The 123,721-nt window shown below is 62.2% G+C and overlaps 4 protein-coding genes and 2 long non-coding RNA genes across 15 annotated transcripts; 3 read left to right on the top strand and 3 right to left on the bottom strand.

Moving 5' to 3' along the window:
- The first annotated feature begins 21,288 nt into the window (after window positions 1-21,288).
- Window positions 21,289-23,843, top strand: LOC123385182. The gene has a single exon (XM_045056941.1). It carries the CDS (start codon window positions 21,438-21,440, stop codon window positions 22,590-22,592), a length of 1,155 nt encoding a protein of 384 aa, XP_044912876.1. The 5' UTR covers window positions 21,289-21,437; the 3' UTR covers window positions 22,593-23,843.
- A 21,891-nt stretch (window positions 23,844-45,734) lies between these two features.
- FGFR3 (fibroblast growth factor receptor 3) lies at window positions 45,735-62,630 on the top strand. 5 transcript variants are annotated; one of them, XM_023253493.2, is made up of 18 exons: window positions 45,735-45,919; window positions 46,312-46,522; window positions 52,421-52,690; window positions 52,877-52,930; window positions 54,787-54,959; window positions 55,036-55,159; window positions 55,241-55,431; window positions 56,485-56,635; window positions 57,981-58,177; window positions 58,554-58,699; window positions 59,092-59,213; window positions 59,325-59,435; window positions 59,514-59,704; window positions 59,833-59,955; window positions 60,101-60,178; window positions 60,365-60,502; window positions 60,649-60,754; window positions 60,848-60,990. In XM_023253493.2, coding segments are annotated over exons 2-18 (2,286 nt in total). In that variant the 5' UTR covers window positions 45,735-45,919; window positions 46,312-46,413; the 3' UTR covers window positions 60,850-60,990. The 5 variants fall into 5 exon arrangements, with proteins under 5 accessions (XP_023109261.1, XP_023109258.1, XP_023109257.1 ...); XM_023253490.2 differs by having other exon boundaries at window positions 45,737-45,919; window positions 57,981-58,171; window positions 60,101-60,171; window positions 60,848-62,630; XM_023253489.2 differs by having other exon boundaries at window positions 45,737-45,919; window positions 60,101-60,171; window positions 60,848-62,630.
- LOC123385186 lies at window positions 62,302-64,112 on the bottom strand. Its single transcript, XR_006597369.1, has 2 exons — window positions 63,757-64,112; window positions 62,302-62,595 (listed from the first exon to the last, which is right to left on the bottom strand). It is a non-coding gene; the product is annotated as an uncharacterized LOC123385186 (long non-coding RNA).
- Window positions 64,113-66,449: 2,337 nt separating this feature from the next.
- On the bottom strand, window positions 66,450-106,730 carry LETM1 (leucine zipper and EF-hand containing transmembrane protein 1). Of its 3 annotated transcripts, none has more exons than XM_023253495.2 (14): window positions 106,490-106,730; window positions 101,297-101,357; window positions 94,675-95,125; window positions 87,056-87,199; window positions 86,342-86,479; window positions 85,458-85,661; window positions 78,600-78,719; window positions 77,215-77,346; window positions 76,728-76,871; window positions 76,019-76,153; window positions 73,053-73,187; window positions 71,616-71,803; window positions 70,489-70,627; window positions 66,450-69,467 (listed from the first exon to the last, which is right to left on the bottom strand). In XM_023253495.2, the coding sequence occupies exons 1-14, from the start codon at window positions 106,566-106,568 to the stop codon at window positions 69,318-69,320; spliced, it is 2,220 nt and encodes a 739-aa protein (XP_023109263.1). In that variant the 5' UTR covers window positions 106,569-106,730; the 3' UTR covers window positions 66,450-69,317. The 3 variants fall into 3 exon arrangements, with proteins under 3 accessions (XP_023109263.1, XP_023109264.1, XP_019685414.1); XM_023253496.2 differs by having other exon boundaries at window positions 76,019-76,150; XM_019829855.3 differs by lacking the exons at window positions 101,297-101,357; window positions 106,490-106,730 and adding an exon at window positions 99,780-99,894.
- A 2,453-nt stretch (window positions 106,731-109,183) lies between these two features.
- Window positions 109,184-116,212, top strand: LOC123385185. Its single transcript, XR_006597368.1, has 2 exons — window positions 109,184-110,186; window positions 115,179-116,212. It is a non-coding gene; the product is annotated as an uncharacterized LOC123385185 (long non-coding RNA).
- Window positions 116,213-118,914: 2,702 nt separating this feature from the next.
- Window positions 118,915-123,424, bottom strand: LOC123385183 (translation initiation factor IF-2-like). 4 transcript variants are annotated; one of them, XM_045056943.1, is made up of 2 exons: window positions 123,199-123,424; window positions 118,915-121,229 (listed from the first exon to the last, which is right to left on the bottom strand). In XM_045056943.1, the coding sequence occupies exon 2, from the start codon at window positions 120,266-120,268 to the stop codon at window positions 119,357-119,359; it is 912 nt and encodes a 303-aa protein (XP_044912878.1). In that variant the 5' UTR covers window positions 120,269-121,229; window positions 123,199-123,424; the 3' UTR covers window positions 118,915-119,356. The 4 variants fall into 4 exon arrangements, with proteins under 4 accessions (XP_044912878.1, XP_044912881.1, XP_044912880.1 ...); XM_045056946.1 differs by lacking the exon at window positions 123,199-123,424 and adding an exon at window positions 122,113-122,528; XM_045056945.1 differs by lacking the exon at window positions 123,199-123,424 and adding an exon at window positions 122,192-122,528.
- Between the last annotated feature and the right edge of the window lie 297 nt (window positions 123,425-123,721).

Raw genomic sequence — 123,721 nt, 5'->3', positions numbered from 1 at the left:
CCCTGGGGGCGGAGCCTGTCACCCGCGGGCCCAGCCCCTTCCCTCCCCCCCACCCCCACCCCCACCCCCAGTTCAGGGTGGGGGGAGGGTGGGCCTTGCCCGGCGGCCCCTTGAACCACCACCCGGGCCCGGGGCTTACGGCCCCGCCACCTCAGCGCTACTTTGGGAGCGGGCCAGACTCCCCAGAGGGACACCCCTGTCCCCCGCGTGGCCCCGGGCCCCAAGCCGGACGGGCCCCAAGCCGGACGGTTCTCGCAGGCGTCTGTAGAGTGAACAAGGGTAGACAGAGGGGAGCTAAGAGGCCCCCCAGCCCCCCAGTCCCCCTCGCTCTAGGACAGGGGTGAGGTAGGGACGCCCTGCCCCCCCCCCCCCAGTGCACAGGCCTGGGGCGACCGGAGTGTGAATGAGGGAGGAGCTGTGTGAGTGAGTGTGTAAGAGGGTCAGTGTGGGAGACAGTATGTGAGGGAGCGTGTGTGGAGGTGAGTGTGTGAGGGAGTGTGTGAGGGGTGGGTGTGTGAGCAAGTGTGTGGGTGAGGGTGAGTGTGGGGGTGTGGGCGAACGTGTGGGTGAGTGTGTGAAGGAGCGTGTGGGCGAGTGTGGTGGTGAGTGTGAGGGGGGTGGGGGGTGGGGGGAGTGTTGAGGGAGTGTGCAAGGGGTGTGTGGGCGAGTGTGAGAGGGAGAGTGGGCGAGTGAGGGCGAGTGTGTGGGCGCGTGTGTGAGGCAGTGAGCGAGTTCCAGGGCTGCGCTCACACAGGGGTGCCAGGTTCTCTTAGGCGGCATCCCCCGCACCCCTGCCCCCCCCCCCCCCCCGCCAAGGGCCGTCGGTGTCCTGAGTCCCCCTCCCGGTGGCCCTGCTGCTGTCCCCCCACCGTCCCCCAGCGGATGCACACTGGACTGGAGCGCGCACCCAGCGCGGGGCGCGGGGCGCGGGGCGCGGGGCGCGGGGTGGGGGGGGGGGCGGGAGAGGCAGGGAGAGGTGTGGCGCCCCGCTTCCCGGAGGAGGGGGCTCCCGAGCTGGGCTGCCGCGAGAGGCCGAGTGACGAGTGACGCTGCTGCCGTGTCCCCGCACCCGCCGCTGTCCAAAGGCACTGTGCCGGGCGCTTGCGGGACGGCCCGGCCCTGCCTGGCGGAGGGGCTCTTCCGCAGGACCCGCTGGGCGGGGGCGGGGGCCCGGGGGTGGGGGTGGGTGTCGCACTCGGCGGCCGGGAGCCAGGACGACCACCGCCGGCTCCCCCCCCCGCCGGGGGCCCCAGCAGGGGGCGGTGTTTCCCCGGTGTGTCGGGCCTTGGGGGGGCCCCCGGGGTCGAGCGCGGGGGGGGGGGGGGGGAGGGGAGGGGGGTGCCGCGGGGTGCCGAACCGGGAGCGTCCCGCCGGCGGTGGCGGCGGCGGCGGGGCTGAGGGGGACCCGAGGCGCCCCAGGGCTGCAGCCGGGCCGGTCTCACGACGCCATGGGGCCCTGGCCCATAGCCAGCCGCTGGGGCCCCGCGGGACCCTCTGTCCGGTGGGCACGGAGGACCAGCGGGCAGCGGCTGGCGCTAGGGGGCGGGGCGGGGCCGGCAGCTCTGGGGAGACCCCCACCCTGACCCCTAGCAGCCCCTGAGAGGAGGTGGGCCCCCAGACTCTAAGATGGCTTCACAGGCTTTGTCACCCGTTCACTCCCACGACGGATGCTCGGACGCTCTCGCAGAGCGCCTTCTCCGTTCCCAGCGCTGTTCCGGGCCTTGGGGGAGAGTCTCCGCCCTGACGAGCCGTCCTTCCGGCTGAGGGTGGGGAGTGGGGACCGACGGCGAAGGAGTAGGGTCCCCGAGGTGAGCGTGCTGGGGGTGAGGGGCACAGACTGGGGCGGAGGGGGTACAGGTGCATCTTGGGGGATCTCCAGGTGCCCCTCCGGCCAGTGAGGTCCAGCGGCTGCTTCCCAGCACCCCTCGCTCCCGCACACCGCGGACGCCAACCCACTTGTGTTAAGCTTCCAGGGCTGGGGTGCTCGCCCCCCTCCCACCCCGGCCAGGCCGAAGCTCCACCACCCACCCCCCCACCCGATGAGTTCACCGGCAGAGCAGCAGGGAGCCCGGGGGAGGGGCCAGGGTGGTCTCGGAGGGGCTGGTCCCGCACCCTGGCGGGTGGAACATTCCCACGAAGAGTCTCCGGCAGCCCCCTCCCCCAGCGGCTCAGCCAATGAGCAGGTGGGTGGGGCAGAGATGAGGCGGGCCTGGCTCCGTCCCCTGCCCTGGGAGCGCCGGCGGGCACTTCACCCTCTCTGTGCGACACAGAAGTCGTGGGCCAATGGCCCTCAGGCGGCCTCCCGCTGGGATCCAGACCCGCACCCCTCAGACGGGCTGGGGCCGCCGGGTGTGTCCCCCCCACCCCCCACCCCGGGCACCAGGCCAAGTGGCCAGAGCAGGCCGGTCACGGGCCTGCCCCTAGTTGGGGAGTGCATGTTGCACAAGCGCCACGCCGGGAGGCCCCAAGGAATCAGAAACACACGGCCAAGCCAGCTCGGTGTCCCCGCGTCTCTGCATCAAGCCCGAGGGCATCTCACCCACAGAGCAGAGCCGGGGCGGGGCCTTTGGGGCGGGACCTAAAGGCGGGCCTCCGCCAGGCCTCCCTGCCCCCACCCGCCCGTCCCCGCCTGGGACGCGCCATCCAGTCTCTGTGCCCTGCTCTGGCCTTGTCAGCTTGAGGTGGGCCCGCAGAGCTGCAGGTCAGGGGTGCTCACCGGTGAGCAGTCCTCCTGCCCCCGCAGCCTGGCCCCTGCAGGCCCCGGGCCTCTGGGCTTCAGAGAGTCCTTCTGAGCACCAGTCCTGGCCTTCCCGGCAACCACGGGGCTCCCTGCACTGGAGGACACCCCCCCCCCCAGCAGGCTGACCCTGCTGCTGCCTCCGGAGCAGTGGGCTCGGCGACCAGGCCTTGGGACCCTGTCACGCTCTTTGTGGGTACAGCACTACGGACCAGCCCAGCGCTGCAGGGCTTCCTGGAGGAGGGGGCTCCTGAGCTGGGCTCTCCGGGGGGGGGGGGGGGGGGGCAGGGAGTGGGCATTGCCAGCAGAGGGCCTCTCTCCGAGAAGATGCTTAGAACGCGGGTCAGTGCCTCACGCGCCCGGCCGCCTAGGGGGTCGCTGTGTCCCCTGGGGAGGCCCCGCCCAGCCCCAGGGCCACCTGGGCCGGGCAGGCATGGGCCGGATCTGTGCCCGTCCTGACGTGCCCACCACCGCGCGGCTGCTTCCCTCTGGGGGTGCGCCCTACTCGCCAGGTGCCGGCTGGCTTGCCAGCTGCGTGATCTCACTGCGTTCCCCCTCGGTGAGGCGGGCGGGCCGGGGCAGCACCGTACCCCACAGGCGACGTGACTTGCCTGAGGTCCCACAGCCCTATCGGCCACACCCGCCCTGCCCTGCCCTGGAATACCCCAGGGCTCCCGAGCCGACGTGTCTTCACTTGGACGGGGACAACCCAGAGCGGGGCCCTGCCGGGGCCAAGGACGGCCAGGCGGCCGGTGGGCACGGTGGACAGAAGCACAGGCGGGCGCCGTAGCACCAGAGAGTGCAGTGACGGGACCCTGGCTGCGCCAGGGGCGCGGGACACGAGCGGCTGGGCCTTGTCCTGTCAGGACGCCTGGGAGGGCAGGCCTTCCGGGTCTTGGGCAGAGGGCGGGCTCCGGGGCTTTGGCGGCCAACCCTCCTCTCGGCAGCAGGATGAGCCGGGCTCTCCCGTGGGCCACTGGCCAGGCCTTCTCGATGATTCTGGGAACCCCCTCCCCATATGCTCAGAAAGCAGGAATGTGCCTTCGCCCTGAGCCCAGGCTTGTCTGGCATCAGGAGCCCCACGGGGCCCAGGCTGACATGCCCCTCCCTCCCGCCAGAGACAGCTGTGCAAGGCTGCCTCCCTGGAGGAGGTGCCCTGAGCCTCGCGGGACACCAGCCCGAGGGGAGGCTGGCAGGCAGGGACTCTGGACAGAGAGTTAGCTCGGGCCAAGGAGGAGGCAGGAGACAGAGACCGCGTGATGAGGCGTTTCCCTCTAGCTGTCTTCCTGACCAGGCTCCGGACCCCATCTTCACACTAAAGTCCCCGGGCCCTAAAACTTGGGCTCCTGACCACCACCTGCACGGACAGGGACAATAGGCAATGGGGCCACATCCTCCTGCCGGTCAGGCCAGCTCCCACCTTGCTCCTGTCTCCAGCCTGTCCGCGCAGCACTGTGCCCACTCTCCCACCAAGCCCTGCTTGGCGAGCTTGGCCAGGGCCTTGCCCACGGGGGTCTGGGGGAGGGGGCTTCTTGGAGAAGTCCCTCCCCAAAAAACACCCCGACATAATGTGCCCTTCCAAGAACTTCTGCTTACAGACCCCGGGCTCCCCGAAGCAGCCCAGAGGCTCAGGGAGAGTCCGGCAGGTGAGGGGCTTGGACGCAGAGTTGGGGGTGGGGGTGTGCAGAGGCGGCGCCCTGGCCTCAGGACCCAAGTCCACAGGAGGAGCTGGCCTCAGGGAGGGACAGTGTGGGCCGAGAGGGTTCTCAGAGGGTGGATGGCCGGGGCTGTGACCTTTGGGAACTGGCCCCCACTTGGGTGTGGGTTGTGGGCACCAACAGCCCCGGGGGCAGGGAGGGGAGGGGACGTGGTAGGGGCCCAAGGGGAGGCAGCCGCCTGCGCCCCGGGGGAGGGATCCTCAGAGTGACCGTGGCTCCCTGAACCCCTCCTAGGGCCACACCAGGGCCGGGCTGGCGGCCCGCAGCCCGAAACCGCTGGAGCGTGTCGTTCGGGGCCCTGTCCAGGCACTCGCCCTGGGTTGTGAACGTCACTCCGCCAGCCCCCGGGACTTCCTCCTCCCAGGGAGACCCTCGAGTCCCACCGCCAGGGGCCAGCAGGGTGCGCGGCCAGGCCAGGGCCCGTCCCCCAACTGACGCGGGAGGCCGGGTGGGGTGGCAGTGAGCGACTGTCCTGGGCCTGCACTGAAGCTCTCTACTCGGGCTCGGGCCTGGCGCCCAGAAGGCCCCGGTGGGAGCCACGTCTCAACAGGGCCCTCTACATCCCCTCCCCTTCCTGAGTCCCTGAGGGGCTGTGACAAGACACAGCAGCTGCTTCCAGTAAAACTGTCCCAACATTCTCAGGTGGCCCCCCCCCGCCGCCCCCCCCTCCACCAATGCCAGCTCCGGACTGGGGAGAGGCCAGCAGCCTGGGGCCAGGGGTTGGGAGGGGGACAGGACCTCAGGGGGACTGGAGTCCAGGGTGGGGTGAGTGGCCCAGCACTGCAGGCTGAAGGCTCCCTGAAGGAGGAGGCAGCCGGCCCAGGGCCCTGCCCCTTGGGCTGCCAGCTCCCGAGGCTTCCGCGGGGCGGTTCTCATCAGACCCTGGAGCCAGCGGTTTGGCGTGCGCGCCTGGGCTGGGGGAGGGGCTGGCCTCAACCGGGCAGGCACCCCTCCGAGGCCCCCTCAGGCCCCAAACCCTTCCCCGCCCCGGGCAGGATGACCCTGGAATCTCAGAGACGGGGCTGTGTGGGGAAGGGGGGCCCCCATTCCACAATGGGGCTGCCAGCTAGGGAGGCTTCCTGGGGGAGGCAAGGCCTGGAGGATGAAGAACCAGGAGAGGGAAGGCAGCTCCCGGGGAGAGGAGCAGGACGAAGCTGGGCAGACTCACTGCCGCACAGACAGCAGCCCTGACCAGAGGGCCGGCCGGGGACGCCCCCAAGAACAGGGTCACCCAGAGATGGGAGGCGGGGGGGGGGGGGCAGTCAGGACTCAGAGACACCACCACCCCCCCACCCCCTCCCGTCGGAGTTTTCGCTCGAGGCCATGAAGACAGGCAGCCGGGGGCTGGGGTCAGATACTCCCCGTGCCTACCGTCAGCACGATCCTGTTTCATAACCAGGCTGGATTCCACCCGGCCAAGGAAAGAGCATAAAAAGCCAATATATTTTAATTATATCTTTGAGGGCCACGAGCACAATCGTTTCCAGATGGGGACCCCAGCGATGGCTGCTTTGCGCTCGGCCTGGGGTGAGGGGAAGAAGGGAGGACGGGCCGGGCTCCCTCCAGGGTGACAGTGGCTGCAGGGGCACGGGGCTCGCTGCCCAGATGGCAGTAGTCCTCATCGCTCATGATTGCCAGCTTACAGATGGGGAAACTGAGGTCCGGACCCGCTAGGCTGCACAGCCCGAAGCAGAGCAGCTGGTACCCTGGCCCGGGGGGGCCTTTCCGAGCAGTGGCCTCCCTGGAGTGGGCAGGCCCAGACCCCAGAGCAGGGGCCAGAAGGAGACCGGTGTGTCAGGGACGTCCGTCACTAGCCCGGGCCCCAGGTCAGCAGAGGGCCTGGACGGCACCGCCTGGCTGACCGCCGAATGCAGCTCCGTCCTGGCTCCAAGTGAGCACAGTGCCGTCCCACGGCTTGTGTCCCGGCTGCTGCCTGGGCCCCCTCCCCGGCCGAACGGGCCTCCCGTGCCCCTCCACGCAGGGAAGCGCCCAGAGGCCAGCATCGTTCCCAGCTTCGAGAGACAACTGGGGGCCGGGCCAGGACCAGAGTGGGGGCTGGGGGCCCTGGTTCTGCCCGCTCGGGGAGACCCAGCCCCAGAGGGCGAGGGCAAGGGTACGCCCAGGGCGGGCGACGGAAGAGAAAGGTCAGTAGGTGGTCGGCGCTGAGGCTGCAGAAGCCTGCCCGGTACTAGGATTTTCCTCCTCGTGCCCCGCCCACTCCACGACCCCGGGATGACCCCGAGTGAACCGAGGCTGGCAGGGTCACGGCGGGGACCCGGTCCAGCACCAGGCAGAGCACCCCTATCCGCCACACCTCTGGGGCCCTATGCCTGCTGCCAGGCCCTGGGGCGCCCGCGGCAGACGTGATGTCATCCTGCGGCCTCACCTCCGCGGGGAATAATGAAGGTGCTCCATGGGCCCACTGAGGCAGGTGTGGGTGTGCTCCTTCACCCGGGCTCCCCAAGGCTGATGACTCACCCCTCCCCGCCCACAAACAGCCCTCAGCTCTGTGCCAGGCCTCCCCGGACCCTGGCCAACGCTGGTGAAGTCCGGCTTCCTCCTGGTCCTTCCCCAGCACCCCCCCCAAACCCCGCACCAATGACGCGAGCAGCCACCTCCCAACCTGAGGCCACCTGGCACCAGCAGTCCCGACACATCATGCTTTCTGACACCCAGGACGGAGCAGACCAAGCGTGCCTCCCCTATGGACTGTCACCAGCAGCTCGAAAAGCTATACTTTCTGGGTGCGAACTCCCAGGATTCCGGCCAACACTGACTTCCATTTCTGTTCTCTGTCCTCCATATCCTCACCCCTCCCCCGCCCGCCACCCTCCATATCCTCACCCCTCCCCCGCCCGCCACCCTCCATATCCTCACCCCTCCACACCCTCATCACCCACCTGCCTCCCACGTACGAGAGCCCTGTATGCCCAGCAGCCCTCCCCATCTCTTCACCCCACAGTGTGTACGCAGCCCCCCAGGCCACGGGCCACCCACAGACCCACTGGCCCACCAGACAGCTGTGTGCACTCCTCCGGTTACCATCCCCTCACTGCGTCCCCCCTCCTGCCACTGGACCAGTGGCGGATCCATCCACCGACAAACATTTACCGACCACGCGTGTGGACCCAGGCACTCCCGGGGCAAGGTCGTGCCCAGGAGCTTCCACGCCAGCGGCGAGGACACTGCAGCGGGTCGGCTGAGTGGGGTGGCCACCGGCTCTGAAGTGGGTGTGGTGTGACGCGAGGCGGGCGGGAGCACGGGGTTTGGCTTTAGCGGGGCAGGTGGCAATTGGCGGGTCCTGAGGGGGGTGGGCCAGGAGGCGTGTGGGGGACAACAGACCTGGTAAGTGGAGTCTGGGACCCCAAGAAGGAGCCGAGGGCCATCTTGGGACAACTGGGTGTGGGGGTGAGGGAAGGGTCCTCCTCCACCCCACCCCCCCACCCCCCGGGGTGTAAGGGCCACACCAAAGCCTGGAGCTCGAATGGGGGAGGGGCGACCAGACACCCCCACCCCCCGCCCCTCCAGGGCTGCAGCCTGGGGTTCCGGGAAGGCCCGGCCCGGACAGGCCTGAGCAGGCACGATGGAGGCAAACCTCCCTCCCATCCCGCTCCCCCCTCCAGCAGACGGTGGGCCGGGGCCGACACCCCCATCGTGACCTGCCTGCCGCAGGCCCTGCTTGGGCTCTGCCAGGGCTCCCTGGCTGGAATCCGGCTACGGGGAGCAGCGGCACGATCCCACCAGCGGGGCTGGGGCCTACCCACCCCCACGGCTGCTCTTCACGCCTGGCGGTGAGGGGGAGATTCTGGTCGAAGGTGCCCCCGAACATGGACCTCCGGGGCGCCGGTTGGGGAAAGCTGTCAAGTGTCGGTCCCCCCAGGCCCCCCCCCCGCCACCCCGGGCTCTGGCACCAGGCCAGCGGAACCAGCTCCGTGAGGCCGTGAGGATCAGAAAATGCCACCCCTGTGCCCCCCACAACTGGGGTGGGGGGGTCTGCAGGCAGTGGGAGGTGGCCATGGGGCTCAGGAGTCACTGTCAACGGCGTGGGGGAGGGTGGTTCTGCCTCACCGCCACGTCCCCTGGGCCAGCATGGCACCTGGTCCGAGGTCTTGACCCCCTTACGCCCCTGAGAACAGGGAGACCGGGCCCCCTCCTGCTCTCAGTCGGGGTCCATGGCCCTGGCCCCTGACAGCCACAGGCAGCAAAGCTGCCTCAGGTGGAGGGCGGACATCTGCGGTCCTCGCTGCGCCGCACCCGGGCTGGAGTCACACGGGTGGCCGCTCGGTGGATAGCTGCTGGAGTACCAGGCAGGGGCAAGGTGAGGAGCGTGTCCTCTTGGCTTGCCTGTAACCCCAGGTCCCCTGCCCAGCTGAGTGGGAGCTGGGAAAATTGGAGTTCAAACCAAGGACGATTCAAGAGGACCATCCTCTGGCGGTGCTGGGACTTGGCCAAGGTCCCCCGTAGAGCAGAGTGGTGGCGACCCGTGCAAATCCCGGCGTCCAGCTGAACCCCACCCTCCGTGAGCACGGGGAAGGGGGGCAGGAAGGCCTCTCCGTCACTCGCACCCTCTCTGGGCATCTCCTTCATGCCCACAAGGTCCCCCGGGCCACAGAGAAGCTCCCTGGGGAGAAGGGGGCCCTGGGACCCTGGACGGCTCCCCAGGGAACTGACCACCACCACCCTCCTGGATATGCTTGGGGAGGCCCAGGGCCTGAGAAAGAAGGGCAGGTCCGGGTCCCACGTCAAGGCTTCTGGTGCCCACCCTCATGCCTCGGCTGTGTGTGGCCCCGGGGGGCCCCCCCGCCCCAGTCAGGACGCCACCATGCCCCCCTTCCCCGTGCAGCAGAGATAACGTGTGACTGAGGCACGGATAAACTTGCCTGCCCCAGGACCTGATTAACGGCAAATCCCGGGAAGTTCCCGCCCCATCCTGAAACTCCATCTGCAGCCTGGGCAGTGATCCCACCCATCCGGGGCAGGCCCGGCCCCAGAGGCCGCCACCACCGGCACGCACCCGCTGGCCCTCCCTGAGACCCCAGCCTTCTCCGCCCACTTTAGGCGTGAGCTGACCGAGGGTCCCCAGGACCTTCCCCACCTGACTTTGCCGTGGCCAGGCCAGGGTCCCATAAATGTCTGGTGGACCAGCAGGCTCCTGGGTGAGGGCTCAGCGAGGAAGCTGGTTTGTGCTTTCTCATGTCCCCAGACCTGGTGCCCCCCAGGTCCCCACCAGACTGGACCCTGCCTTTGAAGTGGTGGGGGTCCATGCAAGGGAGTCCTAATGGCCTGGTCAGTGGGGACTGGAGAGCCCCCGCTTCCCAGGGAGGTGACACAGGGAAAATCCAGCCCACCCAGGAGGCCCCCAGGGAGGGGAGAGGACCCGGTTGGAGGCACACAGGGGCAGCAGGAAAGGCAGCTGGGGCATCGTGGCCCGCCTACCCACCCTGGCCACTTCCCGGGCCCCCTCCAGCTGAGATGGGAGCTTAGGGTAGGAAGGCCTCAGGGCATCAGGGTGGGACACTGGGACGAGGGCCAGGCACCTGGGAGATGTGGGGGCCGCGCAGCCTGGCACTAGGGGCCACATACTCAGCCCGCCTGCACAACAGGTACATGAGAGCAAAGGGGCCTTGGCTGTGGTCACCTGCAGGTCAGTGGCAGAACTGGGAGGGTGTCATGGGCAGTAGAGGCTGCTCAGAGCGGTGAGGCGGACGGAGGCAGACACCCCTCGAGCCCAGCCCCCTGGACAGGAGGCTGGGTGGGCTGCGGTGGCCACAAAGCGTGGGCAGGAGTGGCTCTCAGCTGGTGCCATCGGGCAGATGACTTAATCACAGGCGGGCTTTGTCCCCGGGCGCTCGCCTCCCTGCCCGGATCCTCCGCCCGGCCCGGCCGCAGGCCGCACGCCCCCACCCCCCAGCCAGCTCCTAGCAACCTGCAGCCGAGCGTGGGCAAATGTGAGGAGGGCCTGGGAACAGCGCAGGGGTGGCCGTGGGGTGCGGCCGGGGCGGATCCATCCCAGGCTGGGCTTGGGGGATGCCTGCCCGGCCTGGCCCGTGCCAGCCCCCGGAGGAGGGCATCCTGGGAGTGGCAGAGGAGGCGCCAGGGCCGGGGGCGGGGGGCTTTGTACACTCAGACCCCCTTCTCTTCCTGGGCCCCCACCCAGCCGATCCTGTCAGAGCCTTACAAAGTGAGACAAAGGCCCGGGAGGCCCCGGGAGGGCTGGGACACAGGCAGGAGATGGGGTTTTAATGACCCAACTATAACGGCGGGAGTGGAGGCAGCTCGTTAACCCTGTCGGGCCCTGGCCCTGGGGCTGCCCACGCCCAGCCAAGCCCCCATCACTGACCCCTTAAGATGGGGCACGGAAAGAAAATCTCATCTAAAGGAACAGGGCCAGGGGCCCGGGTCCCCAAGGCATCAACCCCGGCGCCCTGTGCCCCAGTCCCCTGCCCAAGGCTCCAGGTGAGACTGAGGGGCCGCACGGCAGACACACATGCGCCGGGAGGCAGCACCTCTGGGCTTGCAACCTTCCTGCCTCCTGACCTCAGCCTAGGACCGGGCGCCGGGCTCCAGCAGGCTATCACCTGCAGGTGGGGGTCTGCCCTCCACCCGCCCCGATGTCTCCACAGGGCTCTTCCTCACCAGGGGACAGGGGAGGCCTCCGTGGGCCTCAGAGCTGCGGCGGCCCTGAGTGGAAGCACCCCGCGTGCCCCCAGCGCCCTGCCCCGGTCAGTACTTTTGCTCCCAGCCTCCAAGGTCCTCAGAGACGCCCTCCCTTTCGCTTCCCCACCCACTCCATTGCCCCCAAACCTCTTCCCACCCCTGCCTCCATGTGCGGGACCGGGCCTGGGCCTATCGCCAGCTGTGGTGCCCTGAGCCTCATTTTCTTGGAGGACCGGGTGTCCAGGGACCTAGAGTGGAAGTGGGGCAACAGATGGAAGTTTCCAGTAGCAGCCACACCGGACAATCCAGAGAGAGCACCGAGGGGGGTGCTGGGAGTGAGCAGCCCCTCCCCCCCCCACCCGAGGCGGCAGGCCAGGACCGCTCACGTGGGGCGGCAGTGGGAGGAGGCACCCTCGGGAGCACCAGGCAGGGCACATCTCCCCCTGGGTGCCAGATCCCTGTGGAGGAGGGCCCGTCTCCGCCGCCTGAGCCCACCACCAGGACTGGGCTCCGCGTTCCGCCCTGGACTGGCTCCACGCGCTGGGCTGGGGTGCGGACTCTGGGCTGGAAACACAGACTCCAGAAAATGGAGAGTGATATGATTTCAGCTACTGCCGGAGGGCCGTCTTGTCCAGGTGGACTCAGGATGGGGAGCCCAGCCGGGTGGTAGACAGAGGTCAGGGCTTCTCCACAGGGTCACCTCTGCTCTTGGACCTCAGCCCTGGCAGGTACCCACCACCCACATCTCCCCAGGACCCCTCCACTGGACAGACTCTGGGGCCAGGTGGACACAGGGCGACCAGGGAGGGGCAGCTGTGATGGCCCAGGGAGTGTGGGTGAGGCCAGCCGGAGCGGAGGCCGAGGTTCAGCGGGGCGTCCAGGTGGCCGGAGGCTGGACAGATGGACAGACTCTAAGAGAACCCAGGGATCAGGGCTGAGAGCTGGTCAGTGATTGAGGGTCAGGAGCAAAGCACGAGCCTCCAGTACAAGTTCAGGACACCCAGTCAAGACGCCCCCTGGCCGGGTCCAAGTGCAGACACATTTGTATGTTCACGAGCATCCCTCTGTGCCCGTGCCACGCGCGTGTGCCCATGGGCCTGTGTAGCCCGGTCCAGAGCTGGGCCTGGGCCCGGAAGCGCCACCAGGGTGGGTGTGCGTGGCGGGTGCTGACGTCCAGGCCCTCACTGTGTGTCCACGAGTGGGAGAGGCGGCCCCCGCTGAGGGGTCGCGCACAGTCCTCCCCGGGGACCCCTGGGCTCTGCCCCCACAGCACGACTGCCCTCGGGACGATGAACTTCAGCTGGGCTCTAGGCCCCCAGCCCCTCTTACAGGCGCCTTCCTTCTTGGGGTGGGGGTTCTAGGATGGCCAGGAATGAAGACACTTCCTGGCCTCGGGCAGGCAGGCCCTCAACCCACGAGCCTCCAAACCCGATGACCTTCCTGTGACTTTCCTGCCTCCGGTCCCCTCGGAGCAACCTGTGCTCCTGGGACGCACTGGAGTCCCGCCGAACAGAAAGGAAGAAAGGAAACTGTCCCCGCGGCGGTGGCCGCCCGGGGCGGCTCACCTGTGGCCAGGGCTGGCGGAGGTGGGGGCGGTGGCCGCGTGCTGCCGGGGCACAAACAGCCCGCCTTGTTTTCCCCCACGGGGTTCCGCAGAGTTTCCAAAAGTCTTAATAAGGAACGTGGCCTGGGCGGGAGCGTGGCGGCTGGGCCGTGAATGGCGCCTGTGAGCGCCGGAGAAAGGCCGTCCTCTGCGGCCAGCCAGGGGGGCCCGGGATAAATGGCCCCAGTCATGCCGCCGGGCTGGCCCAGCGAGAGTGTGCTAAGTTGAAGCTATAAATTACCCGGCCGAGGCCAGCGCCACCGCAGCGCAGGCGGGGCAGCGGGAGGGGGCGCGGGCGTCCGTAAATCGGCCCTTTCACCACTGGAGGCTGCGCACGAAAGAAAAACTTTGTTTTATTAAAGCAACATCAGGGTTGTGGCCGCCCGGCTGGGAGGCGCCAACAGCAGGGCCGGGCACCGGGCAGGCGGGGGGCTCCAGCCGCACCCCGGGGCCTCGGAAAAAGGTCCCGTCGGGAGGGACCGGCTCCAGCCATGGGGCCAGGGCTCGCTCCCACACCGGGACCGGGAGGCTCACACTGAAGACTCCCCGGCCGGCCCCACGCTTGTCCCCCACACGCTGCCTGGGCCCCCGCAGATCCCCAGAGCCGGTAGGCGCCCACCCCGGAGCAGGGTTCCTGGGTGAGCCGCCTCCACCCCCAAGCGCTGTATCTTCCCCTTGCTGTCTGGGCTGAGCGAGGGACAGCCCGGGGATCAGGGAAGGCGTGGGCACGAAGACCCAGGCCCCATACTGGCCCCCAGTGGCGTCAGGCCCCGCTCAGTTGAGTGGCACTCCGCTGTGGGGGCGGGGGGGGGGCCACGGCCACAGGCCGGCCCTCGGGCACAGCCCCCTGCCCAGGCATCCACGGGCTCCCGGCTCTTCAGCTTTTGGGTCACAGGAGGCCGGGGGGCTTTAGAAGCTGCCTAGGATAATATTTAGACAATTTAGGTGGAAATGAATGGAAACCAGGGGCCTCATCTCTATTCCTCCCACAACCAGGAGGACTCTAGGGTTCCACAGACCCTGGCATGGTGAGTGAATAGAAATTCAGGGGGGCTCCGAGTGTGGCTCTTGCCACACACTGACCCCCAAAGGAAGCCCCTGGTGGCCCGCAGCCCTGCCCCCCCCAGCCTAGCCCCTGTAGGGGTTCTCCCCCTGAGCCAGGTCCCCCGCCTACCACCTCTGTGCCCCTAGCCTCCCGAGCACCCCAGCCCCGAGAGCCACGGTGGGAGCTGCGGCCCGAGGCCTGCCCCCCTCCTCCCTGCCCTGCTGCGGGAGGGCAGGGCCGAGCTGTTCTGCCTGGAAGTCCCCAGCAGGGTAAGTGTCTGCTAATAAGACCTCAGGCACGACACCTGACACGCAAGGCCTTGTTCAGAGCACAGGGTCATCTGGCCTCTCCGCCGAAGCGCAGCCGGCCTTGGCCCTGGCCTTGGCCCATGCCCTCTGGACCTTCCAGACACCTCAGCCGAAAACGGGGCCTGGAGGGCAGGGTGGAGTCTCCCTCTGAGCTTCAGAGCCCCTCTGCCTACGCCTCCCCGTCGGGCTGGAGGGATGTCCTCCTGCTTCAGCCAGGTGGCCATTTTCTGTGCTCCAAGCCTGGCCAAGGGCTGCCCCATTCCAGGTCACATCTGGCTTCCCCGTCCCCTCTGGTCCTTGCAGCAGGACCCTCCTGTCCCCCCGCCTCTGGCTCTCAGGCGCGTAGAGGTTCCCAGGGGCACAGAGAGCTGGACGGAGCCTGAGCCTGGTGGGAGGAGGGGCTGTCAGAACCACAACTTGATGTGCCCAGGCAGCGCCTGGTCCTCAGAGTCCCCAGGCCAGGCCCACCGGACTGCCACCTCTGTCACATCTAGCCCAAAGGAAGCCCCTTGGCTTGACCAGGCCAGAATGGCCCACCACCACTCACACTGACCCCAGCCCCCTCTGGCTTTGCCCACTCACCCTCTCCTCTAGGAGATGAAAGCAGGGGCCGCTGTGCAGGCAGGACGCCCCCCGCAGCGGGCCGGGGTGCGGTCTCCACTCCTCAGACCCGCTCCGCGTGGGCCGAGCCTGTCTAAGCACGTGCTGCTCCCAGAGCCTGCCCGGATTCCCCGCGTGGCTTCAGAAAGCTGGCCTCCCCAGCTGGTGAGTGGGATCTCCAGGGCTCACACAGCCATCTGCAGATGCCACCTCCTTGTCGGGGCATCCACAACTCACATCTGCCCTCTGATTCGGGTGGGGGGCTCCTGTGAACCAGATCGGCCGGCCGCGGGGCTGGCCTCCCACCCGGAGACCGATCACAGGGACTCGGGTAGTGACATGAGTACGCAGCAACAGGGCAGGGAGGGCACCTTGGGTTGAGACCTGACTGATAAGAAGCAGCTAGGCCTGAGTGGCCCTGAACAGGGTCCCCGGTGGCCCAGTGGCTGGAGCAGATGGAGCTGGGGAGAGGTGGGAACCTGGGGCCCCAGGGCACAGGGCACTGGGTTGTCCAGCCTCCTGGGTACAGCAGGGCCCCTGGGTACAGCAGGGACTCTGGCTGTAGCCACAGAAGCCACTACAGATGTCCAGTGGCACCGGGCAGGGCGGCAGGGCCCTGCGGAGGGGGCTGGGGTCCGGGCCAGTCCTGGGGAAGAGGCGAAATTCCAGGCCCTTGTACTGCGCCGCCTGTCCCCGCAGCCTGCCCTGGGGCTCTTCCTTGACGCAGTGGGCAGAACCCACGCTGGGCAGGGGCACCGGGAAGGGCCTGGGAGGTGACTGTGCCCCCTGGGATCCTCCTGCTCACAGCCTACCACCCGGGAGATAAAAGGCCCTGCTTGGCCCTGCCCCGTTCGGGCCCCCACAGTGCCCTTTGAAGGCTGTGGGAACGCCCGCAGGGCAGGCGGGTGCCAGGCACCAGGAGGGGGGCCGCCGGTGGTGCGGCGGGGGCCGAAAGGCCCTCCTGGCCGAGCCCTGGCCACCTTCCCAAGGCCACACCGTCAGGCTCTGGCCCTGTCTGACGAGCCAGTGGGCAATGGGGGCTGAGGTACCCACCCTCCGTGACCCTGCAGAGAGCAAGGTCTGTGCCCAGTGCCTCAGTCTCCCCACCCGTGCTCCCAGTAGAGGCAGAGAGATTCTGAGAACGTGAGGAAGCGAGATGCCTCCCCACTCACCCCTGCAGCGTCGGCCTCATTGACGACAAGGGCCCAGAAAAAAGCAGGTCCCGGAGGCCCCTCTTTAACCTCTATCTCCAGGCCACTGCCACCACTCGGTGGTCAGCCCAGAAGCTCCAGCCAGAAGTGGGGTGCAGAGCTGGGTCCCTGCCCTCTTCCGCCGGGCACTGACTGGGGAGGACGGGTGGGCGGCGCTGGGAGGGTAGACAGCCTCCACCCTCACTCTGCCCCTGCTGGGAGCCCCCCGATGGCCTGACCCCAGCTGCCATCGGGACACGGAGGACGGAGGACGGACTCCCTAGAACCTGACGGCAGGGGCGGAGCTGGGGCTGGAATGTTTGCGTTCACTGTTTGCCTGACGGGGGTGGTGTCCGGGGGCCCCTCCCGGGTCCTGGGGCCCGAGGCCCAGCTGAGTCTACAGCCCAGTCAGCTGTGGTGGGGGAGGGACCCTCGGAGTCGGACGCGGGGGGCGGGGGGCGGCTTTGACACAAAAGGGTCCTTCCTGCCTCCAGCCTGTCCCATCGCCTCCTCCGGGACCCTCTGTCCCCTGGACTGGGAGACCCCCCAGCCCAAATAGTTGCTCGGCCGGCTCCTCCCCCGCCCAGCCCTCCGGGTCCCGGGGCTTCCCAGCCCGGCTCGGAGATTATGCAAATCCCCGGCGGCTCCTTAATTAAATCCCTAACGAGGCGCTGGGGCCGGGCCAGAGGCGGCGCTGAAAGCCGGGGTCACGCTCCGGAGGGGCCCGGCCCCGTCTGCGACGTGAGGGCTCCCCGCGCCCCTCCCAGGCCTGGGAACCGCCGCGCAGCCGGAGGGGGCGGCCGGGCCAGCCCCCCTCCCCCCTGCCCGGCCGGGGCCCCCTCGATTCCCGACGGGGGGGCGGGGGGTGGCTGCACCCCAGCCCCACCCCGCGGCTCCGCCCCGGGCCTCGGTCTCCCCAGCTGGGACGGCCGGCGCCCGCGCACCTGCGCCCCGTCCTGCGGGCTCGGGGTCCCCGGGGGCGGGGGGCCGCCGGGGTCGGGGGCGTGGCGGCCGGGGGGCAGCGGCCCCGCGCGCCCCGCGCTCCCCTTTCAGACGCGGGTTGTTGGGCCAACAGCCCGGCCGGCCGCCTGAAAGGCCGGGATTAGCGCACATTAGCGGCCCTTTGAGCGGCGCCCGGGGCGCCCCTTCCGCCGGCCCGCGGGCGGGGGGGGGGGGGGGGGGGGGGGTGCTGGGGCAGGGGAGGGGCCGGGCGGCCGCCGCGGGGCCAGATCCCCCGCCCTCGGGTGCCAGGCCTCGGGGTCGGGCTTTACCCCAGTCCGGAGCCGAGGGGCGGCCTGGACGGGAAGCGGGCGCCCCGCCGCTCGGTGGACTAGGACATACGGGCCTGCGGAGCCTCCCCCCCAACCCCGGCCGGGCAGGCACCCCCGCGGGGAAGCCCAGCCCCCTTATCCCCCCGCCGCCGCTTGCAGGGGGTGACCTGGGAAGAGCCCCAGCCATTTTCCGCACGTGGGAAAGTGGCCTGCACATGGGAAGAGGGGCGCAGAGTGCCCCCTAGAACTCTGCACGGCTGTTCCCACGCCCACCTCCGTCCCTTGCTCCCAACCTTCTCACTAACCCAAGCGTCTCTTCCTCCCAGCAGCCTGCCTGGACTTTCCCAAACTGAGCTCCAGGCCTCTGGGTCTCCCAGACCTTCTTCTCCTGGAACCCCCTGACTCCAAGGTCCCCTCGGTGGGTTAGCATCCCTCCCCCAGCACCAGCTAGAGGCTCCCCTTTTCCTCTGAAGATAATTCTTGAGCCCCCCGGGCCAGTGACTCCCAAGGCCAGAGAGGAGACTACAGATAGGAGAAGACACCGTCCCCCGTGGGACTGGGGACAGTGCAGGCTGCCTACCACACCCTGTCCCTGACACCTGTCCCAGACTAAACTACCCAGAGAAGGTGTTACTAATTGCCCCCATTTCACAGATGGGGAAACTGGGGTGCTGGGCAGGGAAGCCACCTAAGGTCACACTGCCAGCAGTCGGGGTCAAACTCTACACCCAGGGAGAGGCCCCCTGCACCCTCTAACCCAGCCACCTGCCTGTCTGGGGCGCCTGTTGGCCCTGGGGCCCTCACCATCTGCCCAGCATGACCAGGCCCGGACGTCCCCAAGGTGTGGCCTGCACGGGGCCTCCTTTCCTGCCGGTGGCTGGAGCCCGGCGCCAGCCCACCTGCCACCTGGACCCGTGCCCGAGGCCCCACATGTGTACACACGCACACGCATGCACACGCATGCACACGCACCACAGCAGTGCCCCCACCCTGGGAAGAGTAAATACCTCCTCCGGAGGAAGCAACAGGCCTGTCTCCCGAGAGAAAAAATGTGGCCAAACCAGACCCAGGAGGCCCGTGGGCCCCACTCCTGCTACCACCCCGGAGTCAATGGCCTCTCAAGTTTGGTGGTAAAACATTGACAGCCCCCCTCCTCCACAGGACAGGCTCCCAACGGGTGGGTGTTGTGGGGAGCGCGGGCCGGGCAGGCCTGCGGGATCAGCTGGGCAGGTAGCAGTGTGGTGCCAAGAGGCTGGCCTCTGAGTGTGAGCTCCCCCTGCCCCTGCCCCCTGCCCCCTGCTCCCCTGCTCCCCTGCTCCCCCTGCCCCCTTACCCCCTACCCCTACCCCCTGCCCCCCTGCCCCCTGCTCCCCTGCTCCCTTACCCCCTACCCCTGCCCCTGCCCCCCTGCCCCCTGCCCCACTACCCCCTGCTCCCCTGCTCCCCCTGCCCCCTTACCCCCTACCCCTGCCTCTGCCCCCTTACCCCCTGCTCCCCTGCTCCCGCCCCCCGCTACCCCTGCCCCCCTGCTCCTGCCCCCCTGCCTCCCTGTCACCCTGCCCCTGCCCCACTACCCCCTGCTCCCCTGCTCCCCCTGCCCCCTTACCCCCTACCCCTGCCTCTGCCCCCCTACCCCCTGCTCCCCTGCTCCCCTGCTCCCCCTGCCCCCTTACCCCCTACCCCTGCCTCTGCCCCCCTACCCCCTGCTCCCCTGCTCCTGCCCTCCTGCTCCCTTGCCCCCTGCTCCCACCCCCCTGCTCCCCCTGCCCCCCTGCTCCTGCCCCCCTGCCTCCCTGTCACCCTGCCCCTGCCCCGCTGCCCCCTGCTCCCCCTGCCCCCTGCTCCCCTGCTCCCCTGCTCCCCCTGCCCCCTTACCCCCTACCCCTGCTCCCCTGCTCCCCTGCTCCCCCTGCCCCCTTACCCCCTACCCCTGCCCCTGCCCCCTGCTCCCCTGCTCCCCTGCTCCCCCTGCCCCCTTACCCCCTACCCCTGCCTCTGCCCCCCTACCCCCTGCTCCCCTGCTCCCCTGCCCCCCTGCTCCCCTGTCCCCCTGCCCCCTTGCTCCCTTGTCCCCCTATCCCCTGCCCCTTGCCCCTGCACCTGCCCCCTGCCCCGAGGAGTGGCTCTCAAGGCTTGTAGGGCCCCCAGGGCTGCCCCGTCTCCCCATGGGATCTTGCCTAAAGAAAACCAAGCTGTCTTGGGGTGACTGGGTGGCTCAGTGGGTTAAGCACCCAACTTCAGCTCAGGTCATGTTCTCACAATTCGTGGTTCTGAAAGTCCCCTTCCCCTTGCTTTGACCCCCTGTCATAATATGCTTAGCAATAGTAACGCCATTTGCAAGGCAGCACCAGGAAGTTCAGGGGTCTTATCTTAAGTCAACCGTTTAGCTGCCAAACAGGATATCTGTGGTCAGCCACCTGGCCCTAAGATAGGAAGGGAAAGTACTGACTCCACCCGATATACCCTAGAGATGAGCCATGTCAGCCATCCATGTTTGTTCCCCTCATTCTGGAAAATCACCCTCAGGAAAAAAAACCAGCCTCATTTAAATGGACCAATAAGAACCCCGTAACCATGCTTCTCGCTTCTGTAACCGCGCTTCTGCCACTCCAACCCTATAAAAGTCTCCCCAGCCCAACAGGAGGCGCGCAAGTCTTTGCTGAGACTTGACCACACCCCGGGTACCCGTGTACCGAATAAACCTCTTGCTGTTTGCATCTGACTCGTGGTCTCGGTGTTCCGTGGGCACGGGGTCTCATCGCCGAGGAAGACCTAGTTCTGGGGTCTTTCATTTGGGGGCTCGTCCGGGATAGAGACCCCCAACCCCCGGGACCACCGACCCACCATCAGGAGGTAAGCTGGCCGGCGACCAGATCTGTTGTCCTTGTATGAGTGTCTCTGTCATTTGATCTGATCTTGGCGGTGGAGTCGAAGGAGCTGACGAGCTCAAACTTCGCCCCCGCAACCCTGGAAGACGTTCCACGGGTGTCTGATGTCTGGAGCCTCTAGTGGGACAGCCATTGGGGCTAAATTTTTTGGGATCTCATCCGTATCAGGTGAATACAGGGTGTTGATCGGAGACGAGGGAGCCGGACCCTCAAAGTCTCCTTCTGAGGTTTCATTTTCGGTTTGGTATCAAAGCCGCGCGGCACGTCTTGTCATTCTTTGTCTTGTCACGTCTTTCCTTGTCCCCTGTCTAACCTTTTTAATTGCAGAAGCCGTCATGGGCCAAACTGTAACTACCCCCTTGAGCCTCACCCTCGACCACTGGTCCGAGGTTCGGGCACGAGCCCATAATCAGGGTGTCGAAGTCCGGAAAAAGAAATGGATTACACTGTGTGAGGCCGAATGGGTAATGATGAATGTAGGTTGGCCCCGAGAAGGAACTTTCACCATTGACAATATTTCACAGGTCGAGGAGAGAGTCTTCGCCCCGGGGCCATATGGACACCCAGATCAAGTCCCTTATATTACCACGTGGAGATCCTTGGCCCTCCATGGGTTCGCCCGTTCCTGCCCCCTCCTAAGCATCCCAGGACGGATCCTCCCGCGCCACTTCCCCAGCCTCTTTCGCCGCAACCCCCAGCCCCCCCCATCTCCTCCCTCTACCCCGTTCTCCCCAAACCAGACCCCCCCAAGGCGCCTGTATTACCACCCGATCCTCCTTCCCCTTTAATTGATCTCTTAACAGAAGAGCCACCTCCCTATCCTGGGGGTCACGGGCCAACACCGCCGTCAGGCCCCAGAACCCCAACTGCCTCCCCAATTGCCAGCCGGCTGCGAGAACGACGAGAAAATCCAGCTGAGGAATCTCAAGCCCTCCCCTTAAGGGAAGGCCCTAACAACAGACCCCAGTACTGGCCATTCTCGGCCTCTGACCTGTACAATTGGAAATTGCATAACCCCCCTTTCTCCCAGGACCCAGTGGCCCTAACTAACCTAATTGAGTCCATTTTAGTGACGCATCAGCCAACCTGGGACGATTGCCAACAGCTCTTACAGACTCTCCTGACGGCAGAGGAGAGACAAAGGGTCCTCCTTGAAGCCCGAAAGCAAGTTCCGGGCGAGGACGGACGGCCAACCCAGCTGCCCAATGTCGTTGACGAGGCTTTCCCCTTGACCCGTCCCAACTGGGATTTTGCTACGCCGGCAGGTAGGGAGCACCTACGCCTTTATCGCCAGTTGCTGTTAGCGGGTCTCCGCGGGGCTGCAAGACGCCCCACTAATTTGGCACAGGTAAAGCAAGTTGTACAAGGGAAAGAGGAAACGCCAGCCGCATTCTTAGAAAGATTAAAAGAGGCTTACAGAATGTATACTCCCTATGACCCTGAGGATCCAGGGCAGGCTGCTAGTGTTATCCTGTCCTTTATCTACCAGTCTAGCCCGGACATAAGAAATAAGTTACAAAGGTTAGAAGGCCTACAGGGGTTCACACTGTCTGATTTGCTAAAAGAGGCAGAAAAGATATACAACAAAAGGGAAACCCCAGAGGAGAGGGAAGAAAGATTATGGCAACGGCAGGAAGAAAGAGATAGAAAGCGCCATAAGGAGATGACTAAAGTCCTGGCCACAGTAGTTGCTCAGAATAGAGATAAGGATAGGGAAGAAGGTAGACAGGGAGATCGAAGGAAAATACCTCTGGGGAAAGACCAGTGTGCCTATTGCAAGGAAAAGGGACATTGGGTTCGCGATTGCCCGAAACGACCCCGGAAGAAACCCGCAGAGATTTTTCCTCGTTACGGGATCCCTCAGGTATTGGGTTCAGATAATGGACCCGCCTTCATCTCCCAGGTAAGTCAGTCTGTGGCCACCCTACTGGGGATTAATTGGAAATTACATTGTGCATACCGACCCCTAAGTTCAGGTCAGGTAGAAAGAATGAATAGATCAATTAAGGAGACTTTAACTAAATTAACGCTAGAAACTGGCTCTAAGGATTGGGTGCTCCTCCTGCCCCTGGTTTTATACCGGGTACGTAACACGCCAGGTCCCCACGGGTTAACTCCTTTTGAAATCCTGTACGGGGCACCTCCACCTATGGCTCACTTCTTTGATTCTGACATCTCTGGTTTCGCTACATCCCCCACCATGCAGGCACATTTACGCGCCCTGCAGCTGGTCCAAGAAGAAATCCAGAGACCTCTAGCGGCAGCCTACCGAGAAAAGCTCGAAACCCCGGTTGTGCCTCACCCCTTCAAACCAGGAGACTCCGTCTGGGTTCGGAGACATCAAACCAAGAACCTCGAGCCACGGTGGAAGGGACCACATATCGTCCTCCTGACCACCCCCACGGCCTTAAAAGTAGACGGAGTTGCTGCTTGGATCCACGCCTCTCATGTAAAGGCTGCAGGGCCAACCACCAATCAGGACCCCTCAGACGACCCCAGCTCAGACGATCTATCAAGATGGAAGGTCCAACGCACCCAAAACCCTCTAAAGATAAGACTTTCTCGTGGGACCTAATAATTCTGGTGGGGGTCTTACTAAGACTAGACGTGGGAATGGCCAATCCTAGTCCGCACCAAGTGTATAATATAACTTGGACAATAACCAACCTTGTAACTGGAACAAAGGCTAATGCCACCTCCATGTTGGGAACCCTGACAGACGCCTTCCCTACCCTATATTTTGACTTATGTGATATAATAGGAAATACATGGAACCCTTCAGGTCAGGAACCATTCCCAGGGTACGGATGTGATCAGCCTATGAGGAGGTGGCAGCAGAGAAACACAGCCTTTTATGTCTGTCCAGGACATGCCAACCGGAAGCAATGTGGGGGGCCACAGGATGGGTTCTGCGCCGTATGGGGTTGCGAGACCACCGGGGAGACCTATTGGAAACCCACCTCCTCCTGGGACTACATCACAGTAAAAAAAGGGGTTACTCAGGGAATATATCAATGTAGTGGAGGTGGTTGGTGTGGGCCCTGTTACGATAAAGCTGTTCACTCCTCGACAACGGGAGCTAGTGAAGGGGGCCGGTGCAACCCCTTGATCTTGCAATTTACCCAAAAGGGAAGACAAACGTCTTGGGATGGACCTAAGTCATGGGGGCTACGACTATACCGTTCAGGATATGACCCTATAGCCCTGTTCTCGGTATCCCGGCAAGTAATGACCATTACGCCGCCTCAGGCCATGGGACCAGATCCAGTCCTGCCTGATCAAAAACCCCCATCCAGGCAATCTCAAATAGAGTCCCGAGTAATACCTCACCCCAGCTAAATGTATGATTCCGTTTAGGCTCCTAAGAAAAGGGGGAAATGAAAGTCCCCTTCCCCTTGCTTTGACCCCCTGTCATAATATGCTTAGCAATAGTAACGCCATTTGCAAGGCAGCACCAGGAAGTTCAGGGGTCTTATCTTAAGTCAACCGTTTAGCTGCCAAACAGGATATCTGTGGTCAGCCACCTGGCCCTAAGATAGGAACGGAGAGTACTGACTCCACCCGATATACCCTAGAGATGAGCCATGTCAGCCATCCATGTTTGTTCCCCTCATTCTGGAAAATCACCCTCAGGAAAAAAAACCAGCCTCATTTAACTGGACCAATAAGACCCCGTAACCATGCTTCTCGCTTCTGTAACCGCGCTTCTGCCACTCCAACCCTATAAAAGTCTCCCCAGCCCAACAGGAGGCGCGCAAGTCTTTGCTGAGACTTGACCGCCCCGGGTACCCGTGTACCGAATAAACCTCTTGCTGTTTGCATCTGACTCGTGGTCTCGGTGTTCCGTGGGCACGGGGTCTCATCGCCGAGGAAGACCTAGTTCTGGGGTCTTTCAGTTCGAGCCCCACGTTGGGCTCTGTGCTGACAGTTTGGAGCCTGCTTCAGATTCTGTGTCTCCCTCTCTCTGGCCCTCCCCCACTCATGCTCTGTCTCACTCTCTCTCTCAAAAATAAACAAACGTTAAAAAAAATTTTTTTTTTAAAGAAAACCAAGCTGTCTTGCCCATGGGCCCATAGCTCTGCCTCCTGAGTGTCCTGTGACCCCTAGCCTGTGCCCCAGGTAGCTCAGGACCGGCTGCAGACAAGCTTGGGGCCTGTGGGCCTTAGGGAGAACCCCTGGCAGTGGGAGGCCCCGGACTGAGGCCCCCTGGGTTCTGGCCCCACTGGGATGATGAGTCCAGGAGTCCCGCCTTCGCTGGCTTCAGGAGGTCTCCACTGCCTCTCGCCCCTTGCCCCTGGAAGGAGAGGCAGGTCCAGACCCTCCCCTGCCCAGGGGCCCCCACCCGCCTGGCCAGGACAAGGACCGGCCCGGCCAGATCCTATGACTCTGGAGAAACCACACGGAGCCTGGGGTTTGCGTCGGGAAACCCGATCAACTAATGACAGGGTTGGCGTGGGGGTGGCCGGCTGAGGGCCCCACCACAGGCCCATCGGCAGCAGAGGGACCCCATTCCTCCACTTCCCTCTGACGCCAGAAGCCAGGCCTCGAGGCCCGTCACACCATCCTCCGCTCTGCGTTTGCCCCAGATGGGCCCCCCGCCTCTCACTCGAGCCTGGCCGCCTGACCCCCTCCGCCAGCCCACACCAGGCTCCCCCACCCTGAGAACCTTTGGAGCTTCTGGAACTGCTCTCCTGGAGAGGGGCGTCAGGCCAGGGGGAGGTCTGTATCCCCGCATCGTTACCTGCACCTCTCCTTGGGCCAATCTGGCTCCTCTGGCCCAGGCCTCTGGGCCGCAGGGCTCTAAGGTGAAGGCCGGGGAGCTCAGGTGAAAGCAGCTACAGAGGGCCACAGGTGTCCTGCAGCCCCTGGCCCCACCCAGACCCACCCACGCACACGCTCCTGAGGGGACCCACACACGCGCCTGTGCCCTCGGGGACCCACCCACGCACACGCGCCGGCTCAGCCCAAGCTTCCCAGAGCCGCGTGCGGGCCGCCCCTCAGTTAGGGCCTAGTGTCCAGCCACCCAGCCAGGCCGTTAGCCCCTGGGAGGCCTCCCCCGGGCAGGGTCCCCAGAGGCCTGGAGTGGCTGTCACACCAACGCCCCCGCTCACTAGCCTCGGGTCCCACACCAACCTGTGATGGACCGGGCCACCTGACTCTCAGGAGGGGAAGCCGAGGCAGGCCCCAGCGGGCGGGGAGGATGGGGGGACGGCCCGGGTGAGCACAGGTGGCCTCCCAGGACCCGTGGGCACGGGGCGCACGGCAGGTCCAGCCAGGGCGGGCACCACAGCCTCCCTCTGTCGCCGCGGCCCGGGCGGGCAGCTTTAATTACCACTCGCTGGGCCCATTGAGCCGAGATAATCTGGGCCCGCCGCGGGCGGCTCGGGGAGGTGCCCCCTCCCCCTCCCCCCGCGGCCCGGGCACGGGGTCCTCAGGTTCTCACGTCCTGCCGGCCCCAATTAAAGCGAGCTCGGCAGGGTTGCCGCGGCGCTAATGAGCTCCGTGGGCTGCTGGGCTCCGCGCCAGGGGGGCGCAGAGGCGGTGGGACTGGGGGGAGGGGAGGGCCGGGACCATTCCAGAGGGGAGACCCAAGGGACTTCCCCTGTCTGTGCCCACCTGCCAGCGGAGCTCTGAGCCGCCCCTGTGAAAGAGAAACACCTGACAGCACGGACCCCCCCCCCCCCCCCCCCGCCCCGTGCAAAGCCCCCCAGACAGCCGGGCTCCCAGGTCAGGACATCCTCGCACATGGCGAGAGCCAGGCAGGGGCGGGGGTCTGGAGGGCGAGTGCTGGTGGCCACAGGGCTGGGTGGAGGGCTGGTGACCCCAGACTCGGGGCCGAGGCAGAGGGGGGCGCACGTCCTGACATCTGGGAGGCTTTCTCTCCCAGCACCTTCACTCCACGGAGTGGCCTGCGGCCCTGGGGTGACAGGTGAGGGGCCCACAGGGGTGAGGGCCGGGTGCTCCAGGCCCCGCAGCCCTAGGGAGCCGGAGAGGGTGGGTGCCAGGACCGAGGGAGTCTGCCAGAAACTCCTGAGGTGCCTAGGTCAGACTGGACAGAGAAGCTCTGAGAGGCCCCCGGAGGTCTCTGTGGGTTTAGCAAATGTCCCCCAACCCAGGGCTTCGGGTCACTTGGGAGCTACGGTGGAAGCAGGATTCAATTGGCAGAGGGAGATGGGGGCCGGGAGGCCATGATGGCTGGCTAGGGGGTGCTGGGGCGTCGCTGCCGGGGCTGCCCCCACTCTGTTTGCCCATCCTGCCTTGCCGTACCACCTTGGAGGCGCTGCCCTGCCCCTCTTTGGAGGCCGGGCTGGGTGTGTGGGGACCTGGGGGGCTGGGACTGCAGGCCCGGAGCCCTCCCCCACGCCCCATCCACCAGATGGGGGGGGGGCGCTCAGAGCCAGGGCCTCGCGGTTTCGCTGGGGCCTCTGGGTCTGCTTTGTGGTCGGTGCAGCCACCGCCCCCATACCCCCTCCAGTTATGGAGGATGCCTGTGGGGCCCCAGACTTCGAAGGGGGGAACAGGGGCCTTGGCAGGCAGAGGCCCAGAGATGAGCAACAGGGTGTGTAAGGGGGGGTTGGCGGAGCACAGGCCTCGGCTTCCTGGCCGGCAACGCGTGTTGGGACCCTCACCCTGCTCACCTGACTGCTTAGGGGAACCCGGGGGTCCAGGGCCAAATCCGCCGGCCCCACCGAGGACCCGAGCCTGACCCGCCGTGCACACAGCTGTGCGGCACACACGGGCACATACATGTGGACGGGGGCACAGGAGCGAGCACGTGGGCACAGGTCTCAGGCCCGGCCCACTGCAGGATCGGGGCCCGCTGGGTGTTGGTGCTGGGCAGCAGGGCAAGGGGTCCGGAGGCTGTGCGATCCAGTTTACTGGAAAGGCCAGAGCCAGGCAGGGGGCCCAAGGTGGGCCGGGGCACCTAGGGTCTGGCCAAAGCCAGCTACCCAGACACGTGTTCCCAGAGATCCAGTGAAGGCAGGGCGCCCCGGGGCAGGCCATCTCCCCGGGTGGGAAAAAGAGACTGTAGGAGGGCGGTCACAGCCACTGAAAGATGCCCATGGGCTCGGGACGCGGGGGGCGGTGCTCAGCCTGTTAAGCGGCCGACTTCCGCTCGGGTCATGATCTCATGGTCCGTGGGTTCGAGCCCCTCGTCGGGCTCTGTGCTGACACCTCAGAGCCCGGAGCCTGCTTTGGATTCTGTGTCTCCCTCTCCCTCTGCCCCTCCCTGGCTCACGCTCCGTCTCTGTCTTTGTCTCCGTCGCTCTCTCCAGAATAAATAAACATTAAAAAAAAAAAAAAAAAGATGCCCATGGTCCCATGGCCAGGCAGGGGGTCCCGTGAGCTGGACTGGGGACCCAGGCTGGGCCGGGGCTGCAGGGCAGGGACGAGTCCCGTGCCGATCCGGTCCCCATTGTGTTGCTGGGCTACTCGCCCTTGGCCTCCTTCCCCCTCTTCTTTTCTGGCCACTTCCTTTGACCTGGAGCTTGAGGCCAGTCCGGGGCAGGGGTAGTTTGTGTTCTCGGGGGGAAGGGACCCCCTCGGACAAGTCGGCTCCAACCTTGCCCCTGGGCCGGGGCTTCGGGGCTTGGGGGCAGGGAGGTGCGTGGCTGCCACTCAGGAGCAGGGGAAGCCTGAGCCCCTGAGAGAAGGTTTCGGGGAGGGGACGGGCTTCGCGCTCCCACCTGTGCCTCCCTCGGGCCCTGCCCCTTCTCGCCCGCCTCCCCGCCGGGCCGGAGCCTGGTGCCAGCCCTTGTTCCCCGGACAGCCGGTGAGCGCCGAAGGTGCTATCTGTGACAGCGGCAGAATGGGCTCGTCACACCCAGGGCAGGTGTCGGCGCCTGGGAAGGGGCCAACTGGAAATCCAACCCCACCCCCCAGCCCCCACCTGCCGCAAACCTGGCGGTCCTTCCCCTGGGAGCAGAGATTAGCAGGACCCTTGTCCCAGCCCCTCCCAGATCGATCTGCCCCCAGATAAGGTGGGTTCCAGAGTGAGCCAGGTGGGGAGGGGGGGGAGGACACCGGACAACGGGACGGGAGGGGGATCTTGGGTCTTGGTGTCTCAGTGCCCGAGTTGGGGGGAGGCTGAATCTCGGATCCCAACTCCCTTCCTGCTCAGGTGGCAGCCAGATCTGGGTCAGGATGGGGGCCGGGAGCAGGGGTGCGCACCGGTGTGGACTTACTGCTCTCACAAAACCCTCCCTCAGGCACCCTGTGCCCAGACGGTTCCGGGGGAGGGGGGGGGGGAGTCGCCACGACGGGCCAACTCACATGCTGCCTGCAGGCCTTTCCCCACCTGTGGCCTCCACCTGGGCCCCTCCCGGGTCCTGGGCACACCCGGTGCCCACCCAGGCAGTGCTTCCTCACCGAGCACACACGTCCTCACTTCTCAGGCCACGGGCCAGCTGGGCCCTGCTCTGGGAAGCCCCTTGGAGCCCCTGACTCCAGGCCCGCCCCCTCCTGGCCCACGTTGCTTGTGATGGGGGTTCCCAGGGAGGATGGCTCCTCCAGGGGGCCCCACAGCCGTCCCCCTCGAGTGCCCCTGTGTCTGATGCCCACAAAGCTGAGTGTGCGCGGTGGGGCAGTGGGCCCTGGGAACGGGGCGATGTGGACGTGGGAGGGACTCATCTTCCTGGAGCTTCGAAACCCACCGGGGGCTCGGCCTGCTCTCCGGGGGCTCGGCCTGCTCTCCGCACAGCCCTCCCTGGGCCAGGCAGCCCGAAGCTGCCTGCTGGTCCTCTAGAACAGCTTTTAGTTCGTGCCGTGTCCACAGTCCTTCCACTGGCCACCAGTCCCAACCAGCGTGCTGGTCACCTGGGCAGCTCGTCAACACCTCCCTGCTCTCCTGCATCCCTGCCTTTCCTCTGCAGAAGCATCCGGATTCCTGCCCCAGCCACTGTGCTGCAGTCCCGATCCAGGCAGGGCCTCTCACGGAGGGTCTCTGACCTCTCTCTTGCTTCTGCTTTGTCCCCACATCTTGGGGATTTGCCTGGAAGCTCTGGGCCGTCCACTCACCTGCTGTCCTTCTGTCCCCCCATCCAGGCCACACACACAGCGGGCGCTTTCTCCACACCATCCCTGGGCTGACCGAGGGCCACTCCCGGGCTCAGCCAGCTTTCCCGGACCTGCCCCCTCGGGCCCAGAGCAGGCCCCATGGCCGTTGAGTCTGGGCTGTGGGTCCCACTGGCTATTGGCAGTCATTTCCAGGCCCAGGGGACACCCGGGCCCCAGATGCGGCCGGAAGGGTGGTGACAGAGGACCCATCCGTGGCCTGCAGTCCAGCTCCAACACCCCCGAGAACCCCATCCCACTTGGACTCTGTCCCCAGATGTGGCCCGAGCATATCAAAACCACACGGCTTTGCTTTTAGGAAGGCACGTCTCGGCCAAGTCAGAGGACGGGCTGAGGCGTCGGGAGGAGCCGGGGGGTGGGGGGGGCTGGGAAGGGGAGAGCTCATGGCAGGACCCAGCCCCTGCCTGGGACCCTCTGCAGGCCACCCAAGGGACAGTGCCCACTTTCCGCCATGGCCCCTACAGCTTGAGGGTCTGAGACAGGGGCTTCTCAGCAACACCACCGCGGGCAGCCAGGAGCTGGCGGGTGAGGGTGACCGTCGCCATCCTGCACGTCAACGTGTCAGAATCAAGCAGACACCCTCCTCCGAGAGGATAGACTGCTGGGCACTCAGGTCTGGGGACGCTGGTAGAGGAGGGGCTGAATAAGGCCCACAAGGCCCCAGAGCTCACCCCCTGAGGGCCTCGGCTGGGTCTGTCACCCTTGGCCTCAGAGGACCGGGATGTCCCCAGAGGGAGCTGACGTTTGAGACTTCATTGCAAGCTCCTGGCCACCGGCATGCCAGCCCAAGGGGGCCTGGGTCTCGAGCTGTGCCCGTGCCTGAGGCAGTCAGCACCCTTTGCAAGACGGCCTCTCCCCTTCCCCCTCGGTCGCCTCACTTCCTTAGACTGGCCAGCAGGACCCAGCCTCAGGGTTCCTGCAGGGGCTGTTCCCTGGGTCTGAAGCACTGTTCCCTGTGCATCAGAGGGTCATGTGGTCTAGTGGTCTGGGCGAGAACTCTGGCTGTTTACGCAGTGTTCCCTCTCCCCACCTTCGGCTCGGCCTCTCTGGAGATGAAGTCAGCCATCCTGGCTGGCCACGGTGAGCACGGTGGCCACGGGAGCTAGGAAGGCTCTCCTTCATTCCCTCTCAGGGCTCATAGGGCTGGGGATCTGGTCTGTGTCCCCTGCTCTGGGTGTCTGTGGCTCCCAGAGGGCTGAGAATACTCAAGGTCCCCCCCCCCCCACCCCGTGGCTGTCCCCCGCCCCCTGCGCCTGGACCATGGTCCCCACCCCCACAGACACACACACTAGACTTTCCTCAAACACAACTCCATTTCCATTTGTACCACTGATTGTCTGTGCGGACAAAGGCCCCTTTCAGGGACCTCAGAGGTTCAGCAAATAAATAAATGAATGAAGTCTCCGAGAGGAAGAGGTGGTGGGAAGGGGCCGGGCTTGGGGGGAGGCGGGGCAGACTGGCATCCCAGGAGGCACACGGGCTAGGGACAGAGAGGACGGCCGGCCGGGATAACAGGGGACATGCCTGCCCAGGCTGTTCAGGAGAATGAGGCCCAGGCATCCCAAGGGTCACACTGAGGGCTCCCACAGAGGCTTAAGACTGGTTCAGTCTGGAGTTTGGTTTGTCCCACAGCACATCATGGGCCCCCCAGGGAGGACAGGATCGGAGGCCCCAAGCCTGGGCGAAGAGAGGTGAGGGGTCTGCACGTGGTCCCCTGTGTTCCTGCAAGCTAGGTGCCACCCTTGACTGTGAATCTTCTGGGGTCCCAGCTTAGACCCGGAGTCAACTCTTAGCCCAGAGGAGGGACCCTCCTGGTGGACCCGAGCCCCTCAAAAGGCAGGTGTGATCTGGGGACTGCCACGCACTGCTGTCCAGGGTGGGACACGAGCACCTGAACCTGACCCCCCAGCCCTGGGGTCCAGAGGGCACCTGTGCCCTGCTCTCACGCCCTCTGCCCAGGTCAGGCCTCCCTGAGAATCCTGCGCTCCCCCTTGCCCCCAGCCTAGCCCTGAGGACCCCTCCGAGTCAGCTAGACCCCCTGCCCCAGCTTCCTCTGTCACCACCACCAGACTCGTGGGTACACAGAGACCTGCACCAAACCCTGAGAGCATGGCCCTGAGCCCCTCGGCCCTCCGATGCCCCTGGAGTGGGGATCCAGGAAGGGTAAAGTCTGTATTTCACAGAGCGGCCTGGCCCAGCCAGTCAGGGAGACAGCTCGGGCTCCCCAAGGGAAGGAGATTCCAGTCAGGTCCCAGCCCGGGCAGGGCCCTTGTGACGGGTTCCACTTCCCTGCCCTCCAGGACAGACAGAACCAGAACTGGGCAGCCAGTAGAGAGGGTAGGAGGGCTCCAGGAGGGCTGCCTGGAGGAAGGGGCTGGGGGAGATGCCTACAGGAGAACAAGGGCTGGCCTGCGGGATTGGCTGCTGCCCCAGTCCTGGCCTGGTCCAGCCCCCAGGGCAGTGCTGACTCCTGGCTATTCTGGGGACAACAATGGCCGGCATTTAAATTCCAATTGAGTCGGCCTGAGTGGCCTCGGGCGTGAGAACGGGAGCCCCCACCCCCCGCCTGAGCCCCGCCCGCCACATTCCTGCCTCCCCGGAGATGGCCACGGCCAGGCCGGTCGCCAGGGGGCCGGGAATGCGGCACTCAATGGCCAGGGACAAGGGCCCATTGAGCGGTGACGGGCGGGATTGAGCCGTCAGTGCCCCTCCACTCAGGATCCCCCCCTCCTCTGTCCCACCCGCCTCCCAGTGTTCCCAATGTCACCTGCCAGGGGGACCCGGTTCGTGCCTTCCTGCGCCCAGAGCAGGCACGGGCCTGGGTCCTCACGACTGACCAACTGACCGCACAGCTGTGGTCCTGTCACCCCTCCCGCCACAGCCAGAGACGGGATTGTCATCGGGTCGTGGGGCACTCCTGCCTGGAGCCCTTGGTGCACCCGGTGCCCACGGGCACAGAGGCCATTCTCCTATTCGACCTACTGACCGCTGTCTCCCCCCACCCACCCCTGGCCGCCACCTGGCTCCCCTGCCCAGCGGCGCCCCCGCCCCCACTCCCCATCACCTGCTGTCATCCAGCCTTGCCTTCTCCCCCGAGTGTGTCCTCACCGCCCACAATGCCAGTCTCCCGGAGGTGGAGGTGGGACTTCATTCCCCGCTTCTCAGTCGGCATCTGTCCTGAGCCTGGCCGTCAGGGGCCCCACGTGTACGCGAGGAATCGGGGTTTCAATGCCCACAAGCATGGCCAGGACCCGTCCCCAGCACCCCAGACAGGACACAGCAGCCTCGCAGCAGCCCTGAGGGAAAACCGAAGGTGGTGTGGTGGCGACCCCTTGTCCTGGCCACACTGGGGCCCTGAGGGCGGAGGCCCGACTCGTGAGGCAGCCCAAGGGCTTGACCCCCTCCTTGGAGCCAACCACAGGCCCGCTGCTGGACTCAGCAGGGCTCGCTGGAATCTGTCCTCACCCAGACGGGTCAGCCGGACAGGACCCTGGGCTTTGCTGCCCTCCACGGCTGGGCACAGTCCGACCCTCCCCTCAGACACGGTCTGAGGCCTTGTCTCAGGCCAGGGTGGTGGTGGTGGGGGGGGGGGGATGTCAGGTCGGATGCCAGGGAACCTGAGCCCAGGAGGAGTAGTCCCAGCGGGCAGTGGGTGGCCAGGAGGCACAAAGGCCGGGCTGCGAGGGCCCCCACCTGGGAGAGAACTCGGGGGCAGGAGACAGGCTGGCTCGGTGCCCGCGGGCGGCAGGGCGGCCCCGTCAGGACACCTCCTTCCGCCCTGCCTGGGAAGATGAACTCACCCGCCGGTCTCCTGGGTGCCAGGGGGCGGGGGGGGGGGGGCGGCTGAGAGGGGGGAAAAGAGCAGGGGGGGGGCATCCTCGGCCAGGGCGGGGTCTGGCACACATCCCACGCAGGCACAGCCGCCCGCGTGCCCCCAGACAGGTGGCAGGGAACTGCGAACAAGCGAGGTGCATGGTGCTGAGGGCAGGGTCTGGGCTCTCCGGGAGCCCCCGGGGATGAAAGGGCAGCACTTGGTCCTTCCGTGCGGCTCACGTAGCCCCCAGAGCCATTAACAATGCCAGACACCCCAGGGGTGCTCAGAGGATAGTTGTGGGATGGATGGATGGATGGATGGACGGACGGAGGGACGCTTCATAATGCAGAGCTGAGGCTGACAGCAAGAGGCACCGGGGAGTGGAGGGGACTGCGGAGTCCCCAGGCCTGGCCCGCCACCACACCCCTGTCGGCCTGCAGCAGCCGTCCACGCCTCCCTCACCCCGCGGGCTGTCCAGCTTCAGCTCCTTGAGCGGGACTGTCCTCGCTGGACTTGCACATGTGGGGACCCCTTACCAGCCTCGTTTTTCAGGGGAAGCCCGGGGACAGCTGGCCTAGTAGTGTGGGGGTGTGACGCCCACAGGAGCAGGGCCGCCAAGAAGTCACCCCACGCCCCGGGTCCCCGGCGGACCCCCATCGTGCACACTTTGTCAGGCTGGGTGGGGGCAGCGAGGCCTGGGGTTGTGGAGGGCCCTGTTCTGGGAGCCCACACACCCCAAGCCCAGCTACTGCCCAGCTGCCTCGGGCTCCCGCCAAGCTCCTCGTGGCCCGCCTCTCACCCTCCTCCCAGACACACCTCCAGGCCCGTGTCCAGGCCATAATTGGGGTTTACAGACCCCGGGGGGTAGGCTGTCGTGAGGCGCCCTTGCCCATGGCCGACGGTGGACAAGGATGGCTTCGCCGAGCAGGTGGCCCCCGAGAGGCCAGCGCGGGTAAGGTGGGTGCTGGGAGATGGGGGGCAGAGCTCCGGGAAGAGCGGCCCTGTGCAGAGACCCCGAGGTATCCGTGAACTCTGTGTCTGAGGAGCGGCCGGCGGGGGGGTGGTCAGAGAGGCTTTTCTGAGGCCTCAGCTGTGCTGCGACTCGGCCAGGAACCCGGGAGCCACAGGGGTCCTGAGCAGAGGGTGGTGTGGTCCATGCAGACTTCAGCAGGACCCTCGGCTGCCCGGGGAGGCGGGACTGAGGGGGCAGGGCCCAAGGTCAGGCACCAGGAGGCTCTGGGAAGACAGACCAGCCAACAGGGCTGCACCCATCCAAGGGGTCCCAGCCCGCTGTGGCCCCACCTGGTGCTCAGGCCTGGGCAGCTAGCTCCTTGAGCCCCAGACGACCTTGCTTGTTGCCACTCAGCTCCCCTTTGCCTGGGGTGCGATCCAGGACCACGGCTGGTCTTGATGGCACCTTGGCCCTCCGGGCCCCTCTGGGGCACGGCTGCAGGGTGGGAGCCGTGGTCTCAGCCCTAAGAGGGAAGACGTGGCCTTAGGCTTTCCCTCTTTGCCCAGGCTTCCAGGGAGCTCGGGATCAAGCTAAGGGCTCAAGAGCTCCCCAGGTTCTGGGCTGTTTCTCTCTTCTTGGCCTCAATAAATCCAGGGTGGAAAAGCATATTTTCTCAGCAGCTTCAAGCTCAGACCCGCACAGCAGGCGTCCCTACTTCCCAGAGCGAGCGGCGCTTTCCTCCGCGTCAGCCCCAAACTGCCCCCGCCGTGGCCCAGCCGTGGTCCCCGCAGAGCCGCCAGCTGAACCCGCCGCCCTGGCCCTGGTCAGAAGCGGTCACTGAGAGCCGGGACCCTGGGGTGGGCAGCTCGGAGCCAAGCCCCTGCTGTTACGCAAAGCTTGTTCTCAGACCCACCAGGGTGGGGGTGGGGAGGGGGGCAGACCCCAGCCCATCCCCAAGGGCATCAACACACACAGACGCAACATCTGCACCTCCCTTGTCAAGGACCTGGGGACTTCACCTGCGCCCTGAGGTGCCTCCCAGGGAGAAGGGGTGTCCTGAGCAGGGGTGAGTTTCCTGTTCCTGGAGGGTTGAAGCCGATGCCATCAGGGCCCAAGACACTGGCAGAGCTGCGATGGTGGGCACGAGGCTCCGTGAAGGGTCACGCCCTGAGCGGGTTGGGGGAAGATGGCGAAGCCCTTACACCTGGCACCCGCCAGGCCTAGCCAAGGCCTGTCTGCCTGGATGCTCCCAGAGGGCAGGGCCCTGGGTTTGGGGGAGCTGGCTGGGGGTTTGTTGGGCCTGGGGACTGGCAGGCATCCCCAGTAAGGACGGCTGTGTTCAGGCCACCGTCAATTGGCCGTTGTGCTCGGTGAGAGCCACTAACCCTGCCCACCTGGCAGGACACATGTGTCCTTGCTGGTGGGTCCTGGCTCCAGCTGGCAGCAGCCGGCCGCCGCACACGGCTCAGATGTGGGTGCCTTGGCGGGGGACTGGTGCACATCCTGGGGCCCCTGGGAGTCCCGCCGCGCAGAGGGCGCGCCGTGTGCCCTGCGCCAGCCAGCTGTCCTCAAGGGCACACTCACTGCCCCCACAGGGCGGAGGCCGGCAGCCCCCCCCCCCCGCCCCCCCACTTCGGCCTCACACAGCTGTTCTGAGCCTCAACAGCCGCTGTCCTGGGGGCAGGGGTCCTGACTGTCAGGGAACAGAATCTCCTCGCCCATCCTGAAACTTGCTGCATTAGCCCCAGAGCCGCTCTGTGAATATGGGGTTGGGCAGGGGCTCGGGGGGGTTCAGCTGGCCTCCTCAGTTCGGGTCAGGGGGCCCTGGGGGTCCAGGACTGAAGGCAGCCTTTGGGAGCAGGGTTAGAGACCCGAGGGTGGACAAAGGGTCGGGGGGCACTGGCTGAGACCCCCGTCTCCCCCAGCAGGACAGACCCCCTTCCAGGGCAGGGCCAGCCTTGGCGAACTGAAGACAGGGACCCAGATTTGTCCGGTTTGTGGTGGGGACACCCGTGTGGAGGTCAAGCCTGCAGCCACGGCCAGAGAGGCGATGCTGCAGGTGACTGGGGATGTCTGCCAGGGGACAGGCTGGCACACCTTCGGGGTGGCTTCTGAGCCCCCAGCTCTAACCTCTAGGGTCATACACCCCCCCCGGAGACCTCAGAGACCCCTCCCCGAGGAGCCCCTTGCCATATCCTCCTTGACCCAGGGTCTCTGGGCCAGCTCAGCTGCCGAGGGACACCCGCCTTGTGGTGGGTGAGCTCGCCCTGCGCTGGGGGACCCAGGTGAGCCCCCTCCAGGGGTCTCTGGTGGAGGACAGTGGACAGGGTCTGACTTCATGGCGGCGACTCCTTCAGGGCTGGAGAGGACAGGGCTGAACTGCAGGGGCCATGGGAAGGGTCTGAGGCCAGCCCCTGTGCCACACGTCCCAGGCGCTCTGATAAAGACCCAGTCTCCAGTCACCTCATCCATCGAGTGGCACCTTTACTGTCCCCATTTCACAAACATGCCTGAGACCACTCAGGAAGTGCCAGCAGCGCCGGGCCCCCTACATCCAGTGCCTTCTGGGCTAGGAACACTCCTGAGATGGGACGGGGGCGGTCTGGATGGAGGTTCTGGGTGGCCAGGGGTGATGGCACCGAAAACCCGGGGGGCACGGGGACATTCAGAGGCCAGGAGAGTGGAGGGGTCTGCAGAAGAGGGGGCAGGTGGCTCCCGTGCCTAGCTCCCCACTTCTGAGGGCGGTCTTTCGGGGGCGGAGGGGCAGGGCGGGCTGGGGAGAGCCTGAGCCAGGAGGCCTCCGGGGGGGTGGGCCGGCCCACAGCCAGTCTCCACCTGCCCGGCCAGCCCAGATTTCTGGCATCACCAGTTCTGTGAGCTCAACAGTAGCGCACAGCCCCGAATCCCTTAAGCTCTTTACACGGAGAACACGTTGTCTGGGCCGCGTGCGTGCACGCAGGAGCAGGACGCGGTTAGGGCAGGACGGGGACGTGGGAATAAAGAAGTCTCTGCGGCTCTCCCAGCTCTTGGTTTCAGGGATTTGCAGCTTCCCCTAGCCCTCAGCGGGATGGACGCGGTGGGAGGCATGAGAGAGGGGCCAGCCCGGGAACTGGGGGAACGGCCCCCAGCCCGGGATAGTGTGTGAATGGCCCCACTCCTCTGGCCGGCATGGTGAATCTGTCCCCCAGCCACTCTGGACCGTGAAGGCAGGAAGTGGCCTGGGTGTGGGTCGGGGGACGGCAGGGCGGCTGGTAGCCCGGTAGCCCTTCCTCCTCTGTACCCGCCGCCTCTGTGGGCTGGGCTCAGGCTGTGCGGACCTGGAGATCCCCACCCCCCCCCAACCAGGTGCCCACGACGCTACACCTGCAGGCCCCCAGCACCAGTAGGAGACGCCTTGAGCACAAGCCATGGCGGACAGGCCTCACCAAACCCTTGGAAAGTTCTCTGCCAAGGAAAGGAGGGGACATGGCCGGTGGAAGTCAGGGGCAGGCTGTCCGGGAGGGCAGCTAATGAAGACACTCCGTGCCCTGGAAAGGCACGACCAGACGCACGCCAAGGGGGAGAGGCTGCTCTCGATTTGCTGTGTGTCCTGGGACAGGTGGCTATCGTCTCTGAATCAAAGTAGATTCCTCATCTGTCTGCTTGAGGTCAGTCACCTCCTCAGCCTCAAAGGCCCAAGGGACTGGGAGAGGGAGCCCTTTCCTGAGCCGGCCAAGGTTGGTCAGGATCCCCAGGCTACCCAGCTTCTGTGGGTTAGCCTGGAGTCTGCACTAGCCAAAGGCTGTCCTCAGCCAAGTCAGGTCCCTGTGGGGCTGGGAGCGGGGGCCACCCAGAGCCCTGAGCAGAGGCCGTCAGCTGAGGCCTCCGACCTGCTCGTGCCCCCAAGACATGAACATGTGAGCACAGAAACACACACGCGCAAACGTGTGCGCCCAGGCTTGGCCCGGGCCCAGGGTGTGCTGGGATCCGAAGCCCCTGCCTTCACTGGGTGTGTGCTTGGGCAGGTGTGGGGAGCCTGCCCAGCCTTGCTCTGACCCAGTTTTCCAGGCCCGGCCCGGCGGGCAGCACTGGCAGTGGAAGTTCGCAGAACTTCTCGTCAGCAACGTGGGTGCCCTGGGCCGGCGGCACCCAGCTAGCTTGATGTGCTGAGGGCTGGGGCACAGGCGGCTCCTGGGGACACACGGGTGCAGACACGGGCTTGTGTGCGGGTCCACGTGCATGTGCTCAAAGGTGTATCCGCGGGGCCCCCTCTGAGGCTTCCGGACCCCACCTCCTGGGGGCGGGCCGGCTGCTTCCAAGCCCCCCATATCCTGCCCACCTCCTCTCCTACCTCAGGACGAGCCGATACATCATCCAAGGGCCAAGCCCCGTGGGCCCCACTACTGATCTGGCAGAGTGCTCCCCGGTTACCCCTTCCTGGAGGTCAGTCATAGCCCATCTGGAGACCAGGATCCTGGGAGGTCATGGATTTGGGGCTAAGCCCACGGAGCCACAAGGGCTAGGAAGGCCTCAGGAGCCGTCCCAGAGAAGGGGTGAAAGGGAGGGTCCGAATGGGCAGGGAGGCCGCAGGGCATTGCCAGGGCAGAGCCTGCTGGGAGGGGGAAGGGAGGGAGTGCGGAAGGGTGGCCGTGGGAAGGGAGCTCTGGACTGATAAGCCCCTTTGATCTGCGCCGAGGCAACACAGACCCCCCATCCTGAGATAACCTGGACCTGGCAGCCGCAGACCCTGGCCCAAGCTGTCCTCTCCGAGGCACCCTGCCCCCACCCACGGCGCCCTGGGCAGACCCTGGCCCAGACCGTGACTGGTTCTCCGGGTAGGCTCAGTGGGAGGCTGGGGCAGGGGTGACCTGAGCCAAAACCCAGCAGGCGCCCCATAAAGCAGGGAGGGAAGCTTGGTGCGTGCCTCCCCCCGGAAACCGCCCTGGTCTACAAGGCCACCCCCAGCCCTGGCCTGGCTGTATCTGGCCTCACCGGCCTGGGAGTGGACACCTCTCCCCCCTGGCTCCCCACTGCCTTCACCCTGAGCCTGGGGGCCCCCCGTGAGGCCGCCCCTTGGCCGTAGCCCCTTGAGTAGCCCTGTCTGACCTGAATTGTACCACAGCGTGGGCACAGGTGTGGACGCTGCTCTGTGTGGGACGGTGGCACACTGCCCAGGCACCCTCTCCATGACAGCTACCCTCCATGACAGAGCCCAGGGGGCTCTCCCAACCACGCCCCCAGTCCCTGCAGGGCAGGCCCGCTGGACAATAAAGTTGTCACAAGCTTTGGGCCATGGGGAAGGCAGGCAGGCGTGGCAGGGGAAGGAGGCTTTGGGAGGCCCCGCAAAGACATCTCTATTAGGGGGCCGCAGACCCTGCCCAGCCCCAGGGCCTCCCAGGACCTGGAAGAGGGGGCGAGCGTGGGCAGAGGTGGCCCTCAGGCTCACTGTCCACCAGGGCCCACTGGGAGGGCAGGCCCATTAGCCAGAGGAGCAAACTGAGGCTGGGAGCTGCATGGCGATGGCACCCCACTCTGAGAGACCCCTTGAGTGGGGGAGCGCCCTGAGCAAGCAGTTGGTGAGATACAGTCCTCCTGAGGTGCTCCCCTTGTATTCAGCAGGCGCCCAGCACTCACCCTTGTCCCAGTCTCCTGGGAGGGTGGGACCAGAGCAGGGGCTTCCTGCCAGGGGCTGGCCACACCCCACATGAACCCCCACATGAACGGTAGCCTCTCTTCCTAAAAGCCCAGCATCTGGGCTTGGGGAGAAGCCCCTGATGGGCCACTGCTCCCCAGCTCGCCTTCCCCAGGGCTGGAGAGGGTGCAGGCACACGGCCACAGGGCCCTGGATCAGCAGAGGTCAGCTACGGCTTTTCTTCCAGAATCCCCAGAGCCAGGCCCCCTTCCCTAGGAAGCCCAGGCGCCCCCCCCCCCAACTCTTTCCCAGAGCTGCCTCCTTCCTCCGGACCGCCCTCCACCCAGGTGCGGTCACGGCCCCTCTACAGATGGGAGACGAGGCCCTTGTCCGAGACCAAAGGACCGGGCAGCAGTGGTGCTGGGGCAGATCTGGGACTCTGCCCCAGACGCCAGGCTTCGACCTTTCACTCCGCAGCCTACCCCCAGGCCAAGCGTCAGTGTCAGCCGGGGCCGCGGGACTGAGCTGGCCACTGGGGCATCCTGGAGCGGGGCGTGCCCCCATGTTACATTCTCCCGGGCAGAAGGCCTGGAGGGGGGCGGGGGGGCGGGGACCGGGGCTCACGGTGGGCCTGAGTCTGAGCTCACGGTGGGCCCGAGAACAGGGCTCCTGACGACAGTGGCGGCTTGGTGCGCCAGCAGCCTCTGCCCGGCCTCCTCGGCAAGTTCATTCTGCAAACAGCTGCCTCCTCCAATTAGCTCGGTGCAGCTCTGCGCGCCAGCATCCGGGGGAAGGGCCTGGGGGTGGGGCGGGCGGGCCCTCCCTCCAGCAGCTAGGCGCAGGCCTGAGGCTGTTGGAGGTGGGGGGGGGCGGCCCGCCCCACGGACTCCCTAAATGCTGCAGAGAATGCCTCACCCTGCCCAAGCTCAGTGGACATCTCCCCAGGTCACTGTGTACCTGGGCGGGCCGTGCCACCCAAGCTTCTGTGCCTCGGTTTCCCCCCCTGTCAAGCACGGCTGAGGAGCAGGTGTGAGGTTCTTTGTCAGAGCGGCCATCACCACCAACTTAAGTCCTCCTGTTCCTGGTCCCACCGGTTGGCGGTTGCCCGGCCTTGAGTTCTGGGGGGTTCCCTTGGCCCCAGCCTGGGCTAGACAGTGGAGGCTCTGGCCTCCAGCTGGCAGAGGTGAAGGCCTCCCCTGCCCACTGGACCCAGCCGGCCGCTCTGACCTCGCTGGCTCTGGCTGGAAGCGGGGCTGAGGGTTTTCCACGGGTGACCTGTGCAGAGGCCAGCGGGGGCGAAGGGCCAGCGACGGAGGCCCTGACGAGGCTGAGGCTCAGGGCAGAGCTCGCAGGGGCTTCCCAGAGCAGGTGACACTGGCCAGCGGGACCCAGAGGAGGGGGCCTTCCACGAAGCAGGGTGGAGGCTGACCAGGAGGGAGGAGGGTGTGACGCGGGGCTGGCTCAGCGGCCCCTGAGGCCTGGATTCCTAATTCAGCGGGAGCCTGCAAGCCGGGCTTGTTTATTCTTGGCAGGAAGGCTGATGTTGGGGGGTGGGGGGGAGTGAAGCCTTTTCAAAAAATAATAATAATAAAAACGCTCATTTAGAAGGCTCCCAAGACGTGCTGAACTCCAAAAGGGTCTTGGAAAAAATGCTGAGAAGGTTTAAGTGTAAATGGACCCAAAACACCATAATTAAATTTCCCTTAAATTTACCAGAGTTTGGGGTCAAAGAAAAAATAAAACTTAGGGAAAATACACTTGAGGGTTCAGGCGAATGCCAAGTGCTTAGAAAAATAGATTTCTGAGCTGCTCCGCGGCTACCGGCCTGGCCCCCGCCAGCCCCGGGAGCGGCAGAGGCCTTAACCGCTCCTGGGCCTGGGCCGGCTCTGGCCACCTCTCCACGGGGCCCTGATGCCCGGGCCCCCCCCCCCCCCCCCGGGAACCTCCCCAGTCGGACCCTCCGCCCCCTGGGCTATGGAGCCGGCTGGCCCGATGGGCCAGGACTCCCCTCCTGATGGGCCAGGACTCCCCGTGGGGAGCTGGGGGCCCCTCACCCCCAGCCTGGGTTGGAGCCCAGCGGAAGCAGAAGCTCGAGCTTTCTTTCGTCTCTCCCTCCCCCACACAGCTTTCCTGCATCTACAGACAGCCCTGGTCTCCCCGCTTGCTCATCTGGTAGCAACCACGCTTTCCAAACCTGAAGTCAGGACTTGAGGTCTAGTGGCCTGCACAACCCAAGGGGTTAAGAGGCCAGAAAGTCTGGACCGGGGCTGCGCCTCCCAGAAGACAGCCTCCCAACAGCACAGGATTACGGTGTTGCCCTCTTTGCTCAGCCTGCCAGGAAGCTCAGAGCTAACATTAAGGATCTTGTACAGTAGCTAGTGTTGGCCAGTGGATTTTGGAATATATTCTCTTCTCCATGTTCTTTAAAACCCCACTTCTGTTATCACGAGCGAATCAGTTGTGCTTTTTATTTTAATCCTCCTCCTATTTTCTGAGTATAAATTTAAAAGGCAGAGATTACCCATGATCCATAGCAGCTGGGGCCTCTCCCAGATCTGTTCTTCTTTGGGGGACAAGGTCAGCCCAGCCCAGCTCGGCACCTCCTCCCCGATCCTGCGGTAGCCTGCCCCAGTCCCTGGGGCCCACACGGGAGCGACGGTGTCCCGAACAGGCGGAGATGGGCGCTAGGAGATGCAGAGCTCCAAGGGGAGATCAGGCAGTCCGCCCTGGGGGGCCCCAGGTGAATGGGGCCGAGACCTGAAGTTCCCTTGGGGCCTCAGTTTCCCCCATCGGAGCCCTGGGCCTTGGGGCAGGGCAGGGAGAAGCCCCCAGCAGCAGCCGCACCCCTGGGCCAGGCACTCCATCGCAGGGGTAGATGGGCAGGAGGCTGTGAGCAGGGGCCCTCCGTGCCCTGGCTTCCAGGCCCTGATGGGCATCGATTGGGTGGCAGCCGTGGAGACCGCAGCATGCCAACAGTGCTGTGGACAGCAGGCAGGATGTGGATTCAAGTCCCCACACGGGCTGAGGGACCCATCCCTACACCCGGGGCAGGCGCCCCGCGGCCCGGCCCCCCTCCCGCAGCCTCCCTCTCAGCTTACACCGGCACAGGCCCCAGCAAGCCGGGCCGCCCAGCTCTGAGTCACTGACCAGGCCGGGCTGGGCCGGGCTGCCCGTCAGCCCCCCACTCTTGCCCGAGGCCTCCTCCACTCACCTTCACTGGGGACCCCCGTGGGGGGGGGATGGGTGGCTGTGTGAGGGGAGCGGGGGTGGGGTATAAACACCGAAGGGAGACTACCCGGCCAGGACTCCTGCCGCCACCACACCGACCCCCAGCAGACTCTCCACTCCCTGGCACCCGCGCGCCTGCCGGATGCGCCCAAAGACGGCCTCCCTCACGGGGTCCAGGACACAAGGGGTCTCAGGGGAAATGCTCCGTCAAGAGGGCCAATTTTTAGAAAGGGTCGCTGAGATCTTGGGGAGCAAGGCACAGACAGCATGGTGGGGCACGCCCTGATGTCAAGGGAAGGCCCCGTGAACGCTTGGACCTGGAAAGAACAATGGTGAACAATTAAATTATTTCTCAGTAACAATGAAAAATGCCTTCAAGCAATGCCCTCCCTGGTGGCAAGGGCGGGGCACACCAGCCGAGTCCCCTGGTGCTGGCGACAGGCAGTGCTTGGACCTTTTGGAAGCAGTTTGGCAGAATCAGCCGAGAGCCACAGGAACCTCCTGTTCTTTGACCTAAACGCCACCAGACGTTTAGGAGAGGCCATAGAGAAGGGATCCCTTCAAACTGTGGGTGCCGCCACACGAGACAAGTCCGCATCCAGACCCCCGGACACTGGGGATGTGACCTTATTTTTTGTGGTGTCATTAAATTAAGGTCTTGGGACGGTCTTGGATTATCTGAGCGGGTCCCACATTCAACGCGCAGTGCTCCTAGAAGAGCTGGAAGGGGCAAAGTCCGTGTGACTATGGAGGCAGAGACTACAGTGATACGGCCAAGAGTCCAGAAGCACCTGGAGCCTCCAGAGGCAGGAAGAGGTGGGAAGCACCCTCCTCTGGAGCTTTGGAGGAAGCAGGGCCCTTGATTTCAGACTTCTGGCCTCCAGGACTGTGAGAAACTAAATTTCGGCCAACCGGTTTGTGGTGACTTGTTACAGCAGCCTTAGGAAAGGAACACAGAGTGTGAGGCACCCAGGGGTCAACCCAGGCCTGGCGCTGGAGGAAGAGGGGGGCACACCCCTTCCCGCAGGCCTGAGGGAGAGGGGGCAGGGCAGAAGAGCATGGGCCCCGTCTCCCAGCAACCTCTCCTCTTGCTAGTGTTGCCTGATGGTCAGATCCACACAGAAGCCGCAGAGGACAGGGCCGGTGACGCCGCGTGTGGGGTCAGGCTTGCTGGGACAGATAGAAGAAGGGACACGAGGAAATAGCTAACACAGACGGGCAATCCCCTACGGGCACTTCTGCTAAGGAGACAGTCTTGAGAGGCAGAAAGCCACTCGCAGGAGGATGGATAGATGCTCGCCTCTCAGAGTCACAGGGATGCAGGGCTCTTTTCTCAGGGGTGGACCCCTGAGAGGGAACCGTGGGCACCGTCCTGGGAGCGGACTGCAGGGAACAATACAGAGCCTTTGCTGGGCCTTGGAAGGGCCCCCTGGGAAGCCAGCCCCCAGGTGCCAGCGGCTGGTCCTTCCTCCCTGCCCCACTCTGAGCAGACGCTGGCCCCGCCTGCCAGCTCTATCCACCAAGGAATCTGGGAGGACAAACTCAATCCAGTCCACACAGAGGAAGAGGGCAAAGGGGACCATCATCCCACACCCATCCTGGTATGTTAAGTCACTGATTAAGTAACTGGTTAATAGATCAGAGCACAATGTGCTGCTGTGGGCCCTAGGATGGTCTCCCGGGAGAGGACCTGGGTGGGGTGGCCGGGCACTGGAGGGGTCTGGACAGCCCAGCTAGGATGCAGTAGAAGGGGCGTGGGCTTGCCTAGAGCAGGCAACGAGGGAGGGCAGCACACAGCAGACATGCTAATCTGTCAGGTAGGCACAGAGGGGCTCCCTGAGGGCTCCCTGGGGGGGGGGATCCTTTTAGGCCCCTGAAGTCTGGCCTCAGAGGCTGGGTGTCTCCAGGCTGGTGTCTTCAAAGCATAGCCTGCACCTTCGGCTGTGGGGTGGTGTCAGCAGCCAGCCACAGAAGGGCTTTCATGGCCATTTTCCTGATGAGCAAACCGAGTCTCAAAAGCCGCAAGCCAGGTGGTCCAGAGACACTTGGCTGGGGCATGCCAGAGCCAGGCCCAGGTGCCCTCCTCTCCCACCTGGCGCCTGTAGGTCCTCTGGGTTTGCCTGAAGGTGGGCGTGCCCTCTTCCTCGCGAAGGTGGGCACACTGGGTCCTCTCCAGCTCGGCTCCGTCCCACCCAACGGCGAGCGAGCACCTGGCACAGCTCTGGCCACCAGCTACCCCCATCCCTCCTCAGAGCCCTGGGGTTGGGGGGTTGGTGTCCCTGTCTGAGGCCCCCAGCCCCTGCTCTCCGTTCTGATGGCTGGCAAGCACCCAATCTCTAAACTTATTTCCTCTTATTTCCTATTGGGGGTGAGGATCCCCTTGGCAGGGAACTCAGGCAGCTTAGCTACAAGCGTACCACAGGCCCCGAATAAAAGCAGCCGTGAGACCGCAGCCCCCTTGTATTTCAGCCCCAGGCAAACAGGCAGAGCTGCCCTTCGCTCCCAGGCCTTTGCGCACACGGTTCCGCCCGCTTCGACGCCGCTCCGCGCTTTTCCGCCCGAGGACTGGCTGTTCACACCTCTGGGTTCAGCGTGAGCAGCTCCCTCTCCGTGAAGCCTCTCGGACGGGCTTCACCTACCGCAACAACGCCCTCTCTGCGTCCCCGGGTTCCCTGACCTGAGGCCCCGACGGGCAGGCAGCAGGGTGGCAACCGGGACTGCGCGCGGCGCAACTAAGGGTCCGCGCTCGGCCCCTCTGCGCGCTCGCGGGGCCCAGTAGTGCGACCGGGGGCCTCGCGCGTCCAGCCCCGGCTCCCACGCCCTCCGAGACCGCCCGGCGCCCCCTCCCGGCCCCGCCCCCTCTAATCCCCTCCGCGGGCGGGGGCCAGGCGAGCCGCGGCCCCGCCTCCGGGCCGTCTCAGGGGAGGGGCGTGTCCCGCGCCCGGCGAGTCCGGGCGGGCGTGGCCGGGGCGGGGCGGGGCTGGGGGCGGGGCTGCCGCGGGCCAGCCCCCGCTGGCTGCCGCGCGCCTGGCGGCCCGGGCTCAGTGCGCGGTGGCGGCGGCGGCGGCGGTGCGGACAGCTGGCGCCGCGCGATCCTGCTCCGCCGGGCGCACGGACGCACCGGCGAGCCGACGCTGGAAGCACGGGGCGCGGGCGTCCGGCCGGCGGACAAGGAGCCGGAGCAAGAGCCGCGGGCAGCGAGTGGGCGCCAGCGGCCGCCAGGTCGGTGCGCGGGCGCGGAGGGGACGAGGCGGGCGCGCGGCGAGGCCGGAGCGCGCGGCGGGCTCACGTCCCGAGCGGTCTCCGCGGCGGGGCCCGGCCGGGGCGCAGGCTTCCCGCTCTGGAAAGTTTGCCGCCGCCGCCGCCGCCGCCGCCGCCGCCGCCCTGGGAGGGCTCTGCAGAAGTCAGGGAGGGAAGGGGGAGGAAGGGAGGGACCGCGGCGGGGAGGAGGCGGCCGGCGCCAGGCGGCCCGGGAGCCCTGGGCGGCGGCAGCGGCGGCGGGCGGGGCGGCCGGGGGTCGGAGGAGCCGGGGCGCAGGAGCCCAGCCACCGCCGCTTCCGCCCCTGCGCGCCCCGGATCCTCCGGGGTGACGAGCTGCCCGCCTCCTCCCGCAGACTGCCTAGCGGCGCCCTCCTCCCGCCGGTGCCAGAGCGGGGCCATGGGGGGCAGCATGCCCGCGCGCGCCGCCTGAGGACGTCGTAGCCCCCGCCCCCACTATGGGCGCCCTGGCTCGCGCCCTCGCGTTCTGCGTGGCCGTGGCGGTCGTGACCGGCGCCGCCTCGGGGCCCCCCGGCATGGAGCAGCGCGTCGTGCGGAGAGCGGCAGGTACGGAAGGACCCGACGGGTACCGGCGAGGGGCGTCGGGGCCCAGGAAAGGGCTCCTGGGTGGGTCTGGGGCGCCGGGTCTGAGTGGGCCCGAGGGTGCGCCCTGGGCTGGCACTGCGGAGCCCGTGTCCGGGTTCCTGCCGCCCTCGCTCCCCGGAGATCCGGGCCAGAGCTGGCGCGGCAGTCTGTGGGGCCCCTGGAGGCTCAGGGCTCCCACCCAAGTGCGAGGCCGCGGCGGGCAGCTGAACGCGACCGTGGAGTCCGCGGCCACCGCCCCCCGCGGTTTCCTAATGGGGCGCAGCGTGATCCCGGGCATCACCCGGAGGGCGCGGGGGCTACGTTTCCGTGGTGATTCCCATTGTTGTTCTGCGGGTTCTCACTGACGGCAAGTTCCTATTGTCGGCGCCGCAGCCCCTGCCCGCCTCCGTCCGGGTTCGTGGCCGGCTTCGGCCCGAGCGAGAGACCGCATTTCGGAGGGAGGGTGTGAGAGTGCGTCAGCCTGCCACCGGGGCCCTGCCCGCCCCCCGTGGGCCGCGTGACGAGGCCGCGGCGTCGGGTGCCTCCGCTCCTAGCCCTGCTCCCCTGCCGGGTGGGTGACAGCGTCTGCCTCCCTCCTCGCCCCAGGGCGCGCGCCGTAACGCCTGGCCGCCGTCCGAGGGACGGGGAGCCGCGGACGCCGGCGGACTGCCCAGGGCCGGTGCACGTCGGGGGTCCGCGAGCGGCGCGGAGGGGCGGGGGCGCGTCGGCCCGCCAGGCCCCGCCCCGCACACGCGCCAAGGCCCTCGAGGTGCGGCGCGCGCGGCCCCCCGCCGGGCGCCCCGGGAGCCGCAGCCCCGCACGCGAGCCTCCCGGCTCCGGGCTCCCGGGGCGCCCGCGAGGGGGCGGCGTGCGGGGGCGGCGGCCGCGGGCCCCGGGGCGCGCGCAGCCCCGCTGCGTCCCGGCGGCCGCGCGGAGGGAGGCCCTCTCCCGGTGAGCTCACGCCCCACCCGGGCGAGACCCGAACAGCCGCTCCTTTGTACCCGGCGCGGCCACAGACCGCGCATTGATGGCGGCCGCGGCGGCCTCGCGGGGAGGTGTGAGCTGAGCGGCGGCGGGCGCGCCGTGCCAGGGAGGCGGCGGCCGCGGGCGGGACGGAGGCAGATGGCGGCCCGCCCCTCCCTGCGCCCCCGCGCCCCCTGCTCCGGCGGCGGCTGCAGCCTCCCGGAACAATGTCATTTTTTTATGAATGAAGTGGGCCTGGCGCTTGAATGCGTGTGTCATTCAGCGGCGTGACAGAGGCCGTCGCGAGGTCAGCGCGCGCTTTTAGCGCCTGCTTAGGCGGCCCCAGCTTCCAGGGGCGCCGAATAGGCGGTCGCGGGGGGAGCCCCGAATTAGCATTCGCATTCAGATAAAGATATTACTCCCTATGGCCGAGGAATGTCAACTAGCCCCGAGGAGGGGGCGAAGGAGGGGGCGGCGGGCGGGGCTCCGGGCCCTCGCCTGGACCCCCTGCGGCGTGCGGGGCCCTCCACCCCCCCCCCCTCTGGGAACTGGCAGTCCGTGGGAGGCCGGTCCTGGGGCGCAAAGCCTGTGGTGCCCCCACTGGATGCAGGCCTGGGGCACAGTAGCAGGAGGGACCCCAGGGGTGGCGGGTGGGAGGTACAGGGACTTTTTCCTCCACCAGAGCATAGGTGACTCCCCCCCCCACCCCAACCTCCTTATCCCCGAAGCAGAGCCCGGAAGACATGTACTGAATACATGGTCAGTATACTTAAACCATTTCTTTAAGTAGATGAACCAGACAGCAAAAACACGAAGACCTTCTGAAACTTAGAGGTTCCAGCTGACATTTTCGCCAGGAAACATAAATTAAAACGCCACAGTCCGCTGGGGTCAAGGTGGGGAAGGTGTTCGCCCCTGGACTGACCTGGGCAGCCTTCATGTCCACATGGGGCCAGTGTTCTGGGTGAGGGGCTTGCTCAGGGAGGTTGATGGGGGGGGGGGAGGGGTGTGTGCCACGTGCCCTGCAGTCTGAGCCCACCCAACCGGAGGAGTCTCTTGGGGGGCACAGGGCATTTCCCACAAAAGCACTGGCTGCAGCCTCCCCCACCCCTTCATCAGGGCTGGACTTTGAGCCCTGGGTGGTTCATTAACCTGGTTGAGCCGAGGCTGGACTTCTGGCCTCAGCTGCACTGAGCCCCTGCACTGAGCTGAGAAGCACCCCTGCAGGGCCTCAGGTCTTCCTTGGGACTGATCTGGGGCCTGGCTGTGCCCCGGTTCACAACTGAAACTATAGGGGAGCTGGAGCCCTGGCAGGGACAGGCTGGGGGGGCAGCCAGGCAGGCCTGAGCCATTTACCAGTGAGTAAGCAATTCCCGGAGTCTCTTCTGGATGGGAGGGGAGCTCCCGACTCTAGATCCTGCTGGGGGTCCTCACCTGGGTGTGTGAGGATGATACTCACAGGGTTCTGGGAAAGTTAGGCTGGATAATCCTGTAAGCCCACATTAGCTTGCTGGGTTTCCAAATCCCCCTTTTTTTCCTTGGTTATGAAACTTTTCAGAAAGTTTCCAGGTGGGGAGGTTGAAAGATCAGATCCTCTCCCTTGACTTGAGGTCCCTTTGAGACACCCCTCCTTTCTTGGACTTTTTTTAAATGTTTGTTTATTTGAGAAACAGAGCGAGCGAGGGAGGGGCAGAGACAGAGGGAGACAATCCCAAGCAGTCTCTGCACTGTCATCGTGCGGCCCAGCCCGACACGGGGCTCGATCGCAGTGTCACGGGGTCATGGGCTGAAATCGGGTTGGACACCTAACAAACTGAGCTTGCCCAGCGCCCCCCTTGGGCTGTTTTAAAGCACGTCCCTGGCAGCCAGTCCCATCCCCTGGAAAGAGTGGAGAGCTTCACCACGCACCCTGAACCGGAACCCTTTGTCCTCATTCCGCCCCAAAACCCAAATCCCTTGGGAGCTGCCAGCTCCAGTGGTTCCTTTGAATCAGGTCTGAATTTGCTGGGTGTTCTCTGGGGTCACCCCGAAGGCCTTTCTGAGGATCCCTGTGCCTCTCCCCTTCCCCCCCACACACTGGGGGAGGCTTGACCCTGACCACAGCCTGGTGGCATCTCTCAGCCTGGCTGTCGCATGCTTCAGCACTTTATTTATTTACTTATTAAATGAATTTTTTTAACCTTTGTTTATTTTTGAGAGAGAGAGAGAGAGAGAGAGAGAGAGAGAGAGCACAAGCGGGGGAGGGGCAGAGAGAGAGGGAGACACGGAACCCGAAGCAGGCTCCGGGCTGTCCGCACAGAGCCCGATGTGGGCTCGGACCCACGAACCGTGAGATCGTGACCTGAGCTGAAGTCGGAAGCTCAACCCACTGAGCCACCCAGGTGCCCCTCCAGCACTTTAAACCGCTTGTGGTGGCCTCCCTGGCCTGCGGGTGGGATTTTTGCCCTGTGCCACAGTGGGGGAAATTGGGGTATGAGGCCAGTTAGTAACAGTCAGGAGGACACTGATTGGGGACATCCCCGCAAGCCCAGCTGGGCCCTTCCAGGACGCAGTAGTCCTTGGGCTGTGCCTGTGGGCTGCACTTGGCGTGTGGCCCACACCGGGGCGGGGGTGGCAGCCAGGAGCAGGCACCGTGGGACCCACAGGGTCAGACCTTCCACCTGTGCTCACCCCCCTCAGTGGCATGTGGGCAATTGCCGTGGCACATAGGACTTCCGTCCTCTAGTGTGTGTGGGCCCCAGAGCCCCCTTTTGTTGATCGGGAAAGACCCCTTCCTGGGGCCGAGCCGAGCGGCACATGCCCCAGCCACTGCCCGAGTGGAGCCAGACCGTGACTTTTAGCATCCGCTCATGCCTGTCACCTGGAGTCCTGCCTGCTCTCTGTCCCCCTACCTGACACCACCCACTCACGCCACTGATGGGTCACCCCCAGGGTCTCCCGTGGCTCAGGGTGGGCCTGGTGGATCAGATCTACTGGAGGCAGAGATTTCTGCCAGTCTCTGCCCTGGTCCAGGGGTGTCCCGTCCCCCACCTCCCTCTGCCCACCAGCGGACGGCTGCCAGGCATGGCTGGCCCCGGGGCTGCTCTGTGTCCGTCAATCCCACACTGGACCGGGTTGAAGTGAATATACTGTGTGGATGGCTTGACCTGCTGACGCTGCCCAGACCAAACCGGAACCAACAACTGTTGCCCTTGGGCCGGGGCCTGGGGCTGAGGCTGCCACGACCAGCCTGTTCTCCGCCTTCTGGGGGGCCTCGGTCCGCTCCCAGCACTGGGTGGTCCCCACAGGACACAGTGGCCGGGACCGAGGGGCTGGAGGTCGGGTCAGGAGTCCTCCGACAGTGGGGCCCTCAGGGACACAGGCTCAGAGGTACTTGAGAGACCCTCCCGGTGGGCATGGGGCTGGTGAGGCCACCTGAAGTGGGTGGGCAGAATTGGGACTGTCCGGGGAGCCAGGGGCCGGTGTGGCTAACAGCGGGCAGCTGGGCCCTCGAATCTAGGCCACGCGTCGGCAGAATGACAAGTGATGATGTAACTGACCCAGCTGGGTCTGGGGAAGGAAGCCTGGGCGCTGGGACCACCCAGCCCTGTCCCGGGCCCCAAGCCCAGGCTGCCCGCCGGGCATTGTCTGGCCCTGGCAGGGAGGCCCGGGGGTGATAGCCCCGCCAGTGATGTGTCCCTGGATCTCAGGCCTCGGCCGCTTGAGAGGTAGGCAGCCGCGGGGCAGCGGTGCGGGACCCCGGGGCTCTCGGGTGGACTCCCGCCCTTGGCAAGGCTCCTTCCTCTACCCCAACGTGGCGTGTACGCGGTGAGGTGGGCCAGGGCACCTTGGCCTGCTCTGGCCTGCTCGCTGGCTCAGTCTGGACAAGTCCCACCTCCCGCAGCTCGTGTCCTCGGCTGTGAAATGGGAGTCCCAGGTCCCCTCCCCCCACGGGCCTGTGAGACACCGCTGTCCAGACATAGTATCCTATTTACGACCTGCTTCTTACTGTGTGTTCGGTGTACCACTGAGGTGTAGCTCGCGTGCAAGACCCTTCTCTCTAGTCACGGTGCAGTTGTCCCTCGTCCCGGAGAGCCCCCGCCCTGACCCGCCCCGCGGGGTGTGCCGGCTCTTGGTAACCAGCCCATGGCCAGTGCCGGCTCCATTCTCGTGAGGCCGAGCGTCTGCTCTCCGGTCCGGAACTGCTTTCGAAGCCAGGATGGTGGGGGGGGGGGGGGGGCGTCGAGTGGGTCCCATCCTCCTGGGGCAAATCGCCCCTGTCCCCAGCCCAGCGTCCCTGCCTCCAGCCTCTGCTTCAGCCGGAGGCGTGTGAGGCACTGCCTGTGAGCTCGGGATGGAGTTTGCATTTCTAAACGGTTATGAGCAAGTCCAAGGAGGGGGCGCCTGGCTGGCTCGGCAGCTTAAGCGTCTGTTCACTTCAGCTCAGGTCGTGATGTCACAGTCGTGAGCTCGAGCCCCTCGTGTGGCTTCGTGGTGGCAGGGCAGAGCCTGCTTAGGATGGTCTCTCTTTCTCTCTCTCTCAAAATAAGTAAATAAACTTAAAAAAAAGAAAAACAAAGAAGACGACTTACACTGAAATTTGGATTTTCAGCGCCCTTACGCATGTTCTGATGGGTGTGCGCTGGGCCGCATGCGTCCGTTCATATGCGTGTGGTCTATGTCAGCGCTCCAGCGACCGGCCGGAAAATATTGTCCCCCTCCGCCCCCGCCCTTCACGGGGCACTCTGCAGGACCACAGTTCTGGACACTGGTCCCTCCCTCGTGTGGGGCCATGTGGGCCCTCGCCGAGCCCCCTCCCTGCGGCCTCCACCGCGTGTCGATGCAGTGGGCACGCCGTGGTGCCTCCCGGGGTGCCGGGCGCCCGGTACTCCCGCTCTGGGGGCTCCTGCCTTAGGGTCACATCCATATCACCTACAGAGGCCCCGGGACCTGAGCCCGGCCCGCAGGAGCAGCTGGTCTTTGGCAGCGGGGACACCGTGGAGCTGAGCTGCCACTTGCCTGCAGGTGGCCCCACAGGGCCCAGCGTATGGGTCAAGGACGGTGTGGGGCTGGCGCCCTCAGACCGCATCCTGGTGGGGCCTCAGCGGCTGCAGGTGCTGAATGCCTCCCACGAGGACACGGGGGCCTACAGCTGCCGGCAGCGGCTTACCCAGCGCGTGCTATGCGACTTCAGCGTGCGCGTGACAGGTACGTGCCCGCCGGGGTCCTCCGAGCTCCCTGAGCGGCCGGGGGGGGGGGGGGTCTCGGGGCGGTGCTCTGCAGCTCCCCACGTTGGGGGTCTCGGTGGTCCCTGGTAGAGAGGAGGGTGCCGCACAGGAGACACGGCGAGGGGCACCTGTCCCACAGCCACACGCTCTGTTGCCTGCGTTTCAGATGCCCCGTCCTCCGGGGATGACGAAGACGGAGAGGATGAGGCTGAGGACACAGGTGAGCCTGGGGTCCAGGCGTGCAGGGCGAGTCAGGGCTGGGGACCCACTTTCCTAACTGCCAAGCCTCGTGCTCCCTGGGAATGGGGCCTCCTGCTCACAGGCAGGTGGGAGACCGAGGCCTGGGGGCCACCTCCCCAGGGTCCCACCGAGTGTGGGGTCTTCCTCGGGGTGAGGTGGCCTCGAGCGAGCCCTGGGCCTGTGCGCCCCAGCTTGGGGGAGGGGGGACCGTGCTGCACGGGGCTTGAGGAGCGGCAAGGAGGCCGCTGCGGCCTCGGGTGAGGTGGCCTGTGCCGGGTGTGAGTACGGCAGGGCAGGGGGCTCAGGGGGCTGCTGTGGGGCCAGTGGGCTAAGGGGTCGGGGGCCCGGGAGGTGGGGGAGGAGGGTGGCCGTGGGCGCCAGGGACACCAGGTTTGGGCGGGTGTTGACGGTACAGGGGATACCGTAGCACTTGCTGGTGACAGGCCACGGGTGCGGGAGAGCAGGAGGGGCGGCAGCCACTGGGGTGTTCCAGCCTGGGACGGTGGCGGGGCCACCTTGCCTGTCGTGGGGGGTGGGGGGCAGGGAGGGGCAGTGGGCTGTTTCCGAGGAGCCCGGTTAGCCAGGCCGAGAGATGTGGGACATGGTTGGGGGGCCCTGTGGGGTCTAGCGGGCAAAGAGGTGAGGAGGGGCCGGCCAGGGACACAGAGCTGGGTGGGGACGCGGGGGAGGAGTCCGGTGCCCGGATAGTCGTGTAGCAGCTCTGCCTTGGGCTCTGAGATAGGCAGGAAAGCTGAGGGGCCGCTGGGTTTCTTCCCTTTTCCCTTTTTCCTTTGGCTGCCAGGAAGTTTAGAGCAAAACTCCAGGCCCAGTGCTCCTGGTCCCTCTGACCACCCCCCTCCCAAACCCGGTGGGCTTAGGGGCTCTGGGGGTCGCGGGCAGGGCTGCTCTCCAAGGGCAACGTCTCTAGCCGTGCTCAGCCACCATCGTCTGGGCCTGCAGGGCTCCCTGGGTCACCCCCGAGTCTCTGCCCCGGGAGTGCCCCCGGCCTGGGCCTCAGCACCCTCCTCTGCGAGGTGGCTGTGTTGGAGGCGGCGGGGGTTGGGGGTGAGGGGTGCGCTGTGTCCCTTCCCTGTCCGGGGGTTGCCTGCCCACTTCCCGTGGCAGGAATGCGGTCCCCACCTCAGCTCCAAAGAAGGATGGAAACCACTTAGGGTGGGGGCGGGGACAACCCTGAGAACCAGGAAGGGGGCAGGGCCTCCCACGTGCCACGTCACTGCCGTGTCACCATGGCCCCTCCCACTGCCCAGCAGACCCTGGAGCGCTAGAGAGGGTGACTCGGTCTCAGAGTCTGGCCACCTTCAAGACTCTGGGCTCTCCAGGTGGCTGGGCCTCACGTCCCGGTAAATTGCTTCCGCAGCCCGGCCCCTGGTCCATCCGGCTGGGCTCTGTGACCTGGGCTGACCCGGTTCCTCTGCTGGCCCGGTCTCCCCTCAGCGGGCCTGCCCTGTGGGTGCCTCCCTGGGTGTCTGGGTGCTCCCCTGGGAGGTACCCTTGTGTCTTGAAGGCTCCCGGGTGAGGGTGTATTATCCTGGACCCTTGGGCCCTCCTGGCTGGTGTGGGTGCCTGGGGGCAGCGGACAGGGAGAGGAGGGGATGTGTGTCTTGGCTTCGAGGATGCTGGGAGGCGGTGTCGGGGTCGGCGGGAGCCTTGTCCCGCCAAGGCGGGGGGGGGGGGGGGGCCAAAATCCGACACTCTCTGTGCAAGGGAGGAAACTGAGGCTGGAGGGGTGGGTGGTGGGACAGCTTCCGAGGGGGGAGGTGGTCAGGCGTGCCCTGCTCGCAGCCTGCTTACGGCCTTCGCGCGCCCCTCTGCCAGCCGGGGCCCCTTACTGGACGCGGCCCGAGCGGATGGACAAGAAGCTGCTGGCCGTGCCGGCCGCCAACACCGTCCGCTTCCGCTGCCCGGCCGCCGGCAACCCCGCTCCATCCATCTCCTGGCTGAAGAACGGCAAGGAGTTCCGGGGGGAGCACCGCATCGGGGGCATCAAGGTGGGCCTGGCGGCGGGTGGCTCCGGCCGGTGGGGGCCTCGGGCTGCCGCCTGCTCACCCGCGTGCCCGCCCGCAGCTGCGACACCAGCAGTGGAGCCTGGTCATGGAGAGCGTGGTCCCGTCGGACCGCGGCAACTACACGTGCGTTGTCGCGAACAAGTTCGGCAGCATCCGCCAGACCTACACCCTGGACGTGCTGGGTGAGGCCCGGCGCGGGCGGGGCGGGGCGGCCGACGGCTCGGGCCTGAGCGGCCCCTGAGCCCCGTGCGCCCTCCCCGCAGAGCGCTCTCCGCACCGGCCCATCCTGCAGGCGGGGCTGCCGGCCAACCAGACGGCGGTGCTGGGCAGCGACGTTGAGTTCCACTGCAAGGTGTACAGCGACGCCCAGCCCCACATCCAGTGGCTGAAGCACGTGGAAGTGAACGGCAGCAAAGTGGGGCCCGACGGCACCCCCTACGTCACCGTGCTCAAGGTGGGTACCGCCACCGGCCGAGCCGGGGCCCTGGGGCCTGGCCCTGCTGGCCCCCCGTGGCCGGGGACTGGGTTACGGGGTCGGCGGGTGGGGCCCAGGCATCGGACCGTCGGGGAAGGAGCGGCGGAGGGCTCGGGCCCAGCACCGGCGGGCCGGGGGCCAGGGGCCGGGGGCTGGCTGGGGAGTCTGGGCTGGGTCCCAGCATGTCGGGCGGGCAGCACACGGCCCCGCAGTGAATCCTCAGTTTCCCCCTCTGCTCTGAGGGCGGGCCTGCAGGCAGTGCCCTGGGCCGGGCTCAAGCTCAGGGGCCCGGGGCGGGGGGGGGGGGGGGGGGGGGGCAGGCAGGTGGCAGCCTAGGCCTCCGGGCGAGCTCTGGGCCCCAGGCGCAGGCCGCCGCGGCTCCTCCAGCCGCCCCGATCAGGGATCAGGCTGTGTCACCCCGAGCAGGCTGTGTCAGTGCTTGTGCAGCGCGGCTCGCTGCCCGCCTGGCTCCCTCGGCCCTCGCCTGGGGCAGCCTCAGCTTGGTTCCCACGGCCCCAGGGTGGGGTGGGCCACCGGAGCTGGGGTGCTTGCGACACTCAGCCCGAAGAGAGACGTCGGCCGCCGGTGGGGGTGTGGGGGGCCAGGCGCCTGGGCTGAGAGCAGGGGTCCAGATCTGCCTGGGGAGGCTGCCGTGGCCCCGGTGGGTGATCTCTCTGCACTCGTGGGAACACGCTCACCGTCAGCCAGGCACCGTCACGGCAGGCCCAGCCCGGAGCCCAGGGATAGGCAGGCTGAGTGCCAGCCCAGGAGGGCCTCTCCGAGGGGCGCCTGCGGGGCCGCACTCGGGGGGGCCGTGGTGGGTGGACGCCGGGAAGGGGCCTCCTGTGAAACCACAGCCCGCCACCGCCTCCCGCAGGCAGCCTTGCTGGCTGCCCTCGCCGAGCCCCCGCTCCGTTCCTTGAGGGCCACCCTCGTGGCGGGGTCTGCGCCAGGGGCCTGCTCCCGCACGGCCACTCTGTGCCCGGCCAGGCTGCCGAGGGCGCGCCTGAGCCGGGTCTCTTGTCCCCGCAGTCCTGGATCAGTGAGAGTGTGGAGGCCGACGCGCGCCTCCGCCTGGCCAATGTGTCCGAGCGTGACGGGGGCGAGTACCTCTGTCGAGCCTCCAATTTCATAGGCGTGGCTGAGAAGGCCTTTTGGCTGCGTGTCCACGGGCCCCAAGCAGGTAACGACTCTGTCCCACGCTGTCTGGCACGCCGAGCTCCAGCTCCCGACGCCCTGGCCGTGCGCCCCCGTCCTGCTCGCTCCCTGCCCTGCGGCTCGCATGGCGCTCCGGCCGGAGCCACCTCTGCAGTGCCGGTGCCTCTGGCCTCCACTGTGACCGCCCGCTTCGAGCCCCCGCGGCCTGTGCTGCCCCTGCCTGTGCCCTACACGCACCCCCAGAAGGCCTCCAGCCCCGGCAGGGGCCGCTGCCCTCTGTGAGCCTCCGCCCCACCCTCCCCCGCGTGTGCGTGCGTGTGCGCGTGTGCGTGCGTCTGTACGTCTGTCTCACCCTCGCTTGCCCCTGGCTCCGCTGCCCGCTCGCCCCCCCCCCCCCGTTGGCGTGCGCGTGCGCGTGCGCGTGTCCGTCCGCCGGCGCCCCCCGCCCGCCCCCGCCCCGTACACGCGCTCACCCCGCATGCCGCGTCTGTGCCGCGCTGCCGGCCGCACGCCTGGCGCTCGCCTGGGACAGAGGACTCGCCGGTGGAGGGACTGGCTTCGGGCTCTGTGTGGACGCACGAGGCGGAGGACCCGTGGCGCCGCGGCCGCGGCCGCGGTGGTGGTGGTGGCGGTGGCGGCGGCGTTTTCCTTGCAGCCTGGCTGGACCGTCGCCGTGTGGACTGTGGCTGTGGTGCCCGTGGCAGGTGCTGGCGCTCGCCTATCGCGCTCTGTTCTCTCTTTGTAGACGGCGGGCGCTAACAGCACCGACAAGGAGCTAGAGGTTCTGTCCTTGCGCAATGTCACCTTTGAGGACGCGGGGGAGTACACGTGTCTGGCGGGCAATTCTATCGGGTTTTCCCATCACTCTGCGTGGCTGGTGGTGCTGCCAGGTACTGGCTCCTGCTGCTGCTTGCTCTGTCCCTGTCCTCTCGGGGTCGCTGGCTTGGGTCACACCGGAGCTGCCGAGGGCAGGCGGGGGACGCCGTGGTTCGTGGCCACCTCGTTCTGCAGAGCTCCTGGCCGGGGCTGGTGTGGGGATAAAGTGCACGTGCCGTCTTGCCTCCGAGGGGCCTCCCTCGAGCCCCCCCACTCCCCCAGCTCGGTCCCCAGCAGCCCGTGTGGCGGCTCCGGTGTCACCCCGGGTGGCGGGCGTCAACGCTGCCGGCTCCGCTGGGCTCTCGCTCTCCTGGGTGCGCCCCTCCTGACCCGGCGTTTCTGACCGCGGACCCTCAGGGAGGGGGACGTTGAGGCCTCGGCGTCCCCACCAGGGGTCCGAGCCCCTTGTCCCCCACTCCCGCTGCGCCTGGGGCTCCGGCCCTCGGGGGCTCCCGGGAGGCGGGGCCCGGCCTGCAGCCACGGTGTCTTTGCAGCCGAGGAGGAGCTGCTGGAGGCCGGCGCGGCGGGCAGCGTGTATGCGGGCGTCCTCAGCTACGGGGCGGGCTTCCTCCTCTTCATCCTGGTGGTGGCCGCCGTGACACTGTGCCGTCTGCACAGTCCCCCGAAGAAGGGCCTGGGCTCGCCCACCGTGCACAAGGTCTCCCGCTTTCCACTCAAGCGACAGGTAACAGAAAGTAGCTACCGGGTTCCGAGCCGCCCGGACGCCCCCGGGGCCCGCTCCTCTGGGCTCCTGAGCTCAGGGACTCCCCGTGGCGCGGGAGGCCTGGGGCCTCCCGGGGACGCAGGTCTCCGCGGTGGCTGAGCCGCCCCCCTCCCTGGTCTGCGCGGGCTCCACCAGGAGCCTGGGGTACCCTGCAGCGTAGGACTTCTAGGGCCTTCCTTCGTGTAGGGCTGAGCGGAAGTCAGATGCCCCCTCCCCACCCCTTAGCAGCCCTGCCCGCGTGGGCAAAGCCACGGCCCCGCCACCCCTGGGGCGTGTCTCACCCTCCCCCCTGACCCTGTGGGTCGGCCCCTTGGCACCAACCTGTCCCTGCCGACCCAAGCAGGTGTCCTTGGAGTCCAACTCGTCCATGAACTCCAACACGCCGCTGGTGCGAATCGCCCGGCTGTCTTCCGGGGAGGGTCCTGCGCTGGCCAACGTCTCCGAGCTCGAGCTGCCCGCCGACCCCAAGTGGGAGCTATCCAGGGCCCGGTCAGTGGGGCTGGGGCCCTGACCCCGCGGGGGTGGGGGCACACACAGGGTGTGGTCCTGTGGCGGGGGAGGGGGCACCACTCAGAAACCTGATCGGACTCAGATCAGAGTCGGGTAGGAGTCCACACCGTTGATGGCGTGGCAACTATCGACCAGAGGAGGCCAGGCCAGGGGCAGGTGCTCCTGAGGTGTCGGCGCCCCTTGCAAAGTGCTGTCTGGATGGCCCCACACAGGGTGAGAGGCTGGCCGGCCAACGTCCTTTATCCTATGAGAAGTCATGGGGGCAAGCGTGGAGGGCTTCCTGGAGGCAGCGACGCTAGGCCTCAAAGACTGTCCGGTACAGGGCCTTGAGCTGGTGTGGGTGCTCACTGCCTTTCGGTTTCTGCCCCTAGGCTGACCCTGGGCAAGCCTCTCGGGGAGGGCTGCTTTGGCCAAGTGGTCATGGCAGAGGCCATCGGCATTGACAAGGACCGGGCCGCCAAGCCTGTCACTGTGGCCGTGAAGATGCTGAAAGGTGAGGGAGGAGGGAAGGATGTGGCGAGGGGAGCCGGTGCGGGGCCGGGGCCGGGGCCGGGGCGGGGCGGCGCCGCAGCGCCTGATGCGATGCGCCTGCCCTCCCGTGCAGACGACGCCACAGACAAGGACCTGTCGGATCTGGTGTCGGAGATGGAGATGATGAAAATGATCGGCAGACACAAGAACATCATCAACCTGCTGGGGGCCTGCACGCAGGGCGGTAGGCCGCGGGGGGCGGGCAGGCGGGCAGGGGTGGGGGCGGCGGGGCGGGGCCCTCCTTTGACGCCTGGGCTCCCAGGGCCCCTGTACGTGCTGGTGGAGTACGCGGCCAAGGGGAACCTGCGCGAGTACCTGCGGGCGCGGAGGCCGCCAGGCATGGACTACTCCTTCGACACGTGCAAGCTGCCCGAGGAGCAGCTCACCTGCAAGGACCTGGTGTCTTGTGCCTACCAGGTGGCGCGGGGCATGGAGTACCTGGCCTCGCAGAAGGTGAGCAGGGCAGGGGGGCGGCGCAGGGTCCATGAGGGGGCCGATAAGGGCACCCCGGCCTGCAGGGGAGGTGAGGGGGAGGGTCAGGGCCTGGCGGGAGCCTCAGCCCTGCCCCCTCCCGCCCCCAGTGCATCCACAGGGACCTGGCGGCCCGCAACGTGCTGGTGACCGAGGACAACGTGATGAAGATTGCGGACTTTGGTCTGGCCCGCGACGTGCACAACCTTGACTACTACAAAAAGACCACCAATGTGAGCCTGGCTGGGGGAGGGCTGGGGGGAGGGGGGTGCGGAGTGGGCCTGGCTGGGGGAGGGGGGGTGCAGAGTAGGCAGCCCCAGGCACCAGGAGGGCATCTGGTGGCCGACGTGCCCCCCCTTCCCCGCCTCGCCCTCCCAGGGCCGGCTGCCCGTGAAGTGGATGGCACCGGAGGCCTTGTTTGACCGAGTCTACACCCACCAGAGTGACGTGTACGTGGTAGGGCCGGGGGCGGGGCCGCGTGGGACGCAGGGCCGGGGGGCGGGGGGGGGGGGGGCATTGGTGGCTCCTGTGGCCGATCTCCCCTTCTTGCCAGCGGGGTGCGTCTGGGGCAGGCAGGCTGCAGAGGGCACAGGACCTCTGGTGGTAGGACAGACGGGCTGACGGTGCCGTGCTCCCCGCCAGCTGGTCCTTCGGGGTCCTGCTCTGGGAGATCTTCACTCTGGGGGGCTCACCGTACCCCGGCATCCCCGTGGAGGAGCTCTTCAAGCTGCTGAAAGAGGGCCACCGCATGGACAAGCCGGCCAACTGCACACACGACCTGTGAGTGTGCGGGCCCCTCGGCCCGCTGCCTGGTTCGGCCCCGGGGGGGCGTGGCCTTGGTGCCCGCGGCGGGGGGCGGGGGGAGCGAGCGCGGGCGGGGCCTGTGCGGGCACCGGGCCCGGAGCCTCACCTGAGCGCCCGGCCAGGTACACGATCATGCGGGAGTGCTGGCACGCGGTGCCCTCGCAGAGGCCCACCTTCAAGCAGCTGGTGGAGGACCTGGACCGCATCCTCACCGTCACGTCCACCGATGTGAGTGCGGCTCCCACCCACCTTGCGGGGGTGGAGGGGGCACGTGGGGGGCGTGGTCCTGACGGCTGCCCCCCCCCCCCCCCCCCCCCGCAGGAATACCTAGACCTGTCGGTGCCCTTCGAGCAGTACTCGCCGGGCGGCCAGGACACCCCCAGCTCCAGCTCTTCGGGGGACGACTCTGTGTTTGCCCATGACCTGCTGCCTCCGGCCCCTCCTGGCAGCGGGGGCCCTCGGACGTGAAGGGCCACCGGCCTGCAGGCCGAGCCCCCACCAATGTGAGAGCAGACCCCAGCTCACCGTGCCGCCGTCGACCGCAGGGGCCCCCTGGCCTGGGCCTCAGACCTGGGCCAGATGGACGGATGGACAGACAGCTTCGTGTGTGTGCGCCTGTGTGAGCGCGTGAGTCTTGAGGCCCCCGGCGCCCCGGCGCAGGGTCCCTGGGGTGCCTGCCCTGCTGTATGATGACCTCCTGGCCACGTGTGCTGGCAGCACCAGGGGGACCGAATGTAGAATGTAAAGGGGCTCCTTCCTGGGGCCCCTCCCCCAGGCTCCCCCCACACATCGCTGCCCCCCCCGGGAGCACTGTGGGGGGGGGCCGGCCAAGCTCTGGCATCCAGCGTGGACCGAGGCCCCTCCACTTGCCGAAGCTGAGCCTGCAGGGAAGCCTCCCCCCGCCCCGCCCCCCCATGATACACCTCCCACCCAAGCGGCACCTTGGGCCTGGGGGGGAGTGCTAGCCCGCAGCCTCCCCCCACCTCCAGGCCTCCCCACTTCCCACCCTGCTCCTTGGGAGACTGAATTACGGGTACCTGAAGGCAGGAGGCTTTAACTTCTGTCCGAGAGGTTCGTTCCAGAAATGAGTGTACATTTATATAAATAGATGCTGTGTACAGGATCTACACATACGTATATATAGAGATACCTATACGGAGGGAGGAGGGCTGGTCTAAACGGGCACGGGACCCTGAGGGTGCAGGAGGGAGGCGCAGCTGCCGGCCCGGGAGGTTCCCGAGGGATCTGCTGAGATCAACGCGAAAGCCAGCAGGAGATCGAGAGGCTTTTCTGGCAACGCAGTTTTGTTTTAAAAATTGTATATTTGTAAAGCTATTTATCGACCCCCAGAACCCCCGGCCCTGTGCCCCTCTCCCCCCCCCCCCCCCCCCCCCCGTGCTCATAGTGTTCAGCCAGCCGCGTGGCAGAGAGGTCTCAGTTTTAACTTATTAACAGCCGAGAAGGTTCCTGCTTCATGTAGAGGGCCCGCTAAGGGCTTCACCCCAAAGCCCAGCCAGGTCCCTTGCACCCTTAAGGGTCGTTAATAGTTTGAGGTGATTCTAGTGAGGATATTTTATTTCCTTTGGCCTTCTTTCACAGGGGAATTAGGTTTCTATAGGGTTTTTCTTTAGGAGATGTATTTTTTGGACTTCAAAGCAAGCTGGTATTTTCATACAAGTTCTAATTGCCATGTGTTCTGAGTGAGGAGGCAGTTTCCGGGGGGGGAGGGGGGGGCAACCCTGCACGCAGGTTCAGATGTTATTAGATGTTACAAGTTTATATATATCTATATATATAATTTATTGAGTTTTTACAAGATGTATTTGCTGTAGATTTAACACTTCTTACGCAATGCTTTTAGACTTTTATAGCCCAGACTGCTACCTTTCAAAGCTTGGGAGAGAAAGCCGTGAATTCAGTTTTGTTACTTTTTGTACTGTTAATGGCCCGCATTTGGGTGGCTGTCTTGCTCATCCGCCCGCCAGCCGGGCAGCGGTCCAGGGTGGTCTCTGTTCTCAGGTCCCCAGCCTCATGGGGGTCAAAGGTGTTGGCCCAAACTGGCAGATGCGCTTTCCAAAAAATAAACAGAGACAACTGGTTCACATCCCTGCTCTGTGCTTTCTGGTTTCCCGCCCTTCTGCAACCCCAGGCAGTGTCGTCCTCTCCACCTGGGACAGGTTGTCGTCCGCCCCCGGAGGAGGAGGGCGGGGTCACCGGCTGCCTGGGTCACAAGCCCTCCACAGGTTTCCAGCTCAGGTCTCTGGCTGGGATAGGACAAGCCCTGGGCAGAGCCAGGGTCAGCGTGGTCCAGTGTGTCCAGCTGCACGGGGGCACGGCCCCGGCAGGGCAGAGCCTTAGGACCACCGGTGGCCTTCACTGCCTCAGTCCGAGGTCTCCAAGGGCAGGGGGTGCAGGCACCATAGTGTCCACGGGAGGGACGATGAGACAGACCATCACGGGGCGGGCCTCCCCTTCCTTGGGGGGCTGTAGGCCTGCCAAGCCCCCTGGCTGCCCCCAGCTCTTGGGAGTCCACGTGGGCTCTGGGGGCCGAGGTCTCCCCCTCCTCCCCCCAATCAGCTGGGGAGGGGGAGGTGGTTTCTAGGTGGGTCCCCCACCCCCCCACCCCCATGGAGCCACATGTAAGCATAGCTCTCACCTGGCCTCTGATCCACCAGACCCAGGGACACTGGGCTCCACTCTGCTGGCCATACTCCTGCTCCTGGACGTTCCCTTCCCCATCCCTGGCCTGCCCCCCCCCCTCCCCCCCGTCCTATGATTTTGGGCAGATGCTGCTCCCTGACCCTCAGGGGGCACTGAGGACCCAGTGACAGGATCTGGCCCCCTCTGCTCCGGGGTCTGAGGGAGTGGGGCCACGGAGGGGGCACCCACCCGCACAGCAGTGCAGCGCGGGGCGGGGGGGGGGGGGGGGGGCAAGTCTGGGAAGACTCACTCTCAGGGAGACCGTGGTGCCGCCACCGGGCGGTGAGACTGAAGAGGGTTCTGGGACAGGTGCCCGTGCGCAGACTCGCACAGAACTCTCTGGAGCCTAGCGCTGCCCAGCCCTCCCCAGCTCCCCAGGGGTTTGTCAACCGCGTGCCCCTCCCTCCCCTGTGGCTCCTCACATTGTCAGGTCTCACCATGAAGGGCCGCAGCTGGTTAGCCACTGGGCTGTGTGCGCTTTTACTCTGGCTTCTAAGAAACTGGCTCCCCTGTGGCTGGGTTCAACTCACCTTCCACGAGTGACGAGCGACGGGTTTGTGGGGCCTCCCGGAGAGCAGGCGAGGCTACCAGGGTCCTGCCTCCGGGTAACCGATAACCGGTGCCGCCCAATACCTTGACCCCACTCAGGGAAGCACTCCCCACACCCCTCCAGCCTGCCAGAGATCCCATGTTTTTTGTGTCCAGAGCGCGGGGGGCAGGAACAGCGATGGAGGCCAATGAGGGCGTGGACCACGTGCGCCCTAGCCCAGTGGGGTTCTGGGTAGGGGACTGGGGAGCCCGGGGACGGGGCGGAAGGAGTCTTAGGGAGGCGGGGAGCCCTGCGGCGAGCAGGGGGGCCGGGAGCCCGGGGAGAGCCAGGGAGTCCCGGGGCGGGGGGGGGGGGGGACCCGGATGGGAAGGGGGACCGGGGAGCCCTGGGGGGAGCCCGGGCCGGGGGGGAGGGGGGGAGAGGCGGGAACCTGGGGAGGGGGAGGAGCCCTGCAGGGAGCCGGTGGGGGAGGGCGGGAGGCAGGAAACGCGGAGGCGGGCCGAGCGCGGGCCGGGAGCGCCCTCTAGTGCCTGCCGGGCAGCGTCCCACCCCCCCGCCCCTCCCACCACCCGTGTCCCGGGCGCCTCTCCCGCGCGGTCCCGCTGGGCTCCGGGTGCGCGCTCGGGACGAGGGGCCTGGCCGCCGGGGGAGAGGCTGTGTTCCGGACGCCGGCGGAGACCCCGGGCGGGGCGGGCCGGGCCGGGCCGGGCCGGGCCGGGAGAGGAACGGACCAGGCGGGCAGGCAAGCGCAGCCCTGCCCTCCGCGCGGCCCGGAGCCTCTCTGCACCTCACCCGCGGGCTCAGCCTCTTCCCGCGGCCCCGCCCCTGTAGGGCTGCACCTGTCCGGCGGCACCTGCGGCTCCGCCCCTCACCTGCCACCCGGGCTGTCCGTCTCCCCGGAACCGGTCGGCTCCGACCCAGCCCCCGGGCAGGCCTCAGGGCCGACACGCCACCCCGCCTCGGCGGGTGGCGAGCTCCCCCATTCCCGAACCTCCAGGCCCGACCCCGCCCCTCGCCTTCCGCTCCGGCGCCCGGGCCGGCTCCACCTGGGTCGAGTGCCTCCACACTCCTGCCCCCTGCAGGCTCAGCCTTCGCAGTCTGGTTCCTCCGAGGTCCGCTGCCCGCCCCCCACCGGCCTGTCCCGCTAAACTGGACGTCAGCCGTCATCCGCGCACCCTGCGTCCTCTTCCCCACGCGGCGGCTGCCAAGGTCTTCAGAGGCTGCGTCCCCACACGAAACACACTCCAATCGCCTCCCGCACAGTTGACTGCTGCCGTCTCTCCTTGGACCGGAATAGCCCCCAACCTCTCTGCCGGCAACTTTTTGAAGGGGGCAGCCATGTCCTGGATATGCTGGTGCTCCCGTGGGGCCCCCAGATTTTCCTGGCCGGGCACCTGGGGCAGGAACGCCGTGGGGGAAGGGGGCAGAGCCAGGGCACCTGGCCAGCAGCCCTCCCACCCGGCTCCCGCAGCACCCAGGGGCCCCGGCTCACTGCCCCCACCACCCCCGGGCACCATTCTGTGGGGTTGGCAAAGCAGGACGAGTGGACTCCAGCGCTTCTGCGGGTCCACCAGCAGATTCTCCCTAAAGAGCTTCGGGGGTAGACTCTCCTGAGAAGAGAGCCAGGGCAATAATCTGCACCAGCGGGGGCCTGGGTGTTTGCTTGCAACCCACATGCTCTCTCTGCTGTTTCATACTCGTTCTGTCCTCATTTGGGCCCGGAGCATCCCTTCCGGCCAGCTGCCGTGTCCCTGCAGCGCCACCTCCATAAGCAATCCCTGCCTCCGCCCCAGATCAGCCTTTCCAGAGCCCTCGTGGCCCTCTGAGTCGTGGAACCGAGAAACGGGCTGCAGACCAGGCCTCGTGTTCTGGGGCAGCTGCTGGCCACAGGCTCACATGGCCCCTGTCCCTGGCCACTGACTCCCAGGAGTGGCCTGGGGAAGGACCCCACGGAGTGAACACATGCCTGGATGCCTGCCAGGGGCACCACAATGAACCTGGATGGGAGCCATTGGCCCAGGGCCCAGGCAGGGGGAAGACAAGGGCTGAGGCCCCGGCGGCCCTCAGCTCTCCAGACCTATGGGGCGGAGGGGACAATGGCCAAGGCTGGCCTCAGGGAGAGAAGGGACACGGGTTAGGGTGGCCTCTGGGCAGGGAGGAGACCCAGCAGAGGTGGAAGGATCCCACACAGCGCCCCATGCAGCCCGGTGCCAGTGAAGGGGTGAGGCCGCCTGAGACAGGGTGGAGGTCCTGGGCTCAGGGCTGTGATCTGTCCTTGGAGCGGGGCCGGAAGGAGTGGCAGGATGGGGGGAGGTAACATTGTGCCTGTCCTGCTCCCGGCGCCCCAACGGGGGGGCCTCGGCCCTTCACTCTAGGGTAGAGCACAGGCAGCTTCAAGGAAGCCCTACTGCCCACGTGCCCCCTCGGCGCTCTGGGGAGCAGGCTGCAGGGTAGGGAGGGCCCCTGCAGCATCTGGGGCCCCCTCGGCGGAGCACGCAGCCCCCACTCCCAGGAGCCATCAGAGTATTTCACACAGAACCATGCCCTCCTGGGTGACCCTTGGGCCAGGAACCCGGCTGTGCCCACCCAGGCCCCAAGGCACCCGCTGCGGGCTGTGGGCTGCGGGAGGGGGAGCCAGTCTGGACAAAGCAGCCATCGCACGGCAGGCAGAGGTCATGGAGACAGTGCTTTATTAAACCTTCTCCTTACATCAAATTCAGCGTCTAGTCCCCACCACAGGGATCGGTCTGGGTGCACGGCCCGACGCGACACGGAGGCCCGCTGTCACCAGACAAGCAGGCACCCCGGCCGGGGCTAGAGCTCCGGAAGGGGACTCTCCATCTGGAATCTGGCCTCACGCGGCACACTCACACCCATGGTCACCCGCCACCCCCTTCCGCTGCAAAGGCAGAACCAGACCGTGGGGGCACAAGGCTGTCACAAAGGCAGACGCTGCAACCACCCTGACGTCTCCCATTGGCTTCCGATGTGTCACATGACTCAAAGACCTTAGTCTGGAACTGTTACGGGAGCAGCAATGTCCTATTTTAATAAAAACACTATTTCTAAAAAAGATGTTTATACACAGCCCGGGAGGGAGGTTCTTAGTGGAGCGGGCCCTGGGATCCCAGGAGGACACATGGAGACAGCGCTCAAAGGCCAGGGGGTGCTGCCCTGCTGACCCCAGGGCCGCTCCGTGAGAACCACCGCCTGCAGGTCATTCTTCAAAAATTACAAAGTGCCCTTCACTTACAAAGGCCGGACTCTGACGTTCCAAAAGGGCTCTAGGAACCACGTGCCAACTTCCTGAATCCCAAGTACAAGAATGGGCGTTCAGGCGGAGTGAAGGATGAGGCCTGTGCTAAGAATTCCTGTTTCATTTGCAAGTAGTCTTTGCCCTCCCAGGCGCCCGAAAATACGGGCGCCTCCTCCTCCGGAGAGAGCGCGGGAAGACTCGGCCGCAGGCGGTCAGGACACAGCCGCCTCTGAACACCTTAGCGCACAAGCCTCCGCTCTCTAGACCCGACGTACTGGGCCTGCACCCAGACACTGATTTCGGCTGCAGTAAGTGAGGTTCGGGGCAGTAAAAGCCCACACGTGACAGAGAGGGAGCCAGCAGCAGACTTCGCCAACACGGAAGGCCGCCACCAGCAGGTCAGGCCCACGTGTGTTCGGGAAGCCCCCCGTAGCTTCTGGGGGTGAGCGCTGCTCCCGGACAGCGCAGAAAACCCAGGAGGGGGGTTCCAGGGCAGCGGGCACGGCAGGAGCGCCTGGCCGCCGCCGGGACAGCATCCGTGAGGACGTCCGGAGCGCCGAGGCTGAAGACAGGGCGCGGGCGCGGCTTGCTGGGCCCCAAAGCAGTGCCTGCTGGAAAGACAACCGCCATCCACGGGGCACGTGGGCCACCCAAAGCTGGCACACACACGCGCTCCCTACAGCTGAAAACCAGGCTACTGAGATGTGTGTAAGGTCATTCATAAATTAATTAAGCATCTAGAATATATAGATTTCCTTCTCAAACAACTGAAGGAAAAACCCTTTAGAACCCAGCTGCTACTTTACAAAGGTTTACGTTTGACGATACATAATCGTATTCCTATTTTGTCAAGTTTCCTCTTTAACGGCTGAACGAAAAGTTTCAAGTAATTCAGATCCCTCGTTTCTGGGTGCTCCGCCTCTCCTGGCTGCTCTGGCCACCCACTTCCTATGTCTTCCAGCTCCTCTGCTTGGCGTCCCCTGAGAGAGCGTTCTGGCCCATAACGGACCCAGCCTCTGAAGGACCAGTGACACAGAGCTGAGACCACAGGCCGCCCACTGAGCACCACCGACCTCAGCCGCCAGGTGCTGAGACGGCCAGAGGCCAGGGCCGGGCGCCACGCCCAGGGAGGCCGCCCCGCTTCCCCCAGGGGCGCACCAGGCCGGCCCTACGCGGACCCACGGCAGGATTCTGCCTTTCCGAAGCCCCCTCAGGACGCGCCACCCACAGGACCAGGAGCACGGCCAGCGGCCTACTCGTCCTGGGTGGGGGCGGGGGGCCAGGGGACCGAGTTAGCAGCGCCGGGAGCAACGAGGACACCGCGGGGCTGCAGAGCTATGGTGGGCGAGGCGCACGCAGAGCGTCGGCCTGGACACGCGGGGGGACCTGCTCTGATCACCCACAGGGGCGATGAGGTGCTAAGGACCCAAACTGGGAAACTTTCTGAAAGCTACAAGAGGGTGGTAAATTACTCAAACGGAAATGCTTCATTTTCAAGGGCTTCGTTAGCATCTCTCACGGCATGATTCACGTTAGCTGTTACGCACGTGGCAGGCGGACCGTCGTGTGTAAAAATTCTGTACTAGTCAACTGGTGAGGGACTAGGTGAAAATCAAAGGTTAGAGCAAGGAAGAACTGACATACCACGACAGGGGACTCGCACAAGGCACGACATTCCTGCCAGACAACTGTGGTTTTCCAGAGGCCACGCGATCCCCGTCGCTACAGAGACGACCTTGGAAATGGGCACGAATCGGTGCTTTTAACGCTGACGGGCAGGAACCCGAGTCCGCAGACTGACTGCCGGACACTTGTCCAGAGCTGGGGAGGGCCGCGCGTGCCTCCTTCCCATCTGCACGCCGCAGGCTCCACGGACACGGGGGTCCACGCGGCCAGTCCTTTCTCCTCCCGGGACAGATGCCGCCAGCGTGCGGCACTCGGCGAGGCGCCTCCCTGCCCCAGTCCGGCCGGGCCCACCTCTGGAGCCACGAGGCCCGCGTGCGGCCACCACGGCTGGGGCCACTGCAGCACCGTGCCACCGTGTGAATCCGGACGTGATTCCCTGCAAGGGTTCGGGGATTCCAGACTGAATGAATCTTCGTGGAATGATGAAAATTAAAAGTTACTTGATTATGGAAGTTTCTGATTTATTCCAGACAAAATACTAGATGCGTCACTAAGAATCACCTCAGAGCCATCACTACCACAGCAGGACCGCGGCAGCCGGCGCGGCGGGGTGGAGGCAGACACGGGAAGGGCCCGAGGCGCACACGAGCAGGCGGCCCCTAGTTCTTCACTTCCGCGGCCTCCTTCTCGGCCTTCTCCTTGGCCTTCTCCTTCTCCTCCACCTTCTCCTCCTTCTCCAGCATGGCTACAATCTCGGCCACCTGGCCAGTGGAGATGTGAATGTCTTCTTTGTCCACCAGCTCGATGACCTACGCACACGGGAAAGGACCAGGGGACTCAGGGGTGGCCTTGTCCCTGCGCGGCGCTTTCCCCAAGGAGCACGCCGGGGACACGCTGGGAACACGGCGCGGCTCCCCCTCCAAGCTGCGTCCTTGGCTACCAGGCCGAATGGCCATCAGTGACGTCCCAGCAGGGGAGCCCCCGGGGTCCTTCAGCTGCCCTGGTTCTGAGGACTAGACACCACCTACCCCCAGGAGGCCAACAGGCTCCCAAGCCCCAGGCCAAGCTACAAGCCACGAGGGAGAGGGGCTCCAGAGGCAGGGGACGTGTGGCTCTCGAGGGTGCTGGGTGCGCCTCCTACGGGCCTGGCATGCAGGAAGGAACAGCGGAAGGCAGGCCAGGTGGACACAAGGCCGGGGGGCCTGCCCCGGACAGAGTGCAGCGCTCTGAGTGCAGGGCGAGAACACGTGAGCTGCCGTCCACACCAAGGAAAGGGGCCCCAGGGAAGGGGCGGGTGATGGGGGCTCGGGCCTCCCAGCCTCTGCTGCCGGCAAAGCGATGACCCAGCACGTGCATTTGGTACCGTCTGGCCTTGCGGCTGAACTACACGGTAAGTTAGCGGATACGCTCGGGAAACGTGTAAAAAAATCACTAGCTGGAAACACCAGGAACCGTTCCGACACCCGTGAAGGGGCTCTCTCCTCAGAAATGCAAGGCCACAGGCCTCCTTACAAAGGGGGATCCCATTCTGGGTCTCCCGGGCTGCCCAGTTCGCCACCAGGACCGAAGCCGACCCACAGCAGCCCGCCAAGGTCGGTGTGCCCCAGGCACCCTGCTAACACGCTTCCCAGACTGCGCCGCGGCCCCGCGGGAGGCGGGGGGAGCCAAGTGTCCTGTCAAAAAGCGGGTGGGCTGCTCTGGACGGACATTCCAACCACACCACTCCTCGCTCTGTGTGAGGGCAGACACGGGGCCGCACGTGCCACACGCGCCCCCCCGAGCAAGCCCTCGGCTGGGCCTGGTGGCCCTGACCCGGCCCCGCCGACTCACCTTGACGAGGTCATCGATGTTGACCTTGCCATCCTTATTTTCATCCAGTGCCGAGACCAAGCTGATGAGCTTGTTTTCCGGAATGTGCTTGATCTGCTTCATGGCACTGATGAGCTCGGTGACGCTGATGACAGTCTCCCTGGGGGGACACAGCCTGCATGTGGCACAGACGTACCACAGCCTCGCCAGGCCCCCCACGGGTCAGCTCGACCCGGGCAACTTCTCCCTCCCTCCAGGGCCCCTCGCCCCTGCATTTGGGAACGCCCGGCCAACTCGGACACAAAACCAGAGACCATCAGTCAGTCCAAGGTCTCCCTGTGTGTGCAGTCCCCCGGTGAGCCCCGCCTCTCCACTGGTGATGGGGACAGGGAGTCCCGTGGTTACTAGGACCAGGTCCCTCAGGCCTGCCCGTGCCGTGGTCAGAGTGGGCCCACCCTGCACAGTAGGTCACCCCGGGAAGGGACACTGACCTTGTCCTGGGGGTGAAGGCCCCCCAACCTGAGGACAGCAGGACCTCTGCAGCCAGCCCACCCGCCCCTCAGAGACGTGGGCGCTCAGAGCACAGGGCCCAGCCCACGGGAGCATCGAGTGTCAGCCGCTACCACCTGGCAGAGTCGTTTCCTTGGCACACAGTGACCTCCAGAGAGGGGGCCATCACCGAGCGCCTGTGTGTGGAGGGCTCGGAAAGAGGGAGGAGGCAGAAGAGCACCGGGAATCTGGGAGAACAGGAACTAAGCGTAGCTGTGGCTGGAGGGGGAAGAGGCTGGGGGTTCCCAGGGGAGCTGTAACCCTATGTGCATTCTGGAAGGACCAGCTTGATAGAAGCCTGGAGAGAGAGAGGTGTGCACTATGGTGGCCAGGGGGAGAGGAGCCAGGCCACAGCTGTGGTCCTGACAGTGGCCAAGGTGTGCGTGTGTGTGCATACACGTGTGTGTGTGTGCAGAAGAGGCCACCCTGAGAGTTCCTTCAGTAAAACGATCACTGAGAAGTGGACACTGAAAAGACGTGGCTGGGCTTCTGGCTGGAACCACTGGGTCAAAGGTCAGGGGCTGGCACCACGGCAGAGAAACACTCCAAGGCCAGAACGGCCCTGGGCTCCCCTGGGCCGGCACCTGAGTCACACTCACCCTGCAGGCGGGCTGGCGGCGGCCGTGCCCAGTTTGCCGGCCGTCTGGTCCGCCTCCAGCTGTGCCAGCAGGCCGTCTATCTGCCCGATCATCTGCTGCACTCTCCGCGTCAGCCTCTTGCTGGCCTTAGACTCCTCCACACAGACCTCTGTGCCCGCCTTTGAAAGTTCCTTGATCTCTTGCAAGTCCTAATGAAATGATTTAGCGATAAAAGATTGTCTCAAAAAAAAAAAAAGAATCTTACAATTAACTTTATCTTGTAACAATTAAATTAACCCAAAGTGGCATCACAAAGACAAAAAGTTCCAGGTCATTAACAAAACAGAAACCCACCAATTCCAGCCACGGAAAGCTGCAAAGTCTTATTAGCTTGGTTCTGCAAACCCAAATACTGTTTCTGTAGCAAAGAATGGAATCTATTTGAGTCTCAGCTTTCTTCATGTTTCTTTTAAGACAATAAATAAATGGTTGAAAGAATTAAGGAACAAGAAATGTCTTCTTAAACCCTGAGTCAGGCTTTTCCCTGTGAGCAAGCATTACAGGGAGTATGGAAAACGGGGCTAGAGACGAGGAACCGTCTCTTCCGAGTACGTTTGTGAAAACACAGGTCTTTTACACCTTTTTACAAAGTAGGCTCTACACCCAACGTAGGGCTAGAACTCATGACCCCGAGATCAAGAGTTGCACACTCCACCAACTGAGCCAGCCAGGTGCCCCAAAACAGCTCTTCGAAAGCAGATTAGAAAGTAATATTTAGAAAACAAACAAACACATTTTCCTTAGAAACACATACACACACACACACACACACACACACACACACAGCGTACGTAACAGAGAAATCTCTTTCCGGGAAATGTGAATGAAACTAAGATTTCCTTTATCAAACGTCCAGGCTTTTTATCCCATCCCTCAAGTGCCTTTAGAAACCACAAGGGGCAGGCCCCTGTGGACGAGGAGGGTGGACGGCCAGCACTGCAGGACTAGAGCAGGTGCCGTTCATCAGTCGTTGAGCAGAAGGGGTACTGAGCACCCCTGGGATTTCTTTCCCCGTCCAGGTCTGTGGAGCGGCCCCCACCCCCCCACCTGGCGGCCCCGCCCACCTGGCACCCCCTCACCTGATGCCCCCCCCACCTGGCGGCCCCGCCCGCCTGGCACCCCCTCACCTGATGCCCCCCCCACCTGGCGGCCCCGCCCGCCTGGCACCCCCTCACCTGATGCCCCCCCACCTGGCGGCCCCGCCCGCCTGGCACCCCCTCACCTGATGCCCCCCCCACCTGGCGGCCCCGCCCGCCTGGCACCCCCTCACCTGATGCCCCCCCCACTTGGCGGCCCCACCCGCCTGGCACCCCCTCACCTGATGCCCCCCCCACCTGCCGGCCCCGCCCACCTGGCACCCCCTCACCTGATGCCCCCCCAACTGGCAGCCCCGCCCACCTCGCTGTAGTCCTGCACGTCTTCCTTCAAAAGCTCCAGCTCCTCCTTCTCCTTGGTCAGGGACGACTTCTGCTCTTTCAGCTTCGAGCAGGCATTGCTGATGATGTCGATTTCCTCTTTCGTTATTTCCTCTTCCTGTGGAGAAAACAAGGGCACACCAGGGAAAACCCGGTTGAAGGAAAGCCCTTCCCCCTCCACCCCGCCGGAGAGTCTGCTCCCACCGCGGTGGGCAGAGGCCAGCAGAGACGCGCAGTGCCCGTGCTCACTGCCCACGGTGCCCGTGCGCGCCCCGAGCGTGGATCTGACGTGCACGCGCACTCAGGAAACCATCGGCCGCCCCAAAACCTCGGGGGTCACACACTGAGCAGGTCCCGGAGAGCGAGCTCCTGCACATGTGCCCTCGCTCGCCTTCTGAGTGGGAGACCCCGCGATGTCTCACGCCTTTCAAGTGCTGAACAGTATCCCATCCGGAGCACCTACCCAACGCGCTCACCCACTATTTTATATTGTAGCTCCTTTGAGCTTCCACAGACGTCTTAGAAGACGTCCGTCTGTGTCAACAAAAAGCCTACTGGGATTTTGATGGTTCTGAATCTGTACATCGGTCGGAGAACTAACACCTCGCACGCATCTATGAGCGCAGGAAATCTGTTTTAGGTAATCAATCTCAACACTTCACGGCATTCAATGTACAGGTCAAATTTCTCCCTAGTAGTTCACTTTAGGGGCTGGAAACGATACACTTTTTGAAATTTCGACCCCACTGCTCATCACCAGTACAGAGGACACGGCTGATTTGTAGCTGCTCACACCGTCTGTGAACAGGCAGTTTCATTGCTTCCTTTTGACGGAGTGGTTTTATTTTTTCTTGCCTAGGTGTCCCGGCCACAACCTCTGCACGGTGCGTAGCAAAAGTGGGCGCCCTCGCCAGGGGCCATGCCAGCTGCGGCACCTCTACAGATGTCCTCACTGGGGTGAGAGGGTTCCCCTCCACTGGCTGAGAAGTGTGTTTTTAATCAGGAAGATGCTGGATTCTGTGAAGTACTTCCGTATTTACAGAGATGGTCGTCTGTGGCTTTTCCCCTCAGCGTGTTGCCACTGTGCCGTGTTCCCGGACAAGCCCCCCGAGACCACGGTTATCCTCTTCACAGAACAGATGCAAGGGACCCGCTGCATGTCTGCTGACAACTTTCACACCGTGCTCACAAAGGACACGGTTCCGAAGGCTCCTCCCGCGGACCTGGTGTTGGCTGATGCTGCCGATGCTCGCCGCAGTGAGCGAGGAAACGACCCCCCTTCGCTTTCTGCAAGCAGTCTGTGTGGGACCCCTTCCCTACACGTTTGGACTCACAGGAGCCTCGCCTGTGAAGCCACGTGGGCCTGGGTTTCTCCGTGGAAAGGCTTTCGGCGCAAGCTCGACTTCTGCGCTGAGGGAGAGCCGTGAGCGTTCTCCGTCGGGCCCCGCAGACAGCCAGCGCCGCTAAAACCTACAAGGCCGCACCATAAGAGGGCACAAGCCACCTGTTCCACCCACTCTTTGCGGCATCTTTCTGGGGAAGAAAGGTCCTTCACTTAATTTTTTTAAAGGTTTGTGCTTCTTGCTAAGAAATCCTTGTTAAGCCCTAGTTCTCCTGAGACTCCGAAACGTCTTTTCACACTTAGGTCTTTAATCCGCTGGAAGTGGGGTGCATCCGCTTCCGTGAAGACAGCTGGGCACACCCACTGGACTTAATGACAGGTGCCTCCTTCCTCCTGAACCACGTGGGCCCAGCCGGGTTCCATCTCTGCTCAGCTGTCTACATCCCAGCCTTGCCCCACCTTAAAAACAACCCTGACACCTCGGGCCCTGGCCCTGACCCTGACCCTTCCCCGGGTCACCCTTTGAGGGCAGCTTGGCCAAGTTCTTGGGACCCTCTCTCCCCGCCCCTGTCCCCCACCTGATGTGCCAATACCGCCACAAGTCTGCTTCCGTCTATCTCCTAGGTCGTGTCCCAGGATGGCCTTGGCCTCCCTCCCCACCACTGTCCCCACCCCCCAGCAGAGGTCTGCCCCGAGCCCCAGGCCTTCCTGCCACCTGCTCCAGCACCTCCCCCCCCCCAGGCCTGGAGAAGGCTGAGACACCCCAGGGGGCCTTTCCTGCCACCTCTGCTCCAAACTGCTCCCGCCAAGGCCACAGACCACCTCCCCCTACCCATTTGGAGTCAGTCTTCAGGCCTCCCCCACCAGACCCTCAATACTCCTGACAAGGCCCACCCTCCCCTGGACGCAGCCCCCTCTACCCAGGCGTCAACGTGTCGGACCGCAGAAGCGGGGCTTCCATAGCCCCGTCTCTTCTGACCTCTGGACCTGGAGGCCACCCGGGACCCTGCTTGAAATCCCCCAACATGGATCTGCTGCCCGGGCCTCACTCCTCCTCCGCCATCTGTCTACCTGACTCCTGGGAGATCAAGACGGAAGGCGTCCCACAAGGGGAGGGGGCTACAGGCAGGACAGTGAGGCCACCCTGAGAAGAACCCCTAGGATGCACAGCACATCAGACTGGGGCAGGGGAGGGGATGGGGCAGGTGACAGCGGGCAGGACCTCCCACTGCACAGCCCAGCCAATAAAAGGGCCTGTGGACCTGCCTCCAGGCATGGGGGGCCCTGACACCCGGGGTACAGAGGGCTAGGAGGAGGGGGTGCTAAGTAATGGATGCCTCGACCTTCCAGGTGCTCGGGCCCAAAGCCTGGAGCCCAGCTGGCTCTTCTCACACCACACTGGGCCTCCCAGAAACATCGCCAACCTGCGGCCTCACCTCCTCGCCCCACAGCTACTTACTATTGTCCAAAGCCAGGCCGTGACCCCCGTGGCCCTGTCTCCTCAGGAGCCCCTGCTGCACAAGCCAGCCCCCCTTCACCCTCCGGTTGAGCTCCAACACAGCCTCCACCCCTGGGGGGGGGAGGGGAGGGGGCGCGTGCGCAGTTACCTTTGAGCCTTCCAGGACGGGGGCGGGGTCCTTCAGGGCCTCTGACGGCAGAGTCACCTCAGACACTTCTGGCTGCAGCTCGGCCACAGGCCTCCCAGGGACGGCCTCTGCCGTCACGTCCGGCTCTGCTTCCTTCTGAAATCCAAGACCACTGCCAGCTCAGTGCCTCCGGCCGCCGTCCCGAGGCGTCCACACCGGCCCAGGCTAGGGGCGCGCTTTCGACAGGCCTGCTCCGAGCTGGCGGGCGCTGTAAGAACCTGTCAACCAGCAGCAGGTGACGCGCCTTCTGTGGGCTTCACGGCGGGACCCCAACAGGTGCAGCGACGTGGCCCTGGGGGGCTGGGCGCTGGCGTTTCCCAGGTCAACCCAGGCCCCTGTATAAAGCGGCTACGGAGTCTGATTCCATCCTCGGCCCTGCCCTGACAGCTCTGGGAAGCTGCCCACACCTTCCAGAGGAGACACCTCAAGGGCCACGTGACCTGCCAGCCAGGTCCTGCCCCCACTTCAGAGCCGCAGCCCCCCGCCCCAAGCACCCCTGCGTCCGCTGTGCCACCCGATGGCTCCAGGAAGGACAAAGGAGGCGGACCGTAGGGACCCGGACCCGGTCCACCAGCAGTCTCCGGGAAGGCCGGAAGACCACCTTCGGCCTGTCCCCCGCTCCATGCGGCCCCCTCTCCGGGCAGGTCCAGGGGCCCTGCTGGCCGCTCACCGCCGCCTCTGAGAGTCTGCGCAGCTCCTTCTCCCGGTGCTCCTGCCGGATGGCCGCCTCCTCCTGCAGGGTGGCCTCCAGCTTCGCCTTGTTGTCCACCTGCTCGCCCTCCACCTCGGCCGCCTTCACCTGTGCTTCTTTCGCCTTCAGAGAGGGGACACCTGTGAGGGGGGGGGATGCCGGAGAGGCTCACACAGCACCCTGCCCCCAGCCTGTGTTTCTGAGAGGGGCCGCCGTCCGGGCTTCCAAGGGGAATGGATCACACCGCGGGGACCCCAGCCGCGGGCAAAGGCCACCAGGCGGCCAAGGGTCACCCTCTGCACACACCACCGGAGTCCTCGACGTTCAGAGAAAAGATGAGACGAGAGAGAAGCAGGGAGGGTGGATCCAAGGGCCGCCCTGGCCGAGAAGGGGGCCTTTTCTGCAGCTGCTCCCCCCAGAAGCGAGAGGGCCCCTTCCAGAGTGAGCCGCAGAAGGCAGTACGCACCACAATCTCCGGGAGCGTCTGCAGCGTGGACTTGAGCTGGTCGGCGGGCGAGAGGGTGTCGGGGAGGTACATGGCCCGGGACAGGATGAGCAGGGACGTGGGGATCTCCTGATGAAGGTGCAGCTCCAGCCACTGCAATCGGGGGTTCGAGACAGACTCACCCACTGGCCGCGCCCCGTCTGCCTAACCCGGGACCCGGACCCTGGAACGGTCCTCTCTGTTCTGGTTTGATGGGGGAGGAGGACTCGAGTGGATGGGCGCACCGAGTCGCCGAAGGAAGTTCTCCCAAGAACGGGAGTCCTCAAGTTCCACCACGCCCACCTACCGCCTGCCCTCAGGGAGTCAAGCACGAGATGCCACACGGCATGGCGGCCGGGCTCAGAAGAAACTGAGCGAGACGCCCAGACTCTGTTACCAAAGCTCTTCACTTAGAAGTCACGTAAAAAAAAAAAAAAATGAACCACAATGGTAGCACCCGTGGCCTCATGAGGCCCTCAGGGCCCCGCATGCCTGCCGAGCGCCCGCACTGCTTACGGCTGTTTCGCGATACAAAGACGACCTTCAAAGTGACAAGGAAGCCCATGAACATGTGTGGACACTATCTGGACGCAGGACGGGAGGCGGGACAAGAAGGAAGACGCACAAACACTCGGATCCCCGACAGCGCCGTGGGGGCAGCGCCCACACTCACACGTGTCCTGAGCGTGCTCAGAGAAGACTGGACACAATCCCAGACACGCGTGGGGGAAGACACGGGGAGACTCACCCTCCAGAGAAGGCTCCGTCTGGGGGCCACATAACAAACACCGCTTGTGTCGAAGGAGAAGCGGGTACTGACATATATCCGTCTACACGCGGAGGGGAACCGCCAAGGAGGGTGCCGGCCGGCACCAGACACGCCATATGTCTTCGGACGCGACAGCTGAATCGCTGTGAACGCGGAATGTCGCCTCCCACTCAACCTGATGCCAGCTGCAGAGCTGGCCTCTGGGTCTCGATCAAGGGCCCTCCGGGCTGCCAGAGGTGTCAAGACAGCCGAGAGAGGCCCCTGGGGTGGGCTGGCCCGGGCCTATTTACCCAGAGGTCTCTGGCCTCAGTTAAGAGGCCGACTGAAATTTCAAGGGAAGTTAACCTCGTCCTCATCTGTCCACAGATGACCAGAAGGGGACAGTAAGGCCGTTATCGACCAAGAGCAGGGGAGAAAAACCAGGCAACATTCAGAGCCGTGAACACATGGCACGTGACAGGGTCACCACACCCTCGTCCGGACCCCCAGCCAGTGGGGGGGGGGGGGGGGGCTGACACCACCGGATCCCGGGGAGGTCTTGGCACAACAAGCCTATGGACGCTGGCCCGACGGAAGGGAAAGCCCCTCAACCACGCACCTGCTTCAGCTGCTCCCTCAGACGATCCTCTGTGACTCCAAGGGCCCGCATGCCTCGTGCCCGACACGCTGACTGCAATTCCTTGACGTTCAGGCTGTCCACCCCTTCCTCGGCGATTAGCTACAAAAGAAAGCCGACAAACTACACACGGAAAGGTCATCAGAGGTGGTGGTGCTTATGTGACACGCTTGGAACCCAGCGTCTAAATGCCAGACGCTTCCCTGATGTGCCTCACCAAGCGCAGGACGAATCGCCACCACTGAGGCCTCCGCTCCGGGTCCGGAGTGACCAGGCTGTCCGGTGGGGGGTGGGGGCCTCGGGGAAGCGCACGGTGGCCAGGACCGATCCGGCCTCTGCCCAGGCCCGGCTCCTCGCTCTCAGCGCCCCCTTCCTCTTCCGCCGCCTCTTTGTGAACACCCCGGCTGTCCTCCCCACCCCACCACGGGTTCTCAGGATCCTCAGGACAGAGGAGGAAGGAGGGAGAGCGGGGCGAGCCTGACCGCAGCCAGAGCCCCCTCCCTCCTCCTCAGCCTGAGACTACGGTGACGCAAGGGAGAAAAATAAACCAGAGTCCCGGAGACGGTGCAGGGGTGGCAGGGGAGGGGAGAGAAGAAAGAATCAGAGTGGCCCCAGGTCGATGCCGCGCAGGGGTGCACCCGCCACCTCATTCGGCCCCACTCAACCTCACGACGACCCCGGGAGGCAGACGGGTCCATCGCTTCCCTTTTCCAAAGGAAGCTTCTCATCCCGGGCTGACTGGAGATCAACACGCAGGTGTGACAGGGTTTCTCCCAGCGGTAGCGTCTCACGAACCATAGTGACAAAACCATACCCAGAATGACGGCAGGACACCAAGCCGGTCATGGCAGAAAACCTTTCTTGTCCTTTCACAGACACACCGGCACCTCCTGAACCCGTGGCGACCACGAATCCTGCCACTAATCCAGCCTTCACGCGCGTGTCTGTGTGTGAAGCATGTTGCACGGCTGGGGTCGCACGCATGCACGCACACGCTGCTGGGGATTCCTGGAAGACTCCTGCAGGCTGTCGAGCACGTTAACAACGTTAACAACGGCTCCTCTTTCGGGTGCTAACTAGCTCTGCACGGTGGGACCATCCGGGCTGACCTTCTCCCATCGCAGGACAACTGGCTGTTTCCGCTGTGGGCTTATAATGGAAAACCTCGTTTTTTCCCCTCTCCCCATCTTCCTGTGGGAAACACGAATTCCACGGCGCTTCCGAGTCTATCTCCTCATATGGCGTTTTCGGTGGTCGCTCTGGGTGTCACCGATGGACGCACGCCCTCCGCGTCCTTGTTCGGGTCCAAGCGAAATGTGGAAACCTCACCCCCGGACGCCCCTCAGCCCTCTCCTACTCTAAGCTCGTCTTAATGTCTCTTCCTTCCAACCCCACACGGCACTGTCGCTTCTGTCTCAACTATCACACGGACTTTAGAAGGCAAACGAGAAGGAAAGTCTACTGGGTTCACCCATATTTTGCTGACCACCTTCTTTCTTCTTCGTGTTCCAGAGATCTTTGAACAACACGGGCTTAAACCGTCCACAGGTCCACTTATGCACAGGTGTCCCTCGACACAGCAGTGCTGTAAACGTCCGTTTTCTTTTCCCTAGCTTACTTTATTACACAAACACAGTATACAATACACGTAACCCACAAAATAGGGACTAATGAACCGTTTATGTTCTCAGTAAGGCTTCAGGTCAATAGTAGGCCATCAGCAGTTAAGTTTCTGGGGAGCCCAACGTCCTGCACGGAGGGCGGGGCTGTGCCACCTGCTGGCCCACCGTGGGGCAACAGAGAACAGGATGCTCCCTCCGCTTTGCGTTTTTAATGGAGTCAAATCCATGTGGTTTGGGTACTTTTCCCTTTAATCTTGGGCATTCCGTTTCTTTCTAAGAACTCGACTTGAACCATCACAGAGCCAAGAATCCGGTAACAAGTGCAACTGTAAACACTGCCTTTTTATACACACTCACCATGGACTTTTGCCGCCTTCTAGACAATTTATTTTGCCACGCAGTAGGACTGCAGCTGTGTTAACTTATACTCTGTAACCTTATTTCACTCACGCGTAAAGGAAAGTTCTACCGTGCCGGGACTGTGCCGGGGGAGCACAGGGCCCAGTGTCCTAAGCCCCACGTTGTTCAAGGGTTGATTACTTCCTGTTTAGAGACCCTCCTCCAGGTTCTCGCGGGGCAGACGTGCTGCTGGCCGTTCTGTTTCCTTCTCCTGAGAAGGTCTTGATTCTCCCCTCTTTTTCAGAGGATATTCGCTGGATACAGGATTCTTTGTTGACAGGTTTTTTCCAGTATGTGAAAAATACTGTTCCCTCCTCCTGGCTGCCACAGTTTCTGATAAGCAGCTTGCTGTCCCTGGAGTCACCCTCCCTGTGCCAGACGCCGGTCTCGCTCACTGCCGTCACGATTACCTGTCCTCGGCGCTGCTTAGTGTCACGGTGATGGGTCTTCATGTGGATTTCTTTGGGTTGGTCCTGCCTGAGGTTCACCCAGCTTCTAAAATGTGTTGACTTCAGGGGCACCCGGGTGGCTCAGTTGGTTATGCATCCTACTCTCGATTTCAGCTCAGGTCACAGTCTCTCAGTTTGTGAGTCTGAGCCCTGTGTCGGGCTCTGCAGTGACAGCACGGAGACTGCCTGGAATTCTCTCTCTCTCTCTCTCTCTCTCTGTCCTTATCCTGCTCACACACTCATGCATGCGTGCATGCTCTCTCTCACAAAATAAATAAGCTTTAAAAAACAAATACAAATAAAATGTGTTGACTTAGGTCTTTTACTGAATGTGGAAAGTGTTCAGGAGTTATTTCTTCAAGCACCTTCCCAGCTCCAGCCTCCCTCCCCTCTTTCCAGAACTCCGATGACGAGTATGTTAGATGCTTTCCTCTAGTCCCACAGGTGGCTGAAACCCTGCTTGTTTTTTAACTGTTTTCTCAGATGTTCAAATGGGTGATTTTTTAAAGTTTTTATTTATTTAAGTGATCTCTATACCCCACGTGGGGCTTGAACTCACAACCTCGGATCAAGAGTCGCACACTCCTTGGGGCACCTGAGTGGCTCAGTCAGTTAAGTGTCTGACTTCGGTTCAGGTGGTGATCTCACAGTTCATGAGTTCAAGCCCCGCCTCGGGCTCTGTGCTGACGGCTCAGAGCCTGGAGCCTGCTTCAGAGTCTGTGTCTCCCTCTCTCTCTGCCCCTTCCCCACTCTCACACTCTGTCTCCCTCTCTCTCAAAAATAAATAAAACATTAAAAAAAAAAAAAGTGGCACGCTCCTCCAACTGAGCCAGCCAGTGCCCCAAACAGGCAATTTCTATAGTTTATCTTAAAGGTTCACTGATCCTGTCTTCTGTCCTCTCCTTTCTCCTGTAGAGCTCATCCACTGAGCTTTTTATCTTGGATTGTATTTTTCAGTTCTCAATTTCCATTTGGTTTTTCTTCCTCCTCTTTTTTAAGCTTATTTATGTATTTAGAGGGAGACAGCGCAAGCAGGGGAGGGGCAGAGACAGGGAGGGAGAGAGAGAATCCCAAGCATCCTCCGCGCTCACAGCGTGGAGTTGACCTGGGGCTCGATCTCACCAATTGTGAGATCGTGACCTGAGCTGAAATCAAGACCTGATATCCAACCGACTGAGCCCCCCAGGGGCCCGTCTCCTCCTCTCTTCTCCTGGGAGGCTGTGTCTCCACGCGGCTCACTCCCTAGCTGCCCGGTGAGGCGCCACACGCGGCTACTTTGGGCCTGCTGTGTGCTTCCTCACCTCCGGTCTCCGGGCTGGCCCCACTGCTTGGCTCCTCTCACGGGGACGTGAGAATCCTGTCTCAAGCCCTCCGAACACAAAGCCTAAGCCCTGCGTATCACTTACTGCAGCTGGCCACTCTGACCACACTAGTAATGAAGGCCAAGTCCCACGTCCTCCCTTGCTCCCGCTTCCTGGTCCCCAGGGGCATCAGCGTCTCATGTAGTCCTGAGCAGGGGCTGCACCCGCTTCTAGCGCAAACGTGAGTCACAAGCTCCCTTTGATGGCTGATCTGTCTGTGCCCCCTCTCGGTTACACCCACAAATTACACCCGTGGTAGTTTGGAACAACTAGGGGGCTGCCTCGTTGCTGCCAGGCTCCCCATTCAGCCTCCGCCAAGCCCCAGAGGAGAAGCCAGGGTAGCGGGGAGCCCTCCACGCACCTCCGGGGCTGCCAGGGGCAGGCTGGCCCCACCTGGCCTCTGGACGCCATCCAGACGGGGTGTGCAGGGAAGGTCTTGGAACTGCCAGGCCCCCTGCTGGTCTCTATGGACACTGTGCCCCGGGGGCCGGAGCGGCAGCTCGTTACCACCCGCCCCCACCGGGGAGGAAGGAGCAGCCTCGTCAGCTTTCCCTGACGCCACCCCAGTTGTGACATCCTGAAGAGGGTGGAGGTCTCAGCCCTCACCCACCGGCGCCTGCCGTAGGGGGACTACTTCCTCTAGTGTCTGGCTGGAGTAGAGCGTTACTGTCTGAAGCCTTCTGTCCTGCTAGGCAGCCCCTTTCCTTTAAAAAAAAAAAAAAAAAAAGTTTATCTACTTATTTTGAGAGAGAAAGCGCGAGCGGGGAAGGGGCAGAGAGAGGGAGAGAGACCTCACCAACCGTGACATCATGAGCTGAGCCAAAATCAAGAGCCGGACGCTTAACCAACTGAGCCTCCCAGGCGCCCCTGGAGAGCCCCTTTCCTGTCCTCTGGCCAGAGGGAGCAGGCTTTTCTCAGGGTTGTTTTTGTGTGTGTTTTAAATAATCTCTCTACCCAACGTGGGGCTCGAACTTACAACCCTATTGGTTAAGAGCCCTGCCCGTCGGGGCTTCCGGAGTCCGCACTCATCAGCAAGCCTCAGCGGCCGCTCCTTCAGCACCAGGGCGCGAAGACCCACCTGGTTGGTCCTGGGGTCCCAGGGTCGTCTTCTCCCCACTTCTCAGAGACTTCTTGTATTTGGTTTTTACTTCACGTCCAGGACAGCGGAGGCCCAGGCCACCTCCCTGACAGTGCAGGCGGTTCTGTTTCAGAGGGCTCTGAGGCACTGAGCCGTGATTCGTCCAAGGTCACAAAGCAAGGGAGTGGCCAGGACTCCAGCCGGGGCCACCTGCCCCTAGCTGCCTCTCCTGAGGTGGGGGCAGCCACACGCAGGCTCCCGGGGAGTGAGGTGGCCCCCCGAGGACCGCCCGCGCCAGCCCCCCTCACGCCCACAGAGCGGGTGTCCCGAGCGCCTTCCGGGACGCAATGCGTACACAGTGGAGGAAGGACTTCCTTTCAACCCTACAAACCCGCAGTGATGGCCTGCCACTTCCAGCTACGGCCAGGAGCCGGTTTTTGCCAGATCGGCACCCCTGCTGAGAGCCACTAGAAAAACCAGCTGAAAGGAACACAGAAACAGCCTCGGAGGCACCAGAAAGCTAGCACAACAGGGCTGGGGACAGCAAGATTATGCAGACCGGGAAAGACGGGGCAACCACGGGGGTGTGAGCCACTGGGGACCCAGCGACACTTGCCGACGCGTAGCGCAGGCTCAGAGTCCAGGCCAAAGGCCCCTGCTCAGAGGCAGAGACACCCCGCCAGAGCCAAGAGGCTGCCACCCAGGGAGAGGGAAGCGAGAAGCCGGGCAGGAAACGTGCACAGAGCGGGGGGGGGGGGGGGGGGGCGGGGCGCTCCTGGGCTCTGGTCCGCAGGGGGCACCGCGAGGAAGGGACACAGGGGAGCTGCAGCCCACACTCTGTCAGGGGAGCAAGCCAGAGGCAGCAGGGCCGGCCCCGATCCGTGGTTAGTGGTCTCAGGCCGAGCGGCCCCTCTCTAGCAGGACAGACCCAGGCGGGCCCTGCCTGGAACCTCGGAAACTTTTCACGGACAACGTCTAGGTCCAGGAAGGAGACCCTGCAAACCAGCCCGAGAAAGCAAACCGGACAAAAAGACCCACGGACCACAGCTACTGGAGTGGTCAGACACGAACTATGATGAGCACGTTCGCGAACACAGAGAAGTGGCCGGGAGCACAGACCGGACGCCTCCGAGGTGCCTGTACGGCCGGCAGACGCCGCAGATTCCGGGGCCAGCAGCTCTCGGAGACAAGGGAGAGGTGTAGCAGCTCTTCCCAGAAACACTGGAGGGCACACTCTCAGAGAAAAGGGAGGGTTTTAGCAGCTCTTCCCGGAAACACACTGGAGGGCACATGCGGTGTGGCCGCAGGGCTGTGGGCGGGCCCGGTGGGGGGGACACCGCGGTCAGCACAGCCCTAGGAGCAAGGTGGTTGCTTTTGACCTCCTGCCCTTCTCCTCAGGAGACCCAATCCTAGGTCACTCTTCTTATGAAAACTGTCAAAGATCGGTAACAAAACTCTGTGTCAAAAGAGCGTGGCTTCTGTTTTGTTTTTTGGTGCAAGAAGATGATTTTATTGAAGCACGGGGACAGGACCCGTGGGCAGAAAGAGCTGCCGAAAGACGTTTATCACAGCGCGGCTTAGGGGGGCAAAACGTTAGCTAAAGTACCGGTGGATAAGTCACGACGTGTCCACGCCATGAAACATCAGGCAGCCACTAAAATTCACCTTTTCAACAAATACTTAGCGACACGGGCAGGTCTCCTAATGTCACGCCAGGGGACAGACCGTAAGGGCCGTGCGGTTCCAACGTCATTCCAGGAGACGCGCGCGCACGCTGGGTGTGCGCACGCGGGCCACAGTGGGCAGAGGCGCAAAGTGCCCACCGCCGCGATCTGGGAATGACAGGACCGCTGGTGACTCCGCCTCCCCTGCGGTCAGGACACCGGAGCCCCAGGTGCCTGGAGAGGGTGGTCGCGAGTGCGGGTGCCCACCTTGTCGTCGGCCTTGATGGAGCGCAGCCTCATGGTGAGCTGGAAACGCAGGAAGTTGTTGGTGCCGATGGACTGCAGCTCCAGCAGCTTGCACAGGGCCACCAGCTGCGGTCGCGTCAGGTTGTCCAGGGTCAGCTCGTCCTCGAACAACTTGGAAAAACGCAGGATCTCCTCGTTGCTGGGTCTCTCACCGGTCTCTCGGATCTGTGGGAACAATCAAGCGAGCCACCCACTGGGTGTGGGGGGGGGGGGGGCTCCCTAGCACCGCCCACGGCCTCGGGCCACACGCCCCAGCTGGAAGTGCCCCGGACCATCCACAACCCCCCTTCGGATCTCCCTGGTCACCAGGCTCCTCCTGGGGAGCAGCCCCTCGAGGGCTCCAAGCGCCCAGCCTGCACTGGCTCCCCCCGGGGGTGATGCCTCCCTGCAGCTTCCGGCCCCCCTCCCGCTCGTGGACCCTTCCCGCCCATGCCAGCAGAGCCGTGGCTGTGGCTGTGGAGCAGCCTCGGGGCCCATCCCCTCCTCCCCCAGCCTGGCCCCCCAGCTCGTCACAACGGCAGGGTCTTAGTTCCGAATCTACTGAACTCTGCCTCCCCTGGGGCTGCTGCAAAGTACGGAGTCACAGGCAAATAATTCTGATGTCAGCAAGCTCAGGACAGCAGGCCCAACCAACATCGCCGAGCAGGGTTAAATCCCCTAGGGCACCAGCCCACGGCCGCCTGGGGGCTCCACTCCCGCATCCCCGCATCCCCGCATCCCCGCATCCCGCAGTGAACAAGAGGGCCGGGAGGCACGCCCCTATGTAAGACGGGGCGGCCCTGAGGCGCTACCCGGCACTCGGGATGGAGGGCTGAGGCCCCCAGGGCTCTGAAGCGTCACGGCACCTTCTGGAAAAACACGGAGAAGTCTTTGGTGGCATTCCCCTTGGCTGCCTTGTTCTTCAGGGCCATCTCCTCGATGGTGTCCTGGAGGAACTTGGCCAGCTCCAGCTTGACCCGCAGCTCCTTCTTCAGCCTCTCCTCCTGTGAGGTCAAAGAGGGGGTGCTACCCTCCCCTGGCCCGCACCCCGGCCCCCGCCTGCTTCCACCCAGCACGGGGTCCGCTTTACCCCTCAGCCGGGCACCTCCCGCACTTTCCTGAGCGGCGTGCGCTCCCCCCTCCCCCCCCCTGGACTGTGCCTTCCCAGACTTTCGCTTCCAGTTCGGGGCCTGAGAAGACAGTCGTGGGGCCCCTCAGGGCAGGGACCGGCCGCTGAAGCTTCTAAGCTTCGTGGGCCGTTGGGCCGTGGGTAAAACAACGCTGTGACTGCGGGGACAGCAGATGGGCCCTGCCCTCCGCAGGTCGCACCGCCCACGGGCGGCCTCTCCCCGTGGCCCGAAGGACAGCGGGCTACAGAAACCGTACTTTAAAACACATTGAAAGAAAAACAACTCCGTAACCCGCCGTCTACTAATCACAGCACAGCATGACCCAATTAGGAAGAAAACATACAACTTCAAAACCATCGACCATCTGAACGTCAGTCACAAACAACGCAGACGTTGTAACTACGTCCAAATTCGCTCTGAAACGAGCTCACAGCCCCGACGCCCCGTCACCTTGATGGACTGGGTCTCGAACGTGGACGGCAACATGTTGGGGAAGAGCTTCACGGCGACAGGGAGCAGGAACTCCATGAACGGCACCACCACAAAGACCAGGAAGGGGACCAGGCGAAAGAGGTCAGCGCATATCCGGAGAAACTGGGAAAAGGCGGAAGGGAGCAGGGGGTGAGGCGTCAACACCGCTCACGACGACCGTCAGCGGCGCGACGGCAGCCCAAGCCCGACGGGGGTCGGCGAGGGCGCTAAGTCCCGACAGCCCGGCACGCTGCTCCCAAAGGCATCTGTTTCTCCAGCGTCCACACCGCGGGAAGACAGCCTTCAGAAAGGCTAGGAGGGGCGGAAGCCGGCGTGGGGAGCGGACTGCCCATCCCTTCTCCCCCCGTCCACCGGGGGTCCCGCTCTGCGGAGACAGCCTGACGCAGACACCGCGCTGCCCCCTGAACTCGGAAGCCAGCCAGATGAGAGCGGCAGACCGAGGTCGCCAGGGGAGGCTGTGGCCACACCGCCCGCCCCAAACAGCCCGCAGAGAGTGTCACGGCTGTTTCTCGAGAGGGTCTGACCACACAGCAACAGTTAGGCCAAAACCCAACGCTTCCTCGGCGTGAACCCACTACTGCTCACACCAGTAAACACGTTCACAAGTTGAAAGCATCGAAAGCCCCCGAGTGACACTCAGCGGACACTCGCTGCTGGGTCCCCAGGCAGCCTTCTCTTCAGTCTACTCAGTCAACACCTTTGACCCCAAGCTGCCTAGGCTCACAGGAACCGAGATGGACGCTCGTGCCGGTCGAGGTGTGCATTTCCACTGTCGTTAACTACACGTCTCTGGAAAAGCGAGGTCATTCCTAGAAACGGCTTTGTTCTGGCCTCTTCTGACACTTACGACGGTCAAGTGGCATGTTCCCGCCGGGGCGCCACTCCCCAGATCCTGGCGGCCCTTCGCGGCAGTTGGGAGCCACCTGCCCCGCGGTGGTGCGCACTGTGACCACCCGGCCGGAGGGTCCCCTCCCCAGCACTCTGTGGAGGAGACACCTGAGGCTCTTCTCCCTGGGCAGCACTCACCCAGCTCTTCCCAAACCAGTCTCTGCTCCAAGGGTCACGGAACAGGGACCCCGACCTCGAGCCTGTCTTCCCACGTACAAACCTTGCCCGTTCACTTTTCTATCTGTCGTCAAAACAGACTCACGGATTCCTGTACGTTTTCATTTGTTTACAATTTATTACTATTTTTACTTTTATGCTCAAATGGTCCCAGAAGAGGCCCTTCAAGCTGGTGTCTGTGTTTTCTGACATTCCTCCTTAATTTTTTTTCAGCAGTTCTATCAAGGTTTAATTTACATTCCGTGACACTCACCCACTGTGAGTGTGTAACTCAATGATTCTTGGTAAATTTACAGCCTGTGAAACGATCACCAAAAGCCACCTTTAGCACACTGTCATCATGCCATCAGGCGCCCTATGTCCATCCGCAGTCCATCTCAACCCTCAGCCCCAGGAAAATGGTAAATCGATTTGTTTCTCTCAGTTTGCCTACATAGGGCTGTAGAAGACATTCTTCGGCATCTGGCTTCTGCCATGAGACACACAAATGCTTAGGCATGTTATGTCCTTTCGATGACTGCACCCCTTTGACATTATGAAACGTTAAATGCCAGGATGACCTTCTTCATCCCTGGGCATCTTTGCTATGAAGCCACCTTAGTCTGATATTAAGGTGGCCACGTCAGCTTTCTTCCGACTGCCGTCAGCAGCACTTACTTTCTCCCATTTTTTCACTTTGAATCTATTTGTGCCTTTACTTTTTTTTTTTTTTTTTTTTTTAAGATTTATTTTTAGGCCATCTCTACACCCAACGTGGGTCTCGAACTCACAATCCCAAGATCAAGAGTCACAGGCTCCACTGGCTGAGCGACCCCGACGCCCCTATTTGTGTCTTCACATTTGAGGGGTGTTTCTTGCAGACTGCATGTAGTTAGGTCTCGCCTTTTAATCTCATCTTACAACCTCAAACATTTAATCAGCAGAAAACCGTATGATCATCCAAACAGATGCAGAAAAAGCATTTGACAAAACCCAAAATCCATTCCTGATAAAAACTCTGATGGAATTTACAAAAATGATACCAGAGGGGCACCTGGCTGGCTCAGCTGGTGAAGCATACGAGTCTTGATCTAGGGATTGTGAATCCGAGCCCCACATTGGGTGTAGAGATCACTTAAAAGTAAAATGTTTAGGGGCCAAGACATGATATCGAGGTTCACGAATTCAAGCCCTGCACTGGGCTCTCTGCTGTCAGCACGGAGCCCACTGTGGATCCTCTGTCTCCCTCTCTCTGCCCATCCCCCGCTCGCGTTCTCTCGTTCTCTCTCTCTCTCAAAATACATGTTGTTTTTTTTAAATATTAATCTTTACAAAAGATTACAAATGTTCACAAAAAATGGGAAAACAAATGTTTGCAAAAAAATGTAGTATCTTTAAAAACAGTAACAAAGAAACAAAAAAGATCCCAGAACAACCGTCTTTGGTGACTCTGCAAGATATAAGATCAATATGTGAAAATCAGTCGTGGGGGCACCTGGGTGGCCCAGTCAGCTGAGTGTCCGACTCTTGATTTTGGCTCGGGTCATGATCTCACAGTCTGTGAGTTCGAGCCCTACGTCAGGCTCTCCACAGACAGCACGGAGCCTGCTTGGGATTCTCTCCCCCTCTCTCTCAAAATAAACAAACATTTAAAAAAGCTTTGTAAAAATTAGTTGTATTTCTATATACAATTGACCCTTGAACAATACAGGGTTAGGGGCACTGACTGTCTCATACAGTCAAAAAGCCTCGCGTAAATTTGGATCCCCCCAAAGCTTAACTACTAAAAGCCTAACAGCCTACTGTTGACGAGAATCCTCAGCGATACGTAAACAATTAACACACACTTTGTATGTTGTAGGTATCATATGCTGCATTCTTTCAATAAGTCCGGACAAAAGGAAACGTTAAGAAAATCTTAAGAGAAAGTACGTTTATAGTAGCGTACACGTTTTCATATTTTTTCCATGTTCGTATATTTATAAAAAATTGGGGCGCCTGGGTGGCTCAGTCGGTTAAGCGTCCGACTTCAGCCAGGTCACGATCTCGCGGTCCGGGAGTTCGAGCCCCGCGTCAGGCTCTGGGCTGACGGCTCAGAGCCTGGAGCCTGTTTCGGATTCTGTGTCTCCCTCTCTCTCTGCCCCTCCCCCGTTCGTGCTCTGTCTCTCTCTGTCCCAAAAATAAATAAACGTTGAAAAATAAATAAATAAATAAATAAAATAAACCCACAGAGATGGATCCACACAGTTCGAACTTGTGTTGTTCAAGGGTCACCTGTACTAGCAATCAACACGTGGAGACTGAAATTTTAAAAGCTCTGTTCACCCACACGAGCCTAAAGACGGAAGAAACCCAGTGTCCGTGACTTATGGACAGGTGAGAAAGTGTGGTCCATCCACCCAATGGAGTGCTATTCAGCCTCAGCCTCAAAAGAGGACTCCTGCCGCCTGCCGCCACACGGATGAACTCTGAGCAGACTAAGTGCAGTAAGCCAGTTACGAAGGGACGGACGCTCTGTGACCTCCCTTACGTGAGGCCCCAGGGGAGTCAGATCACGGAGACAGAAGGGAGGTGGTGGGTGTCGGGCTGGCGGAAGGGGGTGGAGAGTGAGTGTGGAACGGGGGCAGAGTTTCAGTTTGGGGAGATGGCAGGGTTCTGGAGACGGGTGGTAGGGACGTTCACGACACTGGGAAGGTCCTCGGTGCCGCAGAAGCACAGACCTAAAAATGGCTAGAAGGGTAAATTTTAGGTTGTTTATTTTGTAACAAAAAAAAACCTATTTATAATAACGTTAAGAAAAAAAGAAACTGCACAACACTGTTGAAAGAAATGAAACAAAAAATCTGTTTTATTCCACACCGGCCACGCCCAGAGGTGCCCACGTTCTCTTTACTTTCTGACCCAGGCTCCTCCTCTTGTACCACTGCTGTCCCGGCTGTTGCTGGGCTCGGCCTCCAAGGAGCCCTGGCTCCCCCTCGTCGGGAGGAGCGAAGCCCAGGGCTGGGGGCCCAGTGTGCTCACCGCTACCAGGCTGTCGCTGCTGCCACATCTGCTGGAGCACAAGGCTCGACCACAGGAGGGGTCAAGGACCAGATGAGAGCAGATGCAGCCAGAGCCTCTGAGGACGTAACACCCACTGCGGGGCCTCAGAGAAGCCTCGGTGACTCCCAACCACATACCTGGCGTCGAAGGAGGACCAGCGAGCGGTTTAACCGTCCCAAGAGCGTCGCTGTAGGTGAAGGCATCAGCCCTCCGACGTGCTTCAGCTTAAGCAAGCACGCGGTGGGAAAGCTCTGGAAGGAGGAGCCCCTTCCCGAAGGCCCCCCGCCCTCGGCTCCCCAGAGCCCCTGGGAGCGCGCCGACCGGGCCCCGGCTGCAGCCCCCCCGCACGGTGCTGAGGCACCTAAAGGAACGCTCGGCTAACTGAGCGCGAACGCAGGCCGGTAACGGGACAGAGTCTGCCTGCACGGCCGCCGGACACTTGTCAACAGACGCACGCCGTGACCAGACCTCAGCCCTGCTTCTCCATCCTCCCTACTGCAACGTTCACACTGCCACCGAGAGGCATCTCCAGGGTGCGCCGACTCTGCTGTGAGCATCTGGGGGACACAAACAGTCCTTCCAAACCCTGCAGGTCCACGGGGCCCAAGGTCAGAACACAAAACTACTTTCCCAATACTTCTATTCCACAGCAATCCTCAGACGTTTCTGTCATTCTCTGTTTCACATGATCAGCATGCATTCAACAGTTGTGACCTTAAATTCACATTTCATTTTTTTTTTAAGGAGGGCTGACTTTCAGCTGATCGCAGTGAGGGGAGCTGCTGTGCTATGTGGGAAACCACCACTCAGAAACTGGTCGTCCACGAATGGTTTAAAGCACCAGGTTCCCCACGAACGTGCGCTGCATGACAGGCAAAGGGGTGGCCTTGTTGCCCAGGACGAGGGGCTCTCGGCACCCAACCCTGGTCCTGACGCACCAGGGCCGGCCGGCAGGGCCGGCGGGGGACCAGCCATCCGAGGCCATCGAGGCCTCGTGGCGCTGTCCTATCATTCCGCCTGGGTAGGATTCTGACTCAGAGGTGGCCAGTCATAATCCCACAGATGGCACCTTCGCCCCATTGGAGCCTCGGCCAAGCACATACATACACCAGATGTCTGGACTGCGCCTCCTCTGGACTGAGGATCACCATGGCAACCACGCCCCGCCAGTGGGGTACAGCTAACTTGTCTCACGGCAGTCCACACCCAGCTCACGTTCCCGGGCGGGGGGGGGGGGGGGGGGGGACGGGACAACCCAACGTTTGGTGAATTCTGCTTCATGACAACAGCAAGAGTTAAATTCACATTTCAAATCTATCTTCCACTTAAACGACTCCTACAAATTATTTTACAACCGCTTGCCTTTGTAAATATCCTAATTGTAAGAGTCACTCTTCTATGTGCCAACATTTTGTTCAAATTCAAATCACCTGGAAGGCCCTGAAACGAGAAGAAAGCACAGCCCCACAAAGCCTCTCCCATGTGCTACCCCTGCCAAGTCCATATGCACACAGGGACCTCTCCCTGGGACCTCTCGTTGGGACCTCTCGCTGGGGCCTCACTGGGACCTCTCGCTGGGACCTCTCACTGAGGCCTCGCTGGGACCTCTCGCTGGGACCTCTCACTGGGACCTCTCGCTGAGGCCTCACTGGGACCTCTTGCTGGGACCTCTCACTGGGGCCTCTCACTGGGACCTCTCGCTGGGACCTCTCGCTGGGGCCTCTCGCTGGGACCTCTCGCTGGGACCTCTCGCTGGGACCTCTCGCTGGGACCTCTCGCTGGGGCCTTGCTGGGACCTCTCGCTGGGGCCTCTCGCCGGGACCTCTCGCTGGGACCTCTCGCCGGGACCTCTTGCTGGGGCCTCTCGCCGGGACCTCTCGCTGGGGCCTCTCGCTGGGACCTCTCCCTGGGGCCTCTCCCTGGGACCTCTCGCTGGGGCCTCTCGCCGGGACCTCTCGCTGGGGCCTCTCGCCGGGACCTCTCGCTGGGGCCTCTCGCTGGGACCTCTCGCTGGGACCTCTCGCTGGGACCTCTTGCTGGGGCCTCTCGCCGGGACCTCTCGCTGGGGCCTCTCGCTGGGACCTCTCCCTGGGGCCTCTCCCTGGGACCTCTCGCTGGGACGTGCTCATCTGCTCCCACTCTTTTGTTTTTGTTCTTACGAAGTCTCATCATCCTCACGGAAGCAGCAAATGCACACAGCTCTCGCGGGGTAGGGGAGCAGTGCACGGGAGTCCAGGATATAAAGCATTACATTGTGATTAACTCGACAACGCGCCTCGTCATCAACATCCGACAGACACTAACAGGATGATCCTGAAATTCCAATACAACTGTCCTTCTTTCAATTCTCCACCTGCTCCCCTCTAACGTGGCATCCCAGGGGAAATCCCAGCCAGTCAAACAACCACGACCCAGGTTCTCCAGAAGTTCTTGAGAACACGTATGAAATCAGAAGCCAGAGGAACTCTCACACAGAACGGCCAACTCCCCAGGTCGCGTGAAAGTCAAGTCCTTGTTTTCTCCCAGAGGCACCTTCTGGCAGTCAACTTCCAGGGAAGAGACACTTCTGCACCTTTCCTCGGAGAACCCTAGGGCACTGAGAACTTAAAGCTGCCCCTGGGCCCCCGGGGACCCACCAGAAAAGAAAAGAGCAAGAAGGGGAGAAAGGAAAGTCTACAGTGTAACTGTCGGTTATTTCAGGCAAAGTAAGGCACCCAGAAGGTCTGAGCTCCTGAAAAATAGGAGCATCTTTTTTTAAGAGCTGGCGAAGGGCAGAGGTGGCTGGCTGGCTCGGTCGGTTAAGCGTCCGACTCTCGATTTTGGCCCAGGTCAAGATTTCGCGGTTCGTGGGCTCAAGCCCCGAGTCAGGCTCTGGGCTGACAGTGAGGGGCCTGAGTTGGATTCCGTCTCTCCCTTTCTCTCTGCCCCTCCCCTGCTCACGCTCACTCTCTCTCCAAATAAATAAACATGAAGAAACAGGCTTAAAAATAAAAGAGCTGGTGAACGGCGGAGAAAGCTGGCGTACCGAATGCTGAACCAGAGCTCCCGGCAGCTAAAGAGCCGGTGGGCGGGCAGGTTCCGGAGCCGACGACAGAGGTGAGACCTGAGTCAGGAGCTCAGAGCCAACAAGTAAGACCCAGCTCACAGAGGGAGAAGCACAGCCCTAGAGACAGACATCTGGAAAGCAACGAGACAGAAAAGGCAGCTACCCTGCAAAAGAAGTCCACCGGGGTGGGCACAGGCCTCCGACAGGAAAGAAGGCCGACGCGGTGGCACAAGGCCAGAGCGACGGGAGACCACAGACGGGGTGTGTGAGACCCTCTGGCCGCGGAGGCACCGAGAGATGATCAGCGGTGGTACAGGGAGGTTCACGGTTAGAGTTTCCTGTTGTTATTATTATCTTCTAACCACAAGTTGCAGAAGGAAAACCCCGGAAGTATTGGAAAGCACCTAAGAGGCGGCCCGACCGGGAGCTGCCGAGCGTCCATTACCTGCCTGCGCTCCCTGCGGGTGAGGCTGTGGCCGTGGAGGATCCGCCAGAGCATGCGCGCTGCAATCTTCGTGTCGATCCAGAGCAGGCGGAAGCCGTGGTAATAGTGCCTCAGCTCGTCCAGGACCCTCTGCCCCAGGGACTTCCTCACGGTCGCCTCCGGCGGGGGGCTGTACACGGGGCCTCCCTCCTCCAGCTTCTTGTTCTTGTCCTTCAAGGACTTGAGGGACTTCTCCACCACAGAGTCGTCACCCAGCGGGGGCGTGGAGTGCCAGCAGCGCGTGGGGAGGAACTGAGGCCCTGTGACCAACAGGCCAGAGGGGGCGGGGGCCCATGGCACTCGGGCCACCGAGCACACGCGCCCGGGCCTCGCAGTCCAGCAGCCACGGGGATCGGTCCTGAAGGACAGGTACACAGGGTGGGCAGGAGTGCAGCAGCGAAACGAGACATTCCTTGAAGAGAGAGAGAGGAAAACAGCAATGAGGGGTGACCTCCTGGCACCTCAAACCCGCAAGCGCGACACGGACCAGGCTGCGTCACAACCACACAGACACTCAATCTTCCCAGCACCGACACCGACTCCCCACCGCGTCTGCGTGCCCGGGAAACACATCAGGAGGAAGAGGGGCTGCTGGGAAGGGGCTGGTGCGAGGGACTGAGAGCGGTCGGTCCCCGTGGGCTCACAGGTGGCACCAGGGCACCAAGGGGCCGGGGGCTCGAAGGAAGGGCAGATTGGACACAAACAGCAGAGCTTGGCCCCTGACCCCCGGACTACAGAACCGACCTCGGGGCAGGTCTCCCAGGTGGCTTCCCAGACTTGGGGAATTGGGGGGGTGGAGGCGGGGCAGGGAGGTCCGTTCCCTACCAGGTGACTTTCTACGAAGATCTGCAGTTCTTGAGCGAGCCCCGGAAGTTAGTGAGGACGCTCAAATCCACGGGGACCCAAACCCGTGCACTGTCCGGCAGAGACGTTTGTACCAAGTGGCAAAAACCCAACGAATCACGCCCCGGACCCGCTCCTCCGTCTTCCCCACGCCGCTGCTTCTGCTCAGCCCAGAGCCTCGATGACATCCAGCGCTGGAACACCTTACCTGCACGACTCTTGGAGCCCCGGGATCTCCTTCGTACCCCACCCGTCACACCGGACGACGCTCCCCCCGCCCCCGGGCACAAACCCACCCCCGGGAGGCCACAGGCTCCAAGTCAGCTCATAGGCTCGTGCTCATAACCGACACAAGCCCAGCCTCTTCCCATCGGCTGGAGCATCTCACGGGACCTGGGCTCCGTAGCTGCCTGCCCCATCCCAAATTCCAATCCACTACTCAATGCTGAGACCTCGGGCAAGTTAATTAACCTCTCTCTGTGCTTCGTGAGCGTCCTCTGTAAATGTGTGCAGTAATAGACACGTGAAGTACCCAGAGCGCCAGGTGCATACGACCCCACCAGGGAGCTGGCAGCCGCCAATCGGGGCTGGAGGAAGCCAGGGAACGTCTGGTCCAGCTGTACCTCTTACAGGCGGGGAATGCTGAAGGACAGCCAGAGGCGTGCCCGCCTCGGTTCACAGCCTGCATCACGTAGGTGCAGCTGGCACAGGGCATCACCCGCCACCCATCGAGCAACCCCTCAACGGCCTCCTGCCTTCAAAGGGCAGGGTCAGTCCTGTGCCGTGAGCCCCAGGGCCCCACCGTCAACACCTGAGCGGGAAGGGCGCGGCCTCGAACCCACCCTGCCCTGACCGGGTCACAGCTGCCGAGGGACAGGCTGCACAGAGCACAGCAGACCCGCTCAGTCACTTGCGGCTGTGGGACTGTGGCCCCAGACTGTGCCTTCTGTGCCTCGGCCTCACCTCCTGATGCAGGGATCAGCCTGCCATCCTGTCGCTGTCCAACTCAATGATCCAGGCTCCCGACACTCAACGAGCAAGGAAGCAAGTAGCTTCCACAAGAAGGCGTGACGTCGGCGCTGGACAGCACAGCCAGCAGGCGAAAGCAGAGACTCGCGAAAACACAGCAAGCCGAGAGGCACCAGCACATCCACTGGGCCAGCGAGGCTCCGGGCTCTGGCTATCTTCAAGCACGGTAGAAACTAACATTACCAATATTCTACCCAGAAAGGGTTAGCTGTTTTCAAAAAGCATAAAATGGCGTAACTTACTACTTTAGAAATATTCGTCGCGGGGCGCCTGGGTGGCGCAGTCGGTTAAGCGTCCGACTTCGGCCAGGTCACGATCTCGCGGTCCGGGAGTTCGAGCCCCGCGTCAGGCTCTGGGCTGATGGCTCAGAGCCTGGAGCCTGTTTCCGATTCTGTGTCTCCCTCTCTCTCTGCCCCTCCCCCGTTCATGCTCTGTCTCTCTCTGTCCCCAAAATAAATAAATGTTGAAAAAAAAAATTAAAAAAAAAAAAAAAAAAAGAAATATTCGTCGAAACAAAACTAATCTGAGCACTGCCCCAGGTCGCTAGAGCCCACGGCTCGGCGTCCCTCCCGAGAAGTGCCCGCCTCACCTACACGGGGTCAGTGGGCCCAGCTTCCCACAGGCCCACCACCAGACCTTCTCCTGCTTTCTCTTTTCTTCGCTCCCCTTAAAGTGGGAAAAAACCACTCTGGACAAAAGAAACGTCAACAAGAAATACACAGTCACTAGAGGACAGTCTGTTTGTTCCATGAAAACGCTGAGGGACTCCTATCAAAGGCATTCATTTCACCTAAGGGTGCGGGCTCCCACGTCCACCTCAACGTTGACAACTTGCTGCCACCTTCAACAAGAGAAAAACCAGGGGTGCCTGGGTGGCTCGGGTGGTAGAGTGTGTGACTTTTTTTTTTTTTTTTTTGAAGACAGAGTATGAGCAAGCGAAAGGGGGAGAGAGAGAGAGAGAGAGAGAGAGAGAGAGAGAGAGAGAGAGAGAATCTTAAGCAGGCTCCACACACAGCACAGAGCCCAACCTCTATGATCCAAGTAGAAATCAAGAGTCAGACACTCAAGCGACTGAGCCACCCAGGCGCCCAAGCATGCGACTCTTGATCATGGGGTTTGTGAATTCTCACAGTTTGCGAGATCGAGCCCCACGATGGGCTTTGCACTAACAGCACGGAGCCCGCCTGGTATCCTCTCTCTCTCTCTCTCTCTCTGTCTCAAATAAACAGATGAAATGAAAAGAAAAGAAATGAAATGAAATCTTAAAAAAAAGGGGAGAAGTCCTAAGCAGCACCCGGCAGAGGAGTGCGTTCGCGGGTCAGAGCATTTCCCGCGCCTTGTGGCATCAGCCGCACGAACACAGGAGGGCAGGCAGAGGGACCCAGGCCTGTTCTCTCCACAGCACCTTCTGGACCCTTGAAACGATGCCACAGGCGCAACACCTGCGGGCCACCTGACACGTCCCCTTCCCAAGGGGACAGCCCACCCGGACAATGGCCTACGGCTGGGCCACGGAGGGCGCCAACCCTCAACGTGCCACGTTCAGTTCTTCAGGGACATGGCGTCAGCAAGGGCGGTGACAGCAGCAACAAGCAAGGGAAGCAGAGGTGGACAATAAAGCCACCGGTCCCAGGACCAGGGGGAATGGTTCCCGAAGCGCAGGGTGCCTCTCTGCCCAGAGACAAGAGGTGACGCTGCCCGCAGGACAAGGTGCCCCTCAGCTGGGGAACGGGAGGCCGCCACCCACGGCACTGGGACCCCCGTCAGCGCCCTCCAGGCCCTGTGGTACCCAGTGCACCCTGCAGGACACTCCGGGGGCCAGGCAAGCACCAGCCACCAATCCTCCGAGTGGTCCCATGCAGGAGCCCGAGAGCCTCACGGCAGCCCCGTCCTGCCACCGAACGACCCCCTGTGCTTGGGGGGCTTTGCAACCAAGGGGCTGCACTTTACTGGACTCCCTCTCTGCCTTCACTTTTAGGATAAAGGAGGTCAAGGGCAGCTAGATAACGCCCATCGATCGAGTGGTCCTGGATCAGAAACTCCACAGCCGCTCATGCTCTGGGGTCAGGACCACCAGAGCTGAAAACTGAGATGACAGACCCCCTCACGGGGCACCGCCACCACACAGGCCCGCGCCACGCACGGATTTCTGTGCCGGGACCGCGTCCACGCTGAGGCTTTTTCATAAACACGGGACAGTCCCGTAAGCGTTTCTTCCTAACCATTTTCTTAAGTTTTCTCTTGTCTAGCTTGCTTTATTGTAAGACTACAGCATATGATACATATACAAATCACGTGTTAATTGACTTTTTATGTTCAGCAAGGCTTCTGGTCAAGAGCAGGCTGTCAGTAGCTAAGTTTCAGGGAAGTCAAAAGTTACAGGTGCACTTTCGACTGCACAGGGGCCAGCGCCCCCAGCCCCGCCTTGCATTCTTGTTCAAGGGTCACCGATACTTATCTGTGCCATCAAAATAACAAGTAACGTGTGCTGGATGTGATATAAAACTTCAACTCTCACCTGTAACTGCTCATTTCAAATGCATGAGTTCAGCAAAACAGCTTTATAGTTCTCATTATGTAACTTTCCTTTTTTTTTTTTTTTTTTACATATAATTTTATTTCACTTATTTTTAAGTAATCTACACCCCACGTGGGGCCTGAACTCATGACCGACCCTGAAATCAAGAGTCATGTGATCCACAGACTGAGTCAGCCAGGTGCCCCTCACTGCTTAACTTTGTAAAAAAAAAAGTGTTTAATTTTCTAAAAATTGTTAACTCATAAAAAATTCATGTTAATAAAGCACAGAGTGCTTGTATTTTAATATGAATCTTAAATGCAGGTACATTTGACTCTTAAAAGGTGCCTGAAAAATTCAACACGTATTCCTAATAAAAACATTTTAGTGCACTACGAATAAAAAGACACAGCAGAGTCCTAGAAACAAAAGCCAACCTTCCAGACTCAACACTAGATACTACTTCTTGCCTGCAGCTCTTCCGGCAAGACCCCGGCTGCCGAGAGAACCCAAAAGCAGCAGAAGCAAGAGCTAGACAGAGGCAGAAACACACGTTGTTACTGTTACCACGTCCCAGGACCACCCCCACCACTAAGGAAAGGTGTTATAGAAGGAGCTAAAACCTAGTAAAGGGAGCTGTGAGAAGTGGTTGGACACAAGACAGCTGGTAACTTACGTGCCAGCCATAGCCACTCAAAAAATGAGACAAGAGGTCCGTTAACGAGACCAAATCCAACACATCTGGGAACTGCCTTCAATTAATGCATGTGGCCTACACAAAGAAAGTGACCTTCACCTGAGAGAGAAAAAAGGTCTGTTTAAAAAAAATATTTATTTATTTAGAGAGAGGGACAGAGACAAGCAAGAGAGGGGCAGAGAGACAGGGAGAGAGAGAGAATCCCAAGCAGACTCCGAGCTGTCACCACACAGCCCACTGTGGGGCTCGAACCCACGGACCGTGAGATCATGACCTGAGTCGAAGTACGACGCTTAACTGACTGAGCCAAGCCACTCAGGGGCCCCTCTCCAGATGAGGTAACAAATTAACGATCTCAAATGAGTAAAAAAACTTAAAAGCCCCCATGGTTCCATGGGCAAGACGCTGTGAGGAGCCACCTGGGTGGCACCTGGGAAGGGGGTCCTGCACTCTCCAACAGGGAGAATCAGGGATGGAAAGGAGAGACGGGCTCCACTCTGGGTGTCTGGGACAAGGGCCTGGGATCAGGAAGAAAGGTCTGGGCATCCCACCACGTAGGTGAGGGGGATCAGAAGGAAACTGTGCTCAGGGATGCTGGGCAGAGGGAATGCAGGTGGGAGAGAACGGGAACCCTGAGAGAAGTTCAAGTCCATTTGCGACAGCGGACAGGGAAGAGTGGATGCCACTCCCTCCAGGAAGCCCTCCAAGCCTCGCAACAGTATCACAGACTTCTCACCAGAGGGAAGGGCTAAATCCACACTGCAGACATATCCCCAGAACCAGGTGGGGGTAACTGAGCCCTGTGGCCACCACTCGCTCAACATGACGCTCTGTGAAGGATCAAATGGGGTTCAAGCGAGGGTCTAGTGTGTTCACTGAGGGAGCCCCACACCTGCAATGCTGCGTGGAGCACCCAACGTCTTTTTGCAAAGTCCATGAAAAGCCACTGAAAACAGCAGCCGTGTGAGCAGGGCAAAGCACACGGTGCGAAGTACCCAGCGCAGCTTTGCAAAACAGACGTGTGAGGGCATCTGGGCGCCTCAGTGGGAAGTCAGATGCTCAACTTCGGCTCAGGTCAGGATCTCACGGTTTGTGAGTTCAAGCCCCGCGTCAGGCTTGCTGATATCAGCACAGAGCGATCGTCTGTCCCCCTCTCTCTCTGCCCCTCCCCTGCTCACACTCTCGCGCTCTCTCAAAACTAAATAAAAAGCATTTAAATAAACAAATAAAAACCAGATGCATGAACAAAAGACCAGAATAAAATACATCAAAATGCTAATGATATTTGTAACAGACACTGAAATTATGAATGCTTATTCCCCACAGACCCACTAACATGTGGTTATGTTTCAAAATGAAAAGATAAAGGGCGAAAAGAAAGGAAAACAAAAACAGCAAAGCAGGAGGTACTGTCTCCCCACAATCAGGAGTCACACGTCACTCGAGCGCTTCCAAGCTCCCACTTACAGAAGGACGGAAAGTGACGATGTACTTACAAGTGGCTTATCAGCCCCACGGCGTTGGCACAACTGAGACAAGCAGGCTCTCCCAGACCACCTATGACAGAGACAAAGAAAAAGCAAGAAAACTCGTGTCAAACCAGGCGTTTCACACCAACACCACCTTCGAGAGCCCGAAAGGGTGCCCCGTGTCTTTCACAGAGTAAGCGTCTGGAAGCGTGTTCTGAGTGCTGGAAGGTTTCAGGGTGTTGCTAAGTGAGGGACACATTAGGAACACGGTGTCTTGGGGCAGCTCTAGGGAAGAAGGGGGACCTGAGGCAGCCCCTGGCCTCACGCACCCCTACCGGGGACACCGGGTTCCACCAGCCGAGGGCCCAGAGCCCGGGCCTGAAGGTCTCCCCAGGCGGGACCCTACTCGCTCCAGCTGATGCGCAGTTGCGCGGGACCCCCCAGTGCACAGACAGCCCCACAGGGCAAGCAAGGGCCTGATCCAAAGGGTCCCCCAACTTCTCTGCCCACAGGAGGGCGAGGGTTATGAGAACCACTTGTAGACCAAACACCGCAAGTAAACCGTATCTTGGATAAACACTACCGCTGAGCGTACAGCACACTTTTAGGATTTTCGTGTATTTTTGACACTTTCCCTGAGCATAAATTCCAAGTCCAGTCACACGACCTGTGCTCAGACCCTGTGCTGCGGACACAAGCGGTGGAGGGGACGAGACAGGCACTGGCAATCCTGGGGCGGCACGTGCTGGCAGGGCAGAACAGGGCTGGAAAGGCGGGCCAGCACCCTAAGACCCTCAGGCAGCAGGAGTGCACAGAGCGGGCTTGGGGTGCCGAGGCCTTACTCGGGGAGCCAGCGTGAGAAGGGAGGAGAGCAGACAGGCACGGCAGGGGACAGGTGCCGACTCCTGGACAAGCTCGGAGCAGACCAGGCAGGGCACATCCAGGCTGCTCCCAGTGGATCCTCTGGGGACACACACTTCCACTGGTCACTTTATGTAACTCAGAAGGAGCCCGATGTCATCATAGGCAACTCTCATATTCCCATCAAACATTAAATTTAGGACCTTGTAGTATGAGTGACAGCCTTGTTTTAAGCTGGGGTCTGGGCTCACATGTGGTCACTGTGGTTCATAAAGTAACCTTTTCCATTTCAAACACTACATTTCCAATCACACCAAGTCTTTCTCACTCTAGCTGAGGACCAAACAAAGGACTCCCAGACTTGGACCAGCCCCCTGCCCTGCACACTCCCCCCCTTGCACCCCCACCCTGGACACCCCCCCACCACACACACACCTCTGCTCTGGACCAGCCCCCTGCCCTGCACACACCCCCACCCCTTGTCCTGGGTCTGCTCTCTGCATCCCTGCCCTGCACACCCTCCACATCCTCTTCCCTGGGCCAGCCCCCTGCCCTGCACACTCCCCCAGTGCACCCCCACCCTGGACACCCCCCTACCCCGCATTCCCATCCTGGGCTGCCCCCACACCCCTGCCCTATGCACTCCCCTGCACACCCCCACCCTAGGCCTGCTCCCTGCAACCCCACGCTGCACCCCCCCCCCCAGCAAGCACACAAGCCATCACAGCTCCCAGAGCTGCCTGGCCTACCCCCCATCTCTACGTTGTGTGAACTGTGCATCCCAGTCTCACCTGGTCCCTTCCCACAATCTCCCCACTCCGAAGGCTTCCCTGGCCCTCTGAGAAACCCCATTCCTGGAGGTGATGGGGACTCTTGAGATACGGTTCATGGGTGGGCCACTCTTTCCTTCTAGAAGTCCTTTTGTTTTGTTTTTTTCCCAACAACCCACACTCCAGCACCAACTGGGCAACGCACCATTCAATTTTTTTTTTCTTTAACATTTTATTTTATTTTTTGAGAGACAGAGCACGAGCAGGGGAGGGGCACGGAGAAAGGGAGACACAGAATCCAACACAGGCCTGAGGCTCTGAGCTGTCAGCACAGATCCTGACACGGGGCTCGAACTCATGAACTGTGAGATCATGACCTGAGCCACCCAGGGGCCCCAACCACCATTCAATTCTGACTCTATCCGGAGTTAATGCAAACCCACTGGTTAAGCACTCAGCACAAGACTGCTTCACTAGGGACACCAGCTGCAAGCAGGGTCCCCAGGCCACCCACACATCTGCCAGCTACAGATTTGGGGGTTCTTACGATCACCTTCAGTTTTGTTAATTCTCCAGAACAGCACAGAACTCAGCAAAGTGTTCTGCCTACTATTAGAGTTTATTAGACAGGACAGGAAAAACAGCCACACGGTGAGGTACCCAAGGAAGGTCTCCAAGACTCCTAAGCGCAGGAGCCTCTGTCCCTGTGGGGTCGGCATCTGCAGAAGCCACCAACTCCGAGGCTCCCCAAGCCTCCCTAGTCAGGAGTCATCCTCACTTACCTAGGCGTGACTGACTACAGCCTCGGCCTCTGGTGCCTGAGCTCAATCCCCAGATCCCTTCCCATCCCTGAAGGTCGGGGCTGGGCTGGAAGAGCCAACCCTCTAATCTCAGGTACCTTGTTAGCATAGGTGTGAAGAAAGGGGGCTCATTATAAGTAACACAAAACACCCCTTTGTTGCAGGAACTATCAAAGGTTCTAAGAGCTCTGCCGGGAACAGGGACAGGGCACAGACCAAATGTATTTCATCATATCCCACACCTTTCTCCACCTGGTTTCCAGGAGACAGGGCTCTCTGGGTTCTCTCCACCAGCTGCTCCGGGCAGGATCCTCCCTACCCACCCTCCAGCCCCTTCCCAGGCACCCTGCATTGGAATACCTGTGAGGCTAGGAGACTCTGAGGTCCCTTGAGCACTTCCCATCCAACAGCTCTGAGAACCCACGGCTTGCCCCGGCCTGCTCCTCCCCGAGTCCTCCCCGGTTTCAATAGTCGCCAAAGGCCAAGACCTCACGGCTCTCACCCAGTCTGTGGCAAACCCGGTCAGTCCCCCCGCTACAGGGCCCCAGCCCAGCATGGCACAAAAAGGGGGTGAAAAGTAACTCCCCATTGTGGAGAAATCTGACAAATACTACCTCCGCCCAGTGATCAAGGTCAATACTGACTACAAAACTCATCTTGCTAGCAGGCATCCTAAACAGGATGTGATGAGGACATCACACCTGTGATCTTCCTCCCCAAAACACATAACCCCAGTCTAACCATGAAAAAATGCCAAACGTGGGACGCCTGGGTGGCTCAGTCGGTTGAGCGTCCGACTTCAGCTCAGGTCATGATCTCACCGTCTGTGAGCTCGAGCCCCGTGTCAGGCTCTGTGCTGACAGCTCAGAGCCTGGAGCCTGCTTCAGAGTCTGTGTCTCCCTCTCTCTCTGCCCCTCTCCCACTCACACTCTGTCTCTCAAAAAGAAAACAGAAAAATTAAAAACTAAAAAAAGAAAAAGAAACAGAAAAAATGCCAAACAAATCCCAATAGAGGGGCATTCTACACTAGCTCTAAACAGTCCTCAAAACTGTCACGGAAAGCCTGAGCAACGTGTCACAGCCAAGACTATAAAGAGAAATAACAACTACATGTAATGTGGTGTCCTGGATAAGATCCTGGGACAAAGAAAGACATCAGAGTAAAATGTGTGCAAATTAAAGAAGTAAAGGAAATGTTTCCAACAAATAGAAAAGTACGTGCAGAATAAAGATACAGTATGTAAATCACAAAACAAAAATCAGAAGAAAGTACGGAACACAACGAAAGGAATCCGAACACAGTACAGGACCTCAGTCGATAATAATGCTTCAAAGTTGGTTTACTAATTACGACAACGAGCCATACTGATAAAAGAAGTTAACGATGGGGAAAAGTGCTCCAGAGAAGGACTGCTGTGCCCAGCTGGGAGTGCCATTTCGGAGGGTTTGGGACTGTGCCCCACAGTCCAGTCTTGGGTCTCACAGGCTCTGGATTCCCTGTTGGTCCCGCAGCAACCCGGAGGTCTGACCCCCTCTCAGCCCCTTCCTGTGTAATACAGAACAGTGCCAACTACAGGAAACGTCGGTGGTCCCAGAACGATGCAACCACAGGACAAACTCCGCTAACTTTTAAACTGTGAACACGCCACAGAGCCGTGAAGTGGCCAACCATTTTCATTACCATCCTAAACACGGAAAACTCCGAGGGCAGGCGGTAAGATGGGAGGCTGACCGGGCCCCTAGACCATTCACACTGTCAGTTCTTGCGGCCCAATGCCCTTCCCATGGCTCCAAAGTTCTAAGAAGCCAACCAGCCATCACTTAAAAATTACAAGAATCATGTTTCTTGGGAGTGCTTTTGTGAATTGCACAGTACCTTGAAATTTATTTTACTTGAATCTAAATTTTGTAGGGCAAGTCCCAATCTTACAAATAAGGAACTCAGAAAGGTTAATGTCAAAGGGGAGAGAGTCAGAAAGGGAGTGTGGGCTGCTGACATGTGAACCCCTAGGAGCCCCGCGTTAGGTGTGATCTGTGTGGACAGCTAGGGTCACAGAGCCTGGGGGTACAAAGGGGCCAGGCTGGGGCCATGCACAGCAAGGCCTGGGGCCCCTCTACACATGCCCCACACAGTCCTATACGGATATCGGTCCCACGGATGTCCCACAAGGCGGCAGACCCAGGCCGTCTCACGTGAAGAGTCCTAAACGTGGCCCAAGGGCACGACTGTCCTCGAGAGTGAATACCACGTTCCACCAAGCTTAACCACGAGAGGAGCGCCCAGACAGCCCCAGGGCTGGCCGTCAGCGCGCTCCCTTCAAAAAACTTTCCCAAACCCGCTCTGGACGCAGCGGCCAGCAGCCGGGCGGCTAAGGTCACAGCGCGAGTGAGTCACAGGCCGCCGCCCGCGCCGGGCCGCCCCGCACGCGGCACTCACGCCCCGGCAACCGGCTGGTCGGGGCGGGGCGGAGGGGCGAGGCCGCCCCAAGTCCCGGCCCGGCGTGACCCCAGCCCCGGGCCGCGCCCGAGCGCCCCGACCCACCCACCCCACCGGGGCGCCGCCTCGCGCTGGGGAGTCGCGGGGCCGCTGGGCCCGAGGCCCTCTGCCGCCCGCTGGTCTCGGCCCCGGCCGAGACACCCGGACCCCCCTGCTCCGGCCCTCTTAACGCCCCTGGCCCCCGGGTCCCACCCCAGCCCCTGGACCCCCACCGCTGCCGCTGCCGCTGCCGCCGCCGGCCCCGGCGCTGGACCGGCTCCCAGCCCCCACCCGGCCCCGGCCGGCTGCTTACCCCTCGGGGCGGCGGCGCGGGGCGGCGGCAGGCGAACGGGCCCCCGGCCGCGGCAGCTCCTCAGTAAGATGGACGCCATGTGCCCGGCTGCGGCGGCCGCTCCGGCCTCCTGCTGCTGCCTCCCCGTCCTCCGCGGCGGCCGCGACTGCTCGCCGGCCCGCCGGCGCCTCGGCCCGCCCGCGCGGACGGTTGAGGGCGGCGGTTGGCTCCCGGCGGCCGACACTCAGCTCAACGACCCGGCACCGGCGGCAGCCATGTCCCGGCACAGCGTCCGGCGGCGCGGGGCGGGGCGGCCGGGCCGCCGCTCCCATTGGGCCCCTCGGGCGCCCGCCGCCCGCCAGGTGCGGGGCGGGCCCGCGCCTCCGTGGACTACGGGTCCCGGCATGCCCCGCGACGGCCGGCCCCCGAGGGCGCGCGGCATTCTGGGTCTCGGCGCGCAGCCGGCGCGCGGCCGGGCGTGCCCGCTGCGCACGCGTGCTGGGCCCTTCCGCGTCCGAGCGGCGGTGGCTCGGCGTACGGCCGCGGGGACGCCTTCGGGGAGGGCCCCGCGGAGGGGCGCTGACAGCCCGGCTTGAATGGCTGACCCTTGGTCGGTCTCGGATCCGGCCCAGGGCGGCGCCCCTACCTCGCGGCCCGGCCCACCGGGCTGACCGCTCAAACGCCTGCTCCCAGATCTCTCCGTGCAGGACCTTTGAGCCCTACACTCCCCTTTCCTAAGACGGTGTCCTATCCGCGAAGGTCGTGCGGGGATGGATGAGGTGACGCAGGGAAGGCAGGCTGGGCGAAATGGGGTGGCCAGCTCCTGGGGCCCAGTGGACACGGTCTTCCCCGGGAGGCCACTCCCACCAGCCTGCGCTCCAGCCCAGTGGCACCAGGCGCTTTCTCGGGACGCGCCACACTGCTTCCGCTCTCCCATGCTTTGCTCCTCTCCGACCTTTTGCTTGGAAGGTGTTTTCCCTCCTTCTGGCCTCTTCTGCCCGACTCTTTTTCGCTAATGTAACCCCAGGGTGCCGCTTGGTGAAGGTCCTGCAGTGCGTACTCAGTGCATATCTGTTCTCCGGAGTGCGCGAATGTGGAACTCCTGGTCTTAGCAGGCTCCCCACTCTAAAGAGACTGAATTTGGCTGAATGGCGTTCTCCCTAGGAGGCTCCTCCAGCACTCAGCCCTCACCGTCAGGAAGAAATAGCCCGCCTGAAGTGGTTTTCCTGCACCAGAACTGCCTGACGCTGGACTGGGATGGGTCTGCAGTCCCCATCTCAGGTGGGAGAAAATGGAGCTAGGTAGTACAGGGCACTTGGGAGATGATAGGCGGTGCTTGCATTGGCACTGGGCAGTGAGACTTCAACTGCAGTAAATCTAAGCACATGGATTCCTAAAACTGAAGCCTCCAAAGCCAAAAATACTATAAAGCCAGGCTTCTTTTCTATACATTCCCCAGGAGGCAAGGGTGGGATAAGGAAGGGCAATCGTTGTCCCCCTACCCAGGGTCAGGTCTGAGTCCTGGCAAATAGGTGTTCAGGACCAGACAGAACTGGTCTTTCAAAGCCACGAGTGCAGGAGAAAGCTTGTGCTAGTGCTGGTAGCTGGCATTGGCCCTCAGCTCCCGAAGGCTCTGTTCCGAAGCCATCAAGGGGCAAGGAGGCAGGCCCCGCAGGGGGAATGAGACGTCCATGGGACTCTGAAGGACAGTGAGTGGGGGGAAAGCCCCACTTGCCTCAGTATTGCCCCAGGGGTTGAGGGACTGGTGTGAGGAAATGTGGCAACATCGTTCACTTCCCCTTGGGATGTTTCACCTCTGGCCTAGCCAGGTTGCGTGAGAGGGAGAAGCCAAAAATAGGGTGTCCACTGAGGGAATGTTGAGGGGGTGGGGGTGGGCGCTTCTGAACACCATCTGTGATGCTTCCTACAGCTCTGCCAGGATAGGGTTTTAGATAAATTAATTTTTTTAGGTTCACTTATTTTTGAGAGAGAGACAGCATGAGCAGGGGAGGGGCAGAGAGAGAGGGAGAGAGAATCCTAAGCAGGTTCTGCACGGTCAGCACAGAGCCTGAGGTGGGGTATGAACCCACGAAACCACGAGATCATGACCTGAGCCAGAACCAAGAGTCAGATGCTCAACCAGCTGAGCCACCCAGATACCCCTAGAGAAATTCATTTTTTCAAGAGTAACTTTAAACTTTGGGTTTTCTAGTTAAGTAAGGAGCATGTGCTTATTATAACAAGTTTGTAAAAAATATAAAGAAACAAGTGGAGGGGTGCCTGTGCCTCTTGATCTCAGGATCATGAGTTCAAGCCCCATGTTGGGCATAGAGCTTGTTTATCAAAATAATAATAATAATTTTTTTTTAAAAAAGAAGTAGAAGTCTGGCATCCTGCCAGCTTGCCGTGCATACCCTTTAAGCCGTATGAACAGCTGCCTTCCTGCCCTGCCCCTCATGCAGCAGGTCCAAGTGCACAGAATCCTGGCACAGCAGGTCTGGTTTTGTATCATGGACCCTTTTCACTCTTTTCTTTCTCTCTTCTCTTTTTTTACAGGCCTTTTGATTTTCCCTGTGCTCCCCACGAGTTGAACACAACTTTCCGTAGTCGCTCCACGTTTACATAAGTGACAAGACTTCAGAGAAACAGGGTGGAATATTCAGGCAGCACAGGTGTCCCAGCTACAGAGGTCAGAGAATCTAGCTAGGGGTGAGGCCAGGAGTCAGGTTAGGGGCGTGGGGGGGGGGGTCATGTTAGACATCTGGTTAGGAGGCAGGTTAGGGAGGCAAGATTAGGGATGTGTGTGTTTGGGTCATGTTAGACATCTGATTAGGAGGCAGGTTGGGAATGGGGGGGGGGTCATGAGGCAGGTTAGGGAGGCGGGTTAGGAGGCAGATCAGGGATCAGAGAAAGACCCCGCTGTGTGCCATGATCAGGCTGCAGCCATGATCAGGCTCAGAGCAGGTGAAGTTGGATTTGACGGGGTTGGAGTTTTGCCCAGAAGTGTGACAAAGGAGGAGAGGGACAGTGGAGTAAAGATGTGTGCGGAAGAGTGGCCATAAGGCTTGACTGGGAAATTTAAACTGGGGCGGGGGGTGGGGGGAGGGTGGAAGAGGTGGGAGCAGTGCGGGACGGCGGGAAGTGGCAGCACCACTGGCCGGTGGAGGCTGCTCATCCTGAAGAGGGTTTGGACTCAGGTACCAGAGCAAGAGGGGGGTGCTCACAGTGGGTGGTGGGTGGCCCACATTTTTCGGCCACGGCAGGGGCTAGGAAGTGAGCCCGGGAGAAGAGCCTCAAGTGAGGCTGGAGGCCAAGGTCCTTGGGTAGAAGAGCCAGGACGCCTTTGAGCGCCATGGGGAAAGGCATGCCTTCCTCCGACTGAAAGCAGGCTCACCGGGCACACGCAGCAGAAGGGGTGGGCGCCGGCCTCCAGCCCCCTCTCACCTGTCAGAACGACCTGCATGACCGGGGCAGTGGCCCGGGCTCGGGTATGGAAGAGACATTCGTTTGGGTCACCAGTACTCAAGAATGGTGTCTGTGGGGCTGAGACAGAGCCCACGGCCACGCCCGTTCTCTCCCTGTCTCCGTAACAGAGCGCTGGGTTCTCCGTTCACCGGCCTCCTTTGACCCTTCTTCCTTCTGCCTGCAAAGCACTGAGGGTGATGGAATGGAAAGAAAGGACCCTGGACTGCCAACCTTGGACTTGTTTGACTTAAAAGTGAGAAAACATCTATCTTTTCTCAGTCACTGTTATTTGAAGGGGTTTCTGTATATAAAGGTGAATTTAATCATGACGGATTCGAGGAAAAATCCCTAAAAGCTAGATTGCTGAGTCAATGTGATGCAAATGTATATTTTTGCAAACTTTTAAAATGAAAGGTTTTAACTTTAAACTTTAAATTTGACTCGTATGTAAACTGTACATACCTATGTATGTAGAGCGAAGTGGTCAAGTCCTAAGCGAGCAGTCTGAAGCGTTTCCCTGTCGTGCGCACACTCCTGCTGCCCCTCTCCCATCAAGGCAGAAGGCCGCCAGCGCTCCAGAAGCCTCTCATGCCCCCTCTGTTGTCACCCCTTCTCAGACACCACCTTCCACTCTAACTGCTGCCTCAAAACCACTTTGGCCTGTTTTGTGTTTGTTGGTTTTTAATTTATTAAAAAAAATTTTTTTTACATTTATTTATTTTTGAGAGACAGAGACAGAGCGCAAGGGGGGAGGAGCAGAGAAGGAGACACAGAATCCAAAGCAGTCTCCAGGCACTGAGCTGTTAGAGGGGCTTGAGCTCATGAACTGTGAGATCATGACCAGAGCCAAAGTTGGATGCTTAACCAACTGAGGCACCCAGGTGCCCCTGGATCATTTTTTGTAAATTTTTTTTTTAATGTTTATTTACTTGTGAGAGAGAGAGAGAGCACGACAGAGTGTGAGTGGGGGAGGGGCAGAGAGCCAGGGAGACACAGAATCCAAAGCAGGCTCCAGGCTCTGAGCCATCAGCATAGAGCCCAACAAGCGGCTCGAACTCACAAACCCTGAGATCATGACCTGAGCCAAAGTCGGACGCTTAACCGACTGAGCCACCCATGCACCCCTCTTTTTAATTTATTTTAAAATTTTTTTTCAAAAAAATAAATTTTTTTTCAAAAAGTTATTTATTTTTGGGACAGAGAGAGACAGAGCATGAACAGGGGAGGGGCAGAGAGAGAGGGAGACACAGAATCGGAAACAGGCTCCAGGCTCTGAGCCATCAGCCCAGAGCCTGACGCGGGGCTCGAACCCACAGACCGCGAGATCGTGACCTGGCTGAAGTCGGACGCTTAACCGACTGCGCCACCCACCCAGGCGCCCCTTAATTTATTTTAGAGTGGGGTATCTGGGTGGCTCAGTCTGTTAAGCAACTGATTCTTGGTTTCGGCTCAGGTCATGATCTTGAGGTTCACAAGTTCGAGCCCCACGTTGAGCTCCTCTGCCTCGATGATACTGTGGAGCCTGCTTGGGATTCTCTCTCTCTCTCTCTCTCTCTCTCTCTCTCTCTCTCTCTCTCTGCCCCTCCCTTGCTTCTCTCTCTCTCAAATAAATAAATTTAAGAAAATTAGAGAGAGCACAAGTGGGGGAGAGGGGCAGAGGGAGAGGGAGAGAATCCCAAGCAGGCTCCACACTCTGTAGAGCCCGATGTGGCTTCGATCCCATGACCCTGGGATCATGATCTGAGCCAAAATCAAGAGTCAGACTCTCACTCAACCGACTGAGCCACCCAGGCGCCCCCAGAATATGCCTTACTCGGCCATTTTTGTTATTGGTAAGGCTTCTGGTCAGCGGTAGACTATTCATAATTAAGTTTGGGGGGAGTCAAAAGTTATACGTGGATTTTCCAGTACACGAGGGTGGAGGGGTTGGTGCCCCTGTTCAAGAGTCAACTGTGGTGGATGCTTTTTAAGTCTGGCTACTTTCATTTAACGCTATGTCTATCAAACTCATCAGCACTGTTGTGAGTCACATTCGTTATTTTTCATTGGTATATAAAATCGGGAATTTTTCAATGGGATACACAGTATCCCATTATGTGTTTTAATGAGTATACCACAGCTCATTTTTCAGTGCTGGGAGGGTTGATGGGCCCTCAGCTTTTGGCCAGTGTGAACAACGTTGCTGTTAATGTTCTCACGTGTGCCTTTTTTGCACATACATACAGCTTTGATAGGAGAATTGCTGGTCAGGGGTGTACTTAAATTCAATGTTCGTAGGGACTGACCAATGGTTTCCAAAGGGGTCCTTTCGGCTTAGCCCGCCATCAGCAGAGCAGGAGGGATGCAGCCGCTCCACACCCTCACTGACCCTCATTTCTGTTGTGACTATGACTATGATTATTCTGGAGGCACATTGTGCTTTCATTTTGCATTCCTTTGCATGACTGAAAATTTTGAGGCGTCCTCTCATTTACCCTTGACCATTTGGACTTGCTGTTTTGGGAAGTGTCTGTGTAAGTAAGGCTAGTTCTTTGTCAACGTCTCTATTCAGTCATCTGCCTTTTTCTTACTGATTTGTAAGAGTTCTTGGTGTATTCTGGATATGAGTCCTTAGATGTATGTATTGCAAGCCTTTTCTTCCTTTCAGTAGATTACCTTTTCAACTCTTAATGGTGTCTTTGAGGAATCATTCTTGATTTTAGTGATTTAATCTCTTTTTTGGTGAGTTGAAGAAATTTTTGCTACCCCGAGGTCATGAGGACATTCTTTTATGTTTTGTTCTAGAAACTTAATTGTTCTATATTTCGCATGTAGGCTTATGATCATTTAAAATTGGTGTTTGTCTGTAAAGCAGGCATCAGGATTACTTCTCCCTACGGGTACCAAGTAGACCCAGCACCATTTATTCAGTGGACAGAATCACAGCTACGGAAGATGCCCGTGTCCCATCGTAATCCCAGAATTTGGGAATATGTTGCTTTACATGGAAAAAGGGATTTTGCAGAGATAATTGTATTAAGGATCTGGAGATGGGATATTATTCCGGAAGAGGCAGCTAGGCCAATGTCATCGTAAGCATCCTTAGAAATGGATGACAGAGGCAGGGGTGAAGGGTAGAGGGAGATCTGGTACAGAGGAAGAGGTCGGAACGATGCAGCCTTTGCTGGCCTCGAAGGTGGAGGAAGGGCCTTGAGCCGGGGAATGCGAGCAGCCTTCGCAAGCTGGCAAAGGTGAGAACATAGGTTCTCTCCTGGAGCCTCCAGAAAGGAATGTGGCCCTGATGACATGTGGTCATCAGCGCAGCGAGACCTGCATCAGATCTCTGACCCACAGAACTTGGAGACGATCGGTTTGTGTTGTGCTAAGCCACTCAGTCTGTGAGAACTTGTTACAGAAGCAAACAACTGACATACCCCTGATGCGATCGTGGCACGTCTGTTAGCCAGCAGGTAGCCCATTGGGACCCTATTCTGTTGCTTGTTGTTTTTGCTACACTTGAGCCAATACCAAGTGCTTTTAGTTACTCTGGCTTTATAACCTGTCTTGGTATATGGTGCTGTCAGACCTCCAGTTTCTTCTTCTTCAAGCCTGTTTGGATGTGTGGGTTTTTTTTAATGTTTATTTATTTTTGAGAGAGAGAGCGCAGGAGAGGGGCATAGAGGGGGAGAGAGGTTCTCAAGCAGGCTCTGTGCTGGCTGCAGAGAGCCCGATGTGGGGCTTGAATCCACAAACCGTGAGATTATGACCTGAGTCGAAGTCAGACGCTGAACCACCTGTGCCACCCAGGCACCCCTTAAAGATTTTCTTTCGTTCTTCCTTGACCCATCTGGAGTTTCCAGGAATTTCTGCGTGTAGTGTGAGATGTGAGCCCAAGTTCATTTTTTACTTGTAGATAACACAGTCCTTTCCCAGGCCTTCTTATTGGATAGTCATATGTCAAAGTTCTACCAGGAAGGTCTGTTTCTGGACTCTCTCTCTCTCTCTCTCTCTTTTTAAAAGTTAATTAGTCTCCATGCCCAATGTGGGGCTTAAAGTCACAACCCTGGGATCAAGAGTCACATGCTCCTACTGACTGAGCCGGCCAGGTGCCCCTGGACTCTCTTCTCTTCCCTTCTCTCTCGTTGGCCGGCTGTTCCCCGGACCACTAGCCATTCTGAACTGAGGCCCAGTCCCCCTGCCACTAACCTGCATGAGCCTCTGGCAAGTCAGTGCATTCACATAGCTCTTTCCTTTTTGGGGAAAGTTCATAGAGTGGGCTATTTGGATTGCGGTTGTTTAGGGCCCCTGACTCTCTCCATGCTGCAGGCCCTTCCGGGTTGACCAGGAAGTGCCTATGTGTGCTTGCACCCCAGCAGGGCTGCTTGGGGTTTGCTGAGCTTCTTGGATATGTAAGTCAATGTTTTTGTCAACTGTGGAAAAGTTTCGCCATTATTTTGACAACTTTTTTTTTTTTTTCCTGTGTCAGTCCTACCTTTTTCTCCTTCTCAGGTTCTTTTTGTTTTTTATGAAGTTGTTTTTTTTTTAATGTTTGTTGATTTTTTAAGAGAGAGAGAGAGAGAGAGAGAGAGAGAGAGAGAGAGCGCGCGCAAGTGGGGGAGGGGCACAGAGAGAAGGAGACACAGAATCCGAAGCAGGCTCCAGGCTGTCAGCACAGAGCCCGACGCGGGGCTCGAACTCACAAACCGAGAGATCATGACCTGAGCCGAAGTCAGGTGCTTAACCGACTGAGCCACCCAGGCGCCCCATCTCCTTCTCAGGTTCTAACACACATATGTTAACCCTTTAATATTGTCCAGCAGGTGCCTGAGACGGCTTGCTCATGTTCTTCAACATTTTCCTGTTCTTCCGATTGGATAATGACCCTTAGTCTGTCTTTAAATTCACTCTTCTATCAGCTTCAGTCTGCTGTGAAGCCCATATGGTGATTTTTTTTTTTTTTTTTGTCACTTGTAGGATTTTTATTTGGTACTTTTTAACAGCTTCTATTTTCTATTGAGATTTCTCTTCATTCGTTAGACCATATTTTCCTTTAATTATTGAGTATCTGAAAACAACTGCCTTAAAGTTTTTCTCTGTCAAACCTAAAATGGGGCTCAGGGTTGACTTCTGTCGATTCTTTTTTTCTTCTTGATAATAGCCACATCTCCTGCTTTCTTTGCATGCTGGGTGACTTTATTGTTCATTGCTTGTTGTGGATAATACGGTATAGTCTCTAGATTCTGTTATCTTCTTTTGACAATGACAGTGTGCGCTTTCCGAGGCCAGATCACTAAGAGCTCTGCAGCTTGCGCCTTCTTTCCTGCGGATTCCCGCTCCAGGGGACGCCAGCCCTGTGTTGGGAGGACACTGGAGCAGCTTGTGGAGAGGCCCCTGTGGGGTGGAACGGAGGCCGCCTGCCAATATCCAGAAACACCCGAGTCAGCCATCTTGGTAGCCCACCTGCAGCCCCAAGGCTGGCTCACCCACCCTGAATTCCCGACCGAAGAAACTGCACATGATAATCAATGTCTACTGTTGTTTTCAACCATTAAGTTTTGGGGTAACGTGACACATGACAATCAAGAATAGACAAGTTCCCGGGGCATGGATCCCGGTGTCTCTGCCATACGCCAGAGACGTTCGTGGGCTTGGACGAGGTGTCCACTCCAGCGGGCCCAGAGCTCCCACGACAGTTGTTCTCTGTCAAGCCTGGAGGCCTCACCATCCGTGCAGCCCCGTCCTCAGCCAAGGACAGTGGGAACTCTGAGACTCCCCTCTCCACGGATTCCAGCAGCACCACTGCGTCCTCAGCTCAGTAATACGGGGTGGCCTGGCTGGACGCCATCTCTCTGTGCCAGGGTGGGAGACTGCCACAGTAGCAAGCTGGGGTGGGCAAGGTGGACCTCAGGAATTTCCCTTCCCTGGGGATCGCAGTCCTGCATTTCCTGTTTTTCACACCTGAAAAGGGCTGCCTCGTCTGTTTTGTCCATGTTAATGATTCGTTACAGTGGAGGGCCAGTCTGGCAGGATTCTCTCCAATAGCCCATACAGGAGCCTCAATCAAATGTGTTTTTTTCAAAGGCAAGTTCTTTCCACGTGTGTGGGCAACCTGGTGAGCTCTGCATCAAGCCTAGAATTTAGTTAGTGGTGATGGACTGACGTTGGTTTCTTAGTTGTGATAAAGCTACCACGGAAATGTAAGGTGTGGACATTAAAGGAAATGGGTGGGGGGAGCTCTGTGTTACCTGTGCATCTTTCCTGTAAATGTGACATTATTGCAATAAAAAATGTTAAATGATCCATCTGGCTGGTACAGGAGTGAGGGAGAGAGGCCAGGCTCTGTGTCCTGTGTGGCTTCCCAGCAGGCTGGCTCTGAATGGCCGCTCCTGCTGTCTCCGGTCAGTCCCCAACTCAGGCTGGTGAAGCCGGTCACTAGTCCAGAACAGCCGTGGTCCAAAGCGTCCCCCAAGCTGTTACCAGTGCTTACACTTTCCGGCAGGCCCAGGGCTTGGGAAGACCTTTCATGTTCTTCTCTTTGTTGTTTTGGGTTTTGAATTCCTGCAATCTTCATAATTAGAAAAAGAAGCGCTACTTTAGCAAAAGCCTGAATGAGTGGGCAGCGCTGGCCGCAGCCCTGACCCGAGTGGTCCTCGACCTGGGGCAGTCCCCGCGGAGGACGAGGGTGCGGGGGCCGCCGGAGGGACGGGCGCGGCCTGGCGTAGGTCGCCCCTCCTCTCATCACTGTCCTCGGTGCTGCGGCATCGCTTCCTTCCCTCCGCCGAGGCTGCAGAGACCCAACCCGCCGGCAGCCGGGCCACGGGAGGTCGGAGGCAGGAAGAAGCGCCCCAGGAGCGGGGAGCGGGCGGGGCCGGAGCGGCGGGCGGGGCGTCGAGGCGCGTGGCCAATGGGCCGGGCGGGACTTGTGGGGCGGGGCCAGGGCGGAGGCAGCCCGGCATCCCGGGCTGGGGCAGGTCCCTAACCTCTGGGGTCTCCCGGCGGCCGCCTCCCTATCCCGCGGCCGGATCGCGCGAACTTGCCTGCCTGGCTACCCCCGCTCCCCTCGGCGCCCACCCCCACGCCGCGGCTGTCCGCGCCATCCCCCCGCCTCCCCCCAGCCGGGCGTGCCCCGCGCTTCCTCGAGGGAAGGCCGCCGGGCAAATGGGAGCATGTGCCCTCAGGAAGGCGGGCTCTGACCTCACGCGGCCATTGCTTCCTGCCAGCCGCTCCCCACGGGCGCTGCCCTACTGCCCCGCTGTGCACACGGAAGCCTCACACCCTGCCCAAGGTCGTACAGCTAGTAAGACAGATGTGGGTTGAACGGTGTCCGCCCAAAGATATGTCCAAGTCCTAACCCCCTGCCTGTGAATGAGACTTTATTTGGAAATAGGGCCCTTGCAGATGTAATCAAATAAGGATGAAGTTCTTAGGGGGGAGCCCTAATCCAATGACTGGCGTCCTTAAGAGAAAATAGGGGTACCTGGCAGGCCCAGTTGGTGGAGCATGAGGTTCTTGGTTGGGGTTATGAGTTGGGAGTCCCAACTTTGGGTATAGAGATTACTCAAAAAAAGTCTTTAAAAAAAAAAAAAAAAGAGGGGGGTGCCCGGGTGGCTCAGTCCATTAAGTAACCGACTTTCGATTCTGGCTCAGGTCATGATCTTGCTGTCTGTGTGATCAAACACCACATCAGGCAGAGCCTGCTTGGAATTCTCTCACTCCTTGTCTTTCTGCCCCTTTCCGGCTTGTGTGCAAGCTCGCTCTCTCTCTTTCTCCTTCAACAATCTTTAAAAAATAAAATCTTAAAAAAAAAAAAAAGATAAAACAGGTGGACACACAAGAAGGAGGCTGTGTGAAGACAGAGCCCAGGAGTGGACCGATGCCAAGGCAAGCCTAGGGACACCAAGTACTGCCCATCATCACCAGAAGCTGGGAAGGGACCAGGAAAGATTCCCCCTGAGAGCCTCAGAGGGAGCATGGCCCTACATGCGCCCCAGCTTCAGGCTTCTGGACTCCACAACTGTGAAACAGTAACTGTGCTGTTTGATGGCACTTTAGTGGGGCCCTAAACTACCTGTTAAAGTGCAACCAGGACTAGGAGACTGGCCACCCAGGTCCAGGCAGCAGTGCCACCTGGAGATAAACACAGAGTTGTGTGTACCTTCCAGAGGGACTCAGCCAGCCTGGGAGGAGCCAAGGAAGGCTTCTGGAGAAAGTAGTCTCCCAGCTCAGATCTGATGTGCAGGCAGGGGGAGAAGAAGTTCAATTTGACATCCAACAAGGGTGGGTGGGTGTGGCTGTCCAAGGGGTGACATCCAGCGGGGAGGGAGTCAGCTTCAGACACTGGAGCTCTGGGGAGAGGGCTGGGCTGGAGAGGCACAGGCAGTGTCCTTCCCACTCTTGAAAGTCCAACACTGGCTGAGGAGTGGGTTTTGTGTGAAGGACACGGAGAAGTCATAGCAGGATTTTATTTTTATTTAGTTAATGTTTATTTTCGAGACAGAGAGAGAGTGCATGTGCAAGGCGGAGGAGGGGCAGAGAAAGGGAGACAGAAGACCTGAAGCGGGCTCTGCACTGACAGCAGAGAACCCGATGTGGGGCTCAGAGTCACCAGCCTTGAGATCTTGACCCGAGCCGAAGACAGACGCTTAACTGACTGAGCCACCTGGCGCCCCGAGGAGTCAAGCAGGATTTTAAACAGTTGGCTGGCATGGTCAGTTTTGTGGTTTAGAAAAATTCCCTGCTCTGTACCGACAGTGGGGAGCCTGCTTGGGAGTCTCTTTCCGCCCCTCCCCCACTCATGCGCATGCTCTATCTCAAAATAAATAAAACTTAAAAAAGAAAAAGAGAGGCGCCTGGGTAACTCAGTTGAGCTTCCAACTTCGGCTCAGGTCATGATCTCATGGCTCATGGGTTCGAGCTCTGTGGCAGGCTCTGTGCTGACAGCTCAGAGCCTGGAGCCTGCTTGGGATCCTGTCTCCCTCTCTCTCTGTCCCTCCCCTGCTCACATTCTGTCTCTCTCTCTCTCTCTCTCTCTCTCTCAAAAATAAAATAAACATTAAAAAAAAACACACAAAAGAAACATTCTCCTGGTTGAATGCAGAGCATGGACTGGAGGGAGCCAAGGCTGCCTCCTACTGGAGACAGGCTGGATCAGAAGGGACGTGTGAAGTGGAGTCCCTGGAGGGTGTGGGGGAATGCTAGGTGGGGTCTCCAGGAAGCGGCTTTTGGGGGCAGGAGGGTCTGTGTTTGCCTCCAGGACCGGATCCTGGCCTTGGGCTTTGGTTTGCTCTTGGAGGTGACCACTGAGACTCTGATGACAGATGCTTCAGGCCTCTGGGAGGCTCTGGGGGGGCGGGGTCAGCCCCAAGGTGGAAGGAGAGAGGGTGGACAAACCTCCTGCTCAGGCCTCTTAGCCAGGACTTGGACGGGAGACCCCTCAGCCAGGCTTCAGTCCACATGTCTATCTTCCCTGCCTGACAGCGACCCCCATGCCACGGAGGGTTGGCCACTGTGGCCCTGAGGAGCCTTGCAGTGCTGCCTGCTGGCTCCTGGTGGCTGTCCCAGCAGACTGAAGTGGCCCTCGGGCCAGGGGGGAGCACAGGCAGAGCCAGACCTCGGAAAAGGCAAGTTTCCAAGTCTGGAGAGTGTAGCGAGTGGGCAGGGCTGGGAAGGGGCTGCTGGGAAGGTGGGGTGTGGGGAGGCCCCCCCCCCTGCTCTGCCTGGGCTGGGGGAAGGGCCTCTATTCCTTCCCCTCCTTGGAGGCAGGGGCCACCTGGGGCATGGGAGGAGGGGTGGCTTAAGACTGCCAGTTTCCACTTGGAAGCCCTCTTTATTTGGCCAGGGATGGAGAAAGGCTGGGGTCAGAGTGCACACATCCCCATGGAAACAGCGATGAGCCTGGCCCCTCAGGGACCCTGGCCCTGGCAGGGGATGGGGCTCCTTGGGCTCAGGGGCCTGGGCTCTGCTTTTGGCAGCCGCTCTTCCGGGGAGGTCAGGCGGTGAGCTGCAGGGCATGTGGTGGGGAGAAGCAGGGAGGCAGAGAGTGCTCCAGCCACGGCCGCACTGGAAACAAGAGGGAGACTGCAGTGTGCCTCCTGGAGCCGCATGCCCAGAGTAGGCGGCTAGTGCAAGGCAGGCGGCCAGAGGGGCACAGCAGCAGACCTCGTGTTCAGGGGACTCCCCGCTCCTCTTGAGCCCTTGTTCTGTCTGCTGGTGCCAGCAGGCAGGCCTGGAGTCCTCTGGTTCTAAAGGCCTTGCCCAGCTGGCCTTGCCTAAGAAGGTGGGAGGGGTGCTGTGGGAGCTGAGATGGAGGGCAGCTGAACCCACCAGGCCAGAGCAGGGCAGCGCTCGCTCCATCATCTGTTAATTGCCCGCCTCGGAGTACGGAGTTTTTGTCCAGAGAAATGACAGGAGTCTCTTTGAGACTCCGCCCCAGCTGCTGCCGTCCCTGTGTGTCCGGGATCCCTCTGGGCCCACCGGGCTTGGGGCTGTGCCTCTCATGGCGCTCCCCCGCACGCCTGGGGCCTGGTTTCCAAGAAGATGTTTTCTCAGCCTGTCCCGCGCGGAACTACCCAGGCTCTCAGAATTGCCAAACTCTGTACGCACTGAAATAGCCACCCCAGGGACGACTGCCTACCTGTGGAAGCCTCACACGCGAACACCTGTGGGGGGCACAGATGTACCCGCACACGAAGGCCTCTTCACCCAGCAGTCCATCTGTGCATGGGGGGTGTCCTGAGTCTTCTGAGAGCCTCTTTTTCACACCGAGGGAGACTCAGCCATCGGAAATATGGTCTCCACAGGGCGAGGCCCCTGGAGTGTGCAGGGCCGGGGGGCTGTCCTGCTGGTCAGGCTCGCTGAAAAGGGCTCGGGACCTCCTTGAGTCAGCCAGGCTGGGCCCGGGGAGGACTGCACTGGGCGGGAAAAGACCAGCCAGCCCCAAATCACTTTCTTCAAGAGAATCTAAACACACACTTGCATGTTTTGAATAAATTTGCATATTGATCACACTGTTCTAAATGCATTTTTTTTTCCTCAGGAGAGGAGCTTTAATTCCAAATCTGTGAAATCAAATGAGAGATGGTGGTATCTGTCTTGTACTACAAGATTTATAAGACAGTTTTCAGGTTTGTTCCCCAGAGGGATCCCGGGCCCCCAGAAAGGACAAGGACACCGATTCTCCCCACAGCCGGACAGATACCAAGGCTAAATGAGAGCGTGAATGAGCCACCGTCCGGCTGGACACCTTGCCAGGAGCTCCGGTGGAGTCTGGCAGTGACTGCTGGGGGGTCTCTTCAGTTATCTCGGGATCTCCAGCACCCTGCAAGGACACAGCACACATTAGGACCTCATGGATACCTTTCGGCTGACAGCGTGAGCAGTTCCCTAATTCCTTTCACTTGTGACACTGGGGAGGGTCTCATCCCTGCCCTGGCTTGCCCTATGCCAGTCCCTGCTCTGGTGGGAAGCAGCTTGGAGCCGGTCAAGGTGGGGACTCTGAAGTGCCCACGTCTAACGCAGAGTTTCCTACCAGGGTCCTACATTGGCGGAACTGTAGGGACAGCCTTTGTATCCCCAGGCCCTCAGACACGGGATGCGGCCGCTCGGGGAAGGAGACCTGCGGTGAGATGGCTCTTTGCAGCTGAGGCCAACCCCGTAGAACGTGGCGGCTGGAGGCTGAGCAGGAAGACCCTGCTTGAAAGGGGACCTGAGCGGCACATCGTCGTGTCCGCCATACCAGCCCCCTGTCCTTCCCACAGCCAGAGTGATCTCCTCAAAGCTGTGCTCTGACCACAGGCTGGCATTCCTAAGCCGCCCTGCCCCGCTGCAGCCTCATTGGAATGGCACATCGCCCAGCAGTTCCAGGGACCGAGTCCTCACTCTGACCACAGATCCCCCACTCCACCCAGCTCCAGGCCAGACTTGAGACTGGGGACGGGGTGGGGAACCGCTGAATCCACGCCCTGCAGATACTCTGCAGGAAGACTCCGACACCAGCGAGCTGGCCAATCCTTCTCCAGCCTGTCTTCCACGCTCCCTCCCATTGTTTGGGACCATCGGAAGCCAAGTCTGTAGCGTAGGCTCCAGGAGCGCAGGCGTGTGTGTGTGTGTGTGTGTGTGTGTGTGTGTGTGTGTGTGTGTGTGTGTGTGTGTGTGTGTGTGTGTGTTTGTGTGTGTGTGTGGAGGGGCAGTTGGAACTTGACCTCCGCCTTCCCCGCGCCACCGCGCTTCCTGTCCCGGGCGCCTTCTTCCCGCCCCCGAGGTAGGGGCGTGGGTGACCACCTGGGTGCCGGGCTGGCAGCCCCCGCGGGCTGGCCCCGCGGTGCCGCGCGCACCGGCCACCGCACCGCAGCCCGAGTGGCTCGTGCTGAGAGGAGGACGCGCGCGGCTGCCCGACGTCCCAGATCCACCGCCGCGCGCCCCCGGCAGGGGCCGCGATCGCGCGGGGCCGGCTCGCGGGCCGCGATTGGGCGCGCGGCCGTGACGTCACCCGGCGCCCGCTGGCTCCGGCCTCGGGCTCCCGGCTCCGGGCTTTGGGTTTAGCCGCCGCCTGGCGCGCGCCCGGCCGAGTAGCGGGAGCGGGACGCGCGCTCCGCGCTGCTCTGAGGCGGCTCGCGGGGTCCCGCGGCCCCGGCCCCCCGCGCGCCCCCTCCCCCCCTCCCGCCCGGTCCCCGCCCCCCGCCCCCCCCGCTCCCCTCCCCCCCTCCCGGTCCCCGCCCGCCCCCGCGCCCCGCCCGCCCGCGCGCCCCGCCCGGCGCGGATTTGAAAAGTCCGGCCGCAGCCCCGCGAGCGCGGCAGCCAATCAGCGGCGCGCACTTTCCCGCGGCTTCTGCGAGGCGGCGGCGGCCCGGCGGCGGCGGCGGCGGGCGGGAGGCGCGGGGGCGGGGTCGGCGCCGCGCGCGGAGAGCCTCGGCCTGGCCGCGCTGCGCCCGCCGCCGCCGCCGCCCCCTCCCCTCCCTCGGCCCTCCCTCCCCCGCGGCCCCGGCCCCCTCCCCGGCCCGCCGCCGCCGCCGCCGCCGCCGCCGCCGGAGCCGCCGCGCCGGGAGAGCCGCCGCCGCCGGAGGATGCGACGCACAACAGGTCACTGGAGCCGCCGGCTCAACCGCCGCCGCCGCCGCCGCCGCCGCGGGCTCCGAGGGGCTGAGGGGTCCGGGGGCGCGGGGGCCGCGGGGCCGGGGCTGAGGGGCCGGGAGGAGCAGGCCGGCCGGCGGGGCGGGGGCGGCCGCGGCTAACGGGGCCGGGCGGAGGGCGGCCGCGGCCATGTTGGGCCCGGCCGCCGGCGGCTGCACCTGTGCCGGCCTGCGGGCCGGGCGGCCTTTGTTCGCGGCGGCGCCGAGCGGGCCGGGCCGGCCTTTGTGAGGCGCGGGGCCCGGCCGGCGGTGGGAGGGGCGCGCCGGGCCGGCGGGGAGGCGCTTTTTGTCTGCGGACGGTCCGCGGGTGACACTCGCGGGCGCCGGCCGTTGGTCAGCGCGGGCGCCCCGGAGCCGGGCCGGGCCTTGCTTGGCAGGTGGAGGCGCGGGGACCCCGCCCGGGGCTGTCGGCGCGCGCCGCCCCGGCCCCCTCTCCCCCCGCCCCCCACCCGGCGCGGACCGGGAGCCCCCCCCCCGGGGGGGGGGTCTCGGGACGCGCGGAAGGCCGGCCGCCGACCGCACGGCTGCCGCGGCCCCACTCGCGAGAAGGGCGGTTGAAAATCTCGGCGTTTAAAAAATGCTGGTCTTGAGTCTGGGTGGAAAGGTCGCGCGGGCCCGCGGCGTCATCCTCTCTCCCGCTGTGCCCGGGGGCCGGAGCCGCCCCAGGTTTGACATCCAGGTG

Source organism: Felis catus, chromosome B1 (genome assembly GCF_018350175.1).
Source record: "Felis catus isolate Fca126 chromosome B1, F.catus_Fca126_mat1.0, whole genome shotgun sequence".
NCBI classification, from domain to species: domain Eukaryota; kingdom Metazoa; phylum Chordata; class Mammalia; order Carnivora; family Felidae; genus Felis; species Felis catus.
The sequence above is the reverse complement of the archived record's forward strand: the minus strand, read 5'-3'. Positions and strand labels throughout refer to the sequence as shown.

Coding starts and splice junctions, on each gene's coding strand:
- LETM1 (XM_023253495.2), bottom strand. CDS start 106,568: ATGGCGTCCATCTTACTGAGGAGCTGCCGCGGCCGGGGGCCCGTTCGC. Junction 70,628..71,615: donor GCCGCCAGCCCGCCTGCAGG/GTGAGTGTGACT, acceptor GTGTCCCCCCAG/GGAGACTGTCATCAGCGTCA. Junction 69,468..70,488: donor ACATCGATGACCTCGTCAAG/GTGAGTCGGCGG, acceptor CCGTGTGCGTAG/GTCATCGAGCTGGTGGACAA.
- LOC123385183 (XM_045056943.1), bottom strand. CDS start 120,268: ATGATGGAGCGAGCGCTGCCCTGCTCTGGCCTGGTGGGTTCAGCTGCC.
- FGFR3 (XM_023253489.2), top strand. CDS start 46,414: ATGGGCGCCCTGGCTCGCGCCCTCGCGTTCTGCGTGGCCGTGGCGGTC. Junction 55,160..55,240: donor CTACACCCTGGACGTGCTGG/GTGAGGCCCGGC, acceptor CCCTCCCCGCAG/AGCGCTCTCCGCACCGGCCC. Junction 60,503..60,648: donor GCCAACTGCACACACGACCT/GTGAGTGTGCGG, acceptor GCGCCCGGCCAG/GTACACGATCATGCGGGAGT.
- LOC123385182 (XM_045056941.1), top strand. CDS start 21,438: ATGTATACTCCCTATGACCCTGAGGATCCAGGGCAGGCTGCTAGTGTT.